This window comes from Capricornis sumatraensis, chromosome 15 (assembly GCF_032405125.1).
Source record: "Capricornis sumatraensis isolate serow.1 chromosome 15, serow.2, whole genome shotgun sequence".
Lineage (NCBI taxonomy): Eukaryota > Metazoa > Chordata > Mammalia > Artiodactyla > Bovidae > Capricornis > Capricornis sumatraensis.
Genome location: NC_091083.1, coordinates 77,832,703 through 77,965,668, shown reverse-complemented (window position 1 = coordinate 77,965,668; position 132,966 = coordinate 77,832,703). Strand labels below are relative to the sequence as shown.

At 52.6% G+C, this 132,966-nt stretch overlaps 11 protein-coding genes and 1 non-coding gene across 21 annotated transcripts; 7 read left to right on the top strand and 5 right to left on the bottom strand.

The window, feature by feature from the left end:
• Positions 1–4,193: 4,193 nt before the first annotated feature.
• ZNF335 (zinc finger protein 335) lies at positions 4,194–25,032 on the top strand. Of its 5 annotated transcripts, none has more exons than XM_068987060.1 (28): positions 4,194–4,776; positions 6,057–6,297; positions 7,239–7,316; positions 7,558–7,863; positions 7,959–8,084; positions 8,940–9,086; positions 10,806–11,058; positions 11,136–11,316; positions 12,216–12,328; positions 13,094–13,112; positions 13,256–13,372; positions 13,458–13,534; positions 13,616–13,776; positions 14,496–14,728; positions 15,578–15,671; positions 15,798–15,892; positions 20,295–20,554; positions 21,357–21,468; positions 21,574–21,948; positions 22,594–22,736; positions 22,819–22,973; positions 23,096–23,199; positions 23,294–23,371; positions 23,662–23,745; positions 23,835–23,900; positions 23,981–24,062; positions 24,153–24,493; positions 24,928–25,032. In XM_068987060.1, the coding sequence occupies exons 1-27, from the start codon at positions 4,576–4,578 to the stop codon at positions 24,278–24,280; spliced, it is 4,029 nt and encodes a 1,342-aa protein (XP_068843161.1). In that variant the 5' UTR covers positions 4,194–4,575; the 3' UTR covers positions 24,281–24,493; positions 24,928–25,032. The 5 variants fall into 5 exon arrangements, with proteins under 5 accessions (XP_068843161.1, XP_068843160.1, XP_068843159.1 ...); XM_068987059.1 differs by having other exon boundaries at positions 7,956–8,084; positions 11,139–11,316; XM_068987058.1 differs by having other exon boundaries at positions 7,956–8,084.
• Positions 25,033–25,238: 206 nt separating this feature from the next.
• On the bottom strand, positions 25,239–36,497 carry PCIF1 (phosphorylated CTD interacting factor 1). 3 transcript variants are annotated; one of them, XM_068987237.1, is made up of 17 exons: positions 36,401–36,497; positions 34,488–34,664; positions 32,982–33,124; positions 32,773–32,897; positions 31,483–31,620; positions 31,211–31,341; positions 30,935–31,089; positions 30,112–30,259; positions 29,934–30,017; positions 29,575–29,674; positions 28,357–28,519; positions 27,349–27,521; positions 27,146–27,232; positions 26,883–27,067; positions 26,051–26,144; positions 25,776–25,951; positions 25,239–25,691 (listed from the first exon to the last, which is right to left on the bottom strand). In XM_068987237.1, the coding sequence occupies exons 3-17, from the start codon at positions 33,103–33,105 to the stop codon at positions 25,466–25,468; spliced, it is 2,109 nt and encodes a 702-aa protein (XP_068843338.1). In that variant the 5' UTR covers positions 33,106–33,124; positions 34,488–34,664; positions 36,401–36,497; the 3' UTR covers positions 25,239–25,465. The 3 variants fall into 3 exon arrangements, with proteins under 3 accessions (XP_068843338.1, XP_068843337.1, XP_068843335.1); XM_068987236.1 differs by having other exon boundaries at positions 26,883–27,232; positions 32,982–33,139; XM_068987234.1 differs by having other exon boundaries at positions 26,883–27,232.
• Positions 36,498–52,748: 16,251 nt separating this feature from the next.
• Positions 52,749–52,821, top strand: TRNAG-CCC (transfer RNA glycine (anticodon CCC)). The gene has a single exon. It is a non-coding gene; the product is annotated as a tRNA-Gly (tRNA).
• A 4,106-nt stretch (positions 52,822–56,927) lies between these two features.
• On the top strand, positions 56,928–67,205 carry PLTP (phospholipid transfer protein). Its single transcript, XM_068986677.1, has 15 exons — positions 56,928–57,069; positions 57,195–57,294; positions 57,824–57,952; positions 58,229–58,384; positions 59,384–59,447; positions 59,554–59,617; positions 60,679–60,770; positions 62,017–62,193; positions 62,266–62,325; positions 63,959–64,123; positions 64,219–64,286; positions 65,659–65,701; positions 65,810–65,873; positions 65,966–66,042; positions 66,506–67,205. The coding sequence occupies exons 1-15, from the start codon at positions 56,928–56,930 to the stop codon at positions 66,596–66,598; spliced, it is 1,494 nt and encodes a 497-aa protein (XP_068842778.1). The 3' UTR covers positions 66,599–67,205.
• Positions 66,740–73,270, bottom strand: CTSA (cathepsin A). The gene is made up of 15 exons (XM_068986678.1): positions 73,221–73,270; positions 72,802–72,995; positions 72,342–72,453; positions 72,017–72,067; positions 71,837–71,923; positions 71,451–71,606; positions 70,946–71,037; positions 70,470–70,554; positions 69,581–69,672; positions 69,420–69,498; positions 69,187–69,326; positions 68,495–68,570; positions 67,723–67,812; positions 67,445–67,549; positions 66,740–67,200 (listed from the first exon to the last, which is right to left on the bottom strand). The coding sequence occupies exons 2-15, from the start codon at positions 72,993–72,995 to the stop codon at positions 67,117–67,119; spliced, it is 1,443 nt and encodes a 480-aa protein (XP_068842779.1). The 5' UTR covers positions 73,221–73,270; the 3' UTR covers positions 66,740–67,116.
• A 181-nt stretch (positions 73,271–73,451) lies between these two features.
• Positions 73,452–75,693, top strand: NEURL2 (neuralized E3 ubiquitin protein ligase 2). Its single transcript, XM_068987767.1, has 2 exons — positions 73,452–74,379; positions 75,578–75,693. The coding sequence occupies exons 1-2, from the start codon at positions 73,638–73,640 to the stop codon at positions 75,691–75,693; spliced, it is 858 nt and encodes a 285-aa protein (XP_068843868.1). The 5' UTR covers positions 73,452–73,637.
• Positions 75,694–76,988: 1,295 nt separating this feature from the next.
• SPATA25 (spermatogenesis associated 25) lies at positions 76,989–78,029 on the top strand. Its single transcript, XM_068986669.1, has 2 exons — positions 76,989–77,043; positions 77,428–78,029. The coding sequence occupies exons 1-2, from the start codon at positions 76,989–76,991 to the stop codon at positions 78,027–78,029; spliced, it is 657 nt and encodes a 218-aa protein (XP_068842770.1).
• Positions 78,030–78,861: 832 nt separating this feature from the next.
• On the bottom strand, positions 78,862–81,738 carry ZSWIM1 (zinc finger SWIM-type containing 1). Of its 2 annotated transcripts, XM_068987474.1 has the most exons (3): positions 81,719–81,738; positions 81,256–81,299; positions 78,862–80,802 (listed from the first exon to the last, which is right to left on the bottom strand). In XM_068987474.1, the coding sequence occupies exon 3, from the start codon at positions 80,654–80,656 to the stop codon at positions 79,286–79,288; it is 1,371 nt and encodes a 456-aa protein (XP_068843575.1). In that variant the 5' UTR covers positions 80,657–80,802; positions 81,256–81,299; positions 81,719–81,738; the 3' UTR covers positions 78,862–79,285. The 2 variants fall into 2 exon arrangements, with proteins under 2 accessions (XP_068843575.1, XP_068843576.1); XM_068987475.1 differs by lacking the exon at positions 81,256–81,299 and having other exon boundaries at positions 81,719–81,734.
• Positions 81,739–83,325: 1,587 nt separating this feature from the next.
• On the bottom strand, positions 83,326–99,361 carry ZSWIM3 (zinc finger SWIM-type containing 3). The gene is made up of 2 exons (XM_068986836.1): positions 99,207–99,361; positions 83,326–85,249 (listed from the first exon to the last, which is right to left on the bottom strand). Exons 1-2 carry the CDS (start codon positions 99,359–99,361, stop codon positions 83,326–83,328), a joined length of 2,079 nt encoding a protein of 692 aa, XP_068842937.1.
• A 441-nt stretch (positions 99,362–99,802) lies between these two features.
• ACOT8 (acyl-CoA thioesterase 8) lies at positions 99,803–113,910 on the top strand. Of its 2 annotated transcripts, XM_068986992.1 has the most exons (7): positions 99,803–99,990; positions 101,492–101,628; positions 107,683–107,908; positions 111,362–111,519; positions 112,037–112,231; positions 112,931–112,986; positions 113,685–113,902. In XM_068986992.1, the coding sequence occupies exons 1-7, from the start codon at positions 99,872–99,874 to the stop codon at positions 113,763–113,765; spliced, it is 972 nt and encodes a 323-aa protein (XP_068843093.1). In that variant the 5' UTR covers positions 99,803–99,871; the 3' UTR covers positions 113,766–113,902. The 2 variants fall into 2 exon arrangements, with proteins under 2 accessions (XP_068843093.1, XP_068843094.1); XM_068986993.1 differs by lacking the exon at positions 112,931–112,986 and having other exon boundaries at positions 113,685–113,910.
• On the bottom strand, positions 113,575–119,315 carry SNX21 (sorting nexin family member 21). Of its 2 annotated transcripts, none has more exons than XM_068986990.1 (3): positions 119,054–119,315; positions 118,442–118,599; positions 113,575–114,997 (listed from the first exon to the last, which is right to left on the bottom strand). In XM_068986990.1, exons 1-3 carry the CDS (start codon positions 119,313–119,315, stop codon positions 114,323–114,325), a joined length of 1,095 nt encoding a protein of 364 aa, XP_068843091.1. In that variant the 3' UTR covers positions 113,575–114,322. The 2 variants fall into 2 exon arrangements, with proteins under 2 accessions (XP_068843091.1, XP_068843092.1); XM_068986991.1 differs by having other exon boundaries at positions 118,442–118,620; positions 119,054–119,293.
• A 3,917-nt stretch (positions 119,316–123,232) lies between these two features.
• Positions 123,233–126,028, top strand: TNNC2 (troponin C2, fast skeletal type). Its single transcript, XM_068986835.1, has 6 exons — positions 123,233–123,241; positions 124,884–124,935; positions 125,082–125,225; positions 125,313–125,427; positions 125,598–125,734; positions 125,997–126,028. Exons 1-6 carry the CDS (start codon positions 123,233–123,235, stop codon positions 126,026–126,028), a joined length of 489 nt encoding a protein of 162 aa, XP_068842936.1.
• Positions 126,029–132,966: the final 6,938 nt, after the last annotated feature.

Genomic DNA, 132,966 nt, shown 5'->3' with positions numbered 1-132,966 from the left:
CATGACCTTGGACCAGTCATTTGACTGCTCCCAAGCCTCAGTGTCCTCCTCTGCAACCTGGGAAAGCTGAGAGTACTGAGGATCTCTGGTTGTGATGATTACAGGTTTAAAATGCATATGAAGCACTTGGTATTAGCTAAGTGCTCAGTAAACATTTGCTAATATGATTGTTATTTGCTGCAGGAGGTCTGGCCTAGAATCCCAGCTCTCTCCATTAGACCAGGAAACGTACCGTGTGATTGATCCTGAGCAAGTTATTTGCTCTCTAGGCTTCAGTTTTTTCCTCTGTAAAACAGGAAAATAGTAACTACACTGCCTGGCTCAAGAAAAGAGAGTTCAAGGATCGTCTAAGAACCAGGTAGGGAATTCCCTGGGGGTCCAATGGTTAGGACTGCATGCTTCCACTGCAGGGTGCCTGGGTTAGACCCCAAAAGCAGTGCTGCCCAAAAAAAGTACAGAGGTTAGAGCCGGATTGCCTGATTCTCAATCCCAGTTCCACCCTTACTTCTATTCCTTTATTGTCCTGTGCCTGTTTCCTCATATCTAAAATGGAAATAGTGATGGCAACTACTTCATAGAGTAGTTGTGACAATTAAATAAATACAGGTAAAGTGCTTAATACAACCACTGGCACTGAGTTTCTCAAGCTGTACTTCATCAGTTCAGTTCAGTTCAGTCACTCAGTTGTGTCCGACTCTTTCACACTCCATGAACTGCAGCATGCCAGGCCTCCCTGTCCTTCACCATCTCCTAGAGCTTGCTCAAACTCATGCTCATTGAGTCAGTGATGCCATCCAACCATCTCGCATCCTCTGTCGTCCCCTTCTCCTCCTGCCTTCAATCTTTCCCAGCATCAGGGTCTTTTCCAGTGAGTCAGTTCTTCTCATCAGGTGACCAAAGTATTGGAGCTTCAGCTTCAGCATCTAGTCCTTCCAATGAATATTCAGGGTTGATTTCCTTTAGGACTGACTGGTTTGATCTCCTTGCAGTCCAATGGACTCTCAAAGAGTCTTCTCCAACACCACAGTTCAAATGCACCAATTTTTCGGTGCTCAGCCCTCTTTATGGTCCAACTCTCACATCCATACATGACTACTGGAAAAACCATCACTTTGACTATACAGACCTTTGTTGGCAAAGTAATGTCTCTGCTTTTAAATACGCTGTCTAGGTTTGTCATAGCTTTGTCATACCTCATATGATACCTAAATTGCTTGGGGCTTTGGAATCAGAAAGACCTGCACCCATATGCCAGTTCTATCCTCTAGGCTGTATGACCTCAGACAAGCCACTTTCCCCCTCTGAGCTTCAGCTTCCTCCTCTCTACAATGGAAGACTAGAGCGACCCCAGCTTCTTTAAGGTACTGTGATGCAGCAAAACACACATGCAATGCCTGGCTTGAGTCAGATGCACAAGGAAAGTGCTTTCCCTCTTCTTTTCCTCTTGGCTCCTCTCCTCAGCATTTTTCTCAACAGTCTACTTGAATGTCCTGACCCAGAGCCCCACCACTGCTTCTAGAAATCGTCCCATCAAAGCTAAGGCCATAACTACACACTGCATGTTCTGGTGAGAACAGACTGATTGGTAGTCAGAAAACCAGACTGGCTTCTTTGTGTTTGCAATGGAAGAATTCTGATATGTTGTTTCAAGGAGTCTGTTAGGAAAATTAAAATGGAGGAAGTCTTGTTCAGGCTTCAGAAGTTAGAGAGCAGGCCTCTGACCTGCTTCTGACCTGCCTGGACCCTGCTCGGATTCCATGCCTGCCTGCAAGCACAGCAGGTCAGGTGGGACTTTAGATAAGAAAAGGAGTGGGTCTGTCAATTGAGCCCCTGGAGGTCTGGACAATCACCCTGGGGTCTAACAAAATCCTATGACTCACAAGGTGAAACGAACAGCATTGTAAAAAAGGTTAAAATAAAACCAGAGTCACATTTTTATATGCAAATGGATGATGCTATCAGTTTGCAGCCTGGGATTATAACGGGGAACCCCTGAAACTTCAGTTTGAAATCTCTCCTGGGGGTGGACGTACCACCCAAGACCTTTTTCCAGCTGGGACTCCAGACTGCTATTAATGAGGACTTGCCAGCACTACGTCTGGATGTTGGTCGGCCCCATTTGGTGTTGAACAAGTTGCGGCTCTGTTGTTTCTATTTCTTTTAATGACTGGATACTGAAATTAAGTCAAATAGTCTTTTATAAAATATTGATATTACTTATTGTGTGTGACAAGTAGTTTCTTTTGTTAATGAATACTTTGAACCTAAAAGGATAGTAAAACGTTTGGCAAAACAGAGTCATGACCTCGGGCCATGAGCTTTCCCTCTCTGGTCTCCAGCTCCATGACGAAGCTATTTCTTTCTGTGTCGTGACATTCTGCAATCTTGTGATCTGGTGGCAAAGGCCAAGGTTAGGATGAAGACTTCGTCCAGCTGGGGATGAGAATGGACGGCGTCCTCCTGAGTCCTCCAACATCCTTGAGGGAGGTGACTTGTTTGGAGGCAAGATACATTCTACTCACATGGGATGGGGTGGGGGTGGGGGGTTGGAGGCGGCTCTGCAGGGCTGAGGAATCAGGTTGGAAAACTGCCTAGCGGGTACAAAACCAACCTGCTGTCATGCCCGTGTTTACCCAGCTCTCCAGGGCTGCTCTGGGAGCCTGGTCCTGCTGAATGGGAATGAGGGGGAATGAGGGGGCATAGCCAATCCAGAGACCTCATGCTCTATTCCCCTTAACAAAACCTACTCCTAGGAAACAACCAGGGAAACGCCCTCATACTCGGGTAAAACAGATCGTAACAGCTCCAAGCACTCTGTCTTTTTAAACTTTTTGCACGAGTTTTTTTTTATAGATTTCCTCCCCCTCCTCACCCCCCTCGCAAATTTGTATTTTTCAATTGACGAAAGCAACTTATGCAACACAGAGACTGGAGCAAACCCCGGCGCCAGGCTTCTTCACAAAATACTAAAAAAGCTTAAACAGAGGGTATTGCCGAAAGTGGCATTTCGGGCATCAGAAGGGCGATCATACCTTTCTGAAAGGTGGTAGACCTTTCAGTACATCTACATCTACCCTGAACAGAGGAGAATACGGAGAATGTCTTCACTTCCAGCTCCATTATATAATAAATATGTGTACAAATCTCAGCAAGGGTGGGCACTGACTCTTCTCCGTTTCCCCAGCTCCAGCAATCGGGACTTGCATCCCAAGTCCCTCTACTCGACCTGAGGTTGGACCAGCCACCTCCCATCTCAGGGCCTCAGTTTCCCCATCTGTAAAACAAGGATTATATGCTTCCCTCTTCCCAGGACACGTCAAACCTAATCGGGAAGGATCTGATTAGGTTCGAAGAAAAGCGTAAAGTAACCGCTTAAAAGGCAGGCGAAAAGACCGATAACATTTATTTCTCTCTCACCAACCAAACACTCCGTTTCACGTTTTCCTGAGCTGTTCCGGGAAGGGCGTGGCCAGGCCACCAGGAGCCACGCCTCCGGAAGTGGGGCCATACTCAGCCGCGCCACGGCCTGCGGCCCAGGGAAGGGGCCCAGCAGTGACGTCACATAGACACTCCTCTGTGTTCCTCCGCCCTGAGATAAAGTAGCCCCTAACCATAGCGGATTCTTCCACTCATACTAAGCGACATATAAAATCTCAGATTCTCTTACGACTATATTATGATTTTCAGGCCTCGAGGCTACGTTCCAGCACATTGGAAGCCTGTCTTTCTCCGGACCGGCGCGGGAAGTAGTCCCGGCCTCCGGAAGGCCGATGGATCCCTCCGCCGCGGGGGGGAAGAGGATGGCGACCTCGTCGATGCCGGAGTCGGAGAGGAACACCGCTACGAAAGCGTCAGGTGAGCTTCGGTGAGAGTCAGGTCGCCACACCGCACCCTGCCAGGAAGTGGGGCCACACTGCGGGGAGACCCGGCGGCGAGGTCCCGGGCCGGCGGGGCTGTCCGAACAGGGCCCCGGGGTCCCAGGCCCTTTAGTCGCTCTCGCACTTGCCTGAGCGGAAACCCGGCGCCGCCACAAGATGGCGTCGGGCCTGGAGCGCAGGCAGCGCCGGGGACAGCCCCTAGTCGCCAGGCCCCGGGACCGTCTCTGTCAGCCCCCTCCGCACGGGCGCCAGGGGAGGGGGGGAGCAAGCCGCTGACCCAGGGGGCCTGCGGGCGGTACCACCGACCTTCCACCCGGGGGGACTCGGGGGCCCGGAGGGCTGAACCACTGAGGCCACACGGGGCCCGTAGAGGGAACCACTCTGCGGGAATCGTGGAGGGGAGGAGAAAAGGGTCAAGATTCCCCGCCACTGACCACCCTCCCAAGGATGACGGAAGGGCCGGATCCTGGGAGGCAAGGCTTCCTGGTCCTGTTTTTCCGAAGCAACCTGTCGCCGTACCCTAGAAGGCCCCGCCCGGTCGGCGACTCAGTGTTTGCATCTGCGAAATGGGCACATGGGCGCAGCTGAGTGGGCCGCGGGGACCGGGAATGAGGCCCACCGGTTCTAGACCCGATCACCTCCCACAGAGTGAAGGCCCCGGACCTTGGGCCTCCCTCTCAGGCAGCCCCCCGAGCCGATGGAGGAAAACGAGGTGGAGAGCAGTAGCGACGCGGCCCCTAGGCCTGGCCGGCCCGAGGAGCCCTCGGAGAGCGGGTTGGGTGTGGGCACCTCGGAAGCCGTGTCGGCCGACAGCAGCGACGCCGCGGCCGCCCCGGGGCCAGCGGAGGCCGACGATTCCGGCGTGGGGCAGAGCTCGGACCGCGGCAGCAGCTCGCTGGTATGGACCGCGCTTGGGTGGAGGCAGCGACCGCAGGCAGCAGTGCTTGGCAGTCGGGGAAGCAGCCAGCAGGCTTGCTTGTAGCTAATAATTTGTTTATGGTTTACTGTGACCCAGGCCCCATGCCAGGCCTCTAGCATGGGTTTTCTCATTTAAATCTCGTACCTTGTAAGGCACATACCACTCTTTCAACATCTTACAGAGAAGCAAACGGGCGCAGAGTCAAAATTCAAATCTAGGCTGTGTGTGGGCTGCGCTTTCCACTGTTGCCCTGATTCACATCTTGGCTCTTCTGCTGATTCACTGGGAGATCTCCTGGAGCCTCAGTCTTCTGTCTGTAAAATGGAGCAGAAATACCTATTCCTGAGGGTGCTCCGTTGTGAGCTGCCACCAGATATTTTCTTGGAAACGCTTTATAACATAGTCTCATGGCTCTGCCACTTCCTAGCTCTGTGGTCTTAGATAAGCTCCCCAGGCTTTAGCTGTCAGTTTTCTCATGTGTAAAGTGGGAATAATAAATGTCTGCCTCAGAAAGGTTTTTTTTTTTTTTTTTGAGAGTTAAATGAATATATGCAAAGCAATTAACACGGGGCTCAACACGTGATAAACACTCAGTAAATATCCACACGCTCATCATTGTCATTATTTGTCAGATAGTGATCATTTTCAGGACAACACATCATAGAGGTACACAACAACAGCCTCCACTTTGGAGCTCCAGGGGTTTCATTGGCTCAGCAGAGATGGACTTGGCATGTGTCCAGTTTGTGCTCGACCCTGGGGTTATAGCAAGAGACAAGAGAGAAGTGGTTCTGGCCCTAATGAAATCTGACTTGGGAGCCGTAATACCGCAGAATGAACCATCAAGTGATGGGGGGACACAGGCAACTAAAATGCTGAGGATAGAGGGGTCCTAACTTGGCCTTGGGGATCAGGATCAGCTTCCCAGGAGAGGTACCAGCTGAGTGTCTGAGTAGGAATTAGCCGTGGTGTGATGCTATGAAGCGTTTGAAGGCAGAGGGAACAGCTCATTGACAGCATGGTGAAACCAGCTTCACCTGACTATTGTGTGGGGGCAGGAGACGTGGGGCATTATGCCTGATCAGACCCAGGGACCCTGGGGCTTGTTTTTGGGGAGGCTCCGTGACTAGAGGGCTTCTCCCACTGGTATTCTGTGTGGATGAGGGCATTGGGTGGCTCCACTCTCCATATCCTTGGGCCCCTAAGGAGCCCCATCCCTGGCTCCTAAGCTTCCTCTCTCCCTGTTTCCTGACCCCCAGGAGGAGGTGTCTGAGAGCAGCTCCAGCACAGACCCCCTACCCCATGGCTACCTCCCTGACTCATCTTCTGTTTCCCGCGGGCCAGTGGCAGGGGTGACGGGCGGCCCCCCAGCCCTGGTGCACTCCAGCGCACTGCCAGACCCCAACATGCTGGTGTCCGACTGTACGGCTTCTTCCTCGGACCTGGGCTCGGCCATTGACAAGATCATCGAGTCCACCATCGGGTCCGACCTCATCCGGAGTGAGTCAGGCCCTGGTGGGCAAGAGTTGCCCCTCCAGGGTTTCCCTACAGAACCAGCTGTGCAGACTCAGGCAGATAACTTTATCACTCTGAGGTTGTAACGTGGAGGCAGTAACCCCATCTCATAGTACTAAATGACATGAGGATTTACCTGACTTTGGGGCTTTCCTGGTGGCTCAGATGGTAGAGAGTCCTCCTGCAGTTCAGGAGACCCGAGTTTGATCCCTAGGTTAGGAAGATCCCCTGGAGAAAGGCGTGGCTACCCACTCCAGTATTCTTGCCTGGAGAATCCCACGGACAGAGGAGCCTGGTGGGCTATAGTCCATGGGGTCGCAAAGAGTCAGACACAGCTGAGCGATTCAGCACAGAATACCTGACTTTGCACTGGAGTCTGTTCTAAACACTCTACCTGCAGCAGTAGGTCATTGATCCTCTTGGTAACCCTGAACAGTACATGCTGTTACTGTTCTCACAGTCTAGATGAGGAAACTGAGGCACAGAGGATGTAAGCCAACACAGCCGCTGTCATCAGCAAGTGTTGGGCCATAAGCTCAGTCTGACTCCGAAGCTGGTGCTCATGATTTGCCAGACTGCTTTCTACTGTCAGGGATCTGTGTAAGGGTCGTAGCACTTGGAAAGGCCCTGAGGTGGTCTCGAAAGCCAGTCCTAAGAAAGTGGTGCAGCAGCTGGGCCTTAACCTTAGAGAAGACTGGGGAGAAAAAGAGGGAGACCTTCCAGGTGTAGTGGTTAAAAGGCGGACAGCTGTGGACTGGCTGCAGGGCCAGCATGTCACACATCCCAGACGTCCCAACAGCCCTGCCCTGGACGGGAGGTGGGTCACGGGGCAGCCGATTTCACAGTCGCATGGGTGAATCGGAGTGAGTGTTGGCATGACGGTTGTCCTTATCAACGGGGCATCTGCCCCTCCTGTCTCTGCCTAGGCTGCATCACCGTGACCAGTGCGGAGGGCAGCGGGGCCGAGGCCACACGGTACCTGATCCTGCAGGGACCAGACGATGGTAAGAGCCCAGCACCAGGCCCAAGGAGCCCTGCCGTGGGTGGGGGTAGGACAGGAAGGCTCTGCCGCACTCACTGTGTGATCTTGGCAGGTTATCTGCTGCCCCTGGCCTCTCGGTTTCCCTATGGTTACTATGGTGGGCGTGGGTTCTGGGACCCCTGGGCTTGCCTGGGAGGGGCAGTGGTAGCTCATGGCCAGTCTCCCTCTCCACTTCCCTCTGATTCCTTCACCACCCCCGCCAGGCGCCCCCATGGCATCACCGATGTCCAGTTCCACCCTGGCCCATAGCCTGGCAGCCATCGAGGCCCTGGCCGATGGCCCCACATCCACGTCCACGTGCCTAGAGCCACCAGAGGACGCACAGGGTGGGCCCAGCTCCCCGGCGCAGCCACCCCTGGGTTCTGGCGCCGAGGAGCCGGACTTGCAGAGCCTGGAGGCCATGATGGAGGTGGTGGTGGTGCAGCAGTTCAAGTGCAAGATGTGCCAGTACCGGAGCAGCACCAAGGCCACGCTGCTGCGCCACATGCGGGAGCGGCACTTCCGCCCGGGTGCGTTGATAGCGGCTGGCCTGCCCGCCCACACATGGGGTGCCAAGAGTCAGACTTGACAAGCTTGTTGTACCCTGCTCCCCCACCCCCAGCAGCAGCAGCTGGTAAGAAGGGGCGTCCGCGCAAGTCGGGCAGCTCGGCCCAGCCCCAGGAGGAAGAGGGCCCAGAGGAGGAAGACGACGACGACATCATAGATGCTGGTGCCATCGATGACCTGGAGGGTAGGCTCCCAGACCTGCTGCCCTCCCACATCTGCATATACTGAGCTCCCTCTGGCCCACATGAAGGGCCAGGGAAGAGGAATTGGCACAGGCGCAGCCAGGAGCGCCTCCAGCATAAGATAAGAGGAGTCGGGGCTTTGGGACCAGGAGCTTCATGTGCAGTTATCCAGACTGTGCACTGAGAAACAGTACTGTGTCCAAGGGTCACGTCCCATTTGTCCAGCAGAAGCAGAATGCGAGCCACGTGTGTACTTTTTTAGTAGCTATATTAAAAGTAAAAAGATGAATTTAAATCAGTCATATATTTTATTTACCTATTATGTCTAAAATCTAATTTCAGTATGCAATCATTATAAAAAATTATTAGTAAATTATTTTTACTTTTTCTCATTGTAATTTTTGGAAATCTGATATGTATTTTATACTTAATTATACCTCAGTTTATGCCTCAGTTTAGGTACATTTTGAATGCTCAAGAGTCACAGCGAGCAGCTCCTTTAATCGGTAGCATAGTCGTACTTTGTAGACTTGAATGACTAGACACTTTTTTTCTAAACAATGACTATAAAGTGTATTGAGGAAGGGGCACTTTTTTTTCTGAATTACATTAAGGTACATATGAGCTAATGGTAGGTGTTAAGAATGGTCCACAGAAAGGACTGCAGGGCCTCAAAGACGAGTACTGATAGTCAGCTAGGGGAACATCAGGAGGGCTTCCTAGAGGCGGCATCACTGGTGGGTTTGGAAGGAGGAGCAGGCAGGGATGGGGAAGTGGACCTCTTTCCAGGGAAGCTGACAAGGGGTCAGGGCTGAAAGGTCAAGGCTGTGGCCCTCCTTCTCTTGTTTTCCCCACAGAAGACAGTGACTATAACCCTGCAGATGATGAGCCCCGGGGCCGGCAGCTGCGGCCCCAGCGCCCCACCCCCAGTACCCTGAGACCCCGAAGGAGACCTGGCCGGCCCCGGAAGCTGCCTCACCTGGAGACCTTGGATCTCCCAGATGGTGAGAGTGGGGCCTAGGGGTGCGGGTGGGGCCCAGGGGTGGCCTCGTTCCCTGCTTGCTTCCGTGGAGCCTGGGGATGGAGTGTGCTGTGCAAAACAGCAAGTCTCAGACCCACTGGGATGACCTACCAGCCTCCTGGTGATGGGGAAAGCCCTCCCCTGCCAAGCTCAAGGGTTAAGATACATGAGCTGTCCGATAAGGCTTTTTGGTGAGAAGCTGTCACAGCATGGAAGTTGGAATATTTACAACTGAGCTAATTATTATTAAAACAAGAATAAGTCTGAGGTCTGAGACGATGTCAGAGGAGCACGGATTTGGAGCGTGACAGGCTTGGGACGGGGGAGACTGCCATGGACAGAATGCCAGCTCTGCCTCCTACCAGCTGTGTGACCTGGAGTGGGTCGCTTTGCCTCTTGAATCTCTCCTTCCCATATTGTGAATGAGATGATGGTACCTGCCGCTTAGGATTGTTTTAAAGCTTAAATAGACATGCCAGAAATACAAGGTAGTGGTCTTTGTACATGCAGTTGTGTGTGTGGAGGAGTGGTTATATTTTTTTAGTGTTCTTTTTTTCTTTTCATTTTTGGCTACACCTCATGGCATATGAGACCTTAGTTCCCCAACCAGGGATCAAACCCACACCCCTGGCATTGGAAGCACCATGTCTTAATCCGTGTACCGCCAGGGAAGTCCCTAGTCGTCTTTGTAAAGTAACTTTTTACTGAGATATATGTTCAGGAAGGCACATGTATGCTAACTGCACAGCTCAGTGAATTTTTAAAAAATTTTCTGTGTGTTTATTTTTGGCTGTGCTGAGTCTTCGTTGCTTCGAGGGCTTTTCTCCAGTTGTGATGCGCAGCCTTCTCATTGCTGTGGCTTCTGTGGAGCACAGGCTCTAAGGGCTCACGGGCTTCAGTACTTGCCGCACACAGGCTCAGTCATTGTGGCTCCCAGGCTCTAGAGCATAGGCTTAGTAGTTGGCGCAGGGTTTAGTTGTTCCACAGCACGTGGGATCTTCCGAGATCGGGGATCGAGCCTGTGTGCCTTGCACTGGCTGCGAGATTCTTTACCCAGGTCAGTGAATTTCCACAAGTGAATACACTTGAACATCCTGTTAGAAACAAGATGTTACCAGCATTTCCTGTAAAATATTTTGGATTTTTTAAAAATATGTTTTGAATTTTTAAAACATTACAGTGAAATAGTGTTTTTGAATAGGCAGCGTATTCTGATGTTTTGATGACAGAGGCTTTGCAACTGTGCCGTGATGTCTCCTCCCTCCCTCCCATCTGCTGTTCAGCCTCCCAGCCTCCCCCCGGGAAAACCAGTGATTAAGTGTTCCTGTTGCTTCCCAGATCTTAGAACGTCCCTGTGAGGTCACAAGAGCAACAGTTACTTCCCTTTGACAGATGGGGGAAAAGGAGACTCAGAGAGGGGCGGGGCTTTGCCTGAGGACACACAGCAGATTGGTGACCGAGTTCAGCCTGCAGGCAGGTCTTCTGGCCAGGAGGTCCTGGCTCTCCCAGGGCTGCTCCAGACTGTCCTGTGTAAGGCGTGCGGTGCTGACAGCTGCAGGAGGGGATGCTGTCTAATCGTGGCTGCCTGCATCTGTCCCGCAGCCTGCTGTGCCCATCAGTGGTCTGTGACGGTGTGTGTGGGGGTGTATCTTGACTGGCTCTGACACACCTGTCCACATCTGTCCTGGTGTGTCCGTGGCAGGTGTGGAAGGAGAGCCTTTAGTGAGTTCACAAAGTGGACAGAGCCCTCTGGAGCCACAAGACCCCGAGGCACCCAGCTCCTCAGGGCGGGGACGCCTGGTGGCCCTGGGCAAGGCCAACCGGGCCCACGTGGAACCCAGTGTGAGCCAGTCAGATGCAAGGAACGCAGCTTCGTCCTACCAGGATGAGGCTGACGCCCTGCCCCGCCGTCGTGGTCGGCCCTCCAGGCGCTTCCTTGGCAAGAAATACCGCAAGTACGGGCGCCGAGATGAGGACTGAGGGTGGGGGGTGGCAGCCCGGCCATTCCAGACCTCCTCCAACATTCTCCTAGCAGGTACTATTACAAGTCACCCAAACCGCTCCTGCGGCCTTTCCTGTGCCGCATCTGCGGCTCCCGCTTCCTGTCCCACGAGGATCTGCGCTTCCACGTCAACTCCCATGAGGCCGGCAACCCCCAGCTCTTCAAGTGCCTGCAGTGCAGCTACCGCTCCCGTCGCTGGTCCTCACTCAAGGTGTGGCGGGGGGACCGGGGCAGGAAGGGACACTGGCTGGGAGAAGGCCCCGAAGGGGAGTGGCGGTCACGGGCCCCTTCCTGCCCCGTCTCCAGGCCGAGGGTGTCCTTTTGCAGGCTGCACACTGCAGAGTCACATTATGTCTTAGACTTGCCTAACCACCAGCACACCTGGCAGGTGGCCGGAAAACTACTTTAATCGCCTTCACTGTGTTACAGTCTCCAGCAGGTCCTTTTCACCATCTGCCCAGAGGTGCCTGTGGGCCTGCAGCAGCTCGAGCCTGCCTTGTACCTTGTAGATGCTCTGATGTCATCCTCATGTAGCCCAATGAGGTCTTAAGTGTTAAGAATCCCGTTTTTTAATTATTATTATTTTTGGTTGCACTGAGTCTGTGTTGCTCTGTGCAGGCTTTCTCTGGTTGCTGTGAGCAGGGTATACTCTTCATTGCAGGGCCCAGGCTCTAGGCATCAGGCTTCATAGGTACAGCACACAGGCTTAGTTGCTCTACGGCATGTGGAACCTTCCTGGGCCAGGCACTGAACGTGTGTCCCCTGCATGGGCAGGCAGATTCTTATCCCCTGCACCACCAGGAGAGTCAAAAGGTCCCATTTTACTGCCCCAGGAAGCTACAGCTTGGCTTGGCCAGAGTGGAACTGGGCATTGTTGGGGCTGGGAATACCTTGAGCTCCGAGGGCCCGAGTTCTGTGCTTTCTGCATACACAGTGCTTCCTCCCTCAGACTGGGCCTAGAGGTTATTCTTTGGACCTCAGCAGGAAGGGTGGGGAGCAGGGATTGTTCCGAGGTGCAGTGGGGAGGGACAACTCTAAGGCTGTAGGCACAGGGCAGGTGGGCGGGAAGGCAGGTTATGTCCCAGCCCTATCCTTCTGCCTGTCTCCCAGGAGCACATGTTCAACCACGTGGGCAGTAAGCCCTACAAGTGTGACAAATGCAGCTACACCAGCGTCTACCGGAAGGACGTCATCCGGCACGCAGCTGTGCACAGCCGGGATCGGTCAGTAGGGCTGGGGAGGCAGAGGCCCGGGGTGACCCCAGTTCCCGCGTACTGAGCCCCTGCTCTGGGTCAGCCCCTTCGCAGCACATGACAGACATGGGAACAGCAGACAGTTCATCCCAGATCACTTGGCTCAGAGCAGGGCCGCGGGGGCGCCTAGAGGTCTCTTATTCGGTCTCTTTCCTGCTTCAAGCTTTGTAAATTGGGGACTGTCATTGTCGAGGTGGTTAAAGGAAATCGTGTACCTAAAGGGGCTCGGAAAAGGATCTAAAGCCAGTTCTCTGTTACACCTTTTTCTTTCTTTCTCTTTGGCATGACTTGCAAGTTCCTAGTTCTCTGACCAGCGATTGAACCCAGGCCCCAGCAGTGGAAGTGTCGAGCCCTAACCATTGGACCATCAGGGGATTTCCTCTTAGAGGTTTTTCTTTAAAAATACAAATAAAAAGGAAGGAGGAGTGCTTTGTCCGCGTGAGATTAGGGATACCAGGTTGAACAAGCTCGGTTCGGCAGCTCTCTATCGCTGCATAATTTCGCAGTCTTTAAAACACAAACGTGTTTTGTGACAGAGAGAGAATGGCTTGTTCCTAAAGTTAAGTCGAACTTACTGCATGTCTCTTCACATTTTCTCCAGCGAGCTCCAGTGGGTGATGCCCTTCTCACAGAAGGGGGCTAGGGTCAGGGCTGAGACTTGGTCCTGTCAATGGGAGAGGGTCTGGGGTGGGCTTGGGCACGTGATGGTCTGACTCCTGCATCTTTCTCCCCTAGGAAAAAGAGGCCAGACCCGGTGAGTCAGGGGCTCGGGCCTGGGAAGGGCGCCTGCTTGCGGGCTGCCCATGGGGTGGAGGGGCGGGGGCGGGAGGCTCAGGCACGGGCTTACCCTCCCTGCTTGCCTTCTGTGTCCACCCGGCCCCTTCTGCCCCTCCCCAGACCCCAAAGCTGAGCTCCTTCCCCTGCCCCGTGTGTGGCCGTGTCTACCCCATGCAAAAGAGACTCACTCAGCACATGAAGACACACAGCACCGAGAAGCCCCACATGTGCGACAAGGTGGGTGGGGCTGAGTGCAGGGCTGGGGCGTGAGGGGGCCTGCTGGGGGGCGGCTCCCTCATCCAACCCACCCCACCCCCTGCAGTGTGGAAAGTCCTTTAAGAAGCGCTACACCTTCAAGATGCACCTGCTCACGCACATCCAGGCTGTCGCCAACCGCAGGTACACCCCCGAAGAGCCCCTGGGGCTGCAGCGCCCCGCCGTGCCCCACTGCTGAGCTCTCTCCGCTCCAACCACCTCCAGGTTCAAATGCGAGTTCTGCGAGTTTGTTTGCGAGGACAAGAAGGCACTGCTCAACCACCAGCTGTCCCATGTCAGCGACAAGCCCTTCAAGTGTAGCTTTTGCCCCTATCGCACCTTCCGAGAGGACTTCTTGCTATCCCACGTGGCTGTCAAGCATACAGGTCGGGCTGGCCCCACCCCTCAACACAGTAGGGCCCCATAGTGGAGGCTCGGCTCTGTCTTGTTAGCCATCCCCCCACCTCCCAACCCTGGCAGCCCCAGCTCTTCAGTGGAAGGGAGTTGCCACCCCACCCCACTGTCGCTCACCTGAGCTCAGATCCCAGCTCAGCCAGCTCTTCTCTGTATGACCCAGGGTCAGTCTTTGCCCTCTCTGAGCCTTTCTTAGCTGTGAAAGGAGAGAATCAGAATGCCAACCCTGTGGTTGTTATAAAACCATTTGTTCCCTGAGCCCTGTCCATTCTGGGCCTGGCACTTGAGACAGGTCTTAAATAGGCCCTGCCCTCACCAGAGGAAGCCATAGAAGATGGATGGCAGAAGTTGCCTCTTCTTGGTGCCTGGCCCTCTGGCAGGCACATGAGGGAAGGCTAGAGAAAGGGAGCCAGGGGTGCCCTTAGCCAGATTCCCAGCTCCCTGTGGGGAAGCAAGTCGGGAGAGAGGTGTGTGGTCACGTGACCTTGAACTAGGTGCTCGGAGGAAGGCCGTGAGTGCAGAGGGAGATCTGGCCGGTCTCTGTCCTGCCCACCAGCAAGGACAGAGCGTGCTTTCCCTGCGCTTCGGAGCATGGTGCTGGGAGTCAGTCAGCTGGAGGGGTCCTTGGGGTCACAGAAGGGTTCCCCGAGGGGGCGGGCGATTCCAAGGATGCCTCCTGATGTGCCTGTAGGGGCCAAGCCCTTTGCCTGCGAGTACTGCCACTTCAGCACGCGGCACAAGAAGAACCTGCGGCTGCATGTGCGGTGCCGGCACGCCAGCAGCTTCGAGGAGTGGGGGCGGCGCCACCCTGAGGAGCCCCCCTCCCGCCGCCGCCCCTTCTTCTCCCTGCAGCAGATCGAGGAGCTGAAGCAGCAGCACAGCACGGCCCCTGGGCCCCCCGCCGGCTCCCCAGGACCTCCCGAGGTAAGCACAGGCAGCGGGTAGAAGGGCTGGGGGACATGGGCCCCGAGGCCGTGTAACGCCGCCTCCCCCAGCCCCAGGGTCCTCGTCGGCACCTCGGGTACAATGAAATGAGCCCTGGGGGTGAAGGGTGCTGTCCTAAGCTCCAAGGAGGGGTGCGCTTTCCAGTGCTAGTAATAGAGAACGGAAGTGTGAATAGCCAGGTTGTGGTAACAGTTTATTATTCTCTCACACAAAAGGAGTCCGAAGGGGAGCAGCCCAGGGCTGCTGTGGCAGCTCCCTGGTCAGTCATCAAGGACCACACTCTGTCAGTGTATCTTCCTACGTATATGGTTCCCATTTTTGTGGTTGCCTCATGGTCCAGAATAGCTGCAGGAGCTCCAGCCTTTCTCACCATCCCAGACAAGAAGCAGGAGGAAGGGATGGGGGAAGAGGAAAAAGGATGCCTCTCGTCTATCCATCTTATCTTCCTCATGAACTTTACCAGAAGCTCCTGCTTAGCCACATGGCCACGTTTTATCCAGCTGCAAAGCAGGCCGAGAAAGACAGTTTCGTGGCTGAGTATGTTGCCTGCCCCCTCCTAGCCCCTAAAGATGGACCACCACAATGTGCTGGCAGAGCATAGAGGGGCTCTGGAGTCAGCCAGCCTTGTGTTCAAGCCCCAGTTCTCCTCACTAGCCGGGGGATCCTTAACCTTAGTCAGCTCATTGTAACGTGGAGCTGGTAAATATCTTGAAGAGAGTAAGGATCAAACAAGCCAATAGATGCGAAGTGTCTGACACTTCAAGACACAGGAGGTGTCTTGAATCTGAGCTGCCCCCTGTCACCCTTGGCCGTATTCCCACCCTGCAGATCCCCTCAGAGGCTGCACCTTTCCAGTCCCCTGAGACCCCCCCACTGCTCTGTTCCGACAGCCTGGGTGGCGCCACCATCATTTATCAGCCAGGTGAGTTTTGCAGGAGAGTGGGAGCAGGGACAGGGCTCGTGCTGGTGGGGGCCAGAAGCTGGTGGGGAGGGGGCTTGGGTGCCAGTTTTCCAGCCCTTTCTAAGGCTCAGGTTCCACCCGACCCAGGGACTGCGGAGTCGACAGCTGTGGCCACGCAGACAGCCTTGGACCTGCTGCTGAACATGAGCACTCAGCGGGAGCTGAGTGGCACAGCCCTGCAGGTGAGCTCCTTCCCAGCCTGGCTGCACCCTGGGTGTCAGCTCTGCGCTGGACACTGGGAGCGGAGGCAAATGGTGAAACAGACATGCCCTGCCCTCAGGGAGCTCCCAGGTAGTGGGAGATGGATCCACTGGACCCCAGTGGGCAGGTGCAAGGGAGGGGGGCCACCATGCCAGGGAGGCCCAGGAGACCAGGGAGGGCAGACGGTCTCCACTCCACACCCTGGAGTCACCAGCGACACCCTGGAGTCACCAGCGACACCCAGCATGCTGAGCAGTAAGCGCCACACTGTGCTCGGGGCTCTGAACCAGCTTCCCAGCTAGCCCAGAGCCCTCACTCCGTGCCACCTCCCACAGGCCAAAGGCTCCCACAGCTTTCTCTGACCTCTCACGGGGTTCATGCACCTTAAACCCAGCACGTCCGCCCCCAAGTTCATCATCTTGACTTCTCGCTGCGCCCAGCCGCCTCCCCGCACCTCTCCATGCTTCTCTAAGACAGGGAAAGGTCTGTCAGCACCTCCTGTCTCTTAGCCTCTTGGAAGGATGGAAACTGTGTGTTTGAGATGATCAATTCCAAGAACTTGGAACAGTAACATGCTGCCAGGGGGACAGAGCTCCGTGGACGAGGGGGCCTGTTTTGAACCTGGAAATCTTCATAGGCTTTAGTTTGTAGCATTTGCGGGCAGGGAGTTTTAGATTTTTAGATAGTTCAGTGTATCAAGCTTTTATAGTTTTTGCTTGTGGTATCATCCTTAGAAAAGCCTCTTCACCTCAAGATCATATAAACATTCATTGGTATTTTCTTCTTAGTGTCTCGTTTTTTACACTTAAGTCTTTACTCCACCTGGAATTTATTTTTGGTATATGCATAAAGGTAGGGGACTAACTTTATTTTTTTCCCAAAAGTTGTCAGTGCAGTAGATCGAATCCTCTAATTTCCCGTCACTTGAAACCTCCCCTTTATCGTGCAGTAGATTCCCTGTGTTTCTAGACAAGGTCTTCTCTTTTGATCTGTTTGCCATTCTCATGCCAGTATGCATTTTGCTTCTGACTACAAAAACATACGCTTGTTTTTGTAAACCCAAAATGAGTGTTAAGAAATGTTCTATTCAGAGGGTGAAAATCTTTAAGTTTCCTCCCCTCGCCTTCATTTCCACTGTTAACAGGTTAATAAGCATTTCTGCAGAGTTGTGTCCAGGTGCTCGGTAACACAGACACCTTTTGATCTCTAAAAAGTAGGGTCATGGCATCTGTGCTTATGGCAGCCTAGCTCTCCTTCCCTGTGCAGCCTGGCCGTGCACACATGTCCACTCCTTCCTGACGTCTCCACCTCATTCAGTCTTGGGGGTGTTCTGAAGCTTATCTTGTCAGTCCTTTATTTGCACATGGTTTCCAGTCTTTCAGGAGCTCAAGGCAGTGCTTCCGTGAACATGTATTTTCGGGTGTTCATAAACATGTATTTTAGTGGTGGGGTTAAAAGAAGCCTCCTAGAAACAGAATCAGTGGGTCCCACCCCAAGTCTGACTCCTAAAATGATGTGTCAGCACTTCCCTGGTGGTCTGGTGGCTTAGACTCCTTCCTTCCAGGGCACAGGGGCCAGGTTTGATCCCTGATCAGGGAACTGGATCCCACATGCGGCAACTAAGACCTGCTGCAGCCAAAAAAAAAAAAAAATTTTAAAATGAAAACGTGTGTCACTACATGACTGCCACTAGAGCATGCTTCCCCACCGCCTCGCCAGAGCTGCACGGCCGTCTTCATCGGTCTCCTCATGTCCCAGAAACGTATGTCAGGATCTTAACAAACTGATAACTTTGTGATCAGAAGAGAGATCGAGTTTCTGTATGTTCATAGACCACTTTATTTCTCTCACTTACCCGCTTGTAAATTATTAGTCGTCTTATCACTTTGCAAGGGCTGTTTGTACGGGAACGCCACCTTTTATCTCTGATATGCATTGTTAAATACCATCCCCCCACCCCCACCCCAGGTGTCTGTTTCCTGGTCTCATTTTCTCATTCATGTTGCTGTAAGTTTTCACATCTTCTGTCATGATTAGGAACATCTTCTCACCCCAGGGATTACAGAAATACCTGTATTTTCTTCTAATCGATCTTGAGTTTTACTTCTTATGTTTCAATCTTTAATCCATTTGAAGCAGGCTTTGGAGTAAGATGTGAGGTAGACTCTGATGATCGTGTTTTCTTACTGGTCTGTCGCTTGTTCTTCTGCCTCAGGATTTCTTAACCATGGCTCTTTGGGCTAGATAATTCCATGTTGGATAAAGCATTGGCCTGCAATGCAGGAGACCTGGGTTCGATCCCTGGGTTGGGAAGATCCCCTGGAGGGGGAAATGGCAACCCACTCCAGTATTCTTGCCTGGAGAATCCCATGGACAGAGGAGCCTAGCGGGCTATAGTCCACTGGGTTGCAAAGAGTCGGACACGACTGAGTGACTTCACTTTCTTTGGCTTCTACCAGCTAGGGGTCAGTATCCACCCCCCCGCCCCCCACGCACCCACCCAACTGTGACAATCAACTGCCTGGAGACATTACCCAATGCACCTATGGGGCAGTAACTTTATCCTGTCCTTGTTAAGTCTCTCCAGTGCCCATAGGGGTCAGTAATGCTCTATTCTGTCCTTGTAAAGTCTCTCCAGGGCCCCTAGGGGGCAGTAACACTTTATCCTGTCCTTGTTAAGTCTCTCCAGTGCCCCTCAGTTCACTTGAGTCCAGTCGCTCAGTCGTGTCCGACTCTTTGCAACCCCATGAATCGCAGCACGCCAGGCCTCCCTGTCCATCACCGACTCCCAGAGTTCACTCAAACTCATGTCCATCGAGTCCGTGATGCCATCCAGCCATCTCATCCTCTGTCATCCCCTTTTCCTCCTGCCCCCAGTCCCTCCCAGCATCAGGGTCTTTTCCAATGAGTCAACTCTTTGCATGAGGTGGCCAAAGTACTGGAGTTTCAGCTTTAGCATCATTCCTTCCAAAGAACACCCAGGGCTGATCTCCTTTAGGATGGACTGGTTGGATCTCCTTGCAGTCCAAGGGACTCTCAAGAGTCTTCTCCAACACCACAGTTCAAAAGCATCAATTCTTCAGCACTCAGCCTTCTTCACAGTCCAACTCTCACATCCATACATGACCACTGGAAAAACCATAGCCTTGACTAGACGGACCTTTGTTGGCAAAGTAATGTCTCTGCTTTGGAATATGCTATCTAGGTTGGTCATAACTTTCCTTCCAAGGAGTAAGCGTCTTTTAATTTCATGGCTGCAGTCACCATCTGCAGTGATTTTGGAGCCCCAAAAAATAAAGTCTGACACTGTTTCCACTGTTTCCCCATCTATTTCCCATGAAGTGATAGAACCAGATGCCATGATCTTCATTTTCTGAATGTTGAGCTTTAAGCCAACCTTTTCACTCTCCTCTTTCACTTTCATCAAGAGGCTTTTTAGTTTCTCTTCACTTTCTGCCATAGGGTGGTGTCATCTGCATATCTGAGGTGATTGCTATTTCTCCCGGCAATCTTGATTCCAGCTTGTGCTGCTTCTAGCCCAGCGTTTCTCATGATGTACTCTGCATAGAAGTTAAATAAGCAGGGTGACAATATACAGCCTTGATGTACTCCGTTTCCTATTTGGAACCAGTCTGTTGTTCCATGTCCAGTTCTAACTGTTGCTTCCTGACCTGCATACAGGTTTCTCAAGGGGCAGGTCAGATGGTCTGGTATTCCCATCTCTTTCAGAATTTTCCACAGTTTCTTATGATCCACACAGTCAAAGGCTTTGGCAGAGTCAATAAAGCAGAAATAGATGTTTTTCTGGAACTCTCTTGCTTTTTCCATGATCCAGCGGATGTTGGCAATTTGATCTCTGGTTCCTCTGCCTTTTCTAAAACCAGCTTGAACATCAGGGAGTTCACGGTTCACATATTGCTGAAGCCTGGCTTGGAGAATTTTGAGCTTTACTAGTAGCGTGTGAAATGAGTGCAATTGTGCGGTAGTTTGAGCATTCTTTGGCATTGCCTTTCTTTGGGATTGGAATGAAATGTGACCTTTTCCAGTCCTGTGGCCACTGCTGAGTTTTCCAAATTTGCTGGCATATTGAGTGCAGCACTTTCACAGCATCATCTTTCAGGATTTGAAATAGCCCTAGGGGGCAGTAACACTTTATCCTGTCCTTGTTAAGTCTCTCTCCAGTGTCCTTAGGTGGCCGTAAGGCTCTATGCCATCCTTGTTTAGAGTCTCTCCAGTTGCCAGGAACACATAGCTGGGCTCGTGTCCGTGAGTAGCAGCAGCACTGGATTCGGCTGGAGCGTGGGCAAGCTTTGAGGCCCGGAGATATGAAAGGACCTCGAACGCCAGCTCCTGCTACCCACCCTGCCTGTCATGCTGTTGCAGGTGGCCGTGGTGAAGTCAGAGGACGTGGACACAGGGTTAGCGTCCTCTGGGGGGCAGCCCTCCCCAGCAGGCACCACTCCCCAGGTGGTCACCCTCCATGTGGCAGACCCAGGAGGCAGTGTGGCCGCTGAGAGCCAGCTTGGGCCCCCTGACCTGCAGCAGATCACCCTGGCACCTGGGCCATTCAGCGGGGCTGGCTATAGTGTCATTTCAGCCCCCACCGTGGAGGAGGGCACCTCGACTCCCGGCACGCCTTACAGGTGAGCCCTGGGGCCATTAATAGGTGTGGTGAGGGGAGTGAGGGGAGCACCCCGCCCACCCATGCCTAGTTCGCAGGAGGTAACACTAATGCATGTGAAACGACTGGGCTGTAGGGGTGTGGTGTCCCTCACGGGCTAAGGGCTGCTTAAGAAATTCCAGGCACTTGACAGTTGTGGACTCCTTGACAATTGTAAACACTCCTGTGGGCGGGGTGTTTAGGGAGTGCAGTAGCGCCCTGAAGGTCAGATGCGCTGTGGATCTGAGCCTGGCCTGTGGCCCATGTGCTCCTGGTTCTGGATCCCTGGGGTCTGGCCAGTTCTGACCTCCGTCACACGCTCGGGCTCCTCAGCGACATCAGAGGCGCCACCGCTGCACTTGGGTTCTTCTAGGCTGAGCGAGTCTAGGGTAGAAATGTTCGTTTTCCACGTTCACTGAACCCCTGGGCCATCGGAGGAAGCCCTGAATTCCATACGGGATGGGAGTCAGGAGCCCTGCCTCCCCTACTCGCCCTCTCCTCCTGCCCTGCTTGGGCAGGCTTGGGCTCGATTCCTGGAGCCCTTCATCTCGTCGCTCCATGCCTGTGAGGGAGTGGGGATGACCACTGCCAAGCTGGACACTGGACACTTGGTCCCTGCTTGTGAAAAAGGCAGCGGAGGTCCAGCTGCTAAGGGGAGGAGCTGGGGCCAGCCTGTGGTGGCTGTGGCCCACTGTGAAAGGAGGGCTCTCCCAGAGAAGGGGCTCCCGTAGCCCGCCAGCCTCCCCTGGAGCTCTGCTTCCCACTCCTGGCATCTGTGCCCACAGCGAGGAGCCCCCGGGGGAGGCAGCCCAGACCGTGGTCGTGGGTGACACCCTGAAAGAAGCTGGCACGCACTTCATCATGGCAGCCGATGGGACCCAGCTGCACCACATCCAGGTGAGGCTGGAGGGGGGCCAGTCCCACCCCCTGCTTCCGGTCCTTCCCCCAGCCCCCGCCCCTCTTCACCACCCTCTTCCCTCACGCCCCGCCCCCTCTCCACAGCTGACTGCAGACGGCTCCATCTCCTTCCCAAGTACAGAAGCCTTGGCCTCCGGCACCAAGTGGCCCCTCCTGCAGTATGGGGGGCTGCCCAGAGATGGTCCTGAGCCCCCGGCTCCAGCCAGGACCCACCAGTCAAGGGACCCTCAGGGCTCTGCCTCCCCACCTCCTGCAGCCAGCAAACCTTTGGGCCTGGTAGTGCCCCCCTCGCCGCCATCTGCAGCTGCTGCCTCATCAAAGAAGTTTTCCTGCAAGATCTGTGCCGAGGCCTTCACCGGCCGAGCAGAGATGGAGAGTCACAAACGGGCCCATGCCGGGCCGGGAGCCTTCAAGTGCCCTGACTGCCCCTTCAGCGCTCGCCAGTGGCCCGAGGTCCGGGTAGGTGCCCCCTTCCTCTGCTGGCCCGTCTGTGTAACAAAGCTTGACTGAGCACCGTCCAGGCCGGATCTTCCGCTCCCCACTGGGCTCAGAGGTGACTCAGCAAGGCCCCAGCTCTCAAGGGGCTCAGTCTGGTGGGGAGACACAGCAGCCTGGGATTAACACCTGACAGTGTCCCCAGGGTGAGTGCAGTGCCCACACACAGGAAATGAGTCACGTGGACTTGGGGTGCCTGGGGGGACTTCCTGGAGGTGATGGCTGAGCTGGGTTGGCAGGAGCAGAGGGGTGGTAACGTGAGGCAGCTGGGGAGACACGGGTTGTCCAGAAGACTAAGAGCACACAATCCCAGGGAGGTTCCTGGGACTCCATCCCGAGAAGGACCAGTTCTCAGATCTGACTGCATGCTGAATCCTCACACAGCTCCGTGAGGGGAGGGGGGCCAGAACCTAGAGTGTCAGGGCTGGGGGTGACCTTCAGAGGCCTCTCTTTGAGCCAGTGCGTTTCACAGGGGTGACCCGAGGGTGAGCAGGGACTGGGCTGAGTGGCCTCATGGTGGAGCCAGCAGGTGGCACCAGACCATGAGCACAGGCCTGGTGCGTCGGGGGCCGTCTGTCCTGAGCAGCGCTGCCCCCGCCCCGCCCGTAGGCCCACATGGCACAGCACTCGAGCCTGCGGCCTCACCAGTGCAGCCAGTGCAGCTTTGCCTCCAAGAACAAGAAGGATCTGCGGCGGCACATGCTGACCCACACCAACGAGAAGCCCTTCGAGTGCCAGCTCTGCGGGCAGCGGTGAGGTTGGGCGAAGCCTGCGGGGGCTGCCGGGCCTGTGGGGGGGGGAGCGCGCCCCTAAGCCTGCATCCTCCCCCTTCAGCTTCAACCGCAACGGGCACCTCAAGTTCCACACCCAGCGGCTCCACAGCCCTGACGGGAGGAAGACGGCGGCGCCCACTGCGCGGGCCCCAGCCCGGCCCCCCACCCAGACCATCATCCTCAACAGTGATGACGAGACGCTGGCCACACTGCACAGTGAGCAGGACCCCAGGGTGGACCCGGGACTGGAGCCACTGCCCCGGTGCACACCCTCGGGCTGGGCTGGAGCCGGGCCATGTCAGGTTTCTCTGAGAGTGTCCCCTCTCCTCTCTGCCCAGCTGCCTTCCAGTCCAGTCACGGGGTCCTGGGTCCGGAGCGGCTCCAACAGGCACTGGGCCAGGAACACATCTTCGTGGCCCAGGAACAGACAGTGAGCAATCCGGTGAGAGCCTGAGTTCGGGGGCCCCGCCGGCAGGTTGGGGACAGGGGTGGGGGCACCCAGAAATCTGAAGCTAGAGCTGGCCTGGCCGTGACAGGAGGAAGCCGCCTATATCCAAGAGATCACCACGGCGGACGGCCAGATGGTCCAGCACCTGGTGGCGTCTGATAGCCAGGTGAGCTGCCGCTGCTGACCACCCGGGCTGGGGCGCCCATCCTCCCCCACCCTCCCCACCCCCAAGCCCTGCTCCCAGGAGAGGTGAGCTGCTGCTCTGACCACCCGGGCTGGGGCGCCCATCCTCCCCCCAGGAGGAGGGGGGACAATACTTCGTAAATGACCCCTCTGGGGGTCCGTCCTTGCAGTTGCCATTGTTGATGGGGTGGGTGTCCCTGGCCACCCTGCTCTGCCTTCCTCGTGAAGCTCCTGGGGGCGGGCTGTCAGCGCCTGCCTCTTCTCCCTTCTCAGGTACAGTACATCATTTCCCCGGATGGAGTGCGGCAGCTCCTTCCCCAGGAATATGTGGTGGTGCCCGAGGGCCATCACATCCAGGTAGGCCAGGCTGGGACAAAGCCAGGGGAGCGGGGCAGAAAGGCACCGACACCTCCTTCCTGTGATCACTACGCAGGCTTCCTCTCCAGGTACAGGAGGGCCAGATCACACACATCCAGTATGAGCAAGGGGCCCCCTTCCTTCAGGAGTCCCAGGTAGAGCCCCTGGGGACGCAGAGGAGCAAGGACCCGGGCGGGGGCCTCTGAGGCCATGTCTCACCAGCTTCGTTCTCCAGATCCAGTACGTGCCTGTGTCCCCGGGCCAGCAGTTGGTCACCCAGGCCCAGCTTGAGGCTGCGGCACACTCAGCTGTCACAGGTACGGGGCTAGACCCTGAAGGCCTTGGGGGCCTGGGAGCCAGGCCTTGTTCCTGGGCCTCAGGTCACCGTCCTCTCCCCTCCCCAGCAGCGGTGGCCGATGCTGCCATGGCCCAAGCCCAGGGCCTCTTTGGCACAGAGGAGGCAGTGCCTGAACACATTCAACAGCTGCAGCACCAGGGCATCGAATACGACGTCATCACCCTGAGCGATGACTGAGCGAGCCCCAGGAGCCCAGCGCAGACCATGGATGTTGATGGGGCCCACCCTGCTGCGGGTGGAGGCCCGTGGGGACTCCCTCCCTGCTCCACCTAGGATCCTGGGGAGCCAGACCTGTGCTGCTGGGGTTGGGGACAGCCATGGGCACCAGCCAGGACACACTGGGGGCCCCAGCCTGCAGGCAGGCTTCGGGAGAGAAATTTATTTTTGTTGGTATGTATCCACTGGTCTCTCAGGCTCAATAAAGGGACCAGAGTCCAGCCTTGGCCCACTCCCTTTGTCCATGTGCTGCTACAGCTGGAACGAGGCAAGGCCTTAGGAAGCAGGAAGAGGAGCCTATTAGAGTCCACAAGGGTGGGACTGAGGTGGGAGCTGCCCGGCCAAAGGTGCACCCTGCCCCGCCTCTCTAAGTACAGTGGCCCAAGAGGGCAGACTCGTGGGGCAGCAGCCTGGTTCCCGGAGAGACGGCTAGGCTGGGGAAAGTGGACAGCACCTTCAGATGCTGCTTCCTCCCCAGCCCCAGGGGAGCACTGGCTCCTTGCCTCGGATCTGCACTTCCTCCTGGCCCTTGACTGTAGAACACAGCCGGCTGCCCACTCACTGGTGGCTCCAGGCACCTAGGTTTCTACCCGCCCTCCGCTCCCCAGAGGTGTCGGTGAAGCTGCTGCTGGCTGTGGGAGCTTGGGGCTTGCAGATGGTTGACGCTGCCCCTGGACCCTTCAGACTTCCTGGGCACAAGCAGAGAACAGCAGGATGAGAAGTTAGACCCTGGAGCCCGGGGCCGGGTGCGAAGGCCCAGAGCCCATGAGAAGGTGCGCCTGGGTGTGCAGTGGAGGGCTGCAGTACTGCGAGCGGCTCCGACCTCCTTAGCCTGCTCTGCCCTCAAGACCCTCACACGTTCTTGGGGGGGTTTCTGTATTTCCTTTTACAAATGAAACAAGGTGGCAACAGGATGGGGTGAGGGAAGGGAGGGCGGGCAGGATGGGGCCTATTTACAGGGGGCCTGGAGTGAGCGTGAGGCCGGGAGTTGGGGGGACGTGGGCAGGGAGGGGGCACCTTGGCAGAGCCATGTCTTCCTATGTCATCGGTGGCCGCCCCAGGAGGCGGGTCCTGGGATCCACTCTGCCCCCAGAGCCCCAGCAGTCCACAGCAGCACCCAGGAGCTCCTCCTCCCCGCAGGCTGTGTTAAGTGGAGTGCGGCTCTCGGCTGGGGCCCTGCTCCCGGCCTGAGTCCCGATCCTTGGCCTCTGAGGATGCAGAGCCGCTGGAGCTATGGCTGCGGCCCGACTGCCGGCAGGCGGCGCTCAGCTCCTGCAGCCGCTCGGGCGTGGGCCCCCACTTGGCGAAGCCGGGCTCGTTCTGCAGGAAGAGCACGGCCGTGTTGTGGACGGCCTTGTAGTGCATTTCCTCCCTGCGGGCAAAAGCGGTGGCTCAAGGCAGGGCCTGGCCGGGTGAGCCCAGCCCGGCCCCCCCGCCCCGGCCCCCCAGCACCCACTTCTTGCAGACGTGCTGGGAGCCGCTGCGGTACTCATGCTCGAAGGCAGGCAGAACCAGCTGGTGGCGCTTGAAGCGGCTCTGCTCCATGCGGGTGAGCGCTGGGGTTGGGGGCTCCCGCCACTCGGGGATGAACACGATGAAGGACAGGGGCTCTGGCGAGCTCTCAAGCAGTTTCTGTGGGAAGGGTCCCAGGGAGGGTATCGGCGGCTTGCACTCCAGGCCACTGGCCCTCTGGCTTGCCAGCCAAGCTCCCACACCCAGTCACACACCCACCTCGAAGTGAGAGACCATGGCGTCCATGAGCTCCTCGCAGAAGGGAGGGTTGGCTTCAAAGGAACCGCTCAGCGGGGAGAAGTCTAGGCAGGGCCTGGGGGAAGAGGCGAGCGTGTAGGTCCCACCAGGACCCAGCCCCTCCACCAAAAACAGGTGCCACCCCCACCACAGGCAGCCCTTTGGAGAAAGGGCTCTGGTCAGGCCAGAGGCCAAGGGCCGCCGTTGGTTTGTCCTGGGACAAGAGGTGACCCACTAGGTTGAATGGCTGAGGACAGAGAGGCTCAGGCTTGGGGGCCAAGTCCACGGAGTTGGTTAGGGGAGGAGGTGGGGCCCAAACCCAGTGGTGACCAGGCTGCCCTCCCGCTGGCCTGGCTGCCTCCGTGCCCACCCATCCACTCACTGTGGGACCCGGTGCTCTGCCTCCCGACCCAGGCTAGTTTACTGAGCGCCACTGGCTGGGTCGGGGCTGGCACAGATTCCCAGACCTGCAGCAGCGCGTCCACGGCCACAGGGCTCGTGACGGGGGAGGCAGGGACTCCACCCGAAACTGGCTAGGCCTGAAGCCCCCCAGCATTGGGAAGCAGCTGACCCAGGCGGGCTCTGTAACCGCCCAGGCCTGAAGCCCCCCAGCATTGGGAAGCAGCTGACCCAGGCGGGCTCTGTAACCGCTCAGGCTCGAAGCCCCCCAGCACTGGGAAGCAGCTGACCCTGGTGGGCAATGTAACCGCCCAGGCCTGAAGCCCCCCAGCATCGGGAAGCAGCTGACCCCGGTGGGCTGGGTGCTCTGGAGGACGCTACCCAGGCAGGAGGCCCAGCAGCATGGGGCGCTCACCCGCGGGAGCCGAAGTAGCCGTCTGTGTCGGGAAAGGCGGAGCAGTACTGACGGAAGTAGCAGTTGAGGGGCGAGGCGAAGCACTCGAAGCTGACTCCAAAGAGTCGGTGCAGTGCCTCGAAGACGTGCACTGGCAGCGAGCCCTGCAGGCCTGTGCCCTCGTAGAGACCCACGCCGAACATCATCTGCGGAGCGGCTGGCTCAGCCTCGGGCGGCCTCCCCGCCCTCCGGGTCAGCCCGCCCCCAGCCGCCCCGGCCAGTACCTGGTACCGGCGGAGCAGACACCAGACCCGGGGCAGGAATCTCTCGAAGGCGGAGTCATCGATGCAGCTGTAGCGGTAAAGGAGCCACTGGCGGGCAGAAAGCAGTGGGCTTCAACTGCAGCCCGCCCACCGCCCCGCAGCAGACTCCAGCTGAGGGCTGGCCCACGCTCCCTCCTGGGGCCGCCTCCCACCGTGGCTCTTACCAGCTTGCTGAAGTAGTTGCGGCTGACCTTGACCATCTCGCCCTTGTAGCGGACGCAGACCATGCTGTTCTCCACGTGCATCTCCACGCTGGGCACGGGGGGGGCGGGCACAGCCAGCCGCACTGGGTAGCAGTACACCAGGCGGGGCTCCACCTCAGGCGCCTCCACCTCCTCTGCGGGCAGAAGCGCAGGGAGGGCCGTCACCCTGACAGCCCTGGGCCCACCCAGGGTCAGGCACTTCCCACGAGCGTCCCAGTGACCCGGAGAGGTAAGTCCCATCCCAGGGAGGAGTGAACTGCAGCTCAGGGAAGTGATGTGACGTGGAAGTCGCTCAGTCGTGCCCGACTCTTTGCGACCCATGGACTCTACAGTCCATGTAACTCTCCAGGCCACAATACTGGAGTGGGGCGCCTTTCCCTTCTCCAGAGGATCTTCCCAACCCAGGGACTGAACCCAGGTCTCCCGCACTGCAGCGGATTCTTTACCAGCTGAGCCACAAGGGAAGCCCAACAGCAGCTCAAATAGTTCAGTAACTGAGGAGACAGCTAGGCAACCGGCAGGAGCAAGAAGCGGGGGTCCACATCAACACGCTCTGAACCCACTCAGGCCACCATGCCCTGGAGCGTGGTGGGCAAGCTGGGGTTTGCTGCCATGGAGAAGTATGAGAACTACACTGCCTGCCTGTAACAGTCACGAGACTGCGTGGGGCTCTTCTGGGGCCCAGCACTTGGAGGTCCCCAAATCTTCACATGCTCCTGTGGCTAGGTATCACCCCTCAGTGGGGCTTACAGAGGACGGATGTGAAGGCAGGCCACCCACCTCTCTCCCTGTCTCTCTCGCACCTCCGGCCCTCCCTTTCTCACCACTTCTGTTTCCCAGAGGGCGTGGAAACCCCAGAGCCAAAGGTCACAGCAGGTCCCACTGCTGGGAGAAACGGGCCTCCCCAAACCAGTCCGTGGCCTTGAAACTCAGCCTTGCTTGTCCCTTCTGTACCACCTGGTGCCCTACCTGGGATGTTGCTTTCCTTGAGGATGGCAAGGTGCTTCTCTCGGATCCGTCTGGCGTACTCCAGGGAGATGTGGTAGACCTTGCTGCAGATGCCTTCCACAGAGTCCTTGGCTGCGGCCGAGACGTGGGGGCCACACTGCCTCCGCAGGTGTTCCAGGCGGTCCTGGGGGAGAGAGACTCCTCGTCAGGCTCCGAGGGCTGGCGCAGGAGGGCTGTCAGATCCCAACTGTCCTCGTCCTGAAACAGGCTCTGCTTACTGGCTGTGTCACTTGGACAAATCCCTTGGCATCACTGAATCTTATTCCTCAACAGTTAAGGGAACACAAAATACTTACCTAACGAGGCAGTTTGAATATTAAATGCAGTCATTCCCATTAAGGATTTGCCACGCCCTTGGAATACAGTTACATATCTAATAAAAGCCAGCACTTACTGCTGGGGTTACACTAGGGCAAATCTCTTGATACTTGCTGGGGACACAGACAAACCAGGCATAATCCCTGCTTACAAGGCATCTGCAGTTTATGGGGAGAATGGCTGTTGTAAAACAGGGGCGCTCTGGGCACTGCAGATTTGGATTTGAGCCTTCAGCGATTTGTAAGGTTAACTGTAGGCCTTTGTAATTACGCTGAATTGCACATGTCAAAGTGATGGGTGAAAACGAGTCACTCTTGCTAGTGAGGTCACCTACCTTTATCACTCTCTACGTGTCAAGTACACAGTTACTATCGTGAAGTGCGAAACCTTGTCTCTTGTGAAAAATGGTCCTGAAAAGAAAGCCCATTGCTAGTGCTGGTGGAGAGTTGAAGAGTGATGGGTTTGGGCCAGAAAACAAAATTGTTTTGGACTCGTTAAAGTGGGTGGTTAAATCTGGTGGTAGCTCTGAACTGCAGTAGGGCCACACACACCAAGCAAAGGCAGTCTGTCCATCTGTTTTCCAAAAATCTAAAGGGAGGTACTGAACATTCATTAAGTTGAAAAGGCCCCTACTTATGGTGTGTGGCCAAGCACAGGATTCCAGTAAGAACTGTAACAGAAGTGTTCTTTGGGAGAAAGCCAGGAGCTCAGAGAAACAGCTCCACAGACATGAGTTGGGGGCCTGATGAGTGTCAAAGGTCGGCCAAATGCACAGGAGGCGGCTGCTGTGGGGGCCCGCCTGGCCTCAGCAGGCAGAGTGGGCTTCTTGGAAGCAGTGGCCTTCCACCCAAGGCTGCTCACCATGTAGTCCTCCTTGGAGGCAGAGTGGTCCTTCCGCAGCCAGCTGAAGGTATCCTCCACATTCCACTTGACCACCTTCCTGCTGTCAGGAGACGCACTCCTGCCAGTTGAGGGCGCATAAAAAGGGGCCGCTGTTAGCACCCGCTGGCCCCTCCTTCCTTCTCCCATTCCACTGCCACTTGCACTTGGGCATCCACACCCAGGGTGACGGTGCAACCCTTGCTGTCTGAGGGAGCAGGCCCCACTCCGGCCACCAAGCGTCATGACCGGGCCCCGGGGGTGGCCAGAAGGCCCAGGCCCTCCCCTCACGCTGGCCGGAGCCCGGTCACACTGGGTCAGGAGACAAGAGCCAAACAAACCTGGACTCGATGAGCCGCCTGGCCGCCTCTGCGTACTTGAAGAGCAGACGCTTGGCCTCCTCCCGGAACTTGATTCGGGATAACCTGGGTCAGAGAGCAGGGAGAGCGAGCCTGCCTACCCTGGCCTGGGCACACACACCAAGAGGCTGGGGTCGGCGGGCCTGGCCGGGGGCCGTACCTGATGGGAATGTCATTCATGATTTCGCGAAACATGGAAGGTGACACCACCGGTTCACAGTTGCTTGGCAACAAGGGGTCAGAGCCTTTGTCCACGACCTTGCGCTCCAGCATCCAGCGGTTGAAGGATTCCCGGGGGGGCTCAATGCCTGTGGGACAGGACAGCAGATCAAAGTCCGGATTCAGTGAGCCGGCTCCACGGGGCGGCACCGGAGGAGTGGTGTGGGCACCAGAGGTGCCACAGTAAACAAGGGACAGCCCCCGCTATGTCAGGAGCTCGGTCCCAGGCAGCATCTCCCGAAGGGTATTCTGAGAACTGCTAGTTCCATAAACGGCACAAGGGGTAACAACGAGGGGATGGATGGATTCCATATCTCAGCCAAGTTCAAGCAGGCTTATTTATTAATAAAAGCTACAGTTTACTAAGCACTTAACTCCCTGGAGTAACTGTGTGAGGGGTAGGAGCTCGGCTTTTTATGCCCTTTAACAGATACATAAAAAGGCTGCAAACAGTGCCTGGCAGATAGCAAGCACTGCCAAGTGTTAATGACTGTTTTTTGTTGTTCGGGTGTTGCTAATGCTAGGTAGGCACCCTTATATAGGCACTGTTACTACTGCTACCTTACAGGTGAGAAAACTCGAGTGCAGAGAGGTTGTTCAATAAGCCCAGAGTCACAGAGCAGCAGTTACTGGAGCTGGGACCCCTCCAGAACACAGGCGCAGCCCCCGGGCTCCATGGTGCCACTCCCCAAGCCCCAGTGGCCAAGCCCCAGCTCCAGCTCATGGTGGGCGCACACAAGACAGGTGGGCCCGGGAGGCAGTACCCTCTCGCTGCTGGCACAGCTCCCGGTAGTGCTGCCGGAGCTTCAGGATGAGCTGGGAGCGGAGCAGCTCCACCTCGGGGTGTGGAGGCAGCACCTCCGAAGGCCCCCGGTGCTTGATGACCGCGTTGGTCTGAATGTCCAGATCCCAGTACACCCTGGGGGCACAGACAGAGCAATGAGGAGGTGGACGCCCTGCCTGTTCCCCCCTCGGCACCCCCCCAACACACACAGTCCTGGGCAAGCCAGCCATCCAGGATGGGCAGAGCAAGGACTCACTCTGTGGGTCGGAGGAGAGCTGCCTGCTGTTTATCTTCAGGGGACGTGCCCCAGATCTTCAGTGTTGGGGTTCCTGGGATGCTGGGGGAGCTGGGGACTGATGGGCCCATGGGCGTCATGGGGATTTCAATCTGGAGCAAGAATCAGAGGTCTGAGGTCAGGGGAGCTGGCTGGGCTCCACCACTGCGAGCCCCACCTCCCGACTGACTGCCAATGCCCAGGGCACAGGGGCCCTGCCCGCTGCCTGCCCACCCCGGTCTGCCTACACTCACCTTGGGCTTCTTCACGCCATTGCCACTGGGCTGCTCTTCCGAGAGCTGCCGCTTTCGGGGCTTGTTCTCAGCCAGGGGTGTTTCCACCAGGCTTGAGTCTTGGGGCAGGGGGGTCGCGTTCAGCCCTAAAGGGTCCGACTGGTGGAGGGAGACCAGCATTGCTGCAACCAGGGCCGGTGGCTTAAGAGCCCCAGTACTGCGAGTCCCGCCCCCGCCCCTCCTCCTCCTCGGAGAAGAGCACAGGGGCTGGGGTGCATCACCAGCACAGCTTTGCCCCTGCAACCGTGCGCCCCAGGCCAGGGCCTTCTAAGGTGGGCCCTGCTGGGCCCTGCTGAGCCCTGCCTCGCCTCTGGAAGCGTGATTTAAGGGGTCAATGCATGTGACCAGTTTAAAATGACACCTGGCAAAAGAACCAGAATGGGGGCATTCCCTGGCGGTCCAGTGGCTAGAACTCTGTGCTTTCACTGCTGAGGGTGAGGGTTTGATCTTGTCTGGGAACTAAAGATCCTGCACGCTGAACAGCACAGCCAGAAAGAACCAGAACGACAGGAATGAAGGGGAAACTTAAACACTTGGAGCTCCTGTGGTGACACTGAGAGGATGACTGTGACGGTGGGCAGGGTGCAAGTCCTGCTCTGCCTCTTACTGCCTTGAGGTCTTGGGCCAGTCCCTTCCCCTCTCGGAGCCTCAGTGTCTTCATCTGCAAAATGGGATTGGACTGCCCAGAAAACAAAGTCCCCAAGTGACAGGGACCCAGACAGACGGCCTGCACCCCACACGTCATCACGTCAACACGGGCTCCCAGACAGTGCTGCTCACCGCTTCCCACTTTCACTCAGCTAACCTCACCTTACACGCTGGTTCTCCAGGGAGCCTTCCCTGTACCCCCCCTTCCCTAGACCCGCTCGGCACCCCTGCTGGGCTATGACCCTGTTCTTCCTGCAGGTGCTACACTGTAATCCCGGGCACCCCCAGCAGGCAAGGGCAGGACCAGATCCACCTTGCTCACGACCACATCCCAGGCACAGTGCCCAACGTGCAACCTAAGTTCAACACCACCCACTCACAGAATCATCCTCCTGTGTCAGACAGTCTCTGCTACTGGAGGACAGCTTCCAGGCGGCCAGAACTGTGTGTCTGTCCTGCTGGGCACTGTGTCCCCTGGCCCTGACACAGTGCCAGGTGAGTTACCAGCTGCTCAGGGTACATTTGGGGAAGGCCCAGATGCCAGAAGCTGCTGAGACACCCCCCCCCCACCGCCGCCGGCCCCATCCCGAGGCTGGCACTCACAATCACGTCGTGCTGGCCAAGCACGGGCATCTCCCACAGGGACTGGTTGGTGAATCGGTTGAAGTAGTAGGGACGGTTCTCCCTTCGGCTCCAGCACTTCTCCCAGCCTGCGTGCACCAGCTCCTCTGCAAACAAGCACGGAACCCAGCCAGGGTCACGGCTGCTCCTGGGCACCCTGCCGACCCCACTGCCCTGCCCCTCCCCGGTACCTGGGAGGTCCTGCACCAGGCGGATGGGCTTTGGAGAACAGGGCTGGCTCTGACTGGAGGTGCTGGGGGAGTGACTCAACAAGGATGCTTCCTCCCGGGGGCTGCCGTGATTCTCATTGGCCATCTCAGCACCCACACCGGACCTGCCACACAGAGGACTGAAAGGTGTCAGGGCCAGCAGCACGTGGAGGTCAATCACCCCCACCCCGCTCCCTACAACTGCACCCGAATTACAATCCACCAAGGGCCCCAGTGACCACCTACACGTGTGAAGCCGATCCAGCCCCATAGTGGAGGGCCAGCCTGCCGCCACAGGAGCCCTCAGGCCTAAGTTGCTGTTCCCTCAACTGTCAAATGGGGGCGCTCCTGATGCTCTTTTGGCCTGGAATACTCTTTCCCCATCTATGTCTCTGCCTGGCTTACCACTAGGTCCTCCATCCTCCAGGAACCCTTCCTTGGTTCCCTTCCCCAGGCTAGGCGGTCAGAGCCCCTCCCTAGGATTGTAGCACTCAAATCCTCTGGTCCGTCAACTCAGTTTGCCCCCCTCCATTAGACTGTCAGAACTCCCAGGCCTCGGAAGTGGATCCAGTTTGGCTCTCTGGCGCTCAGCATGGTACCAAGGACCAGCAGAGCTGTATTCATTCTGCCAATGTTTACAAAGCACCAAGAGTGGCAGACAAGATGAAACAGGGTCTGCGCCTGAGGAAGTTGTTCCCATAAGCAGCAGCAGTAACTGCTCCTCTTCCCTTTTCCTACCCAGTAAAATCTAACTGGAACACAGCCCAGCGCAGGAAAGCCTCGAATTAGATGCCTCCTCCTAACTACAGAGCAGGAAGGTATCTGCTGCTAAAAGAACCAGGAAGGCTGGAAGGAACACCGAGTTCAGTCCTTCATAATCCCCAGGTGAAAATTTACTTTAAACACCCACAGGAGGGTCAGCTCCTTCCGATTAGCATTCCCTATTACCCCACCCAAAGCACACTGGCACAAGCCTCAATGGCCAAAGTGGTTCCCAACCTGGTTGTCAGACTCCTAGGGGGGCCGCTGAGTTCAGGCTGACGCTCCGAAAGTTTCAGTGTCATAACACCCAAAAGAAATCAAACGTTTACCCACAAAAAGACCCCAAAGGCATAGTTAAACACTGGTTTTTCTCTGCTGCTGAAATTGTTATCAATTCACTGTGGTTGCATTGATTATTTCATAATGATCAGAAGCTCTGATGTTGACAACAGCATAGCAATCATTGGGTGGTGGTTTTTATTGTACATTCAGTCATAGACATCACTGTTAATTTGGAAAAGGCAAAGTGGTCACTTCATCTGTATGGTTTGGCAGATAAAAATGCAGGTAGCAAGAGAACACACAACAAAAGGGGGCCAGGATAACAAAAAGGCTTGGAACCACTGACCAAGGGAAGCTGCCTTGGTTCTCTGGGGAAAAGGGTGCCCTGTGCCTCAGGGCTGACCCCCAGGTCTCAAGGCTGAATAAGGTCCCTCTTTCTCTCACCCTCTGGGGTCTGCAACGCTAGCATGAGAGGGTTTTCTTCTCCGGCCAGATGGACCCCCACGTCACCGGGTCCCACAGAGGCAGTGGGAGGGGTGCCTGCAGGAAAGCACAGCGCAGGAGGATGGGCTGGTCAGCAGTGGAGCGGACGGGGGCCCAGGGGATTCCTTGCATCAGCAACTGCAGAGCAAAGAGAAGAAAAGAGTCGCAGACCTATGAAATGCTGTACAACAGGACAATGGCACGGGAGGCAAAGAGAGAGCACGTTGGGAGCGCCCAGGACAGGGCAGGACACACTGCGGGAGACATGGGGATTCAGGGGATGAAAACAGCATTTCTCAAGCTTCCCAACAACCAACAGGTTCACCTTGACGGACGTGCAGCCCACACAGTCCCCCAGGGCCGAGCTGAGGAGGGCCCTGAGCCTGCTTCAATGCTCTGCTCTGACGGTTGTCACATTTTTAATAAATATTTAACAAAGGGCCTGTGCTTTCATTTGGACACTTGACGCCACAAATTGTAACCTGGTCTGGCCAACCACAGTACTGAGACTAAAGTAAACAAACATACATATCACAGATGAGGGGTGGGCACGGCCCCAAGCCACCTAGAGTGAGTGAAAAAACATTTCTTTGAATCAGGTCTTTAATTCTAAAGACAATAAAACATGCAAATGCATTAAACAACAGAGCGTGTTCACCTTTATTGAAATATTTTTCCTCGAGCAATACTGTGTGATACTGGTGCACCAGGTAGGTTAACTATGCAGAGAAGGAACAAGCAGTTTAGTGGCCTCACCGTTTAGTGAGGCCGAACCGTGACACAGCAGTGTTTCCGAAACGAGCTGTGCATCACAAACACCAGGGAACTTGTTTAAAAAACCCTCAGATTCCTGTCCGTCACTCCACATCGTAGAGAAACGGGGAGAGGAGGTACACAAGTATCCGTATTTTTCACACCCCCCCCCAAGAGTGGGGTTGGGAAACCGGATGACTAATTTTCTCACTTTATACCACTTCAAACCTTCACCAATTTTGTTATGATTAAAAAGCTTTTTAATTTCCCAGGTGATCTGGATACAGCAGGTCGGTGGCTAAAACACCAGCTCTGGGTTTGGACAGACCCCGGTTCCACACGCTTCTGCCATTTTCCGACTTCTAACAAGAATCATTCGGCCTCTACGGTCTCAATGCGTAGAGCCTAGAACATTGTACACTCTCAGTAGCAAATAACTGCTATTACTAAAAGAACGTTTTTATTTATCCTGTGGCTTCCCGACCCCCACGCATACCGCAGTTCAACAGTGCCCAGCAGCTTAAGGATAAACTGTTATCTGCGCAACCAGAAGAACCCACCAGAAGGAAAAAATAAAAAAGACTACGACTCCAGGACTGGAGGAGGATGGGGCGGGATCATTCAGCAACGCACCAATCAAAATCCTCCGACCCAGTAGGGCGGAGTCAAAGGGTTCCCGAAGTGCGCAGGCGCGGGAGGCGCGCGAAGGAGGGGGTGGGCCGACTCCCAGCGCGCGCGCACTTCCCCCCTACCCTCCAGCGGGGGCGGGCTGTTTGGCGCGCGCGCGCCGGCCCATCTCCTGGGCTCCGCCCCCCGCCCCGCCGCGCGCTCCCGCCCCCGGGCTGAGGCGACTCAGAGTCGGAGCCCGACACAAAGGCGGTGGCGGCGGCAGCAGCGGAGGGGCCCTAGAGGCCGCTCCGCCCGCGCTCTCCGGACCCAGCTCGCTCATCCAGGTCACCGGCTCGGCCGCCCACCCGCGGGCCTAAGATGGCGGCGGCGGCAGAGACAGGACAAGCGGTAGCCCGGAGCGGAAAGCGCCGGAGGGGCCACCGCCGCCTGGCTTCGGAACCCCAGACCCTGGCGCGGCTCGCGGCGGGACCATGGCTTCCTGGGGCTCTTACCTGCCCGCAGCGGACTCGAGGGGACGCGGTTACACGTTCTGCTCGACCGCCCGTTTTGCCGCCTCCGCCTCGCCCTCCCCAACGCCGCTGCCGCCATCTTGTGTCCCGGGCCGGGACTCCGCGCTGCGCATGCGCTGGTACCGCCTCTGAGGGACTCTGCCGCTGCCGCGCCGCCATCTTGAGTGTGGCAGGACCGGCTGGCTCCTTAGACCCCGCTTGCTTTGGGCCCCCTCCCTTTCTCCCTCGTCCTTCCCTGCTGCTCCAGACGGGTCTAAGGGGCGGGAGGCAGCTTTGCTGGCCCTGGGGTGTGGACTGAGGAGCGAACCCACAAGCACGCTCCCTGCCTCAGTTTCCCCTGCAAGCACACCCGCCCTGAGTAAGGGTTGGGGGGGGGGGGGGGGGACGGTTTCCCCTAGGATTTGGGTGGGCGGTGCGGCTGCAAGGTCGAACTGAGTATGCGCACCAGGGGGCGCGGGGCGGGTTTGAAACCTGCGGGGACTCGGCTCAGACGCCCACCCGGGGGCGGAGTCCTGGTGACGTAAATTCTGGATGCTCGGAGGACCTGGGTCCTAGCTCCCGGGCAGCTCGGCCACTTTGCGGCAGTCGCTTGTCCTCTGGACGTGAGTCCAGGATGTTTTCCAACCACGTCTCGTATGCAGGCTGCGTGCACATCGAACTTTCTCCCCTGATGAGGCTGCACAAGTTCTAAGAACTTAGTAGAAGAAATTCAAATAATCCCTGAGAGACTTAGAATAAAGATGGTTTTTGCCAAAGTTGGAAAATTGTAGTAAACTAAATGCATCAGAGGACTTTTCCAACACTTGATATCGGTGGTTGCTAGTTGCTGTGCAAAACCTCACTGAGAACTCAATCCTGCCACAAAAGTTAGCCCAGTAGGAGGCTGGCAATCGCTAGGTCCCCAAGGCTGGCTGCCTGCAGGGTTCTTTGGTTGGGGCGGGCAGAAGACACTAGCTCCACCTCCCTCTGGCCTCTGGAAGCTGACCTTCCAGTCATGGTTTAGGAAGATGGGCTTGCCACCTGCTGTGACTTCCACTTCCCACGTGGAGCCTCAGCCTGAGCTGAGCTATGGCTTGTATCGGTGGTGCCTGGTCCCAGCAGCTTGGTGGGATTGGAGCGTGCTAAGTCGCTTAAGTCGTGTATGACTGCGACCCCATGGACTGTAGCCCGCCAGGGTCCTCTGTCCCTGGGATTCTCTAGGCAAGAATACTGGAGTGGTTGCTGTCCCCTCTTCCAGGGGATCTTCCCGACCCGGGGATCGAACCCCCATCTTTTATGACTTCTGCGCTGGCGGGCAGGTTTGTGTTTTTATTTTACCAGTAGCGCCACCTGGGAGTGCCAACAAACCAGAGACAGTACTGTAACGAATAATTAAGAACTAGGCTTCCCATCAGTGTGGGTTCACAGTCCTCCTCTATTCTAGATGTATGGCCTTGAAGGAGTTGCTTAACCTCCTAAGCTTTAGTTTTCTCTAATGGACAATAAGGCTGTCTACATCATCAAGATTTGATGAAAATTGACTGGGATGGTGCCTGTGGAAGTACTCAGCACAGCATATGACACGAACTGTGCTGTGCTTAGTCGCTCAGTCGTGTCTAACTCTTTGTGACCCCACCAGTAGCCCACCAGGCCCCTCTGTCCTTGGAGATTCTGCAGGCAAGAATACTGGAGTGGGTTGCCATCCTCTCCTCCAGGGGCTCTTCCCAACCCAGGAATCGAACCCAGGTCTCCCGCATTGCAGGCGGATTCTTTACCAGCTGACCTACAAGGAGGCATTAACAGATGTTAGCTATTATCACCTCACGGGGTTTGAGGATTGCTCCAAGTAAATCTGAGCCCTCTGGAAATAAACCGGCTCCTTGTAGGCACAGTAGGTGCAGTGATCTGCGCTCACAGTGCCTGACGTTCATTTGGGAGGCTTGACAGGCAAGGGCTTCATCTCAGACACAAGGGAACCACATACCCTGCTTTGTCTGGGACAGTCTTGATTTATGTCTGTTATCATGGTGTAGTTATTAATATGGCTTGCCTTCTCAAAAGGGCCCTGGTATGGACAGTAAATTATATGGTTATTCTAGACTTATAGAATGCCTGGTGTTACAAGTTCACTCAGTTCAGTTCGGTTGCTCAGTCGTGTCCGACTCTGCGACCCCATGAATCGCAGCACGCCAGGCCTCCCTGTCCATCACCAACTCCCAGAGTTCACTCAGACTCACGTCCATGGAGTCCGTGATGCCATCCAGCCATCCCATCCTCTGTCGTCCCCTTCTCCTCCTGCCCCCAAACCCTCCCAGCATCAGAGTCTTTTCCAATGAGTCAACTCTTCGCATGAGGTGGCCAAAGTACTGGAGTTTCAGCTTTAGCACCATTCCTTCCAAAGAAATCCCAGGGCTAAAAAAAAAAAAGAGAAAGAAAGAAAGAAAGAAATCCCAGGGCTGATCTCCTTCAGAATGGACTGGTTGGATCTCCTTGCAGTCCAAGGGACTCTCAAGAGTCTTCTCCAACACCACAGTTCAAAAGCATCAATTCTTCAGCGCTCAGTGACAAGCTCACTAGCTAGTTCTTATTAACACTGAAGTGTAAAAATATGGTTACCTGCTCGTCCTTTCGTGTATTCAATGTACTTTTTCAATCCTTGTTTGGAGTCTCTTAATTGATCATCAAAGCACCAAATAACCCAAGTACCTATCTTCTTTTACCATGTAGTCCTCTGCAAGATTCTCCCAGGTGGTGCAGTGGTTAAGAATCTGCCTGTCAGTGCAAGAGATGCAGGAGAGGAGGATTCAACCCCTGGGTCAGGAAGATCTGGGGTAGGAAATGACTCCGTACTCCAGTACTCCTGCGTGGAGAATCCCATGGATAGAGAAGCATGGCGGGCTCCAGTCCATGGGGTTGACATCGAACAGGACTGAGCACACGCGCACACCTCTGCAAGAACCCTGAGAGTGGAAATGGTTATGTCAAATCTACACCTGAGGAAACGGAAGCTGGGGCTGGGGGTGGGAGCAGGAGGTGAAGTGACTGTCTAGGTTCAAAGCCATGAAGTGAGAGAACTGGGATTTTAAGTTCAGGGTTCTCAACACCAAAACTTTTTAAGGCTGGTTCCTTAAAATCATACTGCTTCTCTCTCGTAGAGAAGGAAATTGGGATTTGGGACAAGTAGCTTATCTGAGCTCACACAGTGGTCCTGTGCATTTCCACTTCAGTATCTTTCAGGGTTCTCTAACTCAAGAGTGTTAAACACTTAAACACTGCTCTTCACCTTTTTTGCCTCCCCAAACTTGTTCCTCCCAATATATCCTCATCCCTTCTCTCCATCATTTCTACTACCTAACGAATTTTAAAGCCTTTTTTCTTGTTAACAGTTTAAAACCTTTTTTCTAGTGTATTGAGCATTTTCTAAGGGCTGCAGCAAGCACATTACATACATTCATGTTAGTCACAACTTGGACCTTCAAACCTGAACCCTCGTCTCTTTCATCTCCTGCGTTGACAGGCACATTCTTTACCACTGCACCACCACCTGGGGAACCTTGCAGAGGACTACGTGGTAAAACAGAAAGAGAAACGATTTGTCGCTGAGTGAATCTGGTAAATATCACTCAGGTCAAGTTATTGCAAAGCACAGGATAATCACTGTTGCCACTACTTTTGCGATATTCACGTCCTTGCTTCTATAGTTTTACCACCTAAGCACACATCCCTAAAGGGTATTCTTTCATTTCACCTGTTCTTTGAACTTTATATAAATGGAATTATATATGTGTTTCTTTCTTTTGTTCAACACTGCACTTGCAAGACCCGTCTAAGTAATTGTGTGTAGCTATAGTTAATTTTCATTGCTGTACCTGTCTTCCACTGTATATTTTTCTCTTCCACTTGGAGTATATTTGAAGCTCCCCCACCCTGTACCTCTTTCCTCAGTTACTATTGGTTTGGAAATCAGTTCCCAAACTAGTCTGATCATCCATCTGTCCTTCTGGTAGTACACAATCCACCAGTCACAGGAATCTATTTAAGCTTGGTCATATGGCAAATCTGACCAAGTCACGCTGGCCTTAAAACCCTGGAATGTCTCCCCACTGCACAATAAATTCTCAAACCCCTACCTTGGCTTCCAAGATGATAGAAATGAGAGCTACTATGGCAGAGCAAGTGCTAGGGGCTGCGCCAAGCATTTCACATACATTCATGTTATTCACAACCTGGACCTTCAAACCAGCTGTCCATTTGGTCCCAGGGATCTCCGTGATGTACCTAAATGTGCCAAGTTCTCTCTTGACCCTGGGCCTTTGCATATGCTGTTTGCTGTCACTTTTCCTCCCTTCTTTGCCTAATTCAACCTTCATCTTAACTGAGATGGCATCTCCACCAGGCAGTCTCCCCTGAATTTGCTTGCACCTAGAATAGACTAGGTGCCTAGGTCATAGGCACCTAGGCACCTAGGATACAGAAGGCCACTTCTTCTGTATTCCCCTAAGAGCCTGTGCTCAGAGTTTGTTCATTTTCTTCAAACACGAGGCTGTGGACTGCTGAAGGGCAGGGCCAGGGCTTGTCACTCCTACAGTCCCCAGGCCTAGCACTGTGTCCAAGCCTCTGAATATTTGCTGACCGCAGACAGACCACACCGGGTTAAAGTCTTGGTGACTTTTTCAGGTGTCCCCATCTCTATTCCAGGCTCTGGTTTCTGTGGTGGGAACACCAAGGGAGCGCCCTTTGGGACACCAAGAAAAACATGAGCTGCCCGATGTGGCAGAGTCCTTGCCAGCAGCCTGGAATCCTTTACTCCCAAGATGGGGATGAGCAGGTTAAGTAAAGATCCTAGGACTCTCAAGCACTCCAACAACTCCTCTGTAGAAACCTCGATAGACAGCAGGCCTGGGGTACAAGGATGGTTGGGGTAAGCAGAGCTCCTCCAGATATAGCCAGTCCTGGCCAGGAAACCAAGCAGAACCCTGGGTGTGGAAGCCCTTTTGAGCAGTTTCTAATCAGGGAAGGCAGGCGATGCAGGGACAAGGGAGGAGCAGTCAAGAAAAAATATCGCAGGGACTTCCCTGGTGGTCCAGTGGTTAAGAATTCGTCTTGCAATGCAGGCGATGTGGATTTGATCTCTGGTGGGGGCTTCCCTGGTGGCTCAGAAGGTAAAGAATCTGCGTGCAATGCGGGAGACTCGGGTCCGATCCCTGGGTCGGGAAGATCCCCTGGAGAAGGGAATGACAACCCACTCCAGTATTCTTGCCTGGAGAATTCTGTGGACAGAAGAGCCTGGAGGGCTACAGTCCATGGGATCGCAAAGAGTCAAACACGACTGAGTGACTAACACTTTCACTTTACATTGCTTGGGAAGCTAACATCACACATGCTGGGGAGCAGCTAAGCCCGTGCCTGTGCGTCACAACTGGAGAGTCCGTGCGCCTCAAGGAAAGATCCTGCATGACAGAACGAAGATCCTGCACGGCTCATCTAAGACCTGACGCAGCCAAATAAGTAAATGAAATATTTTTTAAAAAAGAAACAAAAGTGCAGCCGTAGGTCAGCGTCCGGTTCTGTCTCTAGGGATACACATAACATCTTTGAAGTCTTTACAGAACCAAAACCCCCAACAAATGGAAGATGTTAGCATTCTTTGTTCCAGATTAAAGGAACCAGAGAGATGAGAGCAGACCACCTGAGGCCCCGCAAACACCCTAATCTTTATCAGCAGTCCGGCCCTTCAACCGTTGCTATAGAACTCAACAAATTCTCCCCTCACTGAGACACACAGTTTTGAGGGCCACCAGCTCATTGTGACCCCCTTTGCTTGGCAAAGCAATAAAGTTATTTATTCTTTTCTACTCCACCCCAAACTCTGTCTCTGAGATTCAGTTTGGCACCGGTGCACAGAGGCCGAGTATTCAGCATTAGCCAGGAGCCTGTTATTAGGGCCTCTGAGGACCCCAGCCTCAAGTCAGGACAAATCTATCTACATGTTAAAGTCAAAACATAAACATACAGGCTCAGAGCGCCACATATCTTCACATCCTTGTTCTCTCCCACTACAGCAAGAAGCTGCTGAGAGAGAGCCACACATTTCAAGCCCCAAGGTCCTGGCAGTTATGAAACCGTGTAACTCAGATTAGGGCCTCAAACGCATGGTCTTTAAACTGAGATCACACCCAGTCTTAGGACTTGATGAAACTCAGGTTCTTGACGTCCCATCACAGAAAAAATTCAGTGAGACAAAGTGATAGGTGAGAAGTGGATATATTTGGAGAGAAACATACTTCACAGACAGTGTGGGGCCATCTCAGAAGGCAAAAGCGGCACCAAGGTGCGGGTTGTCAGTTTTTATAGGGGTGGATAGTTTCATTACTTCGCCGACAAATGTCCGTGTAGTCAAAGATATGATTTTTCCAGTAGTCATGTATGGATGTGAGAGTTGGACCATAAAGAAAACTGAGTGCCAAAGAATTGATGCTTTTGAACTGTGGTGTTGGAGAAGACTCTTGAGAGTCCCTTGGACTGCAAGGAGATCCCACCAGTCCATCCTTAAGGAAATGAGTCCTGGACATTCATTGGAAGGACTGATGCTGAAGCTGAAAGTCCAATACTTTGGCCACCTGATGCAAAGAACTGACTCCTTAGAAAAGACCCTGATTCTGGGAAAGATTGAAGGCAGGAGGAGAAGGGGACGACAGAAGATGAGATGGTTGGATGCCATCAACAACTTGATGGACATGATTTTGAACCAGCTCTGGGAGTTGGTGATGGGCAGGGAAGCCTGGTGTGCTGCAGTCCATGGGTGTCAAAGAGCTGGACACGACTGAGTGACTGAACTGAACTGAATTTCATAGGCTAATGAGTGGGATGAATAGTCCAGCTATTTTGGGGACGGGGATGACGATTTCCAGGAATTGGGCCACCGCCCCTTGTTGACCTTTTATGGTGCGCCATGAAACTGTCCTGGTGCCTGTGGGTGTGTCATTTAGTATGCAGATGTGTGACAGTGAACAAATACTCAAGGTCAGTGAGGCTCAAGGTCTAGTGGAAGTCTGGTCCGCCACCTTGGACTTGGTTGTGACCTGTTTACATCACCCGTCCTATGGCTATGTCACTTTTCTAAAGGCTGTGCACTCCCCACTTCCCTCCTGTTCAGTTGGGGAAGGGAGCTTCCAACCCTATTCCAGGTTGCTTTTCTCCCCCCCCCCCCAAGGCCAAGCCACAGCTTTCCTGAGACTGTGTTTTGCAGTTGAAGTAACAATAAGGCAGTTTTGGACTTCCCTGTTGGTCCAGTGGCTAAGACTCTGAGCTCCCGATGCAGGGGGCCTCGGTTCGATCACTGGCCAGGGCACTAGATCTCACATGCCACAGTGAAGATCGAAGATATCACATGCTGCAACTCAGACTCAGCACGGCGAAATTAATAAAACCCCCAAAACACTAAGGCAGTTTCCAAGACGAGTGGGTCTGGCAGTGGGAGAGCTGCAGAAGAGGCTGCCACCCTGAGCTGTGGTTTTCCAGGGAGTGGCTCTCCAGCCATTCTGGGCCAGATGAGAGAAGCCATTTAGGCCGAGAATAGATGAGGGCAATGGGGCGTCTCCTCTGGTCTCCGTGGCTCAGCAAGTGTCTGATGTGGTGTGAGGCACCCTTGCATTTCTTCACTACCCGATACATGTTGAGGCCTGCCCCAGAAACTTGAGCACCAGCGATAAGTAAGATGGGCTCTTTGTCTTCAGGAGCCCATGGAGCAGTGGGGAGGCAGGCACATGAAGAAACCCTCTTCTACAGGAAGATAAGGGTTCTGTTGGGATGATCGGGGAACGGGCTGCAAAGGAGAAGCCTTCAGAAGAGATGACAATGAGATGGGTTTGGTGGGAAGAACAGGATTTTCCAGGTAGGGGAGGGTACGGCCAGGCCTGGAGGGATGAAAAGACGTGTTATGTTTGGAGAATTAGTCCAGCTTGAGTGCTGCCGGGGAATGGGTACCAGGGCCTAGGAACCCAAATCCAACCACAGTTCTGGTTTAGGGCCCAGCATCCCCAGGTGGTGTTAGAGTCATCTCAGGATAGAGTGGCGGGCACCTGTGGTGGTCTCCCCCACCACCCAACCCATCCCCTCCAATGCCCATTTTTCTCCTTCGGGCAGCATAGCCAGGAGCCAGATGTTTATACCCTTGTGAGCTGAGTCTGCAGAATTAAACCCCAGACTTCTCCAAAATAGAAGCCAGAGTGTCAGCTGGCTGCTTCCTCAAAAGTCTGAGATCAGAGGAAACACTGACCTAGACAGAGGAAGGGGAGGGCACCAAGGGACCCTGGGTCCCAGCTGAGGGGTTTCTAGAACACTTGCCTTCTCACTCAGAGATCTCAACCCTTTACTTGGGCATAATTTACATAACACGGGATTTACTGGTTTCAAAGAGCAATTCGGTGATTTCTGGTAAATTTAGACAATTGTGTAACCATCATAGCTCAGTCTTTAGAACATTTCTCCCCCCAAAGATCTCTTGTTCCTGTTTACAGTCAACCCCTCTTCAAATGCCCCAGTTGCCGCTCATCTGTTTTCTGCCACTGAGGACTTGCCTTCTCTGGCCTTTTCATGTAAATGAAATCATACAGGGGCTTCCCTGATGGTCCAGTGGTTGGGACTCTGAGCCTCCACTGCCGGGGAGACGGGTTCCATCCCTGGTCTGGGAACTAAGATCTCCACGTGGCTGTGCAGCGTGGCCAAAAAGAAAAAGAGAATCACACAAAATGTAGTCTTTAAAAAGATAAAAAGAATTGTAGTCTTTACGTCTTGTTTCTTTCGCTTTGCAGAATTTTGGGGGAGGGGGTGCTGCAGGGTCTTTGGGTTTCCCAGGTGGAGCTGGTGGTAAAGAACCTGCCTGCTAACGCAGGTTAGGCGTAAGAGACACTGGTTCGATCCCTGGGTCAGGAAGATCCCCTGGAGAAGGGAATGGCAATCCACTCCAGTATTCTTGCCTGGAGAATCCCATGGACAGAGGAGCCTGGTAGGCTACAGTCCATAGGGTCGCACAGAGTTGGATACGACTGAAGTGACTTAACACATAACAACATGACTGGGGCTTTGTTGCTCTGTGTGGACTTTCTGTAGCTGAGGCGAGCCAGAGCTGCTCTCTGTTGGGTACATTGTGGTGCCTTCTCTTGTTTCGGAGCACAGGCTCTAGGCACAGAGGCTTCAGTAGTTGTGGTGCAGAGGCTTAGTTGCTTCTCAGCATGGGGAATCTTCCCGGACCAGGGATCAAACTCATGTCCCCTGCAGTGGCAGGCGGATTCTTAACCACTGGACCACCAGGGAAGTCCTGCAGAATGTTTCTGAGATTCATCCAGGCTTTAGCATTGATCAGCAGCTCATTTTGTTTCCCCCGAACAGTATTCTCTTCTACAGATAGATCACATTTTGTTTGCTTGTTCACCAGCTGATGGATGTTTGGATCGTTTCCACTTTTCGGCTATTACGAATTGGTGTCTATGAACATTCATGTACAATGTTGTGTGAACATGTTTTCCTCCTTGTTGAGTGGACACCTAGAAGGGGAATTGTTGTATACAGAGTACATTTGTGTTTCACTTTCTAAGAAATTGCCGAAATGTTTGCCAAAGCAGCTGGACCATTTTATATTCCTAGCAGCAAAGTATGAGGGTTCTGGTTTCTCCATGTCCTTGTGATTACTTATTATCGTCCGTCTTTTATGTTATATCCTGCCGAGGAACTTTTTTAAAACACCTAAGGATGCCCGGGCTCCATCCCAAACCAGTTAAATCAGACTGTTGGGAACGGGGACCCAGGCATAGGTATTCAAAACATAACAAAGCAAAGCAGAAACCTCCCTGGTTGAGAAACCATTATTAACATGCAGATGGGTTGAGAATCAGTGATCTAACTTTCGGCTTGAAGTTCTGTCCGACTTCACTGAGAGGGAGCTCAAGCTGGCCAGCAGCCTCTCCCACACCAGAAGACATGTGGGCTTGGGGACAAGAAACGAGAAATTTCCCCAAAAGGTACATGCAATCTCACAGCAGATGGGCTTGTTGGAATGTGAGGTGAAGGGACCAGGGAGTGGGTTGGGTTCAGGGGTCCTGATTTCTGCACAACCTGTTTAGATCTCAAGGTGGGGGGCACCTCCCACAACCTTAGGGATTGTTCAGGCCTCTCAAAAGATTAGGAAAGTATGACATTCCTGGCTGCAGACCAGCTCCAGATAACTCCGGGGAAATGAAAGAGCTCAGTGGTGCCAGCAGGAAGCAAAAGGGAGCTTAGAGGCTCGGGAAGGAATGAGACCAGGGCCACACAGTCTATGATAAGATCTCCTCCTTTTGGAGGGTCTGCAGATGATAAACACCACCCACTTTCCATGTCCCAGACCCTGGGCACGGCCATGTAAGCCTGGGTTACAGCAATGACTACGTGTCAGACTCCTTACTCACATGGAGCTGACAGTTTACTTGAAGAAACAGACAATAAAGAATTAAACAGAATGACAGGTAATGATGGGGAGGGGGCCTCTCAGTGGGGGTGGCATGTGAGTAAGAGAGCTGAGTCAGTGAAGGAAGCCGATTATGCAAAGATCTGTGGGTAAAGATGTTTCAGGTAGAGAGGGGTTTGCAGAAAGCTTTAGACTGAGTGGATTTGGTGTGTTCCTAAGAGTGGCGGATGGTGGAGCTGGACAGGAAGGTGACAAGGGCGAGATCACTTGGCGTCTCCTGGAGTCATGACCAGAGTCCAGGTTTGATGTTGGGAGCGATGGGGAGCAGATGAAGGCATTGGAGCAGTGTAGTAGCATGGCAGGATTTCTCCTTTTTAAAGATCATTTTGGTTGGTGCAGGATAGCTAGACCTAAAGGGCCAAGAGTGAGGCAGGGAGATGAGTCAAGTTGTCCAGATAGACGAGGAAAATGGCTTGGACCGGTGTTGGAGAGATGTGTGATATGGGTCATATTCTGGAGTGAGAGACTCCAGGATTTGCTGACATGGAGTAGGAGAGGGAAAAAGGGGGGGCAAGGATGATGCCTTTTTTTTTTTTTTTTTGATGGACTGCACAGCTTGCAAGATCTTAGCTCCCAGCGTGCGTGGGTGCTAAGTCGTGTCGGACTCTTTGCCACACTATAGGCTGTGGCTCGCCAGGCTCTGTCCTTGGGATTCTCTGTCCATCCCTCTGTCCATGGGATTCTCCAGGCAAGAACGCTGGAGTGGGTTGCCATCCTTTCCTGCAGGGGATCTTCCCGACCCAGGGACTGAGCCCGAGTCTCCTGCAGCTCCTTCATGGCAAGTGGGTTCCTTCCCACGGAGCCACCAGGGGAAGCCCTCTTAGTTCCTTGACCAGAGATCAAACCCTGGGTCCTGGCAGTGGAAGTGCAGCGCCCTCACCGCTGTGCTGGCTGGGAAATCCTGAGGCCTGTGTTTCTGACTTAAGCATCTGGGTGCAGGATGGTGCTGTGAAATGAGATGGAGAACACGGGAGAGGAGCAGAACTGGAATCAGAGGTGGGGATACTAAAAGAGATCTAGCTCGGTGGAAGAGAGGAGGGAGGCCAGGGACCGTGATATCCTTGTGATTGCCAGCTGAGGGGCTGGCCGTCCTCACCAGATTGAAGCCTGAGTATGTTGGGTCCTTGTAGTGGTTTATTCGCTAAGTCATGTCTGACTCTTTTGTGACCCCAGGGACTCTAGCCCACCAGGTTCCTCTGTCCGCTGGATTTTGCAGGCAAGAACACTGGAGTGGGTTGCCATTCCATTCGCCAGGGGATCTTCCTGACCCAGGGATTGAACCTGGGTCTCCTGTATCACAGGTGGGTTCTTTACCGACTGAGCCACCAGGGGGGGGGGCCCTGAGATTGGACTATTAGAGCATCTCGGAAAGTTTTAAGATGCTGGAATATTTAGGATATTTCTTGCAACCTTTAGAAGGTCCCTGAAGTATTAGAGACTAGTTTAGCCAAAGAGGCAGCCCATCTTTATTATCAAAAGGAAAAGTCACCATCTTTTTCTGTCCCCTCTCTTCAGGTACGTCTACTTCTGCTTTTTTGACTACCCCAAAGCCTTTGATTGAGTGGATCACAACAGACTGTTGTGGAAATTTTTCAAAGAGATGGGAATACCAGACCACCTGACCTGCCTCCTGAGAAATCTGTATGCAAGTCAAGAAGCAACAGTTAGAACTGGACATGGAACAAGAGACTGGTTCCAAACTGGGAAAGGAGTATGTCAAGGCTGTGTATTGTCACCCTGTTTATTTAACTTATATGCAGAGCACATCATGAGAGACACTGGGCTGGATGAAGCACAAGCTGGAAACAAGATTGCTGGGAGAAATATCAATAACCTCAGATGTGCAGATGACACCACCCTTATGGCAGAAAGTGAAGAGGAACTAAAGAGCCTCTTGATGAAAGTGAAAGAAGAGAGTGAAAAAGTAGGCTTAAAACTCAGCATTCAGAAAACTAAGATCATGGTATCTCATCCCATCACTTCATGGCAAATAGATGGGGAAACAATGGAAACAGTGACAGACTTTATTTTGGGGGTCTCCAAAATCACTGCAGATGGTGACTGCAGCCATGAAATTCAAAGATGCTTGCTCCTTGGAAGAAAACCTGTGACCAACCTAGATAGCATATTGAAAAGCAGAGACATTACTTTGCCAACACAGGTACATCTAGTCAAAGCTATGGTTTTTCCAGTAGTCATGTATGGATATGAAAGTTGAACTATAAAGAAAGCTGAGTGCCAAAGAATTGATGCTTTTGAACTGTGGTGTTGGAGAAGACTCTTCAGAGTCCCTTGGACTGCAAGGAGATCCAACCAATCCATCCTTAAGGAAATCAACAGTGAATATTCATTGGAAGGACTGATGCTGAAGCTGAAAGTGAAATAATTTGGCCACCTTGAAGGCAGGAGGAGAAGGGGACGACAGAAGATGAGATGGTTGGAAGCCATCAACAACTTGATGGACATGAGTTTGAGCAAGTTCGGGAGTTGGTGATGGACAGGGAAGCCTGGCGTGCTGCAGTCCATGGGGTTGCAAAGAGTCGGACAAGACTGAGCAACTGAACTGAACTGAATTTCAGGTACTTTGAAATTTTATTACTGGCTTATGAACTCCAAGCATCTAAATAGCACTGCTGCAAACCCTACACCCTGTCCTCAAATCACGTAGCGGCTAGAAAGCCCATGCTAGGTGACTAGCACAAGCAAGGGCAGGAGGCTTAGAGGGCCATCAGAGAGAGGCCCCGTGAGTCAGTCAGTTCACAGGCTGTAAGAGGCATAGAACCTGGAAAGGAGGGTAGAGCATGAAGAAAACAAAGAAGAAATCAGAGGGAATGAATAAGCTGCCTGAGGCCAACGTCGGAGCTGAGCTGGAGAGGTACCGGGAGAAAAGTGAGGGCATGGATGATGCTTATATATATTTTGGCTGGACCGCACAGCTTGCAGGATCTTAGTTCCCTGACCAGAGATCAAATGCTGGTCTTCCTGCAGAGGACCCAGGAGCCAGGGCTACAGCACTCCACAAGAAGCCTTAGAATCCTCAAATTTCAAACCTGGAAGGGCCTTCGAGGACCACGTGGCCGGCTCCCTAACCCGAAAAAAGGAGGAAATGGGACAGAAAAGGAGAAATTGAAAGACTAAGTCTTCCAACTTTAGAAGCCACAGAAGCAGTCAACAGCTCCACCCTGGCTGAACCCTTAAAGCCCTGGTCCGTCCTGTCTCTCTGTCCATTTGGGAAATGTCTGGCCCCCATGGGGGCAGTTCTGCCCAGCTACATTCTGGAAACAGGTGGTTTGGAGAGATGTAATCAGGGTTTCCTGATGTGACATCTGTGCCCCCTCCCCACCGCCCACCACACACCCCTCCCTCATTCCAACTGGCCCCCCTCACACAGTCCCAGGCACAGCCTCACCGAGCAGCGGGGGGCACAGAGCCTACAGGGTTCATGAGAGAGAGGCGGATGATTGCTTGGGTGGGCGTTGCGGGGTAGGGGAAAGGTCATGAGGAGAGATGGGCTGACCGCACGCAGCTTCTCCAAGCCACGCAAGTATCCAAAGACAACACAGCTGGAGACAGGGAGAGGGAGGGGGGAGCCCAGCTCCCCTTCTGTTGACTTCTTGGGCAGAAATCCAACTTGGTGTCCTGTGGTCAGTGGAGCCTGTGTTTATTGACTAAGACCAGTTACTTCCTCCTGCTGTACCTCAGTATCTCAGTCTGCTAAACAGGGACACTGGCTAATTCGAGGGGTGGCTGTGAGGATTAAAGGGGATCATTCAAAAGAAAGAGGACAGGGGCTTCCCTGGTGGTCCAGGAGCTAGGATGGCACTCTCCCAAGGCAGGGGGCCCGGGGTCTGATCCCTGGTCAGGGAGCTAGATCCTACATGCCACAGCTAGGAGATCGCGTGCTGAAATCAAAGAGCCTGCATGCCACACCTACGACCCAGAGCAGCCAAATAAATAAACATTTTAAAAAAGAAAGAAAGATGACAGGCCAAAGGAGTGAAGAGCGTGGGCTCTGGAGCCAGACTGACTCGAGCTAATTACTTCCCTTCTCTAGACCTCTGTTTCCACATCTGTTAAGGGGGTATGCTGATAGCTCTTTTGTAGGATGTTTTGAGGTTCAAGTGAGTTCCTATTTGCCAAGCACTTTTTGTTTGTTAAACAACTGCTTAATACTAATAACTAGAGACATTTATTCAGCCCTTCTGTAGGCCAAGTGCTAGATTTAGCACTTGATATACTTTATGATATTAAAATGTCACTGCCATCTGGCAGGGGGAGGCAGGTACTAAATCACCCCCATTTTACAGATGTGGAAACTGAGGATCGAGAAAAGCTTAATTTTTTTTCTTTAAAAATTTTAAAAAATATGAACCATGTCTATTAAATTTGTTGCAATATGGCTTCTGTTTCATGTTTGGGGTTTTTATGGCCATGAGGGATGTGAGATCTTAGCTCCCCAAGCACAGCCTCACCGAGCAGCAGGGGGGCACAGAGCCTACAGGGTTCATGAGAGAGAGGTGGATGATGAGAGAGGGAATTAAACCCACAACCCCTTTATTGGAAGGCAAAGCCTCAACCACTGGACTGCCAGGAAAGTCCCAAGAGATTTACTTTTTAATTTTTACTCTAGAACAGGAGTAGGCAAACTACAGCCCGTGGGCTCAGTCCAACAAGCAGCCTCTTCCTTAAAGGACTGTGTATGGCTCCTCTTATGCTACAGTAGCAGAGTGGAGCTATGACAGAGATTAAAGGATCTACAAAGCCTGAAATATGTACTGTCTGGCCCTTTACAGGAAAGCCTTGCTGACCTCTGCTTTAGAAAGTGGCAGAAGCAGGATCTGAACCAGGTTGGCCTGGATCCAAAGCACTGGTGTTTTGCATTATCAGTGTGCTGGGGGTAAAATAAAGTCTGGGAAACCATTTCTTTCCTGTCACTTTGAATGCTGGGAAGGCTTTTCTTATCATTTCAAAGATAGAAGTGAAAGTAGAAAGGGATTGGGGATTCTGATCACTCCATTTCTCAAGCCAAGTGGGGAGGACTCGGGAAGGCTGCCAAAACTCCGAGTGGGGAACTTCCCTGGTGACCTAATGGCTAAGACTCCATGCTCCCAGGGCAGGGGCCCCCGGGGTTTGATCCCTGGTCAGGGAACTAGCTCCTGCATGCTTCAACTAAGGCACAGTGTAGCCAAATAAATAAATTAAAAAAAAAAAAAAGTAAAAAGAACTCCATTTGGGCTGGATGTTTGCCAACTTCATTCTGCTGTGAGAGGGTTGGGGGCACAAGTTGTGGGACAAAGGGTGACAGAGGGGATCAGGCTGAGTAGGCAAGTCCCTGGAATCAAGGTCAGAGGTGACCTTCATGCCCCCCAGCCCAGGTCGAGGCTGTGTTTAGAGTCAGTTAAACTGTGACTCACAAGGGGCAGCACAGGTATCGCCTGCTCCCCAGGGATACTCAAGCGCTCCCAAACCAGTCCCAAACTCAGCAAATACATACTCAGCACCCAATCTGTGGGCTTCCCAGGTGGCTCAGTGGTAAAAAAAAAAAAAAATCTGCCTGCCAATGCAGGAGACGCGGGTTTGATCCCTGGGTCGGGAAGATCCCCTGAAGAAGGAAATGTCAACTCACTCCAGTATTCTTGCCTGGAAAATCTCATGGACAGGGGAGCCTGGCAGGCTACAATCTATGGGGTCGAAAAGAGTTGGACACGACTTAGCGACTAAACAACAACCTAATCTGTACCAGGCGCTGTTCTAGCGCTGGGTGAAGAAGATCCCAGCTCTCACAGAGACAGACAACGAACCAATATTAATTTAGAATAAGATCTATAAAGAAAGAAACCAGGGACTTCCCTGGTGGTCCAGTGGCTAGGACTCTGTGCTCCCAATGCAGGGACCCCAGGTTTGATCCCTGGTCAGGGAACTGGATCCCACATGCCACAACTGAGTTCATATGCTGCAACTAAAAAAAGGGTAAAAAGAAAAAAAAAAAAGGCTATTGCAATTGAGAGTTAACTGCTAAGTAGTCAGGGAAGGCGTCTCTGAAGAAGGGTCATTTAAGCTGAGACCAAAAGGACAAGGGGCCAGACCATGGGAAGATCAGAGGGAAAAGCCTTTGAGGCAGAGGGAACAGCAACGGCAAAGGACCTGAGCAAAGAAGAATTTCATTTGCATGTTCAAGGCACCAAAAAAAGAAATCAGTGTAGCTGGAGCAGAAGGAAAAGGGTGAGGGAGGTGGGAAAGGAGACAGGGAAAGGCCCGTTCAGGTGTCTAGATATCTGGGCATGGAGGCAGTTCAAGAATGGTGGAAAGTCACTGACTGGAGGCTAATAACACTAGTAATTGTTGATGGCTAATGATGGTAATAATTGTAGCTAGTTTTTGAGCCCTTACTAAATGCCAGGTGCTTATTAAGTCCTTTTTAGACATTAACTCATTTAATCCTCACAAGCAACCTTAAGAAGGAGGTGCTTTGTCCTCATTTTATAGATGAGGAAACAAAGGCCCAGAGAGATTAAACCACTGGCCCAGGGTCACACTGCTATATTTAAAGTTCACTGGGGCTGGGGACTTCTCTGGTGGTCCAGTGGTTAATAATCCACCTGCCAAGGCAGGGGACATGGATTTGATCCCTGATCTGGGAAGATTCCACATGCTGCTGGGCCACAATTCCTGAACCCACACTCTGCAACTATTGAAACCCACGTACTCTAGAGCCCGTACTCTACAAGAGAAGCCATCGCAATGAGAAGCTCGGGAGCAGCAATGAAGACCTAGCACGGCCAAAAACAATACATAAATAAATAATTTTAAAAGTGTAAAGTTCACTGGGGTTCTCTGGGGACAGTGAATTTATAGGGGTAAGACCCTGTAAGGGGCTTCCCAGGTGGTGCCAGGGGTAAAGAACCCACCTGCCAATGCAGGAAACGTAAGAGACACGGGTTCAATCCCTGGGTCAGGAAGAACCCCTGGAGGAGGGCATGGCAAACCCACTCCAGTGTTCTTGCCTGGAGAATCCCCATGGACAGAGGAGCCTAGTGGGCTATAATCCCTGGGGTCGCAGAGAGTCGGACACGACTGAAGTGACTTAGCAGGTATGCTCGACCCTGTAAAAGATAACAGTGATACAAAAGACATTTGCATTCCAATTAAGAAATTGTGAGGAAAGAAAAACTAACATCCCTCAGGTTTTTCTTTCCAGCCAGACTCCGGGAAGAGCCAGGGTTACTAGAGTTTAAAGGCTTTCAGGCACTTCCTCCTCTGGATAGCCTTAGCACTTTCTCTGTTCCCCTCCTACACCCCTCCCGCCTTGTTTGTTTGTAATCTGTGACCCTAATCACAATAGCTAGCATTTATTTGGCATTAATGGTGTGTCATGTATCAAGCCCAGCACATGTACTATGCCTATTCAATTTATTCTTGCAATAATCTAATTGTCTTCATTTTAGAAACTGAGGCTGAGAGTTGCTAAAGTAAAGGGTCCAAGGTCATACACCTAAGAATTGATAGCCTAGGAGTTTTTTAAAAAAACCTTTTATTTTGTATTGGGGTATAGCTGATTAACAAACGATGTGATCATAGTTTCAGATGAACAGAGAAGGGACTCAGCCATACATATTCATGTGTCCTTTCTCCCCCAAACTCCCCTCCCATCCAGGCTGCCACAGAGCATTGAGCAGAGTTCCGCTTGCTATGCAGTAGGTCCTTGTTGTTTCATCCATTTAAATATAACAGTGTGTACATGTCCATCCCAAACTCCCTAATTCTCCCAACCTTTCTTACCCCGGCAACCATAATCTCGTTTTTGAAGTGTGAGTCTGTTTCTGTTTTGTATGTAAGTTTATTTGTATCATTCCTTTTTATTTTTTAAAATATGTATTTATCTGGCTGCATTGGCTCTTAGTTTTGGCCTGTGGGTTCTTTGGTTTGGTCTTGGCATGCAAACTCTTTTTTTTTCCCCCAAACTCTTAATTGTGGCATATGGGATCTAGTTTCCTGATCAGGGATCGAACCCAGGCCCCCTGCTTTGGGAGCGCAGAGTCGCAGGAAGTCCCCGTGTTATCATTTCTTTTTAGATTGCTCATATAAGGGCTGTCATACGATACTTCTCCTTCTCTGTCTGACTCACTTCACTCAGTATGACACTCTCTACGGCCATGCATGTTGCTGCAAGCCTAGACTCTTGTTAGACATAGGGTCTGGACACAATTACTGGGCTGTAGGTATCTGCCTCTGACCTCCCACCTGGCCATGAACGATTTGTGGGCTCCCAGAGCAGCCAAGGATTGTCTTTCCCTCTAGTTTCCTGCTAAAGAGGGTTCATAATAATGCCAACCTCACAGGTTGTTAGAAGATTAAACAAGTTAATCTAGATCCAGGGTGACTGACCATTCTGCTTTCCCTGGGACTGTGTGTGTGTGTGTGTGTGTGTGTGTGTGGTGTTGGGGGCGGGGGGTCCCAGGCAGAGAGACTTGGAGTTTCAAAATCTGGGAAAGTTCTGGGGAAATTAGGAGGAGTTGGTCATCATGTCTGGAGTAGTGTTTTGTGCTTAAACACATGTTCAATGGACTTGAACCATCATTATTTCTCTTTCCTGCTTTCACACATTTGATAACAAAAAGGTTGCACGCCCTGAGCCTGTCCTGGGAGCTGGGGCCATCTGTAGGCAGTGCACTTGCAGAGAACCTAGCTTCAGAGGCTCACCAGAAGCCCACAGCCCTTGGGGAAATGCCAGCCCCCCTGAGGGTGATTCCAGCAGCTTGTGTGTGTCCTCCTGGATTGGCAGTGTTTGCTTGAACCCCAGTTGGAGAGGTCTCTGGGCCCTGAAGATCTGCAGGTTACTGACACAGAGACAGTTGGGGGTGCGGTGGCGGTGGGGGCTTCCCACAGTGAAGCCTGGCAAGGAGAGGTCTTGAGATGATGCTCAGTGGAAGGAAAGGGAAGTACACGCCTTGGGCATTGACTTTGAGGCTTGCTGGGGCCCAAGGGGTGGTTCCTATTATCACACACATTTTACTGGATGAGGACATTGAGGCTCAGGCACCCAAGGGAAGGGACTTGCCTAGGATCACACAGAAAGAGATGGGTAGGGGGAAACTGAATCAAGGTCCCAGCCAAGCAGGGACTGCTGGCATTGGGCGGGCTGACTTCTGCACTTCCCTCCCTCTTGCCCCGCTTGGGTCCCCCACTTGTCTTGACAAGGCCAGGCTTGTCACTGGGCTCCTTACAGCCCTCTCCACCCTCCCGGTTGCCAGCGACCCGCCCCATCCCCTCCCAATCTCCGAGGGAGGAGGGGAGAGTGGGAGAGAGGAGGGGGGCTCGGGGAGGCTCGGCTTTATAAAGGCGGCTGGACCAGCGCTGCCCGCCAGACCCCGCCGCCTGGATCCCCTGAGCTGCCCGCCGCCCCACGTGACCGCGCCGACCACCAGCTCCCCCGCGAGTGAGTTGGGGGCGCGCCCCTATCTGCCCTCAGACTCTCGCCCAGCCCCCTGATCTACTGAACCCGGGCTGGGGAAAAGGGCCTCTGAAGGAGAGCGCTGAGATTGGGTTGGGGGGCATCAGGCAGAATCCCAACGACAGGGATTTAGGACCTGGAGGAGCCGGGAGCCCCGGCAGCCGGAGGTCGGGTCGGCCGCCTGCTCCCTCGGCTCCTCAGACTCGCGGCCTAGGAAACCGCAAGCCACCCCCCAGGAATGCGCGTGCAGCCGTTCCCACGGTAACGTGCGCACCCGCCCTCCGCCGAGGAAAAGGGGAGGTTGCTGTGGGGGCTGGGGGGCTTGATCCCCGGGAGGTCCAGACTCGTCACGCGGCGGTTGCACGAGGGAACAGAGAAGGTGCCCTTGCTCTCCTCCGGTGCCCCAAATCCTCCAAGCGTAAGGGAGCACGTCGCCTAAGCCTCAGTTTCCGCATCTGTCAAATGGAGGCAATGTTACTGGTTGCAAGTTCCCCGAAGAGCGATCTCGAGCTTAACTAGCCGGGTCATCCCCCTCCTCTGGTTGGCCATCCGAGGAGTGGGTTTTAGCGGCCTGGATGACTCCTGCGATCCCCACCCCATCCCCAGGCCCGCTCGCCATGGCCCTCTTCGAGGCCCTGATCCTAGCGCTGCTGGCTGGCGCTCACGCCGAGCTCCCCGGCTGCAAGATTCGCATCACCTCCAAGGCACTGGAGCTGGGTAAGGCGCGGGGGTGCTGTGGGGTGGGGGCGGGTAGTGAGGAGGTGAGGTGAGGTGTGTGTGTGTGTGTGTGTGTGTGTGCGCGCGCGCGCGCGCAGGAACTAAGGACCTCACTGCGGCTTCAGTGAAGCAGGAGGGGCTGCGCTTTCTGGAACAAGAGCTGGAGACCGTGACCATCCCGGATCTGCGGGGCAGTGAGGGCCACTTCTTCTACAACATCTCTGAGTAAGTCGGGGTCAAGGGGGCGGGGCCTGAGCAGGGGCGGAGGCTTAGGAAATACCTACGGAGTCTCGGGAGAAGGGAGGGCTGAGTGGATTGGGGGCGTGGCCTGATCCCCGAGGCTGGACTTAAAAAACAGGATGAGGCCGGAAAAGATAAAGGCCTGGCCCGCTACCGAGGCGGGACCAAGCCGATAGGCGTGGCCTAGAAGTAGGCGGGACCAAGAAAAGCAAAGCCGATCCTGTGGAATTGAGGCTGGTCCTAGAGGCGGAGTCAAGAAACTTGGCCAAGGAAGAGAGTCGGGTGTAGGGTACCCGGGTGGAGCTAATAGGAGAGGTCCGAGGGACAGGAGATAAAGGCCCGTGGTCTTTAGCCGCCCAGGTCAGGTTGGGCACGTGACGGGCAATGGGAGAATTCATTCCACTCACCCCAGCTTCCCCAAACCTGGACCGGAAGAGGAGCAAATGAATTTCCTACAGTTGGGTGGGATGCCCTTTTCTTGGTCCTGAATCTGACCCTGAGGCCTCCTACACAGGGTGAAGGTCACAGAGCTGCAGCTGACATTCTCTGAGCTCCATTTCCAGCCAGACCAGGAGCTGGTGCTACAAATCAACAATGCCTCCTGGGGGCTGCGCTTCCGGAGACAGCTCCTCTACTGGTTCTTGTGAGCACCTGGCACCCCTGGGGGAGTGGAGAGTGGATTGGGAAGCCTGGGGGAACTGTGGAGCTGTGGGCAATCCCTTAGCCTTTCTGAGCCTCAGTTTCTCCATCTGTACAAAAGGGGCCGTCACACCCGTTTCACAGCCGGGTGGACTGTGCAGAAGCACATAAGCCTTATTAAGAGGGGTCACGGTGGTGGTGGGGGTTGAGGAGGAGGACAGTAAAGACTTGGTTAAGCTCCAAGGTGGAGTGACCATTAACACTCCCACCCCTGCCACAGCTACGATGGGGGCTATATCAACGCCTCTGCCGAGGGTGTATCCATCCACACTGCTCTGCAGCTCTCCCGGGATCCCGCTGGCCGGATCAAAGTGTCCAACGTCTCCTGCCAGGCCTCTGTCTCCAGAATGCATGCAGCCTTTGGGGGAACCTTCAAGTAAGCCCTGTCCCCAATCCTAGCGTCCCCCGTTTCAGCCCCACAGCCCATTTGCCTAGTGCAATGCACAATGCACCGGCTTGGGAATTAGATCAGCTGGGTGCAGATCGCAGCCCCACCACTTCCTGGCTATGAACTTGAGCAAGTTGCTGAAGCTCTCAAAGATGGGGATGGTAATAGGACCTATTCTATGAGATGTGAGGACTGTTCATCTTAATTTATGGAAAAACATTTATAACAGTACCTCACATATAATATGGGCTCACCACTTAGGTAAGAACCACTGTGAGGACCTAGTGTATACAGTGGGCATGTACTGGGCTCTCAATAATCGGTAGCTCTTAACCACTAATAACAAAAATAATAACATAGTTCCAAGATTGGGGCTGAGAAGGGGAATTTGTGCTGGTTCTGAAAGAAGGTGGGGGAGAGAAAATGGTGGATTTATTATCTGGTGTTGATACACAGTTTTTTTTTTATTCATTCAACAAACGAAGTGTAGGCCAGGCCTCCAGGATTCAGAAAGGACACAGAGCCTGGCTGGAGGGATGAAACATTTGTTGTTGGGGCCTTGAGAGAGGGACCAAGAAAGTACTCTGGGAGGAGGAGGAGGAGTTCAGAGAAGAATAATCTAGGAGGACTGCCTGGAAGAGGAAGCATCTGTGCCCAGATGGGAAAATACAGGGTGGGAGCACTGAGGATGTAAGGGAAGACAGGAGTAAGGATATGGAGCTGAGGATGCTCAGAGGCTTGAGGAACTCTGGGTCCATCCATTTGATTGGTGGGGGACAGGGTGAGAGAAGAGGTCTTGAGAACCAGTATGGAGAAGGAATTTGAGCCCACATCTTTAATGGAAATTCCACTAAAGAGGTGGTAAATTAAGTTGAAGTAGAGGTATTCTGCCCACCCACCCCCATCTCTGATCACTGTGATTTCTCCCAGAACTGGGTTGGGGTGAGGGCAGGGTCTGGACTCGCCTGGCCTCTCCTCTCCTCACAGGAAGGTGTATGAATTCCTCTCCACGTTCATCACCTCAGGGATGCGCTTCCTCCTCAACCAGCAGGTGCGGGCAGTGGCAGGTGGGGAGGGGGCACGTGTTGGAGGACAACGAGGGGGGGTTGGGTGTGCCCTCTCTTGCAAAGACCTTGACTCGGGCTGCCACCTCCCAGATCTGCCCCGTGCTCTACCACGCAGGGACTGTGCTTCTCAACTCGCTGCTGGACACCGTGCCTGGTGAGTTGTGCAGACAGGGTGGGGAGCTCTGGGCCTCGCCCTGGCGCGGGGGTGGGGAGGAGGCTGGGTGGGCAGCTGTCAGGTAGCATTTGAGGAGGCCCCTTCCCTGCCCTGTGATGGAGCAGCCCTGGGTTCAAAGGTAGCCTCCTGCCACCGACTCCGTGTGGTCAGTACTCACTCTCTCCCTCCTTGGTTTCCTTGCTTGGCTGACAACACTTCCTCAGGGCTCGCTGTGAGGGTTGACTGAGGGCATGGTGGTCGTAATCCTTAATATGTGTCTGCTGTGGGGGCCTCATTTGTATTCAACTCCTAGCACTTAATAGGAGCTCAATTAACATGACTTCCCTTCCCCTAAGAGATGAGATCATCATGTCACATGCATGGGGCACAGGATGGGAAGGAGAGGGCAGGGGAAACCACACCATCGAGAGAAGGGAATCCCTTGCCATCTTAGAGTACTTCTTAAATTTCTTTTTATTTATTTATTTGGCTGTGCCAGGTCTTAATTGTGACATGCAGGATCTTTAGTTGCAGCATGCAAACTCTTAATTGCAGCATGTGGGATCTAATTCCCTGACCAGGGATCAAACCCGGGCCCCTGCATTGGGAGCATGGAGTCTTAGCCACTGGCCCACCAGGGAAGTCTCTCCCTTGCAATATTATTTAGTGACTTGATGAAACCTATGTAGCAGTAGTAGCAGCAAACAACAACAACAACAATAATCGTCATCGGGGGGTGGGGGTGGGGGGTCCCTGGTGGCTCAGTGGTTAGAACCCAGTGTTTTCACTGCCATGGCCCCAGGTTCAGTTCCTGGAGCAAGCGGCCAAAAACAAACCAAGAGAACAACAAAAGCCACAATAATAATAGCTAACACTGTTGACCACTGCGCACCAGGCACTAAATGCTTTCCACTTATAGTAAAACTGATTTGAGCTTCATAAGCACCCTGTGAGGGAAGTATTCTAATCCCCCTTCTATGAGTAAGCAGCTGAGGCCCAGAGAGCCTAAGCACCCAGCCCAGCACCACACAGCTTTGCGTGACTCCAGCCCCTCCCCACAGTGCGCAGTGCTGTGGACGAGCTCGTGGGCATCGACTACTCCCTCCTGAAGGATCCCGTGGCCTCCACCAGCAACCTGGACATGGGATTCCGGGTGAGCTGCCCAGCTGGTGTGTGCAACCGGACCCCCTCCTTCTCCCCTAAAGCACACTCTGATGTGGCCACTCCACTGGCGGGGATGCTGTGGCCTCAGGCTCAACTCCTGGGTCTGACACTCGAGCCTTGTTACTCTGGTCTGGTCCCACCTTTCCAGCTTCATCCTTTGCAGCTCTGTGTGTGTGTGTGTGTGTGTGTCCCACCTTTCCAGCTTCATCCTTTGCAGCTGTGTGTGTGTGTGTGTGTGTTTGTGTAGTAAATCGCTTCAGTTGTGTCCAACTCTTTGCGACCCTGTGGACTGTAGCCCTCCAGGCTTCTCTGTCTGTGGAGTTCTCCAGGCAAGAATACTGGAGTGGGTTGCCATGCCCTCCTCCAGGGGATCTTCCCGACCCAGGGACTGAACCCACATCTCTTACGTCTCTTGCATTGCAGGCGAGTTCTTTACTCCAACGCCACCTGGGAAACTGCTACTCTTTCGCAAAGACGCCCTTCGCTTCCTATCTCAGGGCCTTTGCTCATGTACTGTCTTCCCCCATCTCTCCCAGAAGGAACTGAACATTCAGCTTTAACACACGCAATCTCATTCCCTCCTCTCATAACCCTGTAAATCAGGTCCTAATGTTTTATTATTTCAGGGATGCGCAGACTTGCTCAGGGAGGCCACGTTCCTTGTCCAAGGCCACTCAACTAGTCTGTGGCCATGCCCATTGCTTTCCCTAATGGAGTGTTGCCGAGTTTCAGAGCAGAGAGGCCTGTTAGAGTGCCGGAAGGTCAGCTCCCGCTCTGCCACTTACTAGCTGTGTGATATTAAGCCAGTGGCTTAACGTTTCTGTACCCGTTTCCTGAAATGGAAATGGAAATAATACAGTAAGAAAAGATAATCTCATGGGATGTTGTGTGGATTAAAGGAGTTGGTCTAGGTAAGCGGCACAGAAGTGCTCCGTACGTGGAGGCAGTAGTTGCCATCGTTATTACCGTCTAGTTTTCAAGGCCCACTCAAGGGCCACCTCCCCCGTGAACCCTCTCGTGTGTTGCTCCTTCAGTCGGATGGGACTGTGCCCTCGGAGCACTCCAGCTACCCTCCCTTCCATGCTTTTTAAGAAAAGTACCTGTTGAGTCCCCCCAAGGTCAACAATGAGGTCCAGTCCTCCACCATGCTGTCTGGGGACAGTGAATTATATGCCTCAAGACATCCGGGTGCTGGACCAGTCTGCCTGGCCCTGACCCTGATCCTCCAACACCAGGGGGCCTTCTATCCCCTGACTGAGGCCAACTGGAGTCTGCCCAACCGGGCAGTGGAGCCCCAGCTGCAGGAGGAAGAGCGGATGGTATACGTGGCCTTCTCTGAGTTCTTCTTCGACTCTGCCATGGAGAGCTACTTCCGGGCAGGAGCCCTGAAGCTCTCGCTGGTGGGGGACAAGGTAAGCTGGGATCTGTTTGTGAGGTGGGGCCTGTGATGCGGCTTCTGCCTTACCCCCGATTTCCCTGCGCAGGTACCTCATGACCTGGATATGGTGTTGAGGGCCTCCTACTTTGGGAGCATCGTCCTGATGGTGAGTGTGGGTGGGAGGTGGGAGCCTGGTCAGGCGCGTGGGCACACCAAGTGTACACCCATGAGGGGACTGGTGAGGCGAGCAGGGCCCCCAGCGGCAGCCACAGAGTAGACAGAAGGCCTGGCCTGCCTGTGGCCACAGCCCCTGACTTGGCCAGAGTCTATGAAGGTTCCCAGGTCTACGAGGAAGACTTTGCTACTCTTGCTTCATCTCTTTCGGGAAAACCAGGATGAAGGTGGGCTGAGAACCCAAGGCAGGCCAGTGTAGGGACTTTAATAGCAACTGAAATATCAGCCTGGGGCTCCCTACGGATTCAGATGGTAAAGAATCTGCCTGCAATGTGGGAGACCCGGGTATTATCCTTTTTGCTTCTTTTCCCTTGTTTAATGGAGAGTTAAAATTTTTTTAAAAATACTTCAGTTCGGTTCAGTCGCTCAGTCGTGTCCGACTCTTTGCGACCCCATGGACTGCAGCACACCAGGCCTCCCTGTCCATCACCAGCTCCCAGAGTTTACCCAAACCCATGTCCATATCTTTAGTGATCATTAAAGGACTTGTCCTCGGTTCTAGCTTATAAAATGATGGAGCTGAGATTTGAACCTGGGTATGAATCTCGGTGATTCAAGGTTACCCTACTTCTCTATACTGTGTAGCCTCCCAGAGTTGTCATGGGGATTGAATGCATTAATACTTATAATGACAACACCAGCTGCTATGAATGCTATCCTTGTTGTCATCACTGGCATCAAGAGTGTGGACTCTGTTGCCATGATTGCCTGGGTCTCAGTCCCAGTTCTTCAACTCACTAACACAACTTGGACAGGTTACTTAACCTCCCTCTGCTTCAATTTTCCCATCTCAAAAGTGGGTATACGTTAATACCTGCTTCACACAGTTACTGTGAGGTTTAAATGAGCGAACACGTGTGAAGTGTTTGGTGAAAAGCAAGCAGGTGGTCACGACACTGCTTGTAGAAGAAACAGCTCAGCAGGTTCAAGAAAAAAGATATGGCAGGGCGCTGAGTTTTGTTATTTATTAATTTTTTTGTCAAGTCATGTGGCTTGTGGGATCTTAGTTCCCTGAGCAGGGATTGTACCCAGGCCCACGGCAGTGAAAGTATGGAGTCCTAACCAGGGCTGGTGGTGGTGGTTTAGTCGCTAAGTTGTGTCCAACTCTTTGCGATCCCATAGACTGCAGCCTGCCAGGCTCCTCTGTCCATGGGATTCTCCAGGCAAGAATACCGGAGTGGGTGGCCATTTCCTTCCCTAGGGGATCTTCCGGACCCAGAGATCGAACCTGCGCCTCCTACTTGGAGGCAGACCCTAACCACTGGACCACCAGGGAATTCCCTGGGATATTTAATGCAAAGAGACTGTTCTGGGGGAGTCTGGATTGGAGCTGGGTCCTGAATATTGAGAACATGGGAAAACAGAAAGAGAAGGAAGGAGGCATTCCTAGAATGAGACATTCCCTTGTCTGAGCAAAGGCAGAGGCTGGACACAGTCCTGGAGGGTTCCGGAAGCCACCGCTGTCTTCCTATTTGTGTCTGTGTGCTCCCAGAGAGTGAAACTACCCACTCCGCCCCAGGGACTCCTCAGGGAGGACTTGACTGGCCCTCCCTGCTGTGTCCCAGAGCCCGGCAGTGATCGACTCTCCGCTGAAGCTGGAGCTGCGGGTCACGGAGCCTCCTCGTTGCACCATCAAGCCCTCGGGCACCACCGTCTCTGTCACCGCCAGTGTCACCATCGCCCTGGTGCCACCCAACCAGCCCGAGGTCCAGCTGTCCAGCATGATCATGGTGCGGACACCAGAGCAGGGGATGCAGAGGGTCAAGGAGGGGGGCCACTACCCCCTTTCGGGCAGTAACACCACCCTCCCCGCTTTCCCGCCCAGGATGCCCGACTCAGCGCCAAGATGGCCCTCCGGGGGAAGGCGCTGCGCACCCAGCTGGACCTGCGCAGGTGGGCAGGTGTCTGAGGGTCTTGGGCGAGCCCGTAACCTCTCTGAGCGTCAGTGCCTTCAGGATAATCATACCTGCCCAGCGATACTGGGGAGCATTTCCTTCCAGGGGATCTTCCCGACCCAGGGATAGAACCCAGGTCTCCCACATTGGAGGCAGACACTTTAACCTCTGAGCCACCAGGGAAGCCCAAAATTCAGTCATAGCTATCAGCCACCTGAGAGCCACGGTCTTGTTAATGCATCAAGCGTTTCACTACAGTGTAATTTCTCTGCATCCTCAACCACCCAGAAGCAGGCAGAGCAGGTATGATGAGAGATGATCCAGCTGGCCCGGCAAGGTTAAATGACACACCCACTGTCACACAGCGAAGTGCGTAAGAACATAGATTTTTGCACAACTTAGTTTTGTGATCTTGAAACAAGTCCTTTTATCTTTCTGAGCTTCATTTTCCTCATGTATTAAATATAGAAAATAGTAGCATCTGCTGTCTAAGGCTATGTTGTTCAGTGTAGCAGGCGCTAGCCACTGGTGGCTGTATACATTTAATCATAATGAAATAGTTCCTCACTTGCTCATTTCTATAACCATGGTAGCTCGTGGCTACTGTGTGGCTGGTGTAGAACACTGTACAAGAGCCTAGATTCTAGAGGCAGGTTCTGGAATTTCTCAGCTGTGTGACCTTATGCAAATCAGTCTCTCTGGGCCTCTATGAATGCAAATTTTAATAGTGCCTATTCCTTAGGGTTGTTATGAGGATTAAATCATGTGGCATTTAAAAATATTTCAGTATTTAGCTTTTTAACATGCCTGGTATCTGGCAGGAAGCAAGCACTGACGGTTTTGCTACATAAAAGTAAACAACACACGGAAGTGAAAGTGAAGTTGCTCAGTCGTGTCCAACCCCATGGACTGTAGCCTACCAGGCTCCTCGGTCCATGGGATTCTCCAGGCATGAATACTAGAGTGGGGTGCCATTTCCTTCTCCAGGGGATCGTTCCGATCCAGGGATTGAACTCAGGTCTCCCGCATTGTAGGCAGACTCTTTACCGTCTGAGCCCCCAGGGAAGCCCCAACACACAGAAAGCCATCAGCAAAAGTCTGGCTATAGGAGGTGCTCTACAAATAAAAAGTAGCAGACTTGAGATTCAAAACAAAACAAAACAAAACAAAAAGGTAGCAAACTTGGAGAAAGGAGACCTGAAGAGGGAGAAACAACTCACCCAAGGATGCACAGCTGGAAAGTGCTAGAACCCCCTGGAAAGGTGTGTGGGTGGAACATCCAAGACGGAAGCTCAAGGGCTTCAGGTAGGCAGGCCTGGGTGGCCTGGGGAAGGGCCCCTGCCCACGGGACCCTTCCTTCTCTCCCATAGGTTCCGAATCTACTCAAACCAATCTGCATTGGAGTCACTGGCAGTGAGTTGGGAAGAGGGGGTACAGGCACAAGGTTGGGGTCTGGGGAGGGCAGTGAAGGCCAGCCCACCCCCTCCTCACTGCCCTGACTTCCTGTCTCCCGGCTCCCAGCTGATACCACTGCAGACCCCTCTGAAGACCCTGCTGCAGATTGCAGTGATGCCCATGCTCAATGGTAGGGTTGGGGTTGGGGTGTGAGGAGGGCGGGGGAGAGGTCAGGGGAGGGGCTGGGTGGGTTCAGACTGAGCTGACTGTTCCCGCCCACAGAGCGGACCTGGCGTGGGGTGCAGATCCCACTCCCCGAGGGAATCGACTTTGTGCGTGAGGTGGTGACAAACCACGCGGTGAGTAGGGGCGCCTGGGGAAGGAGGCAGAGCCTTCCCCTCCCTCTACAGCTCTCCTCTGCCCTCCATGACCTGATCCCTGTTTCTCCCTTATCAACGGCATCTGGTTTTTTTTTTTTTAATTAATTAATTTTTTTTCAATGGCTTCTTCTCATCTCAACCTTACATCAGATTCCTCCAGCCCTTTGCACAGGCTGCATCCTCACCTTGGAACATTCTTCCCTGATTCCATCCCCAATGCCTACTAATCTTTCAGGTCTTAACTAAGAGCTTGCCTCCTCCAGGAAGCCCTCCTGGACTTCCTGCAGCCTTTATTTCAGCACCCATCACAGGGAATTATAAGAACCGCTCTGGTGCTCTGCTTCTCCCACTAGATTGAGGCCAGGGATTCTTTTCTGTGTCTCTAAACTCTATTCTCAGTAATGGAATAAAGAGACCCCTTTCTCTGCTCCTTCCTGTACAGGGCTTCCTCACCATCGGGGCTGACCTCCACTTTGCCAAAGGGCTGCGAGAGGTGATTGAGAAGAACCGGCCCGCTGATACCAGGGACCCCTGAACATCCAGTGCCCCGCCACCCTCCACGGCAGCTGTCTGAGCCCTCAGCCCCTACCCTGGCAGCTGCATTCAGGACTCCACCGCCTCTCATCCCCTCCCTTACCCCATCACAGCCTCTAGTGTCCTCTATAACCCTCAGTGCCACAGAGAAGACGGGGTTTTAAGCTGTACCCAATTTAATTCCATAATCAGTCAATCCATCAATTACAGTCCGTCCACTCTCCCCGTGGGGCTGTTCTGAGCTTTGTTTTGATTGTGGGATGCTATCAGTGCAATGAGAGCCATTCTTTCAGCAGGGAGGGGGTTAGGCCCCACCCTGGTGAGTTATAAAGTGCAAACTCCCCCCAAGTGAGGCGCTGGGGCCAGATCTGGGATGCACAGGGCAGTGGAGGGGGGTGGGAGCCGTTCTGGAAGCAGGGATCTGCCCCACAGGGGCATTCTGCATAAAGGGGGCCCTCTCTTCTGGCAGGAGAGGCTGGGAAGAGCTGGATCAGGCAGTGGGGGCTGGTCCTGTGGTTCTCAGTATGGCTGCTTATTCAGGAAGCGCGAGAACATGGTGAGGGCAGCCTGGGGCTTGTCGGTGGGGACCATGTGTCCAGCGCCCTGAAGGGCAAAGTTTTGTGAGATTTCCCTCCCTGGACGACCCCTGCCGCTGGGTGCTTCCTTCATCCTACGGGATCCCTCTAGCCCATGACCTTCCTCCTCTGGTCCCTCCCTTTATCCCATCCCTGCCCAGAATTTGCCCTTCCAGGGGCCATGTGGTAACCCAGCATAAAGGTCGGAAGAAAAGGACAGGCAGGTCCTGCTGCACCCTCTCCCTCCTCCCTGGTCCTCATCAAGGTCCTACCTTGATGGTAAGGAAGGCGATGTGGGAGAACTCCTTCACGAAGCCAGCGATCTGCTCCCCGCTCTCCCCGTAGTCCACCAACCAGGGCCGGCGCTGGACTTCCATCTGCCCCGCCAGGAAAGACTTAGCGGCCTGCAGCTGCCCCCTTGCCTCTGCTCGCAGCCACCGGCCAGGCCTCAGGGGCCGGGAACACCTCCAGGTTTGCTCTCTCTGTCTGCCCCAGCCAGTCTGCCCTCCTCCGCACCTACTTGACCCTGGGGCTGGGGCCCCTGCCTCACCTTCTGGTTGAGGGAATCCACAAACCACTCGTCTCCCATGAAATTGCAGGCCATGTCCACATCGCCGTTGTACAGCAGAATCCGGTATTTCTGAAGCAGCACAAGTGGGAAAATGAGGGGTTTGGAATAAGCCCAGACCCCAGCCCTCCCCTGGTTTAAGCCCTACCCACCGGCTAAACTGCATAAACAAGGAAACCCTTGTGTTTTCTGACCACTTCCTACATGGCGAGAGCCCTACTGAATGCTTTACCTATGAAGCATTTTACTATGATACCATTAGTAACCCCATTTTACAGATGGGAAAATAAAGCCTCAGATATGTGAGAAACTTGCCCCGGGTCACCTGGCTAGTGACCCCAGAGCCCATACTCTACCCACTGTGCTCTGCATAACTTGGTCCTGCCCTGGCTCAGCCAGTATCTCCTAGGTAACCTACCGTATCTTCTAGGTGACCTTGGGCAAGGTCCTCTCCCACCCTGGACCTCTGTTTGCCCCTTGTAGCATGATCTGACTAGCTCTTCTCACATTAAAGGCTCCTTGATTGATGGAGACCCTTCAGACTCTTCCCACAGAGCAGCATCAGGTAGGGACAGAGCCAGGTTAAAATCCTGACCCTGTTGACCACAAGTCAGCTCTTGGCAAGTGACTTCACTTTTTGGGGAGTTTCAGCTTCCCCTGCCCCGAGCGGCGCCCTAAAGGAGCCCCCACCTTGCCACGCTGCTCCAGGGTCCCAGGCTGTTGATGGACCCAGCTGTGGCTGCTGCCCACTAACCTGTGCAGAGAGCAGCTTCAGGTACTGGGAACACATGCTTTGGTAGAGACGGCGGTACTGGATATTCACCAGGAAGCTGCAGGACCACATGGGCAATAAGAAAAAGAGACCACAGATCAGACCTCATCCCCTCCCTGCTCCTGTTCCCAAGCTCCAGCCCAAGAGAGACAGACAGCTGGGATCCAGCCCCTCCTTGGGCATGTAACCTCTCTGGGACTCACCTAGATGAGGGGAGGTGGGGCTGGAATCCAGCAGACCCCAAATCACCCCCATTTAGAAATGTACAGGGACGCTTTTTTACCGTGGCTGGGGTGCCACTGGCGTTAAGGCAGAAGGGCTCGTGCTGACCAATCAGAATGGACCTGACTGGCCCCTGCTGTGGTCACCTTCTTACTTGTAGGTGTCACAGGAGACAGCTGCGGGTGGTACTAAAGTCAGGGAGGGGCAGGGGATGGGAGTGTCTACTAAATACCAGTGTAAGCAACTGACATTTTAACAACCAGTGTGGCCATTTAAGAGTTAAGTGGCTGAATATCAGTCCATCTGGGGGTCAGGGACCTTGAACATCCTATTGGAATAATTCATGGTCACGAGCCAAATGCACCTGGTGTCCTCAATGAGAAACCCTTTCTGAGGCCCACAGGCCCCAACAGTCCGCTACCCTCGGGCCACGAGCACCCACAGAAACCCACTTGCACATGTCCCAGCGGGGCAGCTGCTCGGGAATGTGGAGCGCCTTCCGCACTTGAGGGTCGTTGAGGTAGTTGGAGGCGGCCGTGGTGTTGGTGCAGGGGGGATCCAGGTGCACCTTCTCCCCGGAACGCAGCAGCATCTGGGAGGGGGGCACAGAGGGTCAGGATCTTGGCTTCCCTGCCCTGCTGTCCCTCCCCGTCCCTGCTGGGAGGAAGCCCGGGCCCATGCACACCTGATGCCACGCCCGCTTGAGTGGCAGGCGGGTGAAGATGTTGCCCAGATCCTGAACCACGACAGTGTCCTTCTCATGCCTGCAAGCGCAGTTGGGGGGAATGGGTGCTGGGCCCCCAGATGGGGCTGGGGTTGGCACACGGGACGCCTGGCAGGGCCTACCTTACATGGCTGGGCACCCCCCCAGCACATGGAGCATAGAGGTTGTAGATGTTGAGGCCGGAGCTGGCCACGATGTGGGACACTTCCTGAAGCTGCAATGACACCCCCCCAAGCCGCCATGCTTTACGGAATCCTGGCCTCCCACCACCTCCCCAACAGCGCCCCAAGACTTTTTCTTTCTTTCTTTGGCCCTGTCAGGCGGCACATGGGATCTTAGTTACCCGATGGACCGGGGATCCAACCCGCACGCCCTGTCTTGGGAGTAAGGAGCCTTAACCGTTGGGAGCACCAGGGAAGTCCCGCAGCCCAAGATTTACTGCTGTTCTACTTGCCTGGCCATTATCCTTCCCCGACCTCCCCCAGGGAAACTGAGCCTCAGTGGAAGGAATCTGCTGGTTCTGGGCCCCATCCTTATGCCTCTACTAGCACTGTGACTTCCACATGCTTGGCCTCAGTTTCCTTATCTGGAAAATGCGGATGATACGAGCTCCCTCGAAAGGGACTTTCGGAGGAGGAACAATCTGCGTGGCCATCACTGAGCACAGCCATGGCACATCAGACGCTGGACGAGGGAGACGCCCTTTCCCCTCATAGGGAGACCTCGGGCAGTGGCGTGGGACCGCACCCACACTCCAGAGCACCCGCCTGAAGGCGGGAGAAACAGGTTAATCCCTTAGTCGGGAAGATCTCCTGGAGAAGGAAATGGCACCCCACCCCAGTATTTCTGCCTGGAGAATCCCATGGACAGAGGAGCCTGGTGGGCTACAGTCCACAGGGTCACATAGTAGGACACAACCGACTAAACAACACCAAGCAGGATATAAAATAAAGGGGGATGGGCAGGATGGGGGCTGTCGGGCGGTGGTGCAGGGCGGGGGCAGAACCGCACATTGGCCAGGCATTCTGGCTCTTTGTTGTCGTGGAAGTTACATTTGTTTTGAGAGCAACAGTGCGTCTGCAGGGAAGACCAGAGCCTGTAAGAGATGAATGATAACTGCTTAGGCCCATGGTGGGCCAGAGAAGGCAAGTACCCCACCTTCTCAACTTCCCCGTCAGGGCTTGGACCCAAGGGACCTGTTTCCTGGGGACAAAGACATTTATCAGAGGGCGTGGTATGTAGCTCCCAAACCTAGCTGCCCTGGGGCCATCCTGCCAGCCCTCCTTCATTTCTTTACATTCTGATCTTTACATGAAAGACCCTTTCATCTTTCCACACCAAAACCCCAGCCTCACCCACCTCCCCTGCCCCCCAACTTCTGCTCATAAACCAGGGCAGGACCCGAGATAGCATGTGCCTGGAGGACGGACCTGAGACCCCTATGACCCGGCACGCCACAGGGATTGCCCAGTGGTCCTCTCCCATACCTGTTCCCCAGAAGGCCATGGTAGTAGGCGAAATAGACCAGGGAGTTGTCATTCTGCTCATAGGAAGAGAGTCCATTGCCCACCGCCAGCCCCTGTGAAACACCCAGCGCGTTCAGCTCATCTGGACGTGGGCCAGAAGAGCCTCCTTTGACCTCCACCCAAACCTTAAGCAGTCTGGAAGCTGAAACCCAGTTTGTGGGAGTGGTTGGGCGGGCGAGGCCACTCGGTGTAAAGAATGGAGTTGGCAGCTTGATGAGTGAGCTTCCGGTCAGGGGAGGCACGCAGCCCAGAGGGGCCAGCGAGTGGCAAGGGGTGTCATGAAGGAAGAGGTGGACGAAGGAGCTGACATTCTGCTCATAGAGCAGGGGAGGTAGGACGTGGGGTACCACATGCCTGGGGAGACCTGCCGCAGGGGATTGCCCAAGACGTGGGTGGAGGAGCGGAGCTGTTTGACCTTGCTAACCACAAGTCTAGGCCTCCCTCCCCTCCTGCAGCCTCCCTGCACCTGAAGGTTCATGCTGGGGTCCTGCATGACCAGCACTGCCAGGGTTGGGATGTAGATGCCGGCATAGCTTTCGCCAGTCAGGAAAAGCTCATTGCCCTTGTATTCTGGGAACAGGCAGAAGAAATCTTTAAGGGCTTCGAAGTTGCTCTGGGCGACCTGGAGATGGCAGGATAGAGGGAATCAGAAAGTGGTGGTGCTTGAGCTACAAACAATCTCAGAGATAATGATACCCACCTACCCTGTTTGTGCAAGAGCCTGTGACTAGTCCGAGCCCACACCCCAGAGCTGGTGACAGAGCCACAAATGGGCCCCCAGACCAGGCTCTCTTTCTCCTTGCGTCACGCCAGCCAGGGAGACTGGGACATGAGGGTGGACTCTGGACTCACCTCCGTGTCATTGGTGGCATAAGACTTGTCATCGGAGTAGGAGAAGCCCACTCCAGCTGGGGACTCGAGGTATAACACGTTGGCAATCTAGAGGGGAAGTGGAAATGGGTTGAGGGGGGCTGTTCCCTTTCCCATCCAACTGCTGAGACACCCACCCAGGACCCAAAGGGGCAGCGATACCAGGTTCCAGGAGTAGGGGTTGTACTCCAGGGTGACACCATCTGGCTGGATCTGTGGAGGAAAGAGATGGCTAAATTCCAAGAGTCAGCTGGGTGGGGGGTGCAGTGGGGTAAGGTCACCCTGCTGGGTATTGCACAACCAGGCAAAACCCCCTGAGATATGAAACTGTCAAGTCAGGGGCATGGATGAAGAAACCGAGGCTCAGGAAACGGACACATTTTTTGGAAGACCAAAGTCCTTTTCTCCCTCTTCCCGGGCCTTTTCCTTTGCGAACTGTCCCCTCCCTGCCTCTGACCAGGGGGTGACCCCACTGCTCTCCACTCACCAGGAAGGGGCCGTGCTCTGTCAGGAGGCCGTCAAGGGAGCTACAGCCTGGCCCTCCATTGAGCCACAGAACCACGGGTCTGCTCTTCGGATCCTTCTGGGACTCCACAAACCTGGGGGGGGGGGCGGGGCGGGGAGTCAGTCTAGGGTGGGTGCTGGTGCGGGGGACTGGGTGCAGCTTGGTCTTCCAGCCTTCTCTACTCCTGGATTTCCTCAGGGATTTTTTTTTCTTCTTCTTCATCTCACTTTGACGGCAGAGCATGCGAGTTCTTAGTCCCCCAACCAGGGATGGAAACCCAGTTCCCTGCAGCTGGAAGCACTGGAGCCTTAACCAGCGGACCCCCAGGGAAGTCCGATCCCTCAGGGGTCTTAAGGACAACCCGCCACACCATCATCTCCCCCCACGGTGGGCATTGCAGTGCCCCCCTCCCAACCCCGTCCTGGGAGACAGGGCTGCAGACCAGTAGTGGAGGCGCTTGGAGCCGGAGCCTTTGAGGTAGCCGGAGTACTGGCGGAAAGAAGGCTGCTTGGCTAGCCCGGGCAGGAAGCGGATCTCGTCCTGGTCGGGGGCCGCTTCGCCCTCGGGCGCGCAGGCGAGCAGCAGCAGCAGCTGCAGCAGGAAGAGGACTGGCGGCCACAGCTCGGCTCGGAACATCTGCGGCAGGAAGCGGGTGCCCGCTGTGGCCTCTCCCGCTCCGTGCTCGGTCGCCCCTGGCGGGGAGCTGGCGGCGCACCCTCCAGGGAAGCCCCTGCCCTGCCCCAGCTCCCACCCGCCGTGCCTCCTCCGTCGCGCCCCGCCCGGGGCGCTCCCGGATCGCTTCCAGCCTCCGGGATCGCTTCCAGCCTCCGGGATCGCTTCCAGCCCCGGGATCCCTCTCACCTCCGCTCCCTCGCGTCCTTGCTCTCCTGGAGGTGCCGGCCGGGCGACGGGAAGTCATGTGTACTCCGAGTCACGTGTGCCCCGGCATCACGTGACGGGCCGCCTCCTGCCCGCTTCTGGCCTCTACGGACCCAGGCGGGCAGGACGGGGGCGGCGGAGGTTCCACCCGGGCGAAGGTCAGCGGGTTTGGCAGGTCGCATCCCGGGCGCCGGCGGTCCCGAGCCTCCTGGGACTCGCATCGAGACGGGATGGCCAAACTAGCGGCGCTAGGACCCCTGGGCAGAGCCTTGGGGAAGGGAGTCGGTGGGCGGAGGGCAATACCTTACATGGTACACTCCCCCTCCCGCGGCGGTCACCATCTGAGTCCGCTGCCCAAAATAGCCCCCGGCGCCCGCCGGTCTGCCCCTTGGCCGGGAGATGGCTGCTGTCTCCGACCCCGTGGGGCTGGGTGCTCCGCGGGGACCGGCGCGCCCCGAGCCCCCTCCCACCCGCTTCCACCCAGTGCACGGTGCCAACATCCGCGTCGACCTCTCCGGGACGCGGGCCACACGCGTGGAGAGCTTCGCCCACGGTGTGTGCTTCAGTCGCGAGCCGCTGGCCCCCGGCCAGGTGTTCCTGGTGGAGATCGAGGAGAAAGAGCTGGGCTGGTGCGGGCACCTGCGCCTCGGCCTGACCGCGCTGGACCCCGCCAGTCTGGCCGCCGTGCCCGAGTTTTCGCTACCGGACCTGGTCAGCCTTGGGCACACCTGGGTCTTCGCCATCACGCGCCATCATAACCGCGTGCCCCGGGAGGGCCGCCCGGAGGCAGAGGCCCTAGCCCCTAGTCGCCCCCCAGCACTTCTGGTGGAACCGTATCTCTGCATCGAGCAGTTTCGCATTCCCCGCGATCGCCTGGTCGGCCGCAGCCGGCCGGGTTTGTACAGCCACCTCTTGGATCAGCTCTATGAACTGAATGTGCTGCCTCCGACTGCGCGCCGCAGCCGCCTGGGCGTTCTCTTCTGCCCGCGCCCGGATGGCACGGCTGACATGCATATCGTCATCAACGGCGAGGACATGGGCCCCAGCGCCCGGGGGCTGCCAGCCGCCCAGCCCCTCTACGCGGTGGTGGACGTCTTCGCCTCCACCAAGAGCGTGCGCTTGATCCAGCTGGAGTATGGCTGTAGGTATCCCATCCCCTGGGCAGCGACCCCTCCTGGCCCCCAGTGGGGACAGAAACCTGCTAGGACTTCTGGACCAGCTGGCAAGGCCTTGGTCTGTCCAGAGTTGCTTTAGAAGTTGGGGAACCTGGGACTTCCCTGGTGGTCCAGTGGCTAGGACTCAGTGGGTCCAATGCAGGGAACTGGGATTCCATTCCTGGTCAGGGAACTGGATCCCACGTGCCACAGCTAGGAGTGTGCATGCTGCAACTAAGACCTGGCACAGCCAAATAAATACATAAATATTTAAAAAAAAAAAAAAAGGTGGAGTGGGGAATCTGACTTCAGATTCTGCCTCTGCCTGTGGCCTTGGACAAGTCAATTCCCCTGGCTTTGGGCCTCGATTTACCCACCTTGGCTGTGATCGATTAAGTTGTCCTCTAAATCCCTTTTCTGGCTTTGCCAATTATTTTCTGTATTAACCTAGGGCATGAATTCTAAACCACTTTTCGATTTTGGTCCTCTGAGAATTATGTCTATTAGACAAATAAATACTCATCGATTTGAGTATACAGAGTTTAAAGGCATCACCTCAACCCCTAAGAGCTTCTGAATCCTGAGGTCTGGTTCATGATAGCACCATTAAGCCCTTTATTTATACATCTGAGCGTGTGTGTGCGTGTGCACTCAGTTGCCTCCACAGTTTGCGACCCTATGGACCGCAGCCCACCAGGCTTCTCTGTCCATGAGATTCTCCAGGCAAGAATACTGGAGTGGGTTGCCATGCCTTCCTCCAGGGGATCTTCCTGACCCAGAGATGGAACCTACAGCTCCTGCAGCTCCTACGTTGGCAAGTGGATTCTTTACCACTGAACCGCCTGGGAATCCATACATCTGAATTCACATTTTATGATTTCAGTAGATGAGAACCCTCTCTGTGCCAGGTCTGTGCTGGAGGCTGGGGTTGCGCAGATTTATCAGACTCTACCCCTGCCCCCAGAAGCTGCTAAGGGAAGGGAGAGGAGCAGGGTGATGCTATCAAGGAGACAGAGCTGCAGTGTTGGGGAAGTGCTGCACGAGAGGTGCTTATCTCAATAATGTAAACAGCTCCGAGCCAGAGAGTGAAGGGACCAAGACCTAGATCTGGGTTCCGGCCTCGGCTCCCCCGCCCCACCCCCCACCCCCCCACTGCTTTTGCCTTAGACAGCCTTCTCTCCACAGTGCCATCGCTGCAGACCCTGTGCCGCCTGGTGATCCAGAGGAGTGTGGTGCACCGGTTGGCCATTGATGGGCTCCACCTGCCCAAAGGACTTAAGGATTTCTGCAAATATGAGTGAAGGCCTGCACCGCCCTGGAGCAGGGCCACGCGAGTGCATCCTGGCCCCAGAGGCGTGCCTGCCCTGAAGCTGGCCATGCTACTGCCAGCCAGGACGGAAATAAACACAGCCGATGTTGCCACTGATCCTTGGAGGGTCTCCTTGCCCTTGAAATCTGGGAAGGGCATTTCTTTTAGAATCACTGGGGCTCAGCAGGGCAGGTGAAAGAGAGCGTTTCGACATCACCTAGACCAGTGACTCCTAGCCTGACTACTCGTGATCTAAGACAGATTGCCAGCACTCCAGGCCCAGTCTCTAGAGATTCTCATTTGATTTGCCAAAGGACATTGTTTTTGCAAAAGTTCCCCTTGAGATACTAAGGAATAGCCAGGGTTGAGAAGCATTTCCCCCAAGTAGAGGTCTCAACTTTGGCTCATGGTGTAACCATTTGAGAAACTTTGAAAAATACTGCTAACTGGGTCTGACCCTGGGATTCTGATTTAGTTAACCCCGGAATAAGGCTGAGTATCAGGATTTCTAAAAGCTTCCAAGAGAATCCAAGAGAATCTAACGTGCAGCCTGGGGTGAGAACCAATGCCCTAGAGCAACTACATCATTTCACAGATGGGAAGTGGAAGCCCAGAGATGGGAATGTAGTTGGCCAAGGACACACAGCAAATGAATGAATACAGGGTGTTTCCTCCTCACACACTACAGGGCACAAAGCACCCAACTCCTTTATTTGTCATCTCCGATCATTTCTTCCATACAGATGATCTCATTTGATCCTTCATAACTTCTGGTGAAGTAGTGGGCAGTCATTCCCCCCATCTTACAGATAAGGGTATCAAGGAACAGAACTGTCCAGGTGACTTGCCCAAGGTAAAGGCAAGAACCTAGAATGCCCAGTTCCTGGTCCGGTGCTCTTTTAGCGCCATCCATTGTCAGATGCAGGTTCTAGAATGAACAGGTCAATCCTGTGAGGTGGGTTCTAGGTGTAAAAGGGAAGGACTATGAAGGGACTTCCCTGGTGGCTCAGAGGTTAAAGCATCTGCCTCCAATGCGGGAGACCTGGGTTTGATCCCTGGGTCGGGAAGATCCCCTGGAGAAGGAAATGGTACCCACTCCAGTACTCTTGCCTGGAGAATCCCATGGACGGAGAAGCCTGGTAGGCTACAGTCCACGGGGTCGCAGAGTCGGACACGACTGAGCGACTTCACTATACTATCACTATGAGGTGACATTCTAGAAGGGTGGAGAAGGTAGGGCAGGAGGCAGATGACTGTTCCCTCACAAATAGGGGCTTTGGGGAAGCCATGTCCTATTTCATGCCTCCACAGACTCAGCCAGGTCTTCCGTCTTCTGGCCAAGGTGAGGGGTCTCTTGGAACTGGGGGGTGTACAGCTTCCTGAAAACCTGAGTCCTGCTCTGGGGAGGTGGTGGTTCTGCTTGCTGGGCATTTTTGGTCTTGCCCTGGAGTCAGTTCTCTTTGAAGAAAGCCATTCCCAAAGTCCTTGCCAAGAGCCACCCAGTTGTTCATTCATTCATTCAACAAACAAGGCTCCATCACCTATCTGCATTAAGGACTGATTTGGGGTGTGGATATGAGTAAAACCCAGTTCCCAACCACCAGACCACCCTCTTGGGCAGGTCTTGATTGCTCCTGATCCCAGTGCTCTGCTACTATGCCCTGCCCCTCAGGGCCTCCTCCTCCAAGACCAAGAATAACACTCCATCCCATTCCTGTCTCTGCAGGTGGGGCTGCTTCTCTGGGCTCATCTCTTGGCCTCTATAGTCCTATAGAGCCGGGGGTTGTAGCCTCTGGCGGACAAGGCCCACTGAGCCAGAAAGCTGAGCAGGTGACACCTGTTGCCCAGGCCTGGGGCCCGGCCCCTGGGGGCACTGGCTGGGAGCCACCGAGGCAGGAGTACAACTGGTACTGCCACAAATTCCCCGCCGCGAGGCAGCCGGAGAACCTGGGCCGGGAGGATGGCTGCTCCAGAAGCAGAGCCCCCCAGCCGGGCGGCCCCAGCAGGCCTGTGCCTCTGCTGCTGCGTGGGCTGTCACCTGGGGCTCCGCCAATGCCCGCCGACGCAGGGGGGAAGGAGGCCAACTCCCAGCCCGACATCTGCATCCTGACCTTGGCCATGATGATCGCTGGCATCCCTACCGTGCCCGTCCCGGGCCTGCGGGAGGAGGACCTGATCCGGGCGGCTCAAGCTTTCATGATGGCCCATCCGGAGCCGGAGGGGGCTGTGGAGGGGGCCCAGTGGGTGCAGGCACAGACCCACACAGCCTCTGGGCCAATGGCCTTAGCAAGATCCCGGAGGGGCCAGCCTCCTGGCTCCTACTTGTAGCTGGATGAAATAGCACCAGACACATAGGGTGGCTTCTCCGTATGGTTTTTGGGCAGGCAGGGTTGGTGGTGCCTATGGCAGGGACTGGAATAAGGTGGTGGTCTGAGCCACTCTGACAAATACTGGCCCATTCAGGGCCCAGACTCCAGGAAGTTCCCAGAAACCATTAAGCTGGGAGATGGGTCTTTGATCAGAGTAGTTACAATGAGAATTACTGAGGTAGGTGGCCCTGCTTGGAGAGTGGAGGCTTCTTTTGTACCGTTTTGGTACTCCCATCAGAATTCTTGTGCAAAGCCCTAGGCAACGTGCACTTTTCTCCTGCCTTTTGTTTCTCACTCTGCTGAGGGCAGGTGATGAGACCACAGGCAAGGAAGGGACATTAACTCTTACTTGAGCACCCACTGGGCATCAGCCCATCACATTCCCATTCTCCTCTCATCTTACCAGTGCTCTGGGAAAGCTCCATTTTTACAGGTGAATGAATTGTGGCTTAGAGAGGTGACTTGCCTCAAGTCTCAGGGCATGTAAAAGGCAGCACCAGGCCTCAGAAAACAGACAGGGAAGAAACCAGCCTGTAATGTCAGACTCTGTAGAGTCTAGTCGTTCTATAGTATTGGGGTGGCCAAAAAGGTTGTTCAGGTTTTTCCTAACATCTCACAGAAAAACCCGAACATTTTGGCCAACCCAGTATTTCCTAAACTTCCTTCTATGAGACAAAAAACTAGACAAGTGCTAAAACAGACAACATTCACTTTAATAACCTCAGGATGGGGGAGTGTGGCAGGTGGTGAGGCTGAGAGCCAGGCTCTCAGCCTCTGGGGGGCTTTTCCTCTGTGGGTAAGGTGTCATCTCATGACTGTGGAAGCTCTTACCAAGTCCGAATCTTCATCTTCACTCAGTGTCTTATCTCTTATCCTACAGTAGGTATTACCTGTTAAGGCCCTTGAGCTAAGAATGGGTTTTACTTTTTGAAAAGGTTAGGGGGAAAAAAAAACAACCCACACAACAAAGAACCAGGAATATACAACAGGCTGTAAGTGCCCAACAAAGTCTAGGATCCTGACTATCGGGCCCTTTATGGGACAGCTTTGCTGCCTCCTGTTTTAGGAATCTAGACACATGGGTAGCAGGCTGCAGAAGAGAAGACCCTTGTGCCTCTTCCCTGGAAGGAGGGTCTAAGAAGTACAGCAGTGTGAGTGTTGGAGGGTGTTGGGGGGGGGATGTGAGTGATACACGAGGATGAACATCACGGGTAATCAGAGTTGGACCTGCTCATAAGGGCCAATCCAGCTGTCGGCCAGTTCCCGCAGGGTGCTGTACCGCCGTTCAAACTCCTCCTGGCTGCAATGCTGCAGGAGCTGACTCACCTCCTCTGTGAGGAGAGCCACGGCCAAGCGCTTCTCCAGGGTCTCGCTCCATGTGCTGCCCAGGATGTCACTGAGGTTGGGGGCACAGCCTGCCGTCCACTCAGCAGGCAGCATGTCGGGCTGGAGCTCCTGGCGGTGGGCACTGAGCATGGCCAGGATGTGACGGCAGGGCAGATGGAAGGCCTGGTTGAAGTAGCAGCTGCAGCTGGCCGGGGGCTGGGGCTGCACCCTGTGGGTGTCCTCCAGGATCTGTATGTTCACCTTTTCGGAACCCGAGCCGATGAGGTGCATGGATTTCTGGACCACAGCAAGCTCGCCCAGGCAGAGCTGGGCGGCCGGCCCCGTGCAGATGGCATTAAGTGAGTGCTGGATGCGGGCTTCCACCAACTGCTCCACTTTGGGGCTTTCGGGACTGCCCTCCACAGGGGTGTAATGGTTCGGGGGACTTGGGCCCAGGTTGAAACTCACCTTGTCTCCCGAGTTCTGCTGCAGGTACCGGAGCAGGGCGCTCATGCCTTTTTCTACCACTGGGGTGGTGCCAAAGAACTGGCTGAGGAGGCGGGTGGTGACCTCCAGGCCCTGAAAATAGCGGCTGCTCTCGGCTTGGCTTCTCCAGCGGTGGGCCAGCCAGATGCGGTCGTTGAGCAGCCAGTGTGAGTGGAGCGCGGGCAGCTGGGCCGGTGGGATGCAGGTGCTCAGCAGCACGTACAGCTTCCGCAGGTTCCCGGCTGTGGCCGAGCACATGGTGCTCCGCAGGGCCGTCAGGAGCAGCCTCTCCACTGGCTGCTCGAGGGCCAGTTGACAGAACTTGCCCTGGAGGAACTTACAGATGTGGAAGGCCGAAAGCAGGACCTCAGCTGCGGGGAACTCCATAGCAAGGGTGGGCAGTAAGAGGAAGTAGGGATCCACCAGAATGGTACAGACTCTCTCCCATGCTGGGTTAAACTTCTTGAACACCTGGAACATGTGGGCCAAGCCTTCAGCATCCTCCTTGGCAAGAATGGCGAAGTAGACGGCCCGGGAAAGATGACCCTCCAGTGGCACCCGGGGTCCATCCACCAGGAAGGTGTATAACACCTCACCCCTCGGGTTATAGGTCCGGTGGATAAATAGGATCTCGGGAAAATGGGTAAAGACCCTCTGCATATAGCAGCTCTGATAGTTGAGGGTCTCCAACTGCGCGGTCTTGTTAAGCTGGTAGAGCAGCAGAGGTGGGCTTGGGTCCTCAATCAGGAACTCATTCAGCACTGTCAGCGCCATGGGGAAAATGGGAAATGTCTCAATGCCAAGGTCAAAATATTTGCTCTGTGTGTCTGCCAAACAGAAGGCTCCCACTCTCTCAAGCTCCAACTAAGTCAAGGCTTGAGGCTAGGCTGTAGACACTAGATCTTAATCCAAAGATGGGCCTGTGGAGAAGAAAAGAGGTTTAAGGAGCCAGTAGGGGTTTGGCTCTTCAATTATTCATGCAGACAATATTTTATTCCTTAACTATGTATCAGCACTGTTCTGAGGGACATGCAATAAACATGTAAACAAACAAGGATGTATCAGATAATGAAGTTTATAAAGACTCTAAAACAGGGTAAGGGTAGGCTGGAGGAAGGAGGGATGCCTTAGCCAAGGTGGCCAAGGAAGCCCTCTCTGGGTGGTCGGAGGATGACTTGGAGCTGAGAGCTAATTGATAAGTCAGCATGGAAGGATTTGGTGCCAGGAGATTTGAGTGAGTGTGAAGGGCGGAGCTGCCTTTTTTTTCCTTAAATATTTAAAATATTTGTGCAGCACTCTGTATTTACTTCTTGGCCTCCATTCCTTCATTGGTCCTGGTATATACAAGAGAACTGCAATTGCTCCAGACTTACTGTGTGATCTTGGGCCAGTCAGTGATCCCTCTAGGCCTCAATCCCTTCAACGGAAAACGGGGTTAACAAGTGTTCATAAGTCTTTCCTCCCTCTACGTTAATCCCTCTATTAACTGTAATACTTTGTTCAAATATTTCCTCTATTTAGCCCCTCAAACCGGTTACTGTCCCCATTTTACAGATGAGAAACTGAGGCTCAAAGAAGTTAAGTTTTGCCTACCATCACTAAGTAGCTGGAAGCTGAGTCTTTGGCTCGGGATTCTGACAGCTTGCCACAGTAAAAAACCAGAGACAGAGAGGGGATACGGCCTCTGACCTCTCACCTCTAACCCAGGTGGCAGGATGTGGATGTCTGACGTTCGCATTCGGGGTCTGGCCAGAGCCAGAAGAGAAGTCAACCTCCCACCCCTTTGGTGACTACGGTCACCAGCTGCCTCACACCACCCCTTCAGGCATTACTCACCCACAGCTTGGCTCCGTCGCCATTTCTCCCTATTTGACCCTGCCTCTGACTCTGACTGACCTCTAGGCTCACCAACCGCGGTGCCAGCTTCCTGTGACTCGGGCCAATGGCCTGAGGAATTCGCTTTCGGACTTTGTGGCAACGACCAGTCATAGCCCGGCGACTTGTGGGCGGGCGCTGTTACCAGGGTTACGAGGGGCTCGGCTGGCGGCAACCAATGAGAGCCCGAAGACACTAGGATCCTTTGGAGTCTGAGCTCTGAAGCTGAAACTGCGGAGCCACACTTCTGGGAAGAGGGCTGGAAGGGCGGGTTACTATGGAAACTCCCTCAGAGGGCAAAAGGCAAAAAGAAAATAAATAGCAGCGTTTCAAGATTTTTTTGTCTTCTCTGGTCAAATTCCAAAGCCCCAGGAGGGTAGGAAGTGGTGCCTGTGTGATTGCACTGTGTCCCGTCTTATGGGGAAGTTGAGGCCCGGGTCTCAAATTTTGCTTCTCTCCAAGGGTCGAGGGGCCCAACTCTCGGAACTGAGGAGATCGAGGTCTTCTTGAGAGAGCTGAACTTGGGTATTGCTCAGCCCAACCCCTCCAGTATTTTACAGGCAAGATCCAGAATAGTGTTGTGACTGTTAAGGTCATGGTGAACTAGTGCAAGAAGCAGGATTGACTACCATCTTTTGACCTCGGTTCTGTTGAAGATGGTTCTTGGAAAGCTGGGAAGCTACCAGGCTTTAGGTGACTAAGGTTACAAACTAGCAACAACAACAAAAGTCTGTGTTGGTGCTTAAACCTCCATTGAATCTAGAAGGGAAACTGGGATTAGAACAGGCCAATGGATTCGTTTTTGCAGATGAGGAAACTGGGGTCAAAGAAATTAAGGACTTGCCCACAGTCACCCAGCAAGTTGAGAGCAGTCAAGTCTTGGACCCAGGTTTCTTCCCTCCCAATCTATTTGGCTTCTTCAGGCTAGAATATGAGGCAGCCTGAAGTCCATGTTGAAGACTTGGTTGCAGGAAGAGGATGAAGCAAGGGGAGGATCGCTAATCACTGAATTTGAGGCATCGCACTCTATTTGGCTGCACAACACCCAGATTCCTTCACTGTTCAGGCAGAACACATTTCTCTTGCTTATTTGCTTTTATTTAAAGAGCAGAAACAAAACAAAACTTTAATATGAATAAAAATAGGTACAAACACATTCTTTGTAAAGAGCAGCAACAGCCAAGTAGCACACTCCTTCCCTTTAGTCCCTGAAACCAGGTCCGTTTTATCTCCCCCTATCCTGGGGCTGGGTTATCATCTCTGTAAAGTTAGTAAGGTCTGATCTCAGGGGTTGAGGGGGGAAGAGGAATGACCTTTCTGCATGGAAATAACTTTGGCCTTGAACAATGAATGAGGCTCCCAAGGAAAACCAAAGGCAGGGCAGAAATGGGGCAGATTCAAAGGACTGTCACACAGTAGGGTTCCTCTTCTTTCTCTCGGAACCATTTTCCTAACCCTACCTAGAAAGACGTTGGTTAAAATGCTGACCCCGAGCATGTCCTGCCCGCTTTGAGCTCTCAGACTGCTAGGGAGAGGGGCTGGCGGCCTAGCCTGCCAGCGCAAGTGCTTCAGCTGTGAATGGTGGCGCCAGCAGGAGCCAGTCCCTCCCCTTCCTCCTGCTTTCCCCAGAGGAAAGGGAGGCAGCCCACATCCCTGAAGTCCCCTGGCTGGTGACTGGGCTCAGGAGGCTGGCAGGGGGCCGCCCAGATGTCCACAATCTTGCGCAGCGTGGAGCAGCGCTCCTCCAGCTCTGGTCCCTCACTCTGCATCAGCAGATTTGCAAGCTCCCTGCTTAGGTCCTGAATCATGTCATTCCGTCCTGGCTCCCCTGGCTGGCCTGCATCTGCCGGGATCAGAATGGGGTCCCGGAGCTCCCCGCTGGGCCCGAGGAGGTGCTGGTACCTCTTCTGCCACCGGCGGCACACCATGGCTTCACTCACGGGCCTCTGGCTGGTGTGCAGCAGTGCCAGGATGTGCCGGCATGGCAGGTGATACTGCTGCTGAAAGGAGCAGCTGCAGCTGCAGCCGTCTTTGCTCACCTGATGGGAGTCCTCGAGCAGCTGCACGTCCACGGCACAGCCAGCCACGTCCACCAGGTGCGTGGAGCTCTGCACCACCACCCACTCATTGTGGCACAGCTTGTAGGCCAGGTCGGAGCCACTCTGGCGTAAGGAGGCCAGCATGCCACCCTGCGAGGGCTGCCCCTGGGGAGGCTGCCATGGCAGCCCCCGCACCTGCTCTGGCTTGGCATCCTGCACAGGGGGTCTGCTGAGGCTCCCTCTGCAGATGCCAGAAGGCTTCTTGGACTTGGGGGCCGTGTTTGCTGACCGGGCTCTCTTTAACTTGGGGGGAGCAGTGGGCAAGTTCTTCACGCCTTTGGTGTTAAAGAAGTCTATGTAATCCACGAAGCGGAGGATGCAGTCCAGCAGGGACTGCTGCTCCCGGAAGAGGCTCGACACCTTGCTGGTGACGACGTCCAGACTGTCCATGTAGGTGCTACAGGCGTGCAGGCCCTTCCTGACGTGCATGTACCACAGCAGTTCACAGGAGAACCAGTGGGCCTGCAGGAAGCTGAAAAGCTGCTCGTCGAGCAGGGCCCGGGACATCTGGCAGAGATTTTGCAGGCTGGTCTCGGAGGTGACAAACACGGCCTCCCGCAGGGCTTCCTTCATGAGCCGTTTAAAGGACGGATCTGCGGAACTACGATGCAGCTTCTTCTCCAAGAGTCGGGTTGTGTGATAGATGGAGAGGAGGGTGCGGGCACCAGGAAAGACCTCCTGCAGGATGGCTCGGTGAGGGAAGGATGGGTCCACAAAGACCACCTTGACCTTGGGCCAGTCTGAGTTGAACTCCATAAAGATGCTTAGCATCTTGGCCACGGAAGTGGCTGTCTCGGCCTTGAGCACTGAGAAGTGCACCACCCGCCCCTCTCGCTCCTTACTCTCCACCAGGAAAGCGTAGAGGATGTGGCCCTGGGCATTCTCCACCCGGTGCAGCAAGAGATTCTCTGGGAAGCGGACAAACAGATCGCTCATCTTGCTGCTCTGGAAACTGAGCCGGTCCAGGTCTCGGCTGCTGCCCACACTGAAGGAGGCCATGGAACCCACGTCCACCTTAAGAAAGTTCTTCATCACTTTGGCTATCTTGGCCAGGTCAGAAGGAGTAATGCCCTCCTGCTCTGGCTTGGCGGGTATTTGGACCTTGTCTAAGCAAAACGATGGTTCAACTGGGGACTTAGCAGCTGTGCCAAGGTCTTTGTTGACCTCGGGCTGTGCAGACTGGAGTTTCTTCTGAGATTTGCTGGTGGCGTCTCCTCTAGGACCCGTGGTTTTGGGGTCAGTGTGTATATGCTGTGTGTTGAGTTCACTGATGAACAGTCTATCCAGTTTCTCATTGTACCGCAGGAGCAAGTATGCTGGGCACATGTCTGCTTCTGCTGCTCTCTTCCTGTTTGACTGGGTCCGAATACAGACAAATTTCACCTGCACATATCTAGGGAAGGCAGAAGCAACAATGAAACAGGTGCTGACCACTCATTTTTCTCTCACAAGTCTAGGCCCTGTAGGGACTTACAGTGCCTGATACATTTCCTAGAGACCACAGTGTGGTATAGGATATGGGAGAGAAAGATTCACGTTCACACTCCAGTCCCAAAGTGGTCAGGTCTTTCTTCAAGACCCCATCCAATTAAAACACCCTTAATTTGCATCTACAGAAGTTCTAAGCTCCAACTCCTTTTATTTACTCTCATTTTCCCATCTGTAGTTGTCAATCTGAGGCAAAGATACAAGGAGAAATAGATAAACAGCAACAGCAGAACTAGTTACCTGCTGTCTAAAGTGTCCTTTCATTCCTGCCTTCAGGGAGCCATTGCCTTCTCTGCCTCCTCCTTCAGGCAGCAAAAATAAAAGAGGTCTCAGGGGTTAGGGTAGATCTGGGCTTCCTCTCTAAGAGGAAAGATCTGGGTTCGTCTTTGACTTAAAGAAAAATGTCTACATCCTGAGAGAGTGAGAACCCTGAGGCTAGATGATCCCTGGGATTCTGCCAGCATTGCCATTCTAGGCTGAAAGTGCCTACTCAAAGGAAACTGGTAATTAAACTGAATATCTGTTCTCTCCCCCCTTTCTACCTTTGAGGCCCAAATTAGGTCCTACCTTCTCCAGGAAACGTTTATAGATGCCCTCAAGCCACAGTAATTGCTCCTTACTTAAGATTCATAGCATTTATTTGGAACAAAAGGCTTAGCAGATTTTTGGGGTAGCAGTTGTGGTTACACAGTGGGGAGGCTGGAGGCTGAGTCCTGGATTTGAATCCAGGCTCTACCACTATTCTTGGATTTGAATCCAGGCTCTACCACTCAGAAGCTATTTGACCTTAGGCAAGTTACCTCACCTCTCTGTATGCAGTTTCCTTAACATCATAAAATAAAACTAAATAGGGTTGTTACGAGATTTAAATAAGCCACCGAAGTAGTATTTGGCCCAGAGCCTGGTTCAGCCTTTTATTTATTCTAAATAGGAGTCATCAACGGTTATTACAGCTCCTAAGACTTGTGACCTATTCTTGGGTGTTTATGCAGTACTTTTCCAACTGGATAGGGCTGTTTCCAAGTGTCAAGAGTAAATCAGTCCTCAGCATATTCTAAGCACCTGGCACAAATGCTATTCTTTCAGCAGATGCTTGTCAAAGATGGGCTGGCTAAATGACTCAGGGACCACAGGTGGGTGGGACAGGTCACACCCCTGCCTCCTCAGAGAGGTCCCAACCTAAAGATTAATGAAGGGGAAAAAAAAATCTCAGCCTCTGGCATGACACGACACAATGCGGGCATCTCAACAACCCTTTCCAAACACTAATCCATCTGGTCCTGTTTGCTCACCCTGTGGGGCAAGCTTAGAGAAATAGGATGTCTGGCTTGAAATTACAGGGCGGAAGGGCCTGAGGCTGAAAATGCCTGCACCTGCTGTGTGCACAGCAGCGGGGTGGCCACGTCATCCCTGGCTCAGGGAGCGGCCCGGTGGTACGGCAAGGCCAGCAAGGTGTGACCGCGGGACAGCCTCCGCCTGATCTCCCGCCTGTTTGCCACTGCCCCCACCGTCTTACTCTATTGTACCCTAGAAAGATCAACTGCTTCCCGGGTTCCCTACACTGTGTCTCACCTCTTTGCCTGTGCTCGTGTTGTCTCTCTGTCTGGAATGCCCTACCCACCTGTCTTCATCTCAGAGCTTACTCAATCTTCAGGACTAGATGCAACTACCTTCTTTCCTAGGAGGCCTCCCCCAAGCCCTCAGGATGGGCCCTACCCTTCCGCTGGCTCAACATCTTGGCATAGATCTTAGCTCATTACATTGTATTGACTTTATGTGCTCATAATCCATGCTTGTTAACCTAGTCAAAAGAAAAACAAAAAGACACTGGTGAGTGCCAACCATAAAACTCTTTCCCCTTTTCCTAGTTCATTAACGACTGCACCTCCCTGTGGAGACATCAGCATTCTTTTTAATTCCTCCTTCTCCAGGTTTATATCCAATATGTTAAGTCTTTTAAATTCATTTCTCCCACTATTGCATGTATAAGGATTACTATACGCCAAGTTCCATGTAAACCCCTTACATGCATCATTTCATGCTAATAAAAGGGTTCTACCATCCACATTTTACAGATGAGGCAACAGGCTTAAAGAGGTTCTTGAGCATGAGAATCTGGGATTTAATCCTCTGGCTAAAACTGGGGGATCTGGGATTTGAACTAAGCCTGCATGGCTACAGTCTATGTAGTTAACCATTATGTTGCCTGTCTTCTTTCAAAATATTTCTCCTTCTGAATTCTCATTTTTACCTTCCTCAACTTGACCCTCAATACTTTATTCAGGTTCAATAAGGTCCTTAAAGATCTCCAAACATACTGCGCTTGTTGGCATCAAGCACTTCAAACTTCAGGGGCACTAGGTTAAAGCCTCTGTCATTTTTTCCTGTTTCCCTTAATCTTTGGTATTGAGCTGTAACTTACACACAGTGAAATACACAAGTCTTTCGGAAGAATTATTGGAGCACTGTAGTAATTTTAATCTATATTTATTTCTATCTCCCAAGTGAAGGCATAGACTCTCTTCGAGACAGGGATAGGGTTTTATACTTCTGAACCCCCCTTAGTGCTTCTATCCCAGCATGCTCAGCCAGGACCTGAAGGAAGGAAGTCAGCCAAATCTACTCTGTAGGTGTTTATTTCCCTCTAACTGGACTGGGCCCCCCGTGTACTCCCAGTGCCCGGTACTGCAGCTGGCACAGAGTAGGTGCTAAGAACACACACATTAATGGAGTGATTGCATGACAGGAAATTCATCTTACAGTTTGAGCGGCACATTAGGAAGATCACCAGGAGAGTTCTGTCAGGTGATGTGGCTTCTATCCCAGCACTACTATTAACTGTAACTTTGGACAAGTTCTTTGTTTAATTTCAAACATTTACTAAGTCTATTTTGTACCAAACACTATACTAGTTGCTCAGAAGGTGATGGAGACAAATTAGGCTCTACTGTCAAAGTCTGTTGAGCAGGGAGCTCAGTACACAGATGATCAGTAAAGTCAAAACTAAGTGAAGGGTTAAACGGAGGTATGAGCAATACACTTATAACTGAATAAAGACTAATTCCCCCTGACTATGGGGATTGGAACAGAACTAAAGCTTTTGATTAATTTTCCATGAGATTTGTGTCCTTGTTGCATGTAAACTGTACCTTGAGCAATGGACAGAATTTTTACAGGTGAAGTCAAACCATTTTAGACAACATAATCTGAGTTAGGAACAAGACTCAGAAGATCTGAGTTTAATTTCCAGCTTCACCTCTTAGCTGTGTGAGAGTGAACAAGTCACTTCATTTCCTCTCAGCCTCCAAAGCTTATCTATAAATACAGAAATAACCAGAGCACAGGTCTCTGAATAATCAGTACCTGATCCAAGAAAAATCACTACAACCAAAAGTGAATTCAGGCTTCCCAGTGGCGCTAGTGGTAAAGAACCTGCCTGCCAATGCAGAAGATGTCCGAGATTCAAGTTTGATCCCTGGGTTGGGAAGATCCCCTGAGGAGGGCATGGCAACCCACTCCAGTATTCTTGCCTAGAGAATCTCATGGACAGAGGAGCCTGTGGGCTACACAGTCCATAGGGCTGCACAGAGTCAGACACTGCTGAAGTGCTTTAGCACACACAAAAGTGAATTTGTTTAAAAGGTTGTGGCAGAGAAAGATAATTTACAATATGATATCACCTATATGTGGGATCTAAACAATAAAACAAACTAGAGAATATAACAAAAAAGAAGTGGACTCACAGATACAGGGAACAAGCTAATGGTTAACAGTGGGAAGAGGCAAGGGGGGAGGGGGAGGGTGGAGTAGGGGACTAACACTTTCAAACTATGAGGTAGAACATAAGCTATGAGGATATGCTGTACAACATGGGGGATACAGCCAATATTTTATAATAAGAATGGGGTAAAATCTTTGAAAATTATGAATCACATACTGTACACCTGTAACTTATGTAGTACAGTGACTATTCTTTTCTTTCTTTTTTTGGCCACATCTTGAGGCTCGGGAGATCTTAGTTCTCTAACTAGGGATCAAACCTGGGTCCATGGTAATGAAAGCCCATGTCCTAACCATCTTAGCCACTGGACCACCAGGGAGTTCCCTCAACTATTCTTCAATTTTAAAAAAAAGGCATGATCGGTTGGTAATTAATCCAACATCCCCCATCCCCCTCCTTCCTTCCTTTGGGCCAGTTTCATTCAGGTTGTCATTCCTCCCCACACAGCTAAGTGCTTCAGGGCTGGTCTAAGCCAATTAAGGTAATCTCGTTAAGAATGGCCGTGGATACCGGCCCAATTCTGCAAAGAAACATGATAGGAAGTCTGTAGGAAACCAAGGCAAGCTTTTTCTTCTGAATGTGACTCCTACATATGTGCCATGTCTGAGGACAAAGCTGAGACCTGAAGATGGAGAGTGGAAAGAAAGGGGAAGCCTGAGCCACTGAAATAATCACCTTCTCTGGGCTAAGAAATAAAGCATTTTGAGTCAGGATTTTCAGTTAATTGCAGCCCAAAAGACATTTTCAGAATCCATGTTTTATAGAAAATAGTAGAAAAAAAGATTTGAGCAGATCTTTAAAAAATGAGACGAAAATTATGAAAATATTATATGTAATGAAATTTAAGTCATGTAGAGATGTGAGAAGGAAATGGCAACCCACTCCAGTGTTCTTGCCTGGAGAATCCCAGGGATGGGGGAGCCTGGTGGGCTGTTGTCTCTGGGGTCGCACAGAGTCGGACACGACTGAAGTGACTTAGCAGCAGCAGCAGAGATGTGAGAGTTGCACTATAAAGAAGGCTGAACACTGAAGAACTGATGCTTTCAAATTATGGTGCTAGAGAAAACTCTTGAGAGTCCCTTGGACTGCAAGAAGATCCAACCAGTCCATCCTAAAAGAAAACCTGAATATTCATTGGAAGGACTGATGCTGAAGTTGAAGCTCTACTACTTTGGCCACCTGATGCAAAGAGCTGACTTATTGGAAAATACCCTGATGCTGGGAAAGATTGAGGGCAAAAGGAGAAGAGGGTGGCAGAAAATGAGATGGTTTGATAGCATCACCAGCTCAATGGACATGAATTTGAGCAAACTTTGGGAGATAGTGAAGGAGAGAGAAGCCTGATGTGCTGCAGTCCATGGGGTTGCAAAGAGTTGGACACAACTTAGCAAGTGAACAACAAGCTATAATGGTGGCTGTCTGCCAATTCTTAAAATAATCAAAGAACCACTTGAAGAATCAATTTTTTTTTCCTGATGTATTTCCCCCAAACACTCTTATACTTTATTTCCTGGCTCACTTTCACAATATATAAAGGTCAATCTTACCAAAATATTCCTGTGCTTTATCATGTTTCCCAAGGGCCTAATTTAATTTTTTGCTCTGGAAATCCTTTGCTTTTCAAGTCTGTATCACATCATTGTCCTTGATTTTCCTTCTCCGTCTGTCAGCTGGCATAAGGCTGTGGGGAACGTAAGGATTTCTCTATCGTGACTCTCAGGGACTTCACCAAGTACCGCAGTTCTTGGAAGACGTGCTATTTCAGTTTGCAATCAATTTTATTTGCACTGTATTATCCTGAGGTTTACCTCATCTATTCATTAGCCAGAAACTGACTACCAAAGATGTTGATGGAGTTGGTGGAGACAAGCGAGAAGGAATGACTAAGCAGTAACTAATTTTAAAAGTGGCTAGTTTGTTAGCATGATTTTCGTTTTCCTACACAGCCTTGTGACTAGAAAAGAAAGAAAGTGAAGTCGCTCATCCGTGTCTGACTCTTTGCAATCGGGGACGATAGCCTACCAGGGTCCTCGGCCCATGGGATTTTCCAGGGAACAGTACTGGAGTGGGTTGCCATTTCTTTCTCCAGGGGATCTTCCCAACCCAGGGATCGAACCCAGGTCTCCCGCAGTGTAGGCAGATGCTTTACTGTCTGAGCCACTAGGGACAGGTGGAAAATGAAAACTCAGATAACAAAGGCTTAGTTCAAAGGGTGTGATGGGGATTAAATAAAACTGTAAAATCCTTAGCAGAGGAGGGAGGTTCAAAAGGGAGGGCATATATGTGTATGTATACCTATGACTGATTCATGTTGAGGTCGATAGTCTTCAGTCTAACAGCTACCTTTTTTGAACACTTTTTTGGGAAGGTGTTCCAGTGTTCAAAAAAGGTAGCTATTAGACTGAACAGCAATGGAGAGAGACAACAGAATACCTCACAGGATGTTTGAAGACTATCAATCCCCCAAAGACATAACAAAAAGAGAAACACATGTAACAGTCGTACATAAAAATATGGGAAGGGAAACTGGGCATAAAACTCACAGAATCTCCCAGTTGATTGGGATTTTGGGTCATTTAGTAATAACTCCCATGACACAATTCTCTGACTCTTTTAAAAATACCTATCATTTTCTGTCATGTATACAACTATGACTTTGGCAAATATTACTGTGCTTAAACCACTAGCAAGAGCGTCTTGCTTACAATGTGGGAGACCTGGGTTTGATCCCTGGGTTGGGAAGATACTCTGGAGAAGGAAATGGCAACCCACTCCAGTACTCTTGTCTGGAAAATCCCATGGATGGAGAAGCCTGGTAGGCTACAGTCCATGGGGTCGCAAAGAGTCAGACACGACTGAGGGACTTCACTTTTAAACCACTACATGTATTTCGTAATCTTCGCCACATCCTCCTCATTTTGCAGAGGATGAAACTGTGTCATGGAAATTAAAAGTCTTGTTGGCTTTAACTGAGTTAAAGCCTGTCTTTCTGACTTCGGAGTTCTCACTTTTAACAGATACGCCAGCTTTTCCTGAACGTCAAGAAATCACCAATTCTCCTTCCATCTGCCCTAGCCATTCCTATAATCTTTGTATTAGTATTTTCAAATGGTTTTCTTTAAATCAGCTCAGTTTATTTAATGAGGATCTTTATGTTTAGATATTAACATGAACACTTAAAATCATCTCGCTTGAGCGCCAGTAGCATGTCTATCTGGTTGCAGGAAACACCGCTCTGCTAAATTACTCCCTGAAAACATTTCCCCCACCTGCCCTCCAGTCCCACAAAAGAAGGGCTCATCCCACACATCCATACATCATTCGAAAAGCCCAACTCAGTGCACTCTGGCACAGAGCCAGTATCCAACACAAGCTCCAAGAATACCCTTTACAACACCCTAACAAGCAGTCACTCCCTCTCTGCTGAAGGCCTAAGCTGCTCAGAATTCACTTCCTCCCAAACTAGCTCTGGCATATGATTCTCCTCAAGGGTAGAGACCACAATTCACTCAATCTTTTTATCCTAGCTCAAGCCTGCAGGGGTAAACCTTTTTACCTTTCACTAGAAGTTTGTTGACTGAATCAATACCGGGATGTTGTTACAAGCCAGTGGTTGAAGAGGCAACTTCGAGCTGTGGCAATAAACAGGATGGGTCTGATCTTCAGTTCTAACACCTTGATGCTTTCTTACAACTTCTGAAAATCTTCTGACTTCTCTGGCAATCCAGTAGTTAAGACTCTGCACTTCCAATGCAGGGGTGCAGGTTCAACTCCTGGTTGGGGAACTAAGATCCCACATGCTGTATGGTGCGGCCAAAAAAGAAAAAAGAAAGAAATCTTACCCCACTCCCTGCTCCGACTTGCTCGGTCATTTCTGCATATTCTTATTTTCCTTGACTGTAACTGTACCCCAAATTCAGACTTCCCTGGCTCCCATCAGGTGGTTTTGGGGCTGGGGGTGGTTTTTGTTACAGGTTCTCTTATTTTCCTCTTTCAAGCCTTGACTACCCGGGCCTCTGCTCCTTGCCTGCCTTGACTCTATCCAGCTTTTCTCCTCCCTTTTGCTCAAGAACAGAGGAGCTAGGGGGTAACCGCCTCCAAAGAGTTACATAATGAAACTAGGAGCCTTAATGTAAAGCAGAGAGGTAGAACTTTTAGTCCTCTTAACATTCAACTTCTCCTGGCCGTTTCCCCCAATCTGCACAATAACATTATTATAAAGGCAATAATATTTATGGAATATTTTCTGTGTAGCAGGCCTTCTGAGAAATACTTTACATGTATTAACTCATTTAATGAGAGTGAAACCTGCTTCTGACAAGGAGATTCAGAGGGTCAAGTCACGTAAGGAAGTGAATGTGCTCTGTAAACTTATCTCCAGAAAATATCAGGGATGGCTGTTTTTTCCTCCCCAAGAGCCTGCACTGGCATCAAGTGTCAGCCAACACCCACACTATGTACAAGATTAAAGTTCCTTGTCTTTGCTCCTGGCACCCTAGACTGTTCCTTTGGCTCTTACTACTAGTCTTCCCTAGACTCTTCAGTTCAGTTCAGTTCAGTCGCTCAGTCATCTCCGACTCTTTGAGACCCCATGATTCACAGCACGCCAGGCCTCCCTGTCCATCACCATCTCCCGGAGTTCACGCAAACTCACATCCATCAAGTAGGTGATGCCATCTAGCCATCTCATCCTCTGTCATCCCCTTCTCCTCCTGCCCCCAATCCCTCCCAGCATCAGGGTCTTTTCCAGTGAGTCAACTCGTCTCGTGAGGTGCCCAAAGTACTGGAGTTTCAGATTCAGCATCATTCCTTCCAAAGAACACCCAGGGCTGATCTCCTTCAGAACAGACTGGTTGGATCTCCTTGCAGTCCAAGGGACTCTCAAGAGTCTTCTCCAACACCACAGTTCAAAAGCATCAATTCTTTGGCGCTCAGCTTTCTTCACAGTCCAACTCTCACATCCATACATGACCACTGGAAAAACCATAGCCTTGACTAGATGGACCTTTGTTGGCAAAGTAATGTCTCTGCTTTTGAATATACTATCTAGGTTGGTCATAACTTTCCTTCCAACGAGTAAGCATCTTTTAATTTCATGGCTGCAATCACCATCTGCAGTGATTTTGGAGCCCAAAAACATAAAGTCTGACACTGTTTCCACTGTTTTCCCATCTATTTCTCATGAAGTGATGGGACCAGATGCCATGATCTTCGTTTTCTGAATGTTGAGCTTTAAGCCAACTTTTTCACTCTCCTCTTTCACTTTCATCAAGAGGCTTTTGAGTTCCTCTTCACTTTCAGCCATAAGGGTGGTGTCATCTGCATATCTGAGGTTATTGATATTTCTCCCAGCAATCTTAATGCCAGCTTGTGTTTCTTCCAGCCCAGCGTTTCTCATGATGTACTCTGCATATAACTTAAATAAGCAGGGTGACAATATACAGCCTTGATGTACTCCTTTTCCTATTTGGAACCAGTCTGTTGTTCCATGTCCAGTTCTAACTGTTGCTTCCTGACCTGCATACAGATTTCTCAAGAGGCAGGTTAGGTGGTCTGGTATTCTCATTTCTTTCAGAATTTTCCACAGTTTATTGTGATCCACACAGTCAAAGGCTTTGGCCTAGACTCTTACTACTATTTTATTGATTGATTGACTAACTGGCTTTGAGGCTGACCAGAAAGGGAACCTGGGCCCTTAGCAGTCCTAACCACTGGATAGCCAGGGAATTCCCTCTTACTACTATTTTAAGGAAATTGTTACTTCTGCAATTAGAGTTTAATATTTGTCTCCCTGACTGGAGGGCAAGCTCTATGAAGGCAGGGACTCAACTTATGTTTTTCAACACTGTTTCTAGACAGTAGCATGGAGTAAGTTTTCAGTTAACAATTGCCAAAATCAATGAATCAAATGGCTCATACAATGGAGTGATGTGGAGTAATCTCCAAAATACACTGATAAGTGAGAAAAACAAGGTGCAGAATGATATGTAAAAGTAGCATGCAAGGGACTTCCCCAGTGGTCCAGCAGTGAAGACTCCAATGCAGGGGGCCCCAAGTTTGATCCCTGGTCAAGGAACTAAGATTCCACATGCGGTACATTGTCACCAAAAACAAAAACAAAAGTCAGTCACCGGTGTTTCTTTTTTGTTCTTAAAGGTGCATATGTATACACAAGATATATTTTTTCAAGCTCAGAGTATGTCAGGAAGATAAGAGTGGTTGTCTCTAGATAACATACTGGAAGGGACATTGCCTTTTGCAAACTTTGATGTAATTTGACATTAAAAAAAAATTAAATGACTATATTGACCACTCAAAAACAAATTCATTTAAAAAACTGTTCAACCTGCAAAAACTAAATAAAACTAATCTGCACCTCCGTTAGCTAAGTCCCTGCCATTCTTTTTGGTACTGCTCCAGCATAAATCTTCCTTCTAGTCAAGTATGTCTCCTCACTGCCTTCCAGGTACAGCATGTTAACATATGCACTGGCTCACACACCACTTTTCCCTCCAGCATGTTAACCCTGCTGTCACAGGCAGATGGGCTCCTGAAGATGCCAACTTCCTCATCTCTAAAATTTGTCAATATGTTGGGTTAGATGGCAAAGGGGAATTAAGATTGCAGATGGAATCAAGGTACTAATTACCTGATTTTTTAAAAGGGAAACTATCGATTATCTGGGCGGGCCTAATATAACCACAGGATCCTAAAAAATGGAAGAGGGAGGCAGAAGGGGCACCAGAAAAGGAGATGGAACAAGGCAGGATCAGAGTGATATGATGCGAGGACCACACCAGCCACTGCTGGTTTGAAGATGGAGGAAGGGGACCATGAGTCAAGCAGTGTGGACAGCTTCTAGGAGCTGGAAGGCTTGAAAATGGACTCTCTTACAGGGACTCCAGGGGCTCCGCCAGTGGCTCAGAGGTAAAGAAGCCGCCTGCAACGCAGGCACCTCAGGAGACTTGGGTTAGATCCCTGGGTCAGGAAGATCCCCTGGAGGACACGACAACCCACTCCAGTATTCTTGCCTGGAGAATCCCATGGACAGAGGAGCCTGGAGGGCTGCAGTCCATGGAGTCTGAAGTGACTTAGCACACATGCACAGGGACTCCAGAAAGAAATACAACTCTGCTGAGTCCTTGGTTTTAGCCCAGTCAGACCTGGGCCTGACTTCTAACCTATAGAACGGTAAGCTACTAAATTTGTGTTGCTTTCATCACTGTGTTTGTGGTAATTTGCAGATAAAAAATACACCTCCTGACACCTCCCTGTCTCTGAGGGCCCAGCTCAAGCCTTCTTGTCTCTCTTACTTCCCCAGCCCACTGTGATTTTTCTCTGAGTCCCTGCAGCTCCAGTTTCACTGAGTTATACATTTACTACTCGATGACTCATTCATTCAACGGTTACTTAAGGCCTGCTGTGGGACAAGCCTTGTGCTAGACCCTGGAGGTGATCCACCCGAAGGGTGTCTAGGTGCATTTATGAGGGGTTTGGACTTGATTCTAAGCAAGCAGCATGGTGTCAATCAGTGAGAATGCAAAAAATAGTAAACCAGAGTCCCTCCCTCAAAGAGCTCAGCACACCAGGGAAACCTCTGTAAACTATATTCCAAAAAGATGTGCAAAGAGCTATAACAAGCGCTGTCAGAACACAGAGTAGGAGCACTGAACCTAAGCTTCAGGGAGTTAAGAAAGGCTTTTTGGAAATTATGCTAGTATCTGAAGGAAAAGTAACAATTAGCTAAGACAGAGTTTTCCACAAGTGGTCCAAAATGACTGCCGAGAACACATGAATGTTAATAGTTACTTATAAAAGATATACTATTTTTTGGCCAGCATACTGTTACTTCTTATATAGTATTACTTAGATTGGTTCTAAAGTTTCTTTGAATATTAGAACAATTTAAAGAAAAATGTTAGGTAAATTGTAGTTCAGGATATACAGTACAGAAAGAATAGTATAGAAAACAACTGATGTTTGAGGAAGAGAGAGCTATAGTGATGGACAAGGTTATTCTAACCAGCAGAAGTGGTCAAGTGCAAGGACTAGGAAGCTATGGGCTTGGGACAGGAGCTGATCATGGAGTAAGAGTCGGTGAGTATAGAGCACACAGTGCAAGATGGGGAGGTCGAAAGGGTTAGATGGTCTGGTGAGCCACGTTAATAATAGTCCTGGACTTTATCAAGAGAGCAACAGGGAGGCTATTGCACTTTATCTGGCCTATACCGTTAAGCAGTTTGAAGCAGGGTATTTTTTTTTTTTTTTAACATTCTTCCATTGCTTAGAAAGATGCTACAGGCATAGATCAAAGTCCAAACACCTCACAGTCATACTTTATGGGGTTCTCCATAAAGTATTGGATTGGGTAGCCATGCCCTTCTGCAGGGCATCTTCCTGATTCAGGGATCAAACCCCACTCTCCTGAATTGCAGGCAGATTCTTTACCATCTGAGCCACCAGGCAAGCTCGATGAACTTTTAGTGATGAAAGTCTCTCAGTTGTGTCCAACTCTTTGCAACCCCATGGACTATACAGTCCATGGAATTCTCCAGGCCAGAATACTGGAGTGGGTAGCCTTTCCCTTCTCCAGGGGATCTTCCCAACCTAGGGATCAAACCCAGGTCTTCCGTGTTACAGATGGATTCTTTACAGTGAAGCCACAAGGGAAGCTTTTATTGATGGGTGAACTGCAACTGACATGACCTCCTGCCAGGTATGGCATCCTACACTGTTTCTCAAACATGCCACATTCTTTCATATATTTGTGTCTTCACTCCACAGCTCCTTCTGGTCAAACCCCTCTGTGATACTTGATATTAACCACTGAACTTCTGCACTAGCCTTCTGCTTTCATTCACAGCCCAGCAGAAATCATTACTTCCAGTGTGAAGCCCTTCCTGTCTTCCCAGACACTTGTCACTTCTTCCTCTGCACATATCTAATAAAGCATTTGTCACACACTAGTCCATGTACTATGCCATCTCAAGCTCTTCGAGCACAAGTTTAATTACTTATTCATATTTATCTGTACCCAGCACAGCACTGGACTTCAGAACAGGGCAAAAAACACCACCTGCCTGGCCAGAGAGTGAGCTTTGGCCAAATGTCTCAACCTAGAGGTCTCAAACTCAGATACACTTTGACTCTCAAAGTTGGCCCATGGAAAGCATGTTCACATGTGAATTGATTTCCAATTTTTAAAAAGTGGACACATTCACATAAAGCCTGGACTGCTAACTCCATTTGCCCCATATCTGGGAACACTGGATCTTCACTCTCACATGGAGACCATCAGCTGCAGTTAATTGGCCTGTTCTCCATTTTGCCCAGTTTACACGTCTATTCTCCCTAGCACAAAGACCTGGTGTTGATTATTTCATCATTCCTTTTCATATAGTTAAATTAAAAGTTCAGCTTTCTTACATGGGGCTGTTTCACCTGAGTCCTGAAGGCAAGTGAGTTTTCAACCCTTAGCTTAGCCTCCAAGCCTCTCTTCTCATCTGCCAAATGGGAAAAATTACATTTACCTGCGATTTTCAATACACCCCTGTGGGTGAAAGCGTACCTAGAATAGAGAACGCTGCCTGGGACATGGGAAGTGTTTGAAAACCGGTTTGTTAATCTCTGGAGCTCGAGAACCATTTACAGAACTAAGAAAAGAATGAAAGAATGAATGACCAATCTAACCAACCAACAACTGACCAGTGTCACTGCTTTGTAAAGAGAAGACATGAACAAAATTCTCGCCAAGGCCTTTTTATCCATTGTGAAGGCTATACTTTGTGTCTGGGATATGGCAGGTGCTCAAAAAATGAGATAAACTGCAGTCATCATGAATTCCAGGAAAGCTGGGAATGAAGGCATGAATGAGTGGAGGTGACGTGGGTGGTCAAAAGGCGATGCCTGTGGAGGTTTTGGGCTTTTCCCAGGCACCAAGCAGGTGCTCAGTGTGGAATTGCTCAGAGACGGGGCATGGTCGAGGGGCGCCCAGGTGCACTCCCTCCTCCACGCCGCCCTCCTTTTTGGGACCGTCCGGCCTCCTCCCCACCCTCCTGCCCCGCCCCCGCCACGCCCTTACAGGATGTCCTCGCGGATAGAGGTGCCATGGTTGAGGTTGTGGTACCGGACGGAGATGCAGTCCCTGAGAATGAAGGAACACTTGTTCTCCTTTTTGTAGGCGCTGAAGCACTCCTTGAAGTCCTCGTAGGTCTTGAAGCAGCTCCCGAGCTCCATGGCCGCCCCCTCGGCCCAGCCAGGGGCTGCACTAAGAACAACACTGGGGATCAGAGGTCACCTAGGAGGGCCTACAGGCTGTTGGTCCCCAGGATGCCTTAAGAGCGGGCCTCTATTGGGTGCCTTGTTACGGAGCTCAGGAGAAGCCCTCTGCCTGAGACGGTTACCGTGGGTTAGGTGGGTTTGCTCTCCGACAAGTAGGGAAAAATGACACTGAGCCCTTATTATCCAGTCTCGAGGCTCCGCCCCCCTCACCGTCATATCCAATCACGCATGGGTTCGCCGGACTGGCACTCATTTTCCTCAATTGCTAGAGAGCAGATGGGCTCGCCCATCCGAAGACTGACAGGAGCACCGACCAATCATAAAGAGGATGCAGGCTTCCCTCTTTCTTAGGGCTTGAGGGAGATTTCCGGTTACTTAAGAGTCCTCTCGAGGCTGCGCGTTCTGTTCAGGTGTCCGCGTGTGTCCCTCCAGCGCAGCGGCCCGTGCCGGCAGCTGGTGAACTACATGTCGCCCCCTCAGGACCCGGAAGACGAACAGGGCGGCGGGGATCCACCCGGGGACCTCCGCAGCGTCCTGGTCACCAGCGTGCTCAACCTCGAGCCGCTGGACGAGGATCTCTTCAGGTAGCCGGCCGCATCTGGTCCGCACCCCAGCATCGGGTCAGAGTCTTCTGATCTTGATTGCTGCAACCCCACTGCCTCTGCTTGTACCCCTCTGGACGAGGATGGGCTCTGTGCGCGATGCCTCTGCAGTAACTGGGAGGGAACTTGTGCCTGACGAAGCTGCCCCGGCTTCCTCCTCGGCGCGGGGCTCTGTGCAGCCTCATCCCCGGGAGGTCCTGGCAATCTGGGCAGATAAAGTGGTGATCCGAGGTATCCTTCTCAGCAGCCTCCCCAGGAAGGGTCAGGTCCCTGGGAGAGCCAGCCCTGAAAGGGCAGTGATTTGTCCGAGGGAACAAACATGTCCGCAGCTCCTTGCAGTCACTTTTTCCTTGTACATACTCCATCCCCGCCACCACTAGGTGGGGTCTGCTGCTGCTAAGTCGCTTCAGTCGTGTCCGACTCTGTGCGACCCCAGAGGCGGCAGCCCACTAGGCTCCCCCATCCCTGGGATTCTCCAGGCAAGAACACTGGAGTGGGTTGCCATTCCCTGCTCCAATGCATGAAAGTGAAAAATGAAAGTGAAGTCGCTCAGTCGTGTCCGACTCTTCGCGACACCATGGACTGCAGCCTACCAGGCTCCTCTGTTCATGGGATTTTCCAGGCAAGAGGACTGGAGTAGGGTGCCATCGCCTTCTCCGAGGTGGCATCTAGTAGCTCCTTATTCATTCTGAGGCCTGAGCCAGTTTCCTTCCTGATGTCACTTAAATTTCTTGACTGTAACTGGGGATGTAACAGTTCCAGCTTCCAAGGCTCCTCCTGGCTTATTGGAAGCTGTTTTAGGCACTAACTTAATTTCCCCCATTTAACCAACTACAAATAACTGCCTGGAATTTTGCAGTGCCTTATATGAAAAATGCTGGGCCGAGCAGTGGGAAGCTTGAGACTTAATCTTAATTCTTAATCTTTCACTGGGGGAGACTTTTCACTTCTGGGGGCTGCGTTTCCTCATCTGTGCACTGAATGGGTTAGACTTGAAGTCTGAGGGTCTCCAAGCTCTAAATTTAGTTCTTTTAAGAACTGGTCTATCAAAGTTGAGGGGTGTAAGTGGCTGAGCTAATGCAGTCCACCTGCAGCTTGTGGGGTTCATCTTGGTCTACTCAAGGCGTTGAGACACGCCTCATATGGGCAATGGAAGACATATTGGACTTGGGATCAAAAGACCCAGATATTGCTCCGGATGGCAATTTGTGAACTGTGTGACCTTTCTCAAGTCAGTTTCCCTCTCTGATCCCTGTTCTCCTAGTGTAACATACGAGGATTGGTTCATTACCCTTAACTGAAGTCCACAGATAAAGCCTTGGAGTTGTAGATAGAGTGATGTTAGGTTATTTGTCTAGGGAAAGGTTTCTCAAAGTATCACAAACCCCAATCAGGTTAAGAAATCCTGCACTGGAGGCTCACTGAAGGTCGTAGGATTTGGCTCAGCCCCCAAGTCTTTCCTCTTGTCCCCCTCTCCCCACAGAGGAACGCATTACTGGGTACCCTCAACTCAGCGGCTGTTTGGGGGTCAGATCGTGGGCCAGGCCCTGGTGGCTGCAGCCAAGTCTGTGAGTGAAGATGTCCATGTGCATTCCCTGCACTGCTACTTTGTACGGACAGGTAAACCAACTCTTCCCTACCCCACCCCGGCCCAGGTGGCTCAGCAGAAGAATTCTGGCCTTGAGGGATGGGGGTGGTGACTGAGGGGAAAATGGGAGAGAAGGGGAGGGGAGAGGGATGGTGAGGTTAGTTGATCACCCTCAGGGGAGCCTAGAGGAAGAAGGGCAGGGGCCAGGAAGAACCTTAGACCCAGTACCTGTTGAGATACTAGGTACTTGCTGGTGCTTAACTGTGCCCAGTGGGTCTTCTGTTCTTTATCCTTTACTCACCTTCTCATGCCAGTCCTGGTGCTGGTTCCTCAGAGAAGTCCTGGAATCTCTGCTGGGAGTTTGGAAAAGAGACCAGCCTGGGAATCAAGAGACCTCTGGTCTAGGTGGAGCTTTGTCACTGATTGCCAGCTCCCCTTGAGTGAGATAACCACTCTTCCTTGCCCTCTCCTTCTTCCCACCTGAAAAATGCAGGCGGGCCTGGGCCAAGCGAGATTGTTCTAGCTGCTTACAACCCTGGGATCAAATCAAAGGAAGAGCATAATCTTTTAAAACTCAGGCTCTTTTGAGAAACATAAAAATCTCACTCTTAAGCAGATGTTCCCAATTTTAAGAGTCTCTGCCTTCTGCGTGGTCCCATCAACTGAGAAGAATTTATGGAACTTTATGAAACGTGATCTGTATTAAGAAAGACAGTGGGTTTCCCCCCTTCATTTTACAAATATAGAATCGTTGTTCACTCAATTAGTCATGTCCTCAAGGACTGAAGCCTGGCAGGCTTCCCTGTCCTTCACTGTCTCCCAGAGTTTGCTCAAATTCATGTCCATTGAGTCAGTGATGCTAACTAACCATCTCATCCTCTGTCGCCCACTTCTCCTTTTGCCTTCAGTCTTTCCCAGCATATATACAAATATAGAATACTTTAATAGTAAATATACCTTTTCATACTATACCCTGTTTGTCACTCCCCATCCCTTTGTTTCCTGTCCTTTCCTGATAGTCATTGCTATAAAGTATTTGAATGCTTATTTTGAGGTGAGCCCTGTCCTTAACCTTTATGCCAGTTGGAAGCAGACATACCCTTGTGCCCTTGGTTCCCTTAGTTTGCTTGTAGACTCCAAAAATCCTGGCCTTTTGATACTGTAATCCTTCCTGCCCAGTGAGACAGTTTTGTTTTGTTTTGTGGAAGTAGGGGCATTACCTGATCCCTTTGAACCAGTTTCATTATCCAGTTTCTGAAAAGAATTCTGAGTCTTTGTAGGTGAAGTAGCTAGTGCAGGGCCTGGCAGGTTGTGAGTTCTCCATAAACAGTACTTACCATTATTTTTTGACAATGAATATATGGGAGTGATTATAATTTGCACATTACAGTGTACAGCTATTTACATTGTCTTGTTTGATCCTCTTCAGTAAACCCAAGGGGTGTTTATTCTACGTGTAAGGAACCTTGGACCCAAAGAGGTTATGTAAGCAGCTTCCATAATGCTCAGAGAGGCAAGGCCAGGATTTGAACTTGAGGTTGGGTGACTCCAAGCTCTGTGCTTTGTTCTCCTTCTGTGCTTTTCTCTTTCACTCTTGGGAAATAATTCCAAAACCATGGGAGAGCCCATCTCAGGTTCTAGAGGAGGCATCCACTTCCTTGGAAATTCTCTATTTAGGAGCAGTATGAAATGAATGGTGCCAACACCGCTATATCCTAATAATCACCGGTTATTTGTATCCCCTTTCAACTTCTTGAAAGAAGACAGCTTAAAATAACTGGCTGTTAAAAGTCAGAATTCCCTAACAGCCCAGTGGTTAAGACTCCATGGTTTCACTGTGAAGGTACTAGATTCACTCCCTGGTCAGGAAACTAAGATCCTGCAAGCCGTGTAATGTGGCCAAAAATAAATTCTTTAATTTAAAAAATAAAATAAAAGTTGAGGCAGATTAGGAGTATGGAGTTAAACAGATACAAACTATTATACATAAAATAGATCTGCAACAAAGATTTACTGTGAGGCATAGAGAATTCAATATCTTTTAATAACCTGTAATGGAATATAATCTGCAAGAAAATAAAGTGTGGGGAAAAAAATAAAACATTTGGGGCAAAAGTTTTAAAAGTAAACAATTAAAGGGCCAGGAGACTAGGATTTGGGGGGAATGATTGTGTCAGAATACTAGGCTAAGGCATATCATCTCGGTTTTATATAAAAGTTAGTTCCACGCTTCCTGGGGGCAAGGCAGAAAGGGAAGCTCTTATTCATTTCTGATGTGACCCACTACCAGGGTGTTGTTTAGTTGATAAGTCGTGTCCAACTCTTTGTGACCCCATGGACTTTAGCCAGCCAGGCTCCTCTGACCATGAGATTTCCCAGGCAAGCATACTGGAGTAGGTTGCCATTTCCTGCTCCAGGGTATCTTCCCGACCCAGGGATCAAACCTCAGTTTCCTGCATTGCAGGTGAATTCTTTACTGCTAAGCCACCAGGGAAGCCCCCTCTACCGGGTATATCAAGATTTATAAACAGTGATGGTGCTTCAATGATCTTAGACCTTAGTTCCCTGACCAGGGATCAAACCCTTGTTCTCTGCATTGGAAGGACAGAGTCTTAACCACTGGACTACCAGGGAAGTCCTCCAGTGATATTTTTAATTAAAAGATACTGTGAGGTTGGGATCTGGTTCTTGGCCATTTATCATATCAATTCTTTTTCTTGAAGCCTAGGAGAGAATGTGAGTTTGGGTTTTTGTTTATTTTTTTTTTTTTAATGTATTTCTCTAGATAGTTGTCATCTGGCTTGGTACTGTCCATGGAATTCTCCAGGCCAGGATACTGGAGTGGTTAGCCTTACCCTTCTCCAGGAGATCTTCCCAACCCAGGGATGGAACCCAGGTCTTCCACATTGTAGGTGGATTCCTTTACCAGCTGAGCCACCAGGGAAGCCCTGATATAGGTTTAGAGCTTGGAGATTCTACAGCAGGAGTCAAAAAACGTTCTATAAAGGCAGATCATAAATAGTTTCGATTTTATGGGCAAAATAGTCGAAATACATAAACAAATGGGCTTGGCTGTATTCTCCAAAAATGTTATTTATGGCATCAATTTCTCCATCTATACAATTGGTTAAGACCCACTTGGCATAGTTAATGTGAAACCAACATGAGAAGATACCTTAGTTTAACTGTAAAAAATGAAAACGGAAACCTCCATTCAGGAGTGTTAGAAGGCCAGAAGAGGGCGCTCTCGTGCCCTGTGACAATGGAGCCCAAGAGGAAAAAGAAAGACTCCTTTCTGGCAAGGAATCAGCCAATGAAAACCCATAGGCTCCTTGTTTACTAGGACCCTCCTAATTACACTGTACTGTAACCCTCCTTTCCCCGCTCTATAAAAGCGGGCTCCTTCCCTTGCTGGGTGGGGACTTGTACCTGGCTCACCATGGTTGCAGACCTCAAATTGCAATTCCCTGCTGATCCTGAAGAAACATATCTTCGCTGGAGAAATATCTGGTTATCTGTTTCAGGTCAATGTAACAAATGCACTCAACTCCATAACTCTTTATCTCTCTTCCTTCAATATACTGCAGAGCCTACCTGCTCTGTTCCAATACAAATTTTAAAGAACAAGTCTAGAACTCATTGATGCTGATGCTGCTAAGTCGCTTCAGTCGTGTCCGACTCTGTGCGACCCCATAGACGGCAGCCCACCAGGCTCCCCCGTCCCTGGGATCCTCCAGGCAAGAACACTGGAGTGAGTTGCCATTTCCTTCTCCAGTGCATGAAAATGAAAAGTGAAAGTGAAGTCGCTCAGTCGTGTCCGACTCTTCGCGACCCCATGGACTGCAGCCTACCAGGCTCCTCCATCCATGGGATTTTCCAGGCACGAGTACTGGAGTGGGTTGCCATTGCCTTCTCCAAGAACTCATTCATACTGAAAGGTAAATCACTAGTGATGGAAAATACTGCATTTTAGCTGTAGCCCAAGGACTGGATGAAAACCTTTTTTTGGTAGGGAAGGGAGGCCTCTTTCCCATCCCCTGAAATCAGACTGCTCATGTAGCTATCTCCAGTTTCTGGACTGTTGAGAAACCCTTCTCAAAGGCCTTTGGCCTTTTGAGCATGCTCTGTTGCTCAATTGCGTCTGACTCTTTGTGACCTCACGTACTGTAGCTCAACAGGTTCCTCTGTCCATGGGATTCTCTAGGCAAGAATGCTAGAGTGGGTTGCCACTTCCTACTCCGCTAAGGCCTTGAGGAGGCCCCATTCTGATAAAAATGTCCTTTAGCATTGCCAGCTAGCAGACCTGAGCAAACCTGCTGGGCTTCAAGGCATTACAGGCATGTTTATGGCTGTTGAATGAGTCCCTGTGCCTGGCAGGGGCTTCCCACCTGGACAAGGTGGAAGAAACAACACTTCTCTAGACTTGCTTCTTGCATCTCAAAGTTGAAAATCATCCCCAAGTTGTTTTACCACCTAGATGTTCTCCAAGGTCGTCTGACTCAGACCAAAGGACTTTAGGAACACCAGGAAGATCTCTCCCTCTAAAAACCCTTCCCAGCCTGTTTGTTGAGGGTTGATAGTCCTTACCCTGGGGCCAGTGTTTCCCCTCTTGCATTGATAGAGCAGATACCAAAGGAGAAGGACATAGTGACTTCCATTTGCATTAAGAATGAAGGAACGGACTTGACAGCAGGCCTTTCTTGAGAGAATGAATATCAGACAATGGCCAAACCGTATATAAAAAAAAGTACTCTGAGCCACAACTGGTAGCAACTAGCACAGGAAACCAGCCTACTATCTACAAGTCAGGCTTGGAGGATGTCAGACCACCATCTCTAGCAGCCAATCTAGGAAGCCAAACCATAGTCCCTGTAAGGATCAGCCCCTAATGGCCAGGACTTGGTGAATAACTGAGAGCTTCCTTACTTTTTACCCGTTTCCAACTTAGGACTAACTAGGGAAAGCCAAACATGCGCCCTGCGTCAATTACATAGTTAGCCTACCTGTAGCTTCCCCTTGCCAGTGGTCTCCAAGCAGGGCACACCGGAAACCTTTTTTTTCCCCCACTATAAAGCTTTCCCACTCCTCTGTCTGCCTTTGGGTCTCTGCCAAATGGAAGTAATTGTGGCTGACTCCCTTGATGTACTAAATTCTGAATAAATAACCTTTGCTTGTTCTCACACACACACACACAAAAGGAAGGTAGAAAAGAAAAACAGAAAGGAAACAGGCAGCAGGGACTTCCCTGGTGGTGCAATGGATAATGATCCACCTGCTGTTGCAGGGGACATGGGTTCAATTCCTGCTCTGGAAGATCCCATGTTCCACGGAGCAACTGAGACCACGCTGCAACCACTGAGCCTGAGTGCTACCACTAAGCCCAGGTGCCTAGAGCCTGTGCTCTGCAACAAGTCACCGCAGTGAGAAGCCCAAGCACCGTAACCAGAGTAGCCCCTGCTCGCAGCAGCTAGAGAAAACCCTCAGAAAGCAGTGAAGACCCGGGGCAGCCAAAAATAAAGAGATACAATTATTTTAAAGAAAGAAAACAGGCAGCAGGCCAGATCTGCTGACCTCTGATCTAGAAGAATGGTACTGGGCTCATGACAAGATCCCAGTCACAGGTGGAACAAGACAAAAGCTGAGAGTATTTTATTTAAACACAGAGAACTTACTGTGTGTGCTGGATATTATTCTGAACACACCTTACAACTCTGTACTAATTTACCCTCATTGAAATCCTGAGAGGTATGAACACTATGATGTTCCCATTTCACAGATGGGCTAACTGCTCAGAGAGGTTAAGTGATTTCCCCAAGGTCGCACGGCTGCAGCTGGTGAGTGGCAGAGCTTTGAATGCAGGGAATCTGGCAGTGTCCATTCTGTCCTGTGCTATTGATGGACAGGAGCTCTGCCTGCACCAGGAACATCCTGATGACAGGGTCTAGGTGTCCTCCCTGTATCCCCAGTACCTGGGACTCAGCAGGCCACAGTCAGTAGCTACTGAGCAGAAAAGAAATGGAGAACCATTAGGTGAGCGGGCCTACGGGGCTCACTTGGGCTCACTGTGTGCCTTGTGCCCGCTGCAGGGGACCCGAAGGTGCCGGTGCTGTACCAGGTGGAGCGGACGCGGACAGGGGCAAGCTTCTCTGTGCGCTTCGTGAAGGCCGTGCAACATGGCAGGCCCATCTTTATCTGCCAGGCCTCCTTCCAGAAGGCCCAGCCCAGCCCCCTGCAGCACCAGTTCTCCATGCCTGCCGTGCCCCCGCCAGAGGAGCTGCTTAGCCATGAGGCCTTCATTGACCAATGTTTAAGGTGAGAGACCTGGAGGCCCTAGGACAGTGTTCAAACCGCAGATGCCACCCATTGGCGGGTCACGGCCTCCTTCAGTGGATCCCAAATAGCACTTTAAAAAGCTAGACTTGGGATTGGGGGAGTGAAAGGGAGGGGGTATAGGTATACTTATAGCTGATTTGAAACTGGTGTCACTTCAGGGGCTCCGAAGAGCTTCGGCACCATAGTCCTTTATGGCCCAGCACAGAAAGTAATTCAGCAGGAGGCAAAGTGATTGATAAGTGATTTATTAGAAGAGGATGCTTGTGAGGCTTGTAAGTGGGCGGGAGAGACATGCTGCGCACCCTGAGAACTTACTGGGCTACAGTTTGAAAATCGAAGGAAAAGAGGGGAGGAGAAGAACGTCTTTGTCTTTCTTGAGTCGATGTCTTGCTTCCAACATCAGCTTCTGCTCCAGCTTGAGCAGGGAAGTTTTCCTGTCCCTGCGTGGTCAAGCTAGGTCCACAAATGACTGTGTTTCGTGTGTGCAGAGTATGTCTCCGGGATCACTGACTTACTGAGCTCGCTGGGCAGGATGTGAGTCTCGTTGTTTTGGGGGCAGGTCTTGTGTTTTTCTGCTGCGTGGCTTTGTTGCTAAACAAACCTGCTTTCTTGAGGAATCATGAACGTACCAGGGTTTCCCATACTTTTTCTACTCAACAATCCCTTACTGCTTAGTTGTGGGGGCTCAGTCATGTCTGACTCTTTGCAACCTCATGGACTGTAGCCCGCCAGGCTCCTCTGTCCATAGGATTCTCCAGGCAAGAATACTGGAGTGGGTTGCCATGCCCTCCTCCAGGGGATCTTCCCCACCCAGGTATCGATCCCTAATCTTCTGCATTGCAGGCAGATTCTTTACCAGCTGAGCCATCAGAGAAGCCGAAGAATACTGGAGTAGGTAGCCTATCCCTTCTCCAGGGGATCTTCCCGACCCAGGAATCAAACCAGGGTCCCCTGCATTGCAGATGGATTCTTTACCAGCTGAGCTACCAGGGAAGCCCCCAATCTCCTAGTGGGATTCACTATTTAATCACCTGTTTTGTCCCTTAACTCTGTCCCCATCAGATACACGTTGTACAGCAGAAACTAACATGACACTGTAAAGCAGTTATCCTCCAATTAAAAAAAAAAAAAAGCTGGGGGCTTCCCTGGTGGTTCAGTGGCTAAGACTTTGTGCTGCCAGTGCAGGGAGCCTGGGTTCAATCCCTGGTTGGGGAACTAGATCCAGCATACAAAAACAAACAGATCCTGAGTACCGCAAAGATCAAAGAACCCCCCTACCACAACTAAGACATAGCACAGCCAAATAAAAGTAAATAGATAAATATTAAAAGAAGAAAGGCGGGGTGGGGCGGGCTGCAGGGCATGAGATCCGCTCATGCGCAGGTCTCTGATTGGCTGATGCTGACGTAACAGGGCAGTGTCTCAGGGGTGAACCTTATCAGTCCCTAGGTTCCAGGAGGCCCCGGGGCTATGTGCTCATGGTCATCAGTAGTTAACATCTTCCATTTGGTGGGGAGTTTTCACAGCTGTAAAACAACTCAGGAAATGTGCATCAAATGCTGGGTACCTGGGTACCTCAGAGAGGAGTGAAAGCCAAGGAAGTGGATGAAGACCTGTCCCCAGAAGGCCCCCCAGCGTCCTGCTCAGTTACAGTTCCCACCTTTCTTTCGATACTCTTCAGTCTTGAGGAGAACACGTTCTGAACAAGAAAAGGAATAAAGGTTCAGATATGGAAGTTAATCTTAAACTTGACAGAGGTGCCCACAGGTTCCTGCTCGGTTACTGATTCCTGCCAGGGCTCCACCTCTCTTGGTGCCCACCTGCTGTGTAGCTTTGCCCTCTCCAGCCTCTCAGAGCCCTGCTTCTTCATATGAAAAATGGGGGTCATTGTTTCTGCCCCGCTTGCTTCACAGCTGGGTGGTAAGGAGGGCTCCACTGCCTAGTGCCCTGTGCAGGGGAGTCAGCCCAGTGTGACGCGAATGTGCTTCCGAACCTGGGAAAGGCCTGGGCTCAGACCTGGACTCTGTCACTGCCTGCTGTGTGAGTCTGGCAAGTTGCTTTCCCACTTTGAGCTTGTGATCAGTTATAAAATCCATCGGAATCCCTACCTCGTAAGGCTGCTGTGAGGATGACAGAGATAAGTGATAACAAGGTGCTTAGTGAGCACTCAGTAAATTATAGTTATGCCACTCTTGACAGAGAGGAATAAACATGGAGCCTGGTGTGTGGTCAGAGCTCCAAAATATTTGAGAAGGAGACCTGGGTTCAATCCCTGGGTCGGGAAGATCCCCTAGAGAAGGGAACAGCAACCTGCTCCAGTATTCTGGCCTGGAGAATTAAATGGACTGTACCGTCCATGAGATTGCAAAGAGTTGGACATGACTGAGCAACTTTCACTTTCTTTCTCTTCTTTTCTCCCTGGCGGCCCAGTGGTTAACTTTCACTACAGGGGGCTTGGGATTCAGTCCCTGTTTGGGGAATTAAGATCCCACATGCCGCGGGCAAAAATAAATTAAATAAAAAACTTTGAGAATGAAAGGAGGACCTTGTTCTTAAAGGTCCCCGAATCTAGAACTGTGTCTCCCATAAGGAAACCACTAACCACAGGGGGCTGTGTTGAGTTTATTAACATTAAACAGAGTTAATTCAGATCTGTTCCTCGGTCACACTGGCCACATGTCAAGCCCTCAGCAGCCTGATGTGGCTAGTGGCCACCACAGTGGACCAGAACGTTCCATCATCACAGAAGTTTCCATCAAGGCTCAAGGGGAAAGGGAGGGAAATGAAATACTGGGGAAGAGTGCTAGGGGCACGAGGGGTGGTGTTCCCTGTAGCAAAGGGGCTTCCCTGGAAATGGGCTCCTTGCCCCGGGAGACAGTGTCCCCAGTGGCTCAGGTTAGGTAAGTCAGTCTAAATAGGGCAGCCTGTTTCCTGAGGGTTAGAATAGAGAAGCGGTTAAGAGCAGGAACCGAGGAGGAGCCAGACCAACTCCTGCCCCCATGCGCTTCCTGAGCTGGCTGTCTGCACCCTCTATGTCTGCTCCACTTCTCAGAGAGCAGGGAAGATAGCATGTGAGTTCATGGATGTGAACTGCCTGGAGCTGGGCCCATTACAGGGTAGCCCCATGGCTGGTGTGTTGGCTTCACATGCATTATGTTGTCTCCTCCCCAGTGTTAACTATGAGGGAGGTGACTGTCATCACCCCCATTTTGCAGATGGGAAAAAGGCTGATGATGACTAACTTGCAGCAGGCCACAGGGCTCCTCGGTGGCAAAGAAAGGATGCAGATACTGTCCTATCCTGCCTGCTGGAGGGGAGGAGAGGCCTGAGGATGTCAGGAGTTCCTGTGGAGGAACGAGCGGGGTCAGAAGAGGCAGCTGACAGGTTCCCCATCTTTCGGGGTCTCCCCACCCCTCTCCCCTTTACTTTCAGGGACCCGAAGCTCCAGGAGAAGTACCAAGTGGGGCTGAACCGAATTGCTGCCCAGGAGGTGCCCATTGAGATCAAGCTGGTAAACCCAACTACTCCATGCAAACTGAAGAAAATGGAGCCCAAACAGATGTTCTGGGTGCGAGCCCGGGGCCATATTGGTAAGCGGACCCCACGGCCTGAAAGGAAACTCTCTTCCGGGTTCTAGACCTGCACCTCCTCTGCCCTGGGTGGCCTTGAACACGGTCCTCCCACACTGTGGGCCCATTTTCTTATCTGAGTGACGGAGAAGTGAGCACAGCATTTTGCAGGGGTAGAATGGGGAAGTGACAGGAATCCTCACGTGGGCCTTTCCTGGGGAAGGCAAGGCACCTGGCCGAGATTCTTCTCCAGGTCCCCTGCTAAGCATAAGGTGCCTTTGTGCAAAACTGGAAGAAGATACTTTCAAGGTCCGGGGTGGGAGGCGGGGGTAGGATTTCAGTCCTCACCCACCCCTGCCCTCCCCCGCTCTGTCTCCCTTGGCCTCCATCACACACACGCACACACACCCTTGGGCCAGGTGCCCTTGTGAAGAGTCTGCACATCTGTGCACGGCAGCCCCTTTCTCCCCACCTCCCTGCAGGTCCTGTGCTGTAAAGCCCAGGAGCCCAGGGCTGATGGGACTGGAACCTGTTGCAGGCGAGGGCGACATGAAGATGCACTGCTGCGTGGCGGCCTATATCTCGGACTTTGCCTTCTTGGGCACAGCGATACTGCCCCACCACTGGCAGTACGAGGTGGGCTTCATGGTCTCTCTGGACCACTCCATGTGGTTCCATGCCCCTTTCCGAGCTGACCACTGGATGCTCTATGAGTGTGAGAGCCCCTGGGCCGGTGAGTACTGGGGTCACGGGGGACGAGGGTGCTGACCTTGGTGCCTTTGGTGGGGAGGGCAGGGAGCCTGCTTTCTTGGGTGATGCTCCTCTTACTGTTGAGTGCTGCACATATCACTTCCTCTCCTGCTTCTGCAGTCTGTGGCATCCTTGTCTCCAAAATGACAGGGTGTGGCCTGAGGACAGGACACCTGCTCAGCTAGTTTCTGTAACATGCTGGGGACATGATTCACTTTTTCTGAGGCTCAGTGCTAGTCCCAGAACCACTTCAGATTCTCTGTGTGATGCTGGGCAAGTCCCATCTCCACTCTGAGTCTGTTTCCTCACCTACACAGATAGGGTTGCACCAGAGCAGAGGGATCCAAAGCTGGGGGCCTATTCTTCCACCTCTCGGGAGAGCTTTTTCAAAACATTCCCAGATTTGACCCCCGATTCTGACTGCAGGGCTGGGATGAGGTCCAGGAAAGTTTACAAAGATTCCCTAAGTGATTCTGACAGCCTGGCTGGGGGTTGGGGCCCTCAGCAGTGTAGGGGCCCCACTGCTTGGACCCTCCTTATATTGTGAAGCAAGAAACCCAGACTTGTTCATCAGTGCCTGGTCTCAGAGCCCTGGGTTCTGTTCCAAGGAAGAGCATTTCAAACGAAGAGAAGCCTTGTCTTGTGAAACAGGGACAAAACTTAAGGGACTCTTTATACTCAGGGAAGAGGGACTCTCAAGAACCAACAGCATCACAGCACAGAAGAGCCACCTTGATGGTAGGTCTCTTGGGTTTGGCTTTGACCTGATCCTTAAGGCCAATTTCCCAAGCCTCTCTAGCCTTGAGTGTCATCATCTGGAACACAGGACAAGGCCTGCTTTACTTGGCTACCGTGAGAACTAAGTGGGCTGTACTGTGTTTAAAAGAAACCAGCAGTTCCCTTCCTAAATGTCAGACTCCAGCCCTGGGTAGCAAGGGAGAATCTCCACGTGCGGGGCTGGGGGGAGTGCCTAGGCTCCTCATGGCTTCATATCCTCTCCCCTGAGCCCCTTTGTCCCCATGATTGTGGAAGATTTTTAAAAATTTTTTAATAATATGAATGACTGGTCTGGAGGGCCGGACTTATTACAAAGGGAACTGATGGGTTTCCTTACACAAGTGGCCAGAGGTTGGGCAGATCCGCCTAGCTGAACTTCTGAATCAGACTGTTCTCAGAACTTCTCCCCTTGGGATTCTTTTTTTTTTTTTGGAGAAAGTCAGCAGATACATGAAAGTGCTTTTAAACCATCAAGTGGGGCTCCTTTGGGAGGAGTTACATAATAGGCTCCTAAAGGGATGCTTGGAGATTGGGAGTGACCACACCACCAAGCGTGGCTCTGGCATGGGGTGGCCCAACCTGAGTTGCACCTCTTGCAAGCAGCGCGTTTGGCTGGGCAGCAGGAGACAGGCCATTGAGACTCTTCTCTTCATCCGCAGGCAGCTCCCGGGGCCTGGTTCATGGGCGGCTGTGGCGTCAGGACGGGGTCCTGGCTGTGTCCTGTGCCCAGGAGGGCGTGATCCGAGTTAAGCCCTGGGACTCAACGAGCAAGCTGTAGCCAGAGGTGCCAGCTGGGCCTGGGGCTTCAAGGCTCTCCCTTCTCCCCCTAACTCCTGAGGCAGGATTACCAGCCAGGGCTGGGCCTTCTGTCTGGGATCCAATAAAGAGACTCAAACCACGGGAGCTGCTGCCCTTTAATGCCCCTGGGCCAGGATCGCAGCCCTCCCTCCAGCCATCAGCTCCAGGACTCCACGGCCACAGTCCCTGGCCCTTCAGCCAGGCTGGCCTGCAGGAAGACAGACCATCGACCCTGACCTGGGTCACAATGGCCCCCAGGTATTCATAAGCTGGAGAGGCAGCGTCAGACTTTCTCCCTACACCATCCCAGCTTGTCCTGAGTGCAGCTCAACAGAAGCAGCACGTTTCCTTGGTCTGCTGCAAATTCTCTGTGGACCTTCTTGGGGTTCCCAGCACCCCAGAGAGCTTCTCAGCAGCTGTCTGTGTCCTCGTCAGCCCCCCAGCCCACCCCCCCCATCCAGGGGCGGTGCCTCTGCCACAGTGGCCTTTCTAGGTGACACTAGTCCAGCACCTCCTTGATGAGTAACTCTTTAAGACTGGGAGGTGGCGTGGGGGTCAGGCCTGCCTCCTGCAGGGCCTGGAGCCGGGCCTCAGAGTGGCGTTTGTCCAGGCCCAGGCGCCAGGAGAGCCGCACGTGGGCCTCCAGAAAGGGGGCCAGCAGAGGGTGCGGGCTTTCGGCCCCCAGCAGCTGCAGGGCCCTCTCACAGCATGCCCGGGCCTCCCCGGCATCCTCCAGCTCCTGGTGGCACACGGCCAGCCCCGCCAGGGTTAGCAGACGTCGGTCTGGGCCACAGGGGATGCCCAGCTGGGCCTGTAGCTGCCAGGCGTTGGCCCAGAGCGCCAGGGCCTCGCGGTAGAGGCCGGTACAGGTGAGGCTCTGTGCCCGCCGCAGCTCGGGCAGCACGAAGAAGTCTTGCAGGTCCGCAGCATGGCGCAGCTCAGGCACAGCCTGGAGGTGGCCCAGAAACTGCTCGAAGGCCCGGCTGCGGCGGGCGATCGTCTCAGCGGTAAAGTTCTGGCGCAGGCGCTTGCGGGGGAAGGAGACGCCAGCCATGGGGCCCCGGAACTGCCGCTGCAGGTTTCGGTGCAACCGCTCAAAGTCCGAGTAGCGGCGGGAGATCTGGGCCGGCTGGCTATCCGGTGGCCCCGGGCCCATCACGGCGAGGGTGTAGAGCTGCAGGGAGGGCGGGGGTCAGGGCAGAGGCAGGGTGTCCCCGGGCCCCTTCCCTCCCTGATCCCCCCACCTCCACTTCGAACTCTCTTCCCCCACCCCTTCCCTTCACCCTGGAGATTGAGCCTGGAGGGTGGGAGCTGCCAGGGCTGCAGCCGGGGAGCCCAGTCTCATCTTACCTGAGGCTCGTCTGAAATGACCCAGGCCCAAGGCAGCACAGGGAGAAAAAGACAGAGATGAGCTTTAGCGCCTGGATGGCTGTCCCCCTCACCCCTTCCAGGGAGTGCATGCTAAGTCGCTTCAGTCATGTCCGACTCTCTGCGACCCTATGGACTATAGCCCACCAGGCTTCACTGTCCATGGGATTCCCAGGCAAGAATATTGCAGTGGGTTGCCATGCCCTCCTCCAAGGGATCTTTCCCACCCAGGGATCGAACCCAGGTCTGATGTCTCCTGCCTTGGCTGGCAGGTTCTTTACCACTAGTGCCACCTGGGAAGCCCCTCCCATTGGGAAGCGAGCTCTTCTGACAGCCCCTCTGGAAAACCAGCTGTGTGTTGAAACCCAGGCCCATCTCCAGGCCAACCTTTAGGACCAGCTTGGAGCTCTGTTCCATTCTGGACACATGGCTCCACATGGCTGGGTTATTCCCATCCAGACCCTCAACACAGGTCTTGAGACAGTCCCAACAGTGACCAGTGTAAAGCACACTGGACTGGGACCCAAGTTCTACCCTTGGGTCAGATGCTCCCTCACTATGGAAGTCAGGCAGGGTGGTCCCCTTCTTGGGCCCACTTCCACTCTAGTGAATGGAGCGCTGGCCCAGCTCACTGTTTACTCAGGTATGGGACGGGAACAAACGTCAGTCCCCGGGATGTTTAGGTGGTAAGTACTGGAGTGAATAACCCTTGAATAGAGGCAGGAGGTGATACCCCCTCTCATTCTCTGTGAATCTTTCTGACTACAAATTGAGAAGCTCTCTGTCTGGTTCACAAAAGCCCTTCTCCAACACTTCTCAGCTCCGTTTTTTAGAAAAGAGCCAGAAAGAATCTGTCAGCGCCACCTCCAGGCAGCAGCATCCAGTCAGACTCTGTTTCACTGCTTTTATTTTTATGGTTATCTTCTCTTTATGGTGAGTTAGTCAAGCTTCCCATATACAGTTGTTTTGTAAAGTTGTCTTTTAAAGTTATTTTTAAAAAATAGGTTTATTTGAAGCAAAGTGATAAGCACCAAATGGTAAAAGTAGCATTTAGATAGGACCAAAATTGTGAGGGAGATGGACGTTTGGGAAACGCTGAACAAGATGACCACTAAGCTTCCCACCAGGTCTGAGAACCCAAATATGCCTTAATCTATAATAATGCTGAGCTAACAGGTCTAAAAAGGGGATTAGCAAGCACTAGGTTGCAACTGAGCACGCACACACACACATATACACACACAGATGTTAAAAGTGTACTAACACCAAACCCAGATTTTACTCAAATCTGTTCTGTGAAACTGCCAATATCAGAGCCACGCCTGCTCAGTCAGGTTTGCCTGCTCACTCTGGAAGATTCAGTCTAACTAGTATTCAGGATTAGAAAGTTTAACCATAAAGAAACTTATTTTACTCTAGTTCAACTCTGCATTCCTAAAACATTACATATTGACTGTAAAGCTTTTGTTTTTTCTTTAAAGGGACAGTTATTAATATTCCAGGGAACCAATTTTCTGCAGAACACACTTCAGGAAGCCCTCATCTATAGTGACCCGTTATGCTCATCTAGCTTTTATTTTCATTGGTAGTTTTTGGACAAAAACCCATTTTAGATCCATTGCCTGATCCTTCTGTTGTCTTACGTGACAGGTAAATAATGAGGATCATTAACTGAGCACTACCCTGCACCACACTGTGTGAGTTCTTCACAGCTACTGTTTCACCATCACAACCTCACTGTGAGGAAGGTGTCCATACCTCTGTCAGCTCAGGAAGCAGGCTCCCAGAGAAGGCAAAGGGTTTAAAGACCTCCTCTAAGTCACACAGCTGGTAAATGGCCCAGCTGGGACTCAAACCCAGGCCGACCTAATTCCAAAGTCTGCTCTTAACCTCCAGCAGATGTTGAAGCAGGATTTGTTGCCTAGTCACTCAATTGTGTCTGACTCTTTGCGACCCACCCCCAGGCTCCTGATTCCCTGGGATTCTCCCAGGCCCGGCCCAGGCCAGGCTTGGCTCTATCTTGTCATTCTCTTCCCAGAGCTGCTCCCAACTTCCCTGTCTCTCAGCTGCTCCTTACGCCCCCTTCCTGTGCATGACCCCCAGCCAGGACTTCTGCTGCTCAAGACTCGACCATCAGAGTCAATCCTCGGTGAAACTGGAGCAGCTGCCCCGTGGGCGTGGCTCTTTTTTCACTGAGAGCCTCAGAAAGGGGTGGAGAAGTCCAGATGTGGGACAGGGCTCCAGGCCCCCTTCCTGCTGAGTCAAAAATGGAGGAGGGTGGGGAAGAGGAGGGAAGTGAGAGGCAGGGAGCTGCTGCTGCCACGACCAGCCAGGTTAGGCTGGGTTTCAGGACCAGGCCAACCCCATCCTCCATGTGTTCCTCCTTTCCACAGTCAGGAAATCAGCCTGCCCCCCCCCGCAACCCCCCACCACTGACTGATCTTTACCCCAATCCACCAATCCCCTGGCGAAGGAAATGGCAACCCACTCCAGTATCCTTGCCTGGAAAATCCTATGGACAGAGGAGCCTGGTGGGCTATGGTCCACGGGACAGCAAAGAGTCGGACACGACTGAAGGCACGCACACACACACCAGTTCCCTAAATCCAGTCCTTCGGATCAGCTTATTCTGTACAGGTGTGAGTGCTGGAGAACTGACTCTTCTGGGTTGCAAAGAGGCCACAACAGGCCCTAGATGCCTGACATTTTCAACCCAAAGTAAAATAGTAATAACAGAACTACCATTTTATCGAGCACTTCAAGGCACAATGCGAAGGGCTTTCTGTGTACTGTCTCATTTAACTCCTGCATTATCCCCATTGTTCAGGTGAGAAAACGGGTTAGTCAAGGTTTCACAACTCACCTGAAGTCAAACAACTGGTAATAACTGGGATCTGAATCAAGATCTGGATCCCAAACCCATTTTTCCAACCAATACCAACTTGGTCTCAAGTCTGACTCAGATAATATTCTTCCCCATATATCTTGCATCTTGTGACAGTTTGCAAAAGTCCAGGGGGCAGAGGATATGCACAGTATTTCTTAGTCTCAAAACTGGGATAGGATAGGTTCATTTGCCTGAGGATCTGCTCAAGTTACAGCCCTTTTCTGGCCTCAGTTTCCCCATCTGTCAAATGGGGCAGCCATTTATAACTACACAGCCAGATCACCCAGGATGCTGGTTTCCCCTACTTTCTCTAAGCCAGGGTCTTCTAAGACTCATAGCTCAGGGTCCTGGACCCTCACTCACCACGTACTTGGAGGGTGGGTCCTTAACCACGGTGGCGTTGGTCACCTCAAAGAGCAGCCGCTGGGGTACCAGGGTGTTCCGGGACTTCTTCCAGAAATCTTGCAACTGCCGGGTCAGGAGCTGACTGCCCCGCTGCCCATCAGGTGGGGGACTCCGTTCTGCTTGAGCACAGGATGGGCCTGGGGCCAGGTTTGACGTAAATTAGGCGCCTGACCTCATTCATCCTCCTCCCAACGAATGACAAAGGCTTTATCCCTATCTGACATAAACGGAAACGGAGGGCCAGAGAAGGACCCGGAGCCAAACACCTGCCGGGCAGACAGTAGGAGTTAAATAAACATCTCCACCCCCCAAACATCCCTAGCACAGTACTACCGTTTGTATCCCAGAGTGTACATTTCATGCTCTAAACAACCCTGAGATGCGAGTGGTTTGACACAAGGGAACTTGGCCCAGAGAGGTGGTGTGAGTCTCTCAAGGTCACACAGCCAAGAGGCAGCGGGACGCACTTAAAAGAAGTGTCTTGAGTTTCGGTTGGATCAATTCGGGAACGCGGCCGGGGTGGAGGCCTAACCGAGCCCAGGGTTCCCGCCTCCATCCTCCCGCACTCGCCTGCGTCTTCTCCCGCCACCCGGTCGCCAGCGGACAGCGGGTCGGGGTCAGCGTCGTCGTCGTCCTCGCCGTCCTCCTCGTCGTCGTCCTCGGCGCTGGTGAAGCTCAAGGTGCCGCTGAGGCGGGACGACAGGCCCTCGGCATCGTCGTCCTCCAGTTCCGAGCTCTCCGGGAACGGCTCGGCCTCGGGGCCGGCCGCCGCCTCCCCGGGGCCGTCGCCAGTCAGGGCGTGCCGCAGCCGGTGCAGGAGCCGCGAGGCCATGGCACCCCGGGGGGAGCGCGCGACGCCGGGTCGCCGGCCGGGGCGGGAGGTGGACCCCGGCCCCGCGCCGGGAGGGGGCGGGGCGGGGCCCGGGGAGGGGGAGGGCGGGGCGCCGGGGAGGTCCCGCCCCTGCCCGTTGTGGGGATCGGGGGTTCTCCCGGCGGCTCTGCCTCCTGTGCCCCGGGGCGCCCCGCTCCCCGGTGCAGCTCCCGGAGGCTGGCCGAGGCCGACCGGGTTGCACCGAACCGGCCCAGTCCGCTCCGAGCGCCGCTCCGGCCCCTTCCTGCCGCTGGCCCGCCTCCCGCCCCGCCCGCTCCCGGAGCCGCCCGGGAATCCCGGGCCCTTCGCTCCAGGAGGGCTATGGGAATCCTGGGTAGGCCAGGCCTCCTCCGGGATCGTCCCCAATCCGGAGGGGCCTACGCCCTCCTTGAATCCGCCCACCCCTCTCGGAGACCCAGACTGGCCGCAGACTGTCTTCTCGTTTCCACCCAGCACTCTTTAACTTTCCAAAGTCACTGCGCGGCAGTCAGAAACCCATCTCTCCTGGGAGGAAACCGAGGCCAAGAGAAGCCATGTGATCTGAGATGGAATCTAACCTCGATTGGCCTAGGTTTTCTCATACCTAAAACAAGAACAATAAGAACTGAAGCACGATTTCTGCAGCTCTCCGAAAGGACCCTAGTCCAGGGCTTAGCTCAGAGCAGGGGCTAAGAGGATCATCAGTTACACAACGATTATTGTTTCTCCAGTGTTCACACGCTCTTACAATCTCATTTGAGCCTGCCTCACACATAGCACATAGACAAACGGGGAAACAGACCCAGAGAGGCTGAGTTACTTGCCTGAAGTCACACAGCTTGCCAGAGGTTTCTGAGAGTGGGGCCTTGCGGCCCAGGTCTCCTGAGTTCCACATCCTGTTTTGTTTTTTTTTTTTTTTTTTAATATATATATATTTTTTTTTTATTAAATTTTAAAATCTTTAATTCTTACATGTGTTCCCAAACATGAAACCCCCTCCCACCTCCCTCCCCATAACTTCTCTGTGGGTGATCCCCATGCACCAGCCCCAAGCATGCTGTATCCTGCGTCAGACATAGACTGGCGATTCAATTCTTACATGATAGTATACATGATAGAATGCCATTCTCCCATATCACCCATATCCCACATCCTGTTTTTTATCTCCCGATGTCAGTTGCAATCTCAGCAATTCCTCTAACGAGCTGTGTTTTTATCTTTTATCCAGAAGACAGCTGTAGGTCCAGAATTTATTGTCCCTTCCTGTCAGAAGGCCTAGCTATCAGTCCCTAGCAGGGCAGATATTGCTAGTTATATCGTATGATCAGATAAAATCTCTGATGGTAACCACTTCTTTAAATTTTTTTTTTTTTTTTTTACTTTTGGCTGCGCTGGGGCTTCGTTGCTTTGCCTGGCCTTCTCTAGTTGTGGCGAGTAGGGGCTACTCTTGGCTTTGTTGCGGTTCACAGGCTTCTCATTGCAGTGGCTTCTCTTGTTGCAGAGCACATGCTCCAGGCACCTGGGCTTCAGTAGTTGCAGTACTTGGGCTTGGAAGTTGCGGCTCCAACCCTCAGCTCTGGAGCGAGGGTTCAGTAGCTGTGGAGCATGGGCTTAGTGGCTCTGCAGCACGTGGAATCTTCTCAGACCAGGGATTGAACTCATGTCCCCTGCTTTGGCAGGCAGGTTCTTATCCTCCATGCCACCAGGGAAGTCCACTCCTGCCCTTTTTAAATGTGCAGGAGAGAGGGGTGGGGGAATGGCTTTGAATGGAACACACTCCCTGCCATCCCTCGGTGCAGAAGAGGCAGGGCTCTCATTTCCTGAGGTTCCACGGTATCCTCCACCTGGTTCTGGGCACTTGAAAAGGTGTCATATCTAACCCTCACAACCTCCTGGGGAAAAGGCTGTTAGTGGACAAGAATCGTACATTTTTAAGACGAAGAAACTGAGGGACTTCACTCCTGGTCCAGTGGCTAAGACTCTGAGCTCCCAGTGCGGGGGGCCCCAAGTTCAATCCCTGGTCAGGAAACTGGATCCCACATGCTGCAACTAAGAGTTCACAGGCCACAACTAAAGATCCTGCATGCCTCAATGAAGATGGAACGTACCGCATGCCTCAACTAAGACCCGGCACAGCCAAACAATATTAAAAAAAAAAAAACAACACACCAACAAACCTACATGTGCAAGGGCTTGGAGGGCTATAAAGGATGGTGTTTGAAGCTGCATTTTGGCTTGAACCAGAGCAGAACCACATGCAAGGTGGGGAATGAGAATGGACGGATCAGTGGGACCTTGCTTGGCCACAGTGAGTTTGGACTTTATCTATTTCGCCAAATAAATTAAAGAACAAACTAATGAACAAAGGATTGCTGGGAGTTCTATACTCCCTATACTCTGTTCCTAAAGGATCAAGTGGTTGCAATGTTTGTGTCCAAATAGGCACCCCTGGAGAGCATCACCCTTTGGCCCTGGGCCTGGCTGGGGGAGGCCTTATTTAGCCTGGCCTGGCTCCACTGAGCTTTCCTTGGGAATATCTATGTAGGGCAAGAAGGCAGCCCAGCTGCCACTGTCCGTCTGCCTTCCTTGGTGTCCAGCCCCATTTCCCTGGCCCCAGACCCTGTGTTTAGTCATCATCATGCTCTTTCTGTTACTTGATAAGAGTCCATGAATGTTGCCCATCCCAACACCCTGGTGGACGCCGTGGATTCTCAGGGTGGTCTCCCTTTGGATTTGACTTGATCTACCCACCCCTTCACTCTCCAGGAGGCCAGCTGAGCTCCTCCAGACATCTTCCCTGAGCTCCAGCAAAGGGCAAGCTGTCCCTGCATTTACTTAGGGAAACCTCCTCTGGTCCCCTCCCCTCCTAAAAAAGTGAATCCCCAAACCTCCTTTCCTGGACAAGGTAAGCTTGAGAGAAGAATCTGCTTTCAATGTTTCTTTCTCTTCCAAGTGCACACCCCGTTTCCTGGACCCCTCTATTCATTTTTCCCTCCAGACAGGTCTCTCTGGAAGACCGTCTGCCCCAACTTCCCCTCAGTCAGGATGAATAAGAATCCCCAACGTGACTACAGAGATTTTTGATTTACAAACCTCCCCGGTAAAAAGGGGAATAACCATAGTTGCTACCTCACAGGATGAGTATTGGGTGAGATCAGATGATTAAAACGCTTAGCACATGTGCAGCACGTCGCAGAGGTTCCGTAACTGTGGCTGTCAATTTCCCCTCATCCTGTCCTGTTCCCCTCTGGTCTCTGATCCAAAGACAAAACACTCCATTTGCAAAGCACTGACTTTAAGTATTTGGCACAAGCCCGGTGACTTAAACCCAGGCTCCCGTTTACCATGGTTTCTCTGGGAGGGAGGTTATGACTGTCTCCATCTCACACACAAGGAAACTGAAGTTCAGAGTGGCATTGCCACCTGCTCACGTATGCACAGCTTGTAGAGACAGGACTTGGATCTTGGGTTTTGAACGTCAAGGCTTGTGCTCTTCCATGCTACTACGGTTGCCTCTCTTCCCTCTATCCTGATCTTCCTCACCCATCTGGGAGCAAGTGTGCTTCTTGGGGGCGGAGTGGGGGGGCTCACTAGGAGTGGCAGAGCAAGGCGGGTTCTCCTCACAAGAATCTAGGACGTCAAGGCTCGCCACCTGCTCAGAGGCTTAAATTTCTCTGCAAGGGCCCTTGGCTAAATTAGGTAATGGGCTAGGGCTCTGGGAGGGGGTGGCTCACTGACCCCAGGATCTGATTGGCCAGGGCATTGGTCCTGGGGAGCAGGGAGGTGGGAGGAGAGGATGCCCCTACAAATCCGAGGGGCTAGAGCGGGCCAGAGCATCTTTGGGTGGTGGAGTACGGAGAAGGTAACCTACAGCGAAGGAGTCCAGGTGGACACGCAAAATGGTAAGGGTAAGGATCCAAAGGGACTTCCTCTCTGCCTTCACTGGAGCTCTTCTGGGCATCTCTCAGATCTGGGTGCTTGGTGGGGCAGTCACTTGGATGTTTGAAGATGGAATCTGAAGGCTCCTGGAATCCCGGTGTCTGGGAGGAAGGTTGGAAGAGGGCCTTGGACTTGTCTTGGAAGGGGATGGCTAGTGAGGACGTTCCAGGGGCCCATCCTCTAGGCTTGCTGGTTCCCTGAGATCTTCTGAGGCTTCTAGCAGTGTGGATCAGGGGACCGTGAGTGGGCTTTAGCTTGTCTCCCTTGTGGTGGAGAGGGGGTTATCCAGCAAGGCAGTGAGTGGTGGTGGGGGGATGGGCTGGAAGCCTTGCTAAAGCCCTCCTTTGGAAGACAGGAGGCCTGCTCAGGAGCAGGACCCCCAGAGCTCCAAGGGGCCAAAGATGACAGAGCAGAGTTAGAGAGATGTCACCCTCCCGGAAAGGGGCTGGGATTTGAGGCTGTGCTTCTCCTACGTGAGCCCTCCCCACTTCTCTTCAAGGAGTAACTAGACCCGGAGGGCAGCTGCTGTGGCCCATGCCTTACTAAAAATAGTCTGCCCTTCTGGCTCAGGACTGGGGAGGGAGAGGGGAGGAGGGGGAGGGGGAGGGGAGGAGGGAGACAGGGAGGACAGGCAGCAGCCAGCCAGCCAGCCAGCCAGCCAAAGGACTCCTAGGATGCTTCAGCACTCCCTCAGGGCCAGCCTCAGTCCAGAGCCCCGGCTGGGGTGGCTGGGCTTGGATGTGATCGGAACTCTCCAGAGCCACCTGTCACCCCCACAAGGCCCACATCCCACTCTGCCCAGCACCGAGTGGTATCTACTCTGATGACTGAGTCTGCGGAAGGAAGCTTACACCCTCTGTCTCTGCAAGTTCTGAGGGAGGGAATGTGCCTGATTCCTTGGTGGTACCAGTGTCTGGTCTATGGCCTGACCCTTGGTCAGGACTCAGTAACTTTCCGTCACTTTATTATTTGTGTAACCACAAACATTTATTGAGCACCTATTAAAGTACCAGGCTTCCCTGGTGGCTCAGAGGTTAAAGTGTCCATAATGCGGGAGACCCGGGTTCAATCCCTGGGTTGGGAAGATCCCCTGGAGAAGGAAATGGCAACCCACTCCAGTGTTCTTGCCTGGAGAATCCCATGGAGAGAGGAGCCTGGTAGGCTACAGTCCACGGGGTTGCAAAGAGTAGGACAAGACTGAGTGACTTCACTATTAAAGTACCAAGTGTGATGAGCAGGTAGGGAACCTAGAAATCATGCTAGAATTATGCTGGCACTTTACAAAGCCTTCTCATTCGGCTGATTCCAGCTGATCCCCGAAAAGCTGCTGAGAAGAGATCAGGGGATGAGGTACATTAATGACTCGCGGAAGGTCATGGGGTGGGGGGGCCCTCACTTGATTTCTGATAGACAAGTGAGACATAATCCCCAGTTCTTCAAAAGTGGGGCTGGGTGCTGTGGGGGCATGTCCAGAGTGGGGCAACTGGAAGCTGTTGCTCTGCAGGGACGTAGGGGGCACGTACAGAAATGGGGGTGCAGGAGAACAGGGTGAAGGCAGGAATGTACTCCCGTCTGTCCCTTTGACTCTTTGATGGCCCGTGTCTTCTGCAGACCGACCAGCAGGCTGAGGCCCGGTCCTACCTCAGCGAGGAGATGATCGCTGGTGAGTGGGGGTGGGCAGGCTGGCTGCTGGGAGGCGGGGTGCCGGGGAACCTGGAGTGTCTGGGCAGGTGGGCAGAGAGTATGTGGATGTGAGGCTGACAGTCTCGCCAGGCTCACCTCGGCTCTCTGCCCTCCTCGCCCTGGCAGAGTTCAAGGCCGCCTTCGACATGTTTGACGCGGACGGCGGCGGGGACATCAGCGTCAAGGAGCTGGGCACCGTGATGAGGATGCTGGGCCAGACACCCACCAAAGAGGAGCTGGACGCCATCATCGAAGAGGTGGATGAGGATGGTGAGCCGGCGGCCCTCGGGAGGCGACGTGGGAGGGTGGGTGGCGTGGCAGCCAGGGCTGGGCCCACTCACCACCCGCTCCCCTCAGGCAGCGGCACCATCGACTTCGAGGAGTTCTTGGTCATGATGGTGCGCCAGATGAAAGAGGACGCCAAAGGCAAGAGCGAAGAGGAGCTGGCTGAGTGTTTCCGCATCTTCGACAAGTGCGTCGGGGGCCCTGGGAACAGCCAAGGCGTGGAGCAGTCTGAATCTGGCCCTCAGGGCCCGAAGGTTCCGGGGGGGGGCGGATGGGGGTGCAGGCGGGGGGCGTGGCGCGGGGGGCTCGCCCCTGCGGGCCCTGAGAGCCCCGCGCCCAGGCCCTACACGCCCGCAGGAACGCGGACGGCTACATCGACGCCGAGGAGCTGGCGGAGATTTTCCGAGCCTCCGGGGAGCACGTGACAGACGAGGAGCTCGAATCCCTGATGAAGGACGGGGACAAGAACAACGACGGCCGCATTGACTTCGACGGTGAGGGTCTGGGGCGCGCGGGGACCGGGGCGCGGGGACGGGAGCCCCCTGAGCTTCGCGCCCCGGCGGGCGTCCTCTGCCTCGAGGGCGGGGCGGGGCGGGGTCAGGTTCCTCCCCGCCTCCCGCGGGCCGGTTTTGTGCAAAGCATCCGCTAATAGCCGGGCGCCCGGTCTAAGAGGCTGGGTCCGCCCCCTGCCCCCGGGACCTGGCCTCGTCCGTCGCGGGGAGACTCGTAAGCGCCCCTCCGTCTTCTTTCCTGCAGAGTTCCTGAAGATGATGGAGGGCGTGCAGTAAGAAGTCGGCCCTTGCAGCCACCGACACCGCGCGGCCCTCTGGCGTGGGCGGTGCCGCCCCCCCCCGAGCCGCTTTCGTCCCTCCGCCCCGGGAGGGAGGCGCGGCCCCTTCTGGGGATGTGTCTGAAAGGAATAAAAGGAAACATTGCAAAGCTCGTGGTCTGAGTAGAGGGGAGGACCGGGACGGATCCAGTGTCCGGGGCCGCCTGGTTGGGTCACCGTCCAGGGCGCCGCAAGGCTGGAGCCGCCCGAGAGTCCTCGGGTCCGAGCGCAGCGGGACCCGGGAACCCGAGGTGGCGTTCCATGCCCTCGGAAGTTTCGCGACTGAGCGTGCGTGACAGCTTAGCTGAGGGGCTGTGTGGCGCCTGGCGCTTCCAGGGTCCCCTCTGCTTCTAGAATCAAATCCAGATTCCATCCCCTCCTTCTCACAGTTGCCCCTCCCCTCGACAGGCTTCGGCCTCTCTTGCTCTGCAGGTGGGGTGCACTTTAAGCCCTTGGGCCTTTGCACACTTTGTTCTCTCTCCTTGGACTGCCCTTCTTCCTCTTATTAAAACCTTGGCAAATCCTTCAACTCAGCTCAGATGCTGTCTCCAAGATATCACGACCCATCTCAGATACCATCACGTCCTTCCTTGATCCGTGCGCTGACTGGCTGCACTCTGGCGACCAGAGCTCTTCTGGAAACAACTCAACGATAGTGAGAGCCGGGTCGAAGCTAATTAGGTGCAGTGGTAATTTGGCTTTGGTCAGGCTAAGTCTGAATCCTCATTGCTGGTGACAAACCACTCTCTGCTCCCTATCCTAATCTGTAAGATGGGGACAATGACAGTACATAGCTTTGGCCTTCCCTGGTGGCTCAGCTGGTAAAGAATTCGCCTGCTGTGTGGGAGATCTGGGTTTGATCCCTGGGTTGGGAAGATTCCCCTGGAGAGGGAGAAGGCTACCCACTCCAATATTCTGGCCTGGAGAATTCTATGGATTGTACAGTCCATGGGGTTCCAAAGAGTCAGACAGGACTGAGTGACTTTCACTTTCACAGGGTTGGAAGGACTAGTTAATGTGTACCAAGTGCTTAGAACAGAGACTGGCACAGAGTCAGCATACAGTAAATCCTTTTAGTAATGTCATTATCATCTTGAAACATTGAACTCTTGTTCATCACTCTAGCTCTCTCTCTCCAACTCTGTGTTTTCTTCTCCCCTTTCTGTCTCATCATGTTTCCTGATGGTATTTCCAGCCAGGAGCAGTGCTGGAGGTTAGTTATCATCCCTATGAATGCCTACTGTGTGCTGCTCATTGTCTCATTTATCCACACAACCCCAGGGACAGATGCCCTTATTTCCATTTTACAGTTGAGGAAATTAAGACCGAGTGGAATGATGTACCCAGACATATCAGTTCATTTCAGTTCAGTTGCTCAGTCGTGCCCGACTCTTTGCAACCCCATGGACTGCAGCATGCCAGGCTTCCATGTTCATCACCAACTCCTGGAGCTTGCTCAGACTCATGTCCATTGAGTTGGTGATGCCATCTAACCATCTTACCCAGACATATAGATGATAACTTAGATCAGTTCAGTTCAGTTCAGTTCAGTCGCTCAGTCATCTCCGACTCTTTGCGACCCCATGAATCGCAGCACGCCAGGCCTCCCTGTCCATCACCATCTCCCGGAGTTCACTCAGGCTCATGTCCATCGAGTCTGTGATGCCATCCAGCCATCTCATCCTCTGTCGTCCCCTTCTCCTCCTGCCCCCAATCACTCCCAGCATCAGAGTCTTTTCCAATGAGTCAACTCTTCGCATGAGGTGGCCAAAGTACTGGAGCTTCAGCTTTAGCATCATTGCTTCCAAAGAAATCCCAGGGTTGATCTCCTTCAGAATGGACTGGTTGGATCTCCTTGCAGTCCAAGGGACTCTCAAGAGTCTTCTCCAACACCACAGTTCAAAAGCATCAATTCTTCTGCACTCAGCCTTCTTCACAGTCCAACTCTCACATCCATACATGACCACAGGAAAAATCATAGCCTTGACTAGACGGACCTTAGTCAGCAAAGTAATGTCTCTGCTTTTGAATATACTGTCTAGGTTGGTCATAACTTTTCTTCCAAGGAGTAAGCCTCTTTTAATTTCATGGCTGCAGTCACCATCTGCAGTGATTTGGGAGCCCCCAAAATATAAAGTCTGCCACTGTTTCCACTGTTTCTCCATCAATTTCCCATGAAGTGATGGGACCAGATGCCTTGATCTTCGTTTTCTGAATGTTGAACTTTAAGCCAACTTTTTTGCTCTCCTCTTTCACTTTCATCAAGAGGCTTTTTAGTTCCTCTTCACTTTCTGCCATAAGGGTGGTGTCATCTGCATATCTGAGGTTATTGATATTTCTCCCAGCAATCTTGATTCCAGCTTGTGTTTCTTCCAGTCCAGCGTTTCTCATGATGTACTCTGCATAGAAGTTAAATAAGCAGGGTGACAATATACAGCCTTGACGTACTCCTTTTTCTATTTGGAACCAGTCTGTTGTTCCATGTCCAGTTCTAACTGTTGCTTCCTGACCTGCATACAGGTTTCTCAAGGGGCAGGTCAGGTGGTCTGGTATTCCCATCTCTTTCAGAATTTTCCACAGTTTCTTATGATCCACACAGTCAAAGGCTTTGGCATAGTCAATAAAGCAGAAATAGATGTTTTTCTGGAACTCTCTTGCTTTTTCCATGATCCAGCGGATGTTGGCAATTTGATCTCTGGTTCCTCTGCCTTTTCTAAAACCAGCTTGAACATCAGGGAGTTCATGATTCACATATTGCTGAAGCCTGGCTTGGAGAATTTTGAGCATTACTTTACTAACATGTGAGATGAGTGCAACTGTGCAGTAGTTTGAGCATTGTTTGTCATTGCCTTAGATCAGAGGTCCCCAATCCCCAGTACCGGGTACGGTACCCATCCGGGGCCTATTAGGAACTGAGCCACACAGCAGGAGGTGAGAGGTGAGTTAGTGAGTGACGATTGAAACTTCATCTGTATTCCTAGCCATTCCCCATTGCTCACATTACCGCCTGAGCTTCATGTCAGGTAAGATCAGTGGCAGTATTAGATTCTCAAAGGAGTGCAAACCCTACTGTGAACTGTGCATGTGAGGGATCTAGATTGCACAAGAATCTAATGCCTGATGATCTGATTCTGTTATGGTGAGTTATATAATTATATATCACAATGTAATAATAATAGAAATGTAGGGTGCTTGAATCATCCTGAAACCACTACCCCCGCCCCCCCACCACCACTCTGGTCGGTGGAAAATTGTCTTCCATGAAACTGGTCCCTGGTGCCCAAAAGGCTAGGGACCGCTGACCTAGACGATATGGCTGTGGGGTGGAAACAGGAGTAAGACTACCTGTTGACAGTTCTTCCTGGGTGTCCTGAGTGCTTCAAACTGGCTCTGCCATAAATTGATAAATCTCCCTCCTCCATCTTGTCTTGTGGTACCTTTCTCAGAGATGAGACCCAAGTCAGAAATTCTGGAGCTCGTTTCCCACCTCTAATTTACTTACTGGGCCCCACCACTTTGTCTCCCTACCACTTCATTCCTCCTCTCCAAGCCCACTGAACGTCATAACTCAGGTCACCACCATTGCTTACCAGGCTATTGATAATGGTAGCGAACTTCCTTCCAGCCATTCACTTCCTAGACAGACGGTGGCCAGAAGGATCTTTCCAAAACCAAATCTGATCATGTCACTGTCCTGCTCAAGGCTTCATGAACTGCCTATTACCTCCCGCATGGCCCAGTTTCCTTCTCCAGAGAGCCTTCTTTGACCCTCCTCGTCTTTGTTAGGTGCCTCACTCACCTCTGAGTTCTCATAGCAACATGTGAGCCTAGCACTCAGTTTTTGTTTTTTGCCACACCACGTGGCTTATCTCAGTTCCCTGACTGGGGACTGAACCCGAGCCATGTCAGTGGAAGCCTGGAATCCTAACCACTAGACTGCCAGGGATCTCCCACATCCAGCTTTTATTTAGTACTTTTTATGTGTCAGGCACTATTCTGAGGCACTGTTCTATCCTATGAGGTAGCTACTAATATTTCCATTTTATAGAGAGGTTCGCTCTAAGTTCCCAAGTGTGTACGAGTAATATGGGCGTGGATCAGGAATTCTAACACAGTTCTACTTTAACCACCACTTATTCCTGCTATTGACATGCCTTTGCTTGTGTATGTGTTCAGCCGCTCGGTTGTGTTTGACTCTTTGTGACCCCATGGACTGTAGCCTGCCAGGCTCCTCCGTCCATGTGATTTCCCAGGCAAGGATACTGGAGTAGGTTGCTGTTTCCTTCTCCAGGGGATCTTACCAATCCAGGGATTGGCAGGCGGAGGCTTTACCACTGAGCCACCTGGGAAGCCCCATCGATATGTCTATCTGTTCCCTAAACTTCACCCTCCTCGAGGACAGCACTGTGTCCTCTTCCCTGCCTTATCCCCAGACCCCAACCTAGGGCCTTTACCTTGTAGGCACTCAACCGTTGTACTGAATGAATGAGAAAGACAGTCATCACAGGAGCCTAGCAGGCTACAGTCCATGGGTTCACAAGAGTTGGGCTTGACTTAGCGACTTAGCAACTTAGCAACCACCACGACCACCTTCTTATACTTATTGAGCTAGTGTCAGAAACTGAAGTCGAACTGACTTACACAAAGAAGAGATTTGTTGACTCATGATACTGGGATGCCAAGGCATGAAGTGGAGGCCAGAGTTTCAGTGTCATCTCTCAGCTATTTGTCTCTGCTTGGCATTCTTTCATTTGCAGCTGTCTCCACCAGCAGCCCAGACTGACTCCCTCCTCTTTTAGCAGCTCTGCTGCTGCTGCTAAGTCACTTCAGTTGTGTCCGACTCTGTGCGACCCCATAGACAGCAGCCCGTCAGGCTCCCCCGTCCCTGGGTTTCTCCAGGCAAGAACTCTGGAGTGGGTTGCCATTTCCTTCTCCAATGCATGAAAGTGAAAAGTGAAAGTGAAGTTGCTCAGTCGTGTCCAACACTTAGCGACCCCATGGACTGCAGCCTACCAGTCTCCTCCGTCCATGGGATTTTCCAGGCAAGGGTACTGGAGTGGGGTGCCATTGCCTTCTAGTAGTATTCAAGAAAGCAATTTTACTTTCTTGGAGGGATTAGTTCTGAATGACAATGTGGAGTTGGGTCTCTGTGACTGACACTTTTAGGCCACGTGACCATCTGGGGGGGATCAGACACCATGATCTAGGAAAGCACATAAGGAGGCTTCCTAAGGCAGGCAAAGACTCATCCACCTTGGCCAGTACTTAAGAACCAATTTAGTGTCAGATTCTGAGCACTGCTCTTCTCAGACATCTCCCGGCCTGGTGATTTTTTTTCTTAAATTTTACTTATTTTTGGCTGCAGTGGGTCTCAGTTGCTGCCCACGGGCTTTCTCTAGTTGCAGCAAGTAGGGCTACTCTTAGTTGCAGTGCTTGGGGTTCTTACTGCTTCTCTTTTTGCAGGGCATGGCCTCTAGGGTATGTGTGGGCTCAGGGGTTGTGGCTGGCGGACTCTAGAGTGTAGGCTCAGTAGTTGGCATACGAGCTCAGTTGCCTTGCAGCATATGGGATCCTCCTGGACCAGGGGTTGAACCTGTGTCCCCTGTATTGGCAGACAGATTCTGAACCACTGGACCACCAGGGAAGTCTGGTCTGGTGATTTTCAATTTGAGAGCCTCAGAATCATCTGGACAGATTACTGGGGCCAAGAACTTGCATTTCTAGCCAGATCCAGGTGACAAGCGGAAGGACCGCACCTTGAGAAGATTGCTCTGTACCTTTAACTAGACAACAGCAATGATAACACCTGGGAGCCGACTGGAACTGCAGAGCCTCAGGCTCCACCCAGATGGACTGAATCAAAATTTGTATTTGAATAAAACCCCAGGAAGGTTTATATGCACAGCAGATTGAGCAACATGAGTCTAAGTTCCAAGGAGAGAGCCAACAGCACAATTTGAGATAAAGAAATTGATCAGAGGACATCTAAGTTCCAATCACAGTTCTTTCCACATGTGACAGCTTGGTCGGGGCGCAGGGATGAGGGCTAGCTGGATTAAGAGAAAAATGTGGGTGAGAACCTTCCTGATGGTCTCCCTGCTGTCTCCTCCTCCTAGCCTATCCCAGGCCTGCACAAGCAGCTGCAGACACAGTTGACCAGGCTAGGTGAGCAGGGCAACGCTTGGGCCTTGTTGGAGTGCACCCAAATGTAAGGCCGAACCCCGGGGGCCATGATGGGCCGCCCCTCCTCTCCCTCCCTCCGGCAGGGGAAGTCCCTAACGGAAGGAGCCTCCCAGATCCTGGGGACCAATGACAGCACACTTCCTCGTATAAACCACCCCCAACACGGTCCGGGTGCGGATTTCCTCCACCTGCCTCGTTTGGGTCTGGGAACCCTGCCCAGGAGCGCTTCGCCATTAAAAAGCCTATTAGACACTTTTGGTGTCCTGGTCTTTTACCTAACACTAAGCTTCTCACGGAGATCTTCCTGCAGGACCCGGGCAGGGCCCAGCACTTCAGCCTGCTGGGACCGAGCTGGTCAACACGGGGGTTTCCTTCCAGGGGCTCAAAGGCCTGTGGTGGGTCAGTGGAAAGATGGCCCAAGGGGCTGGGGCTCTGGACCAGTGGTGCAGCAAATAGAGGAAATGCTGGGAGATGGAGCAGGTGAATGTGCCCCAGTGGAGAAGGAACCATCAGTGGAGGACCTGGGCTGGGGTGACTTGTGACCTTCATCCAGAAAACTTCCCCTGGCTGTCTCCCCCAGACCCTGGGCTGGCTGTAGGGTCACCTGAATGTCCTCTTGCTCCTTCTTCAGGGTCAAAAAATCTGTCATAAAGCGGGTAGCTGGTCCTCCTCCCAACCCTCTCCAACACACACATACACACTGTATCACTCCAT

Coding starts and splice junctions, on each gene's coding strand:
- ZNF335 (XM_068987061.1), top strand. CDS start 4,576: ATGGAGGAAAACGAGGTGGAGAGCAGTAGCGACGCGGCCCCTAGGCCT. Junction 7,317..7,557: donor CCTGCAGGGACCAGACGATG/GTAAGAGCCCAG, acceptor CACCCCCGCCAG/GCGCCCCCATGGCATCACCG. Junction 24,063..24,152: donor GGCACACTCAGCTGTCACAG/GTACGGGGCTAG, acceptor CCTCCCCAGCAG/CGGTGGCCGATGCTGCCATG.
- ZSWIM3 (XM_068986836.1), bottom strand. CDS start 99,361: ATGGAGCTCGGGAGCTGCTTCAAGACCTACGAGGACTTCAAGGAGTGC. Junction 85,250..99,206: donor TCTATCCGCGAGGACATCCT/GTAAGGGCGTGG, acceptor TGCCTTCCCTAG/ATATGTGCAGGTGAAATTTG.
- SNX21 (XM_068986990.1), bottom strand. CDS start 119,315: ATGGCCTCGCGGCTCCTGCACCGGCTGCGGCACGCCCTGACTGGCGAC. Junction 118,600..119,053: donor GGTGGCGGGAGAAGACGCAG/GCGAGTGCGGGA, acceptor GTGCTCAAGCAG/AACGGAGTCCCCCACCTGAT. Junction 114,998..118,441: donor ACCCACCCTCCAAGTACGTG/GTGAGTGAGGGT, acceptor CCCTCCCTGCAG/CTCTACACCCTCGCCGTGAT.
- PCIF1 (XM_068987236.1), bottom strand. CDS start 33,105: ATGGCCAATGAGAATCACGGCAGCCCCCGGGAGGAAGCATCCTTGTTG. Junction 31,621..32,772: donor TTGGCCAGCACGACGTGATT/GTGAGTGCCAGC, acceptor TCCCTCCACCAG/TCGGACCCTTTAGGGCTGAA. Junction 30,260..30,934: donor GCTGTGCCAGCAGCGAGAGG/GTACTGCCTCCC, acceptor CCTGTCCCACAG/GCATTGAGCCCCCCCGGGAA.
- ACOT8 (XM_068986992.1), top strand. CDS start 99,872: ATGTCGCCCCCTCAGGACCCGGAAGACGAACAGGGCGGCGGGGATCCA. Junction 107,909..111,361: donor TTCATTGACCAATGTTTAAG/GTGAGAGACCTG, acceptor CTTTACTTTCAG/GGACCCGAAGCTCCAGGAGA. Junction 112,987..113,684: donor ACAGAAGAGCCACCTTGATG/GTAGGTCTCTTG, acceptor CTTCATCCGCAG/GCAGCTCCCGGGGCCTGGTT.
- ZSWIM1 (XM_068987474.1), bottom strand. CDS start 80,656: ATGGCGCTGACAGTGCTGAATGAGTTCCTGATTGAGGACCCAAGCCCA.
- PLTP (XM_068986677.1), top strand. CDS start 56,928: ATGACTCCTGCGATCCCCACCCCATCCCCAGGCCCGCTCGCCATGGCC. Junction 57,070..57,194: donor CTCCAAGGCACTGGAGCTGG/GTAAGGCGCGGG, acceptor CTGCGGCTTCAG/TGAAGCAGGAGGGGCTGCGC. Junction 62,194..62,265: donor TCTCGCTGGTGGGGGACAAG/GTAAGCTGGGAT, acceptor TTCCCTGCGCAG/GTACCTCATGACCTGGATAT.
- SPATA25 (XM_068986669.1), top strand. CDS start 76,989: ATGTCCTATTTCATGCCTCCACAGACTCAGCCAGGTCTTCCGTCTTCT. Junction 77,044..77,427: donor TCTTCCGTCTTCTGGCCAAG/GTGAGGGGTCTC, acceptor CTGTCTCTGCAG/GTGGGGCTGCTTCTCTGGGC.
- CTSA (XM_068986678.1), bottom strand. CDS start 72,995: ATGTTCCGAGCCGAGCTGTGGCCGCCAGTCCTCTTCCTGCTGCAGCTG. Junction 71,924..72,016: donor ACCCCTACTCCTGGAACCTG/GTATCGCTGCCC, acceptor CTTCCCCTCTAG/ATTGCCAACGTGTTATACCT. Junction 67,813..68,494: donor TGAAGCTGCTCTCTGCACAG/GTTAGTGGGCAG, acceptor GTGCTGCTTCAG/AAATACCGGATTCTGCTGTA.
- TNNC2 (XM_068986835.1), top strand. Junction 125,226..125,312: donor CGAAGAGGTGGATGAGGATG/GTGAGCCGGCGG, acceptor CGCTCCCCTCAG/GCAGCGGCACCATCGACTTC. Junction 125,735..125,996: donor CGGCCGCATTGACTTCGACG/GTGAGGGTCTGG, acceptor TCTTTCCTGCAG/AGTTCCTGAAGATGATGGAG.
- NEURL2 (XM_068987767.1), top strand. CDS start 73,638: ATGGCTGCTGTCTCCGACCCCGTGGGGCTGGGTGCTCCGCGGGGACCG. Junction 74,380..75,577: donor GATCCAGCTGGAGTATGGCT/GTAGGTATCCCA, acceptor TTCTCTCCACAG/TGCCATCGCTGCAGACCCTG.